General features: G+C 39.6%; 2 protein-coding genes and 1 non-coding gene across 3 annotated transcripts in view; all 3 read left to right on the forward strand.

Moving 5' to 3' along the window:
• The window catches only part of c9orf72 (C9orf72-SMCR8 complex subunit), a 22245-nt gene extending 18500 nt beyond the window's left edge, over positions 1-3745 (forward strand). Inside the window, exon 10 of the mRNA XM_042501324.2 lies at positions 2590-3745. Within this exon, the coding sequence (XP_042357258.2) occupies positions 2590-2776 (187 nt within the window). The 3' untranslated portion in view covers positions 2777-3745. The remainder of the gene's footprint in view (positions 1-2589) is intronic.
• Positions 3746-6476: 2731 nt separating this feature from the next.
• Positions 6477-121570, forward strand: bltp1 (bridge-like lipid transfer protein family member 1). The gene is made up of 91 exons (XM_088087779.1): positions 6477-6634; positions 14512-14647; positions 17326-17442; positions 20017-20095; positions 20192-20256; positions 20921-21095; positions 22683-22764; positions 22867-23060; positions 25963-26042; positions 26279-26429; positions 27561-27717; positions 28199-28277; positions 29637-29728; positions 30379-30496; positions 30622-30777; positions 31920-32017; positions 33325-33509; positions 34347-34453; positions 35255-35487; positions 35682-35900; positions 36332-36469; positions 37897-38073; positions 38515-38643; positions 40567-40686; positions 41663-41994; positions 44130-44380; positions 45667-45907; positions 46048-46539; positions 48156-48429; positions 48579-48716; positions 49754-49824; positions 49998-50171; positions 50772-50892; positions 51631-51780; positions 52315-52442; positions 53799-54001; positions 54999-55199; positions 55312-55523; positions 56342-56493; positions 57250-57400; positions 58253-58405; positions 58634-58874; positions 59094-59242; positions 62140-62371; positions 62841-63002; positions 65986-66170; positions 67199-67374; positions 68480-69074; positions 70647-70845; positions 72597-72860; positions 73174-73267; positions 75400-75450; positions 76093-76299; positions 77375-77610; positions 77971-78215; positions 79184-79289; positions 79787-79884; positions 80847-81035; positions 81912-82080; positions 82707-82918; positions 84560-84643; positions 86161-86359; positions 87277-87336; positions 87490-87716; positions 90425-90601; positions 91124-91254; positions 92546-92669; positions 92836-92948; positions 94025-94115; positions 94501-94560; positions 97543-97811; positions 97988-98203; positions 99733-99913; positions 100928-101117; positions 101469-101630; positions 102676-102815; positions 104000-104195; positions 105312-105512; positions 106476-106652; positions 107197-107334; positions 108875-109120; positions 109306-109459; positions 111588-111745; positions 113244-113433; positions 113822-114039; positions 114417-114668; positions 116064-116267; positions 117364-117558; positions 118490-118624; positions 119339-119504; positions 120628-121570. Exons 2-91 carry the CDS (start codon positions 14542-14544, stop codon positions 120842-120844), a joined length of 15582 nt encoding a protein of 5193 aa, XP_087943905.1. The 5' UTR covers positions 6477-6634; positions 14512-14541; the 3' UTR covers positions 120845-121570.
• Positions 18138-18223, forward strand: LOC121954174 (small nucleolar RNA SNORD86). The gene has a single exon (XR_006106550.2). It is a non-coding gene; the product is annotated as a small nucleolar RNA SNORD86 (small nucleolar RNA).
• Positions 121571-136784: the final 15214 nt, after the last annotated feature.

Consider the following 136784-nt stretch of genomic DNA (forward strand, 5'->3'; position numbering starts at 1 on the left):
TTACTCAACACCATAACTATAACATGATTGCTGACACTAATCTTTGGTTGAATTGAAACTGTGCAGCAGTTGCAACCAGCTGTTGAACAAAGTGGAACATTTAGCTAAAGAGCCAGACATTTCTCTTACAAACTGGTGGAGACCAAAAGCAGAGCTAAAAGTAGAGTTAATATCGGACTTACATTCATCAGGACACTGGAGACATGGCTCCAAATGAATACTAATATTACTCCATATCAGGTGGATGTGTAAATAAGTAACTGTTTTCTAACATAATAGCCACATGAACTATAGTATATATCACCGTTGTGTTTACAGCTTGTTGTGCTGCATCCTTGTGACCAAAAAAATAAAAAAATAAAGGTTTAGGAAGTGGGCCACAAAAGCTATTACGTTTAAAACCTCAGGGTCTCCAGGGGAAGTGATTGTAGAGCTCTAATCTTCTGAAAAATGTACTCATGGTCAACAGTAAATCCCCAAGGGTAGATGTTTAAAGTTCACAAAGACATGATTTCTTGAGAGTATACCATGGTTATACTTTAAAAAATAAAGAGTAAAAGAAAACAGATCAACAAAATAGGTATTCTTCCAAAGAACCAACACATCAGTCATGACACAAGGCATCTATATTATTGGCCACAGAGAGAAGAGTGACAGATATTGGGTAATCATGTAATCAAAGTTCAATTGTAGATAGAAAAATGGAAATGCACAAAATCCTTTTAATCCATTTGGATTTCTTGAAATTTCCAATTAAAAAGATTTTTTTTTTTTTTTTTACGAAATATCAGAGCTGTAAGAAATATTGAAACGCTTGAGTATCGTAATTTAGCCTCATTCCCTATGCACAAAAACACCTGCCAGCATCTGGATTTTTAATGCGTATGGTCTGCATTCATACCTGATGCACACACGCACGCACGCACGCACGCACGCACGCACAAGAAAGGCAGACTTGTCTGCTGCAGCGCTGTGTTCAGTGGCAGTGGAAATGCAGTCTAACGGCGTGTACCCACCAAACGCGATGAAAAATGATCGCGCCTCAAGATTACATACAAAGTCAATGCAAAGACACGATTTGACGTGTCATTTTGCCGGGCGACGCGATGGACGCGATTGTGCGGCAACGCCTCGCATCCAACGCTCGAGTTGAAATAATTTAACTTTTGCGGCGTCGTCGCGTGAAGACGGGCCGCGACAGCCTATCAGCGTTGAGATCGTCATCGACGTGCTGACGTATGGACGTCCTGGTGTTCCCGCAGAAGACGCTGGGAACTTCTCCAGAGCAGGTACAGTGCAGCGATCGTGGTTATCTCAGGCATGGTCAACGAGAGAATGAAATGGCGGAAGAAATGTTGTTGTTTGGGCGGGCTCGACGCGCGGAGCGATTTCGTCCCATTTTGGGGTTTTTGTACGAGAGTCAAAACTGGAGCGTCCGGCGCGACGCGATTTCATTTGAGGCGCGATGAAATAATTTTCATCGCGTTTGGTGGGTACGCAGGGTATGGCCTATATTTTGTGGGCTTAGCTGTGTTTGAAAACATGCGTGCACATGCAAATTTTGGTGGCAAAGGGGTGTACTTTTTGAGATACTGTTTCAGTTCTCAAAAACACTTGATTTTTAGTTGCTCACAGTTTTTTAATTCCTTGGTTTGTTTTCATAAAGAATCCTGTTATCTCGTTTATTTCATTGTTTGGGTTTTGTTACTGATATCGGAAGATGTTAATTTCTTTGCTCAGATTGCACATGAAGTGGTGCTAAAATATTAGGTATTTTGGGGACTAACACAGATCCAGCTGCTCTGATTGTATAAAAAGGTAAACTTTAATGCATATGGTGGTGTGTTTTTTATATCGACAGGTTTCATGGAAAAAAAAAAAAGGTTTGTGATATGTCGGGCACCCAGTAGCTCATTTAGTAGAATGGACGTCCCATGTACAGAGGCTGTCTTTGTGATTGGGTTTAAGTCCAACCTCCATGTCATACCACAGCCTCCCTCTGACCCACACTTAAGCTATGCAATAAAGGCAACAAGGCCAAAAAATGATCTTGAAAAAAGGTGATATATTGCCTTGCTTACTGTATCACAATATATCGCAGTTTATTGAATCGGAAAGCTTGTATCGTGAAGTGCGTCGTATTGCCAGATTTCTGCCAATACAAAACCCTACCAAATATAAAATACAAAATACAAAATTTTACTTTGATTTGATTTTTCCCTCCCACTGAACTGGTTCTACGGGTGTATTTTTTCTGAATTCATAGTAAATGCCCGAACACATCTAACTCCAGAGACAACAGTAACTACACCGGCAAAACCATTATTTATGTGCTCGTGTGGAAGAATAAAAGCGGGTCTTGTTTACGGTGCTGCTAACAGCCTGAGGTCAGAGGCCATGCTATTTTACAGGTGCCTTGACAACATTGTTTATGCTCAGTTGCCATCCTGCAGCAGCATACATAATTCATGGCGGCATGGCATTCCCGCGCACAGCTGCAACTAGACGCTCATGCAAATCCTCTGACCCCCCCGAGCACTGTAGGTTGTTAACAGTTACACTACAAAGCCTCTCCTCCTCTCTTTACAGGCAAAAGGGGAAGAAGCCGTTTCGATCGCTGCGCAACTTAAAGACCGACCTGGATCTAATGGTGGAGGGAGACCTGAACATTATAATGGCCTTCGCCGAGAAGCTGAGGGCAGGACTGCACTCGTTCGTGTTCGGGAAGCCGTTCTACACCAGCATGCAAGAGCGAGACGCGCTCATGAGCTTCTGACTTCACCTGCACTTTATGTATCAGACGGCCAATGGAAACAGATGTTTTAGTGTCTTTGTTTTATCGTGACATCAGTGCATGCACATGTGTATTCATGAGACAACCATTAGCCTGGATATTTGTTTATTTTTGCCTTCCTTTTGATCAGTTCAAGGCATGATGTTAAAGTAAAAGAGTAATTGTTTCTGCTGTTTTGAGCCATTTGAGTTAAAGTTTTGATGTATCGCCTTGATCAGCTGTAAGCATAATGTGACTTTAATGTTTTGAGAAGACTTAAATTATGCTCCGCGGTATGAATAATTCATGCATCCTATGCCTTCTGTTAATAGAGGGTCTGTATTAATTTATGGTCTTCAAATTGGCTGAGGTGCCCACCAGGACATTTGCAATTTAATTTAAAATGATATTTATTAAAACATGAGTTATTAGTTTCCTCACTGCCTGTGTTATACAATAACCTCCAAACCTTTTGAACTTCTGGATTGCCTTTTTTTTTCTTTAGAAATTCAATTAATGAGTGTGTGTGCTGAATGTGAATGGTGCAGATTTAGTGACATGAGCAGTGCGGAGATTTCATTAAAGGAAAAGACAAAAGCACTATAAATGAAATCTTATCACAATCCCTCCTGACAAAGCAGATCTGCGTGGGTGTTGCTGACAGTATGTGTCATCATTAATGCATTTATCCAGCTGTGTGCAAAATGGATTTGCACAGATTTTCATCGTTACTGGTGTCAAAGTCAAGCAGTCTGGTTTGTGTGCTTTGTGTGTTGCTTCCAGAAAATATGTTTGTGCGTTGAGTTCATAATGTGCCATTTTAAGTATTACTGTATAATTTTGAATTTAGAACATTTGCTGCCACCTGGAGAGACAGTGCAACCATGTTGTTGTTTTTTTTTTTTATCAGAATTGCGTCAAATGGCAGAAATGTCCTCTACATTAAATCTGCTTGATTTCTTCCCCTCTTAATTTATGATGCTGGGTTTTTTTTTTTACCAGTGAACTTTTGTGTTGATGTGCATATTTAACGATAGAAAATTAAGACTGTGGTAACAAATTTAAAGGAGCTGTAAGCAACATTAGAAGCAGATCTATTTCAGATTCTAAGGCAGGACTCCGTTCTTATAATCATCATTGGATGATTATGATTGACATCAACCAGCTGAAGCTCCTCAAAAGGCAAAGTCCAAAAACTAGAGGAGTCCTAATAAAAAGGATCCAGTCATCTCCAAATATGAGGCTCAGCTCTGACTCCATGAGATATCAGCTATTTAGACACCACAAGTTCTACCTTAAGAGCAAGACTAGTAAAATGCCAGAAATTGGTCGTGGTATGCCAGAAATTAGTCTTGGAATACCTAGCCCCTGTAAGTGAAATTTATGTGTCCACTTTGGCGGGGCCCCCAGAGTCACCATCGACTTTTACAGCACTGCTAAAGGAAATAGAAGTCTTATGATTCCTGTTGGCAAACTCAATTTTGGCTAACAGTCAACCAGACTGTACTCGACAAGGTTAATGGAACTGAATGTGCCAAACGTACTTTAGATTTTTCCCTTTGCTGCAGAAAGTTTTTAGACATTCGGTGCATGGTGTCTTGACGTAAAGCAGTTAATCAAAGTATAAGATCTGGCAAGGAGTTGTGTGCTGCACAGAGGAAAGAGACCTCCTGTTGAGACCTTGTGGAGACCTGCAGTATGCATTAGACGCATTGGTTTTAAATTAACCCTGAGAGCACACCGTATATCAGATCGATCAATGAGACGCACACCACCGCGCCACTTGGGAGCTAACCGCCTTTTCGAGATGGAGCTGAATAACATTATGATAACATTGGTCTGTGGGGGTCAGACAGTATTAAAATTGAAAGAAAATGGTAAAACAGTGGATTAATCAAAAATAAGTGGAAATAACTTTAGCGGAGGCAGTTCATGAACTGTTAAGTCCTTTACTGCCGCTTCTCTGAGACGTGGTTATCCATAAATGATATCTAACCGCTTTCTTTAAAACCACCGGATGGGAAAAAAAAGGCAGTTTGAAGATTGTAGTCTATCTATAAATGCCTCAAGCAAGAAAATTATAATTAGGTGTCCTCTAGGGGGCCTTGAACTGTTGTATATTTAAAGCAGGAGAGGGATGAGCCAAAAGTGAAGGAGCTGTGTTAATTACTAATAGAATATCTGTAGCGACTGTTAAGGACCTCCTTCAGGAATTTAGTTGAAATAACATTCACAAGAAGACAGGAAAAAGTATCCATGTGAGAGGCGGTTTCTTTTAAAGCCGTTGCCAAAATAGGTTGGTCTTGAGGGGAAGACTTGATTGGCAGGGAAAAGCTTTGAGCCTGATGTTTGGCACCTTTTCAGTAAAACGACTCCTACGTGTTCTTTGGGGAGGCTTTGTTGTTGTGACTGGAGGAGCGCAAGACAACAGCCTCTTACGCTAAATACCAGCAGTACCCTAGAGTTCTGGCAATTCTTAGAGATAAAACTGAAGTTGATGTTGTTGCCTTAACTGTTTCTGCTGCTTTGACTTTGGATTGTTTTTTAATAGAACAGGAACTAAAATGGGCTCTTGTACTTTATTTGTTCTGTTTGACTCCCAAGTTGAGCATTTTGGGAGTATTACTTATAGAAGCAGCTAAAAAAATCATAGTATCCACTGTTGCAGAGGCGAGGTTGTTTGTAGGAGAGGCTCAAATGGGTTAACCAAGCACAGCTTCAGCAATAACTCAATATGATAACATATAGGCACTAGAGATATCTTTGTGGGTCCATTGTTTGATTCAAGACTGAAATATCTCAACAACTGTTCAATGAATTATCAATAAATTTCACAGGTTACAGGTTTTCTTAAAAACATCGCCAAAATTAGGCATAAATCTCAGCCAGTATCTGTAAAAACAGAAAATATTGTTGTATTTTCAAATTTCTAACAGTTCTTAGACACATCATGTGCGACAAAAGGTTTCATCAAAAAAAAACCCAACAAAAAAACCCCTGAGCTGAAAATAGTCACGTTTCATCAAAATCACTTTATTCTGTGCCTAATTTAATATTGGACAAAAATAAACCATTTGCAATAACTTGCCAACATGCGTGACAAGAATGAAAAACCAAGGCTTTTTTTTCAACTCCTGGATTTTGTCTTCAACTTCTAACTTTCAAACCTTAAAGATTATGTTTTAAAAATCTATTTCTAATTTCATGTATTTTCCTCAAGTCACTTATTGAGGTTCGGGGAGAAATATGTATTGCTTTTGGGAGGGTACATAAATAAATAAAATAACACCCCAGCCACCCCTCTACTCTGATAAATAAAGAACAGTCCCTTATAATGCGTGAGTACAAACCAGTGCATTCATATTAGGCCAGCTTTTTTGTGTCTATTTTTCAATCATGCTGTTGATTTTGGTAATCATACCGTGTGGACTTTAATAAAAAGAGAGTTGATCTTTGAATCTTGTTGATCATGCTGTGAGTTCAACTTAACATACCGATTTCACTATAATACATCCATTTCACTATAATAAATCCATAGTACATACAGCATCACAGCAGCTGCTCAAATCCCTCTGCTATAAAAACACTCATGCTGATTGGTAGAAAGAGCTGTCTATCAACTGTGTGCGTGACCTCGTTCAAACCGTCCTCTAATTGGTTAGTCTTTGACTAGCCGTGTTTCCTATTGGTCAATCTTGTGACTGCTCTCGAGCGAACAGGAAGAGATGTAAACTGGCAGCTTGCCAGGTAAATATTCAACAGAGGATGCTAGCTATGCCCACGTCGGACACGACAAAAGGACAGCAACTCCTGAATAACTGGAGTAAAGATGAAACCACATGCTTTATCGAGGACATTAAGGTATTTTACGATAACCGAGTGACTTGTTTTTGCAGTTTGGAAAAGGGGAAGTTAAAGGGTGCGGCCTGCTGTCATTAGCCAGCTAGCCTCAATGCTAACGTTATGATATTTAGCGGTTAGCTTTATAACAGCATTATCCACAGGCTGAAACGTCATGAGCCAAGAAGCTGTTTGACTGCACCGGACGGGTCAGCAGCTGGTTGTTTAACGTTACAAACGCCAATAAATGAATCACGTTAAGGAACAGCTCCTTTGTGTTGCTAGTGTTGAGGATAATTCTCAGGAAAGGTGGGATTAGTTAACGTTAGCTAGGTGTGTGGTTAGTGTCAGGTATGGCTCTTGGTTCAAAATTTCATCTGTACACAATCAAATAGTTAATTTTTCATCAATTATGCCTGTTCAGGTTAAAATTTAGATAAACACACAGCCTTTTGTCGTACGAAATGATAGGCAACCGTGTCGATGACAGCTCCACCAGCTCGATTTGTAAACAAAACCAAAAGTCATGCAACTATCCTCAGTAGGTTAGGGACTGTGCTTTATTTGTTAGAGTTGGGAGGTGGCTAGGGTGTGACTTCATTTTAAAAATATATATATTTATATCAAGACCCTCTCAGGGTCTACACATAATTTACTCTGAGTCTCCCTGAATGGCTGGGGGAAACACATGACCATCCTTCCACCATAAATAACTATAATACACAGTTTCTATCTTTTTTATTTGTTTATTCGTACTGTTTATTTGATAGGGACAATGCGAGTTAACATAGTACAACTTCAGCCTTTCAGAAACAAGTTGTAGTAACTGAAATTACTCACATATAGAGATTATAGCTACTGCTAGTTTCCAACTCCTGTCCCTAGTTAGGCTTTCAAGAAAAAGAAAAAAGAAGACATTAAGGTTACATACAGTAGCTTGCATACGATAACAGTTATGGTAAAGAGAAGATAAAAAGGTAAATATTTACATCAAGATCACATAGAATTACTACATAATTTTAGAAAATTCTCAAAATAGAGCAAATTGTGCTGCATCCCTACGTAATAAATGAAGTGATATGGAAATTTTGAAAGAAAATATGCCTTTAAAACTCAGATGTGGGTTTTGGGGTTCTGAGGATATTTAAGATATGCATGAAATACAACCATATAAAGTTGAATCAACATACCACTCTCATTGTATACTATGATATGAAAGTTGACTATTACCATACCATGTACCAAAAAAAAAAGCAACTCAAATAAAACTGAGAATCTCACTTTTATTTGAGTTATTTTCGAAAGGGAGACTGTTTTCATATACTTCCATTTAAAAGTAGTTTCAAGTTGTAATTAAAGTGCTAAAACATTTGTTCAAACAAAACTAACACATCTGTTTTCACTCCTTTAAGGGTCACTCTGATTGATAATGATGATAATTGTAACGTGAAACCATGATTTTTTCGGAGCCATTTACTGTGCCATGAAAATCTCATACCATTGTAACTAGACCAAATCTGAAAACACAACTCTTTTCCCAGTGCTTAAAAAAATTCTGACATGCCCTCCCTGTTTAGCACCACCCCCTCCCCTCTCATAAATAACAAACAGTCCCTTCTGTTCTCTATTCCCTTGTCATCCTCTTTGTTTCATTTAATGTAAAGCAATATACAACACCAAAACTGCAAAGAAAGTTATTTGATAAAATTTTTTATATGGCTAAGCTGCTGCTTTGTGAATCATGACTGAGCCAAATAACCATATCCTGGAAACTCTAAAAGGGTCATATTCACCAAGGCCTGTATTTTGCTGATAAGCAAGGTCATGGGACACATTTTTAGTGCAGTTTGGCACGTTGATCAGGGTCAAATCTGCCTGGCAGGTTTGTTACAGACTAATAGTTCATTCTAGTCCAGTCATTTAGTTCTATTATGTTGTTTTGAACATGGACATACTGACATATTTCATTTAATTTATTTATTTATACAGAAAAGCTATAAAAAGTAGCATATGGTGAGTTCCAGATAAAACTGGCCTGACTCATTTAAAAACTGGCTTTCAGCTTTTTCCTGTTCAGCAGCACAAAAACACATAATACCAAAAAACAGGACCAACCGACAGAAACAAGGCAAGAACAAAACACAAGCAGCTACATGGAAATTGCAGATTAGAGCTTTTAATTGGTGAGAGCAATATGGTACATGAGATTTCAATCAGTAGTTGGAGTTAGGTCCTTCTATCAGCTAGTGTTTATATGTATGTTTGACATGAGTAATAAAGGTTAATGTTCTTATATAGTATAGGATCTTGTTCCAGATTTTAGTGTAAGTGCAAAAAAAAAAGAAGATCTGTGACAGCTTTTGTACAGCAGAAGAGCGATAAGCGCATCCGAAATTGATCTAGTGATGCGTTCTTGTCTTGTGTTGTGACATGGAAGTAAAGCAGTGTATGTACGATTGCAGTTGTTGTTTTGAATCTGAAAGTAAATTGTGATGGCTACATTATTTGTGCAGCTCTGAAAAGTCACAGTAAGAGAATGTGAAAGTGCAGTGCAATGGTGAGTCCAAGGAGAAAGCTTTCCGTGGATCTTGTAAGCTCTGTTGTATAGTCTGAGTAGGATATTGTTGAGACAGAGACAGTAGGATATTGTTGAGAGAACAATTGCATGTAGATATGTGTCTGGAACAGAAGAGGTAAGATATGGTCTGATCTTGTTACAGACGTACAATTTCTAATGCGTGTCTTTGTTAAGCAGCAGCCATAAATGCCTTGACATGGAGGCTAGTTTATTTACCTGTAACATGTTTTTCTGATCAAGTGTGCTTGTGTAGTGCTTGACACCCATTTTTTATTAACTATTACCATGAAAAGCAAAGTCACGAAAAAACTGGAGAGGTCATGGAATTTAACAATCTCATTTTTCAGGCAAAGTCCGTAAATTAGTAATATCCTTGAAAGTTTTAAAAAGGCTTGGACTTGTATTGTGTGTGAAATAAATTGCTACAATAATGTTCCATAATTAAAGTTACACATAATATAAAATATTGGTAAATTAATTTTCTGTCGCTGTTGATGTAAGGGAGCTTTGATATTTGTACGTTTCTTCATTTTCTGCATTCAGTGTCTACCATGTGCTCTACCATGTGTGCCAGCTGGCTGCAATTACATTTGAGGACAGTTGCAATCTGATGTGTTTGAATAAGAGAAAAATAATGTTGTGTAATTTAACATGTAGGGTCATGAATCCCAAATCTTTCTTCCTTGCGCTATGCCCAATGACTGCTTTTTCATTTTACTGTCTTTTTTAAATGGAGAAGTGTTTGCGTTATTCATTTTAAATAGTCATGGCAATGTTTTTGTGGACCCTTGAAAAGTCATAGATATCTTTTGAAAATTTGACCATAAAAATAGTTGGGAACCTTGTGCTCAGATGTATGTTTCCCTGCTCACTGCTAGGTACGCAACAAAGACATGAAGAGTTACTTTGGTTAGATGTGTACAGTATCTATTTGGATGGTTGATGACATTAACACATTTTAGATTAGCAGTGTTAGCTAACTCAAACTGGACAGGCAGTTGCTTTAGCTGACAGAATTCCCCTCCTCGCTGTACTGAAGTCAGCACTTCTAAACCAAAACTGAAAGACTCAGGTTTCAAATACCTGTGATGAGTCACTGACAGCACTGATCCTTCAGGGATGGCAGCATACTCTAAACTCATATCTCAAAACTCATGTCAGGTATTAGTCAAAACCGGAGCCTGCCTTACAGGAATATCTGAGCTGCCTGTGATCTGTTAAGATGGAATCACAGTCAGGCAGTGGATATATAGAGAGACACGTAAATGCACAGATACATCTGTTCATCAGGTTACATTTAGATCAAGTTATTGTGGCTGTAATGTCAAAAACTTGACCACCTCCATGAGCTTTGATTTGGAAACTTCTTTTGATCATGTAAAAAGGAAAATAGATAAATGATCATGCAAACAAGCGAACAGACAGAAAAAAAGCAATATTTACAGACAATGAAAAACATGAGGCAAAAGAAATGATCAAAAACTATGAAGCTTGAGAAAAAAAAATAATGAGCAAATTTACAAAAAAAGGTTTGTTAAAATGGAAAAAAAATGGTAAAAAGTAAAAGGAAAAATACTTGAAAATAAGCAGTGATCAGATTATTTGATATTATTAAAAAACAACCTATAATCATTCTATATTTAAAATTATATTACAAAAAAATTTTTTTTTGCACTTGCTAAGGTCATTTTCTTGGCTCTTTCTGTTTTTTTCTACTCTCTGTTTTTGTTCTTGCTTATTTTTGGGTAATTTTCCTGTAACTTCCTTTTTAAAAATTGCTTTCTTGCTATTTTTTGGGGGCATGTCTTTATGTGTTTCTTATTGCCTTCTTCCCGTGTTCTGGAAAGAATTCAAGCCAATTTGTTCAGTTTTCAAAGGGTAATCAACCAGCTGCTGGCATTTGCCTCAAAAATTCGGGCACGTAGCTTTTCAAGTCCCCCATGAGATCTAGATATTCAGAATGTCAAGTTTAACAAAGAATCATATTTTTGTGTCTTGGAATTTCTGTATGAAAGGCAGTCATTTAGAAACGTGTTTTCTGTGAGAGAGAGAGAGAGACAGAGAGTGCTGGGTTTGGTTACATCTCAGTGGTTTTCCAGCCAACGTCATTTAAGGTGGATTAGATGAGGATTTGTGTTTGTGTTTGTGCGAGTCCGTGTGCGTAACAGTATTCAAGCTTCTGACTCCTAAGTATGGGCTGACTGGGATCATAGCATCCACGTGTCGCCACACACACACACACACACACACACACACACACACACACACACACACACACACACAATAAAATAATCCTCCCAAGAGAAGCAAAGTTCACCAAACAGCCTTCATCCTATAATTACGTGCATAGTAACATGCACATATGACCACGTGTGGTGTTGCACATAAAGGGACAATTCACCCCACATCAACAATACACATTTTTCCTCTTACCTGTAGTGCTTTTCAGTAGATAGTTTTGCTGAGTTGTTGAGTGTTGGGCATATCAGCCATAAAGATGTCTACCTTCTCTCCAATATAATAAAACTAGATGGCACTTGGCTTGTGGTGCTCAAAGCGCCAAAAAGTACATTTGAAAAACTCAACAGCAATGTCTCTTTCCAAAAATTATGACCTGATCACACAAAATAATCACAGACCTTGTGAGCAGTTTCATGTAGGAACTATTTTCTGTCTCCTAAAAATACACCTGCTAACCGTATCACTGCACAGAAGGAAGCATGAATCTGCTGCTGGCTAGGGATAGAAATTGATTGATTTTATTGAAATTAATACATTTATCAGTTCTGCTTATAGGTTTGATTCTTTATGGATTTCCTTAATAATTTCTGATTAACATTATATGTAGAAATACTAGGGCTGTACCCGACTCAGAATTAAGCCAGTCGAATCGGATTTTGCTTTTCAATACGAATTTTGGATGATTCCTTTTGTTTTCCTTACAAAGTTTTAAGTTTGAAGAGGGCTCAATGAGACGTTCAGTATGAGAGCAGCATCCACGTAAAGTAAACAAGCTAACAGAGCTAATGAGGGGTTGCAAATGCGTATCAGCATTTTTGCCGACACTAGATTTCAAACAAAAGCCAGAGACTGTATTGTATTAAGTTGCTGTGATCTGTAAATTCACCACTTCTTCATGTTACGGTGCAGTCTCTCTGTGCCGCTGCCTGCATGTCTGCATCTGCAAAGAGGAGAATGTCAAGGGCATTCTCTCTGCAGCAAAATCTGGGGAGCAAGATGTCACTAGAAGAACTGCACAGAAAAAAACAACGACTTGACTTGAAGCAATCTCAGTCAACTGATGATTCGAGCTTCTGACTTTCAAGGGGCTGCCCTAAGAAAAATACAGGTTTTTAAGCGTCAGAGCAACTGATTTATTATCTCCAATTCTGAACAAAGTGCAGATAAAACGAGAGAATATTTGTGCAGCCCTGGTTTTCATTTAGGGTTTCTTAGTCAGAGAAAAAATCTGCCATACATGCCCAAGAAGTGCTAATATTATTATAACAGGATATTTACCCTCTGTAAATAAATGTGCTGCCTAGTCGTGAAGTAGTGACAGTTGTGCGTAGAGTGTCACATACATGGCATTCCTGGAATTAAGGCCTGTGTTGTGTATAAAGATGTTTCATGCTGCTGTTTTCATCTGTACTTGAAGTTGTTATTTGACAGACTTTACAGGCAGCACTGTACAGCATAATTTTTCTTTGTGAAATGAAGTCATGATCCTCTCTCCTGTGACTCCCTGTTGCAACTTACCAGCAGCAGAGACACATGGGTTTGATGTCAGTTTTTTGTAATGTGTAACTGTCAGAAAAACATGCCAGCATTGATGATAGGAGTTGATAAGCTGAGGCCTACTAGTTAGATGGATGGGATCATCTGGAACCGATTCTTAATTCCCATCCCTGCTGCTAGCTCACTTAGCACCACTGAGCGAGGTAACGATACACCTCAGCTGAGGAGGACAGCAATGTTTACATCTTGCACTGTCACGAGCAAGAGCCTCTCATTGAAGAGTAGATGCACCCGTCCTTCTGCGCAGCAATACAGTCTGTGGTTGTAGTTTAGTGGAAAGAAAATAGTTCCTACTTGAAACTGCTCACAACTAGGTCTGTTATTATCATGAGTAACCAGGCCCAGGATACAGTTATGCTAACAAAGCTTTCCCTTTTTGGAACCTCATGCAAAATAATCTGAAATTATGCATGTAGCTTTTGTTCACATCTTTTCATCAAACCATCTTTTACCATTCCTCCCTGCAAAACAGGATCCACCAAATTCTTACTAACATAGCGAGACATTAAACAGACTGTGCATATAACCCAGCCCTGACCTTGCAGACAGGATGGTTTTGATCTTTATCTGAAATATAAAAATAGCAATGCTGAAGTGTGTTGTCAGGAGAGTTGGGCAGCTTTCTTTGTTTTTCTACTTAAAATTCACATTCGCAGAATAATGACTGGCAGAGTGGGAGCAGCAGTTTTTAGTGACACATTTCATTTTTTATCTTGAATGATTTTTTACTTGTGTTTATTCAATTTATGATTCAATATCTTGTAATCTAATGACAGTTACCTGTACTTGTGCATATATTTTGCCATGGTTTATCTCATTCCATTTGTTAAAATAACATTATCATGAATGACAAGCTTGTATTTTGTATTTTGTAAGAAACTGCTTCAAATGTACATTTTTGCTTGAAACAGTTTACTTTTCTTTTTCATAAAATCATCAGATTTTACAGTTTCAGTCTCTTCAGTTATGTGGTTAAGAGTTGTACGTTTATTTGCCTTATTCCCACCCCCCATATTTATCTGCATGCCTTAACCCTTTAAAACCTGGAGTGAGATCACTTCTCTTTTGCTGCTTTCTGACACCTTTCACACATAATTCGGTGTGATTTCTTAAAAAAAAAAAACATGGGGAAAAATATAATGAGCATCTTGATAGGAAGTGTTTAAGGAATGCAAGTTGAAAGAAAATTAGTTGTTTAGAAAAGTATTTTGTAAAAGGTAGGGAAAACTCTATAGCTAATTATCATTATCACATGTTGCCTTCTTCCTATGTTGTTGACAGAAATCAAGCCAATTAGCTAAGGTTTCAAAAGGTTAAATAAATTTCATCTACAGCCATTTTAATCTAATAATTAAGTTTTAGGTAGCTGTCTTTTCCTCGAAACATATGCAGTACCCATTGCTGCATTAATAATGTTTTAAACACATTTTCTTGTAAAACGTCTCTTTGGTCTCTTTGTTGTGGGGCTGTGTCCTCTTCTGTTCCTGTTCCATGGAAGTAATGTGACATCTCCCTCTTTCAGTTGTAGGTATCTGACTGAGAGCCTGTAGCCATGGATGGGCATGTTGCCAAAAACAATGAAAGCACTTTCCCCAGCTTTGTGGACCTGGATGACTTTCTCACTAAGCACAACTCCAACTTCATCTGGCTCCTCGTCGGTGAGTAGTCTGTGTCTGCTGCACTGTGGGAAAACCTGGCCCATCAATGAAGATTTTTTAACTCATCTGTCACATGTAAAGTGCAGACCTGTCAGCAATGGATCAAGCTGCATTTTAGCGGCTTAGCAGCCTCATAGAAGATGTGCCATCACTACTTTTAGTCGAAAGTGTTGTGAAAAATCTTTATTACTTTGACTTATGCCTCCATTTTAAAGGTGTACCATTTAGGATTTTTCTACAGAACAATGTATAGACTAATAGAGAAGTAATCCCTCTCAGTCATTACTTACTGTGGTGTATTTATACACTGAGACTCTGTTCTCTGCCTTGGTTTTCTTGTTTTCTTCTGTTTTTTTTTTGCTGGGTTTGGATAATTCCAGGGCACAGTGCACAAATGAGGCCACTTTATAAAGAGGTAGTGACCAGATGCAGGACTGTAAGCAGCATGCATCCAAGAGAGAGTTCTGCAAACTGCATACACAGTATAGAAAAAAAACCTAAATGTTGCGTATGACAGTGAATCTGGAGTTGGCTTTCACTTTCTCTGGTGATACTATTTACAACTCTTAACAAACAGGATGGCAATGTATGAAATGGTCAACTCCAGGCTTTAAAACAGCAGTCCACAAAATAATATGGACGTCACAGTAGCTACATTCATTATTTATACACTTTACATGGGGCGGCTGTGGCTCAGAGGTAGAGCAGGGTGTCCTCTAATCAAAAGGTCAGTGGTTTGATCCCCTCCTCCGGGGAAAATGTCGAAGTATCCTTGGGCAAGATACTGAACCCCAAATTGCTCCCGATGCCGCATCATCAGAGTGTGAGTGCATGTGTGAATGTGACAATGTAATGTGAAAGCGCTTTGAGTGGTCAATAAGACTAGAAAAGTACTATACAAGTACAGTCCATTTACCATTTATATGCATAGCAGGCTATTAAACACAGATTTGCTAACATGTTTTCCTGCCAGGTATAAATAGTGACAGTGAAAGATTTGTACACAGACATAATTGACCTTCTTTGACCTTCATTATGTAAGATAGACTGTAGTTCAACACTAGAGTCCTAGCAGTGGATCAATTCGCAAATGTTAAGAACAAATTCTATGTGGTGGCATTAGAAATTATTTCAATATCAGTTTATATTAACTTCATTTGATTCATGTGCTACGGTGTTAAAGGAATACTATTCAGGATTCACGATTACAGGTTCGTAAATCGCTCGCCAGCCAAAATGAAAATTAAAGCTAACTCTAGATTCACTCCTAATTTGCCTTTTGCCTCGCTATTGATGTTTTTTTTGGGTGCTGTGTATCTTGAATGCCTACTGCTTATGGTCTGGCAGCTTGTTGTTACCTTTGTAAAAACCCCCGACCTATCTGAGCGCTGCGGAGGTACATGCCCAAAAAGCATACAACAAAGTTTTTTTGCATTGAGCTGCATGATACAAAGTATGATGGAAGTCTGTAATACTTTATAATATGTTTGATATCTAATGTCATTATCGATCTTAATTAGTATTTGCTTTTAATGCTTCTGTCCAGCTGACTCTATTGTAGTTTAATTGGGATTTAATTAAAAATATGACAAATGATAGTTTCCAATTATTGGCCTCCCTTCAGGTGCAGCCCACGCTAAATATTGAATGGTTCTCAGAATGAAGCTTCCATTTTTCTTTGTGCCGCTGCAACATCTTGAAGCTGAAAGAAAAACCTCTTTTGGGAAAAAGGAGGAAAAAAATCAAACAGAACCTTAAGTGCAGCATTAAAACCCAGCTGTCAGCCCAGATATGAAAGAAGAAGTAGTTTACTACGTTAATTCCATCTGCATTGCTAGATTCCTTTGAAGAAAAACATGTTTTTAGGCTGGAATTTTTAAAAGGTTTCCAAATATGTTACTGGTTACTAGTGCAGTCATTTCTGTGCTGATGGGTCTTTGTCATGTTAGGAAGAGTAGCATCTGGCATATTGTTTTCAAAGGACCAATCACAGTTTGTTTACCTTCTAAACAACAAGGTAGTCAAATGTATAATTAAAGAGTTTGGCCTAACAGAGGCAAAATCAGCATTAGTGATCATATGTAGGAGTAGGGGTCGACTGATATTTGTTTTTCAGGGCCGATACCGATATCAATTATTATTAGTTTATGAAACCATATTGTATTTGGAACTGATATGCATTTACAATAAAAATTAAAGTCTTTCTATCAATATTTAAAATTTGGAATATAACAAACTCCAACACAAACTTTAAATGCCTTTAGCAAATGTTTAATCAAAAGTGAAATGTTCAACATCATATACAGCAAGTTCCCTGTAACTTTTTTTTAAAAATAGTGAAAGTGAAAATTTAAATAAAAAATAAAAAAATAAAAACAGTTTCTCACAGTTTCAAAAGTTTCTCCCATGCTGACGCTTTCTTTGCACTTTTTAAGTCATTGATTTTATTGGCGTTCACTAAAATAAGATGCAGATACAGACAATCAGCAAAATGCCAAATATCGGCCCTGACAATCTGTCGACCCCTATGTTAAATAACAGGTAAACTTAACTGTCGGGTTCACAAACATCATGGATGTAAACGAGCTATTCCAAGCATCAGGAAGCGTTAAAATGTCCTCGTATTATTCCTTGTTTTAACAAACCTGACCACGTTGTGTGTTTTTTTTTTCTTTCAGCCACCATTCTGTCCTGTGGATGGATCATCTATTTAACTTATTACAACTCCCGCAACATTGGCCTCATCCTCACCCTCATCATCAACAGACTCTACAAGGATGGCTACATTCATATTGGTGTGTTCATCAGGAGCTCTGTCACACAGTGATGAATAGAAAGCAGGAGCGCTGCCAAAGCTTTCAGTTCAAGGCGTTAACTCAGTCTGCTGAATATTTCATGATGAGCCTGCTTCTCTCGTTGATCATCTCCATTGAGTCTGAACAGCAAACTGCAACCAACACCAGATTGAATTTCTCTACATAAATGACACACAAGTTAATTTATACAGCACCTTGAGGCCATAAATTCAAGTGTAACTCTGCCATTATTTGTTTAAGCGAGCGATTAGTTTCCTACAAAAACATAAATTTCTTCACAAAAGAGCAGACCTTGTCAGGTGCATCTGATCTGAAATAGAGCACATATGTTGTAGCCTCCCAAAAAAAGAGAGAAGTACTTTTACTCCTTACTATAATAAAATATGTTTGTATTGAACATTTTAGCAAAGCAAAAGTATATACTGTAGATAGAAACCTGCAGATAACTGACTGCGAGTAAAAAGGAAGTGCAAGGAAGATTACCAAAGCAGTATTAAATTGGAATGAGGACGGCAAACAGCAATTTAAAATTAAGAGGGACCTATTATTCTTAATTTCACATACATACTTGTATTTTGGGTCTCTACTAGAGTATGTTTACATCACTTCATTCTTTGAGGTTCTCACTCAGAAAAAAACAATACAATTTTTATTTCCTTTCCTTTATTCGTTTATCTTTTTTTTTTAACAGACCCTATAGTTTTTTCAAATATAGGCCTCTGCCAAACTCGAGATGTCCCTTCATGGTATTTGAAAAAGAAAATACCCAGATGACACAGCATGGACTGTTATAGCGATTTTAATATGTCACACCAACATATATTAATTTGTTACCATAGAATAAGTAGTATTACTGGTACTAGTATTATTTACACACATTTATTCTAGATACTTACCATTACAGTACTTTGAAAACATGTCAGAGATGATTATTTTTCCAACATATATTTATGATGGAATAACATTAAATATATGGTATAAACAACAGAGAATATTCATCTATTTTTATCTCATAAAATTCTATGTATAATGTATTATTTTAGCATCACTACCTTTACCATGAAAGGACAAATAAAACATTTGGTAAGTTGTCCATACAGCTGAAAGAGATTTGGTCTTATGATGCAACATTTGCCAAATCTGCAGGCCACTCCTTAAAAGCGGCCTCACCTGGTTTACTCCAGTCTCTCAGTATCATTTGCTTTCCAACCATTATACTGGCCTGAATGAAGTCTTTGGCTCTACAGTGAGATTCTATTTTTGGGGTCACTGAGTTAGTCCGGGTTATAGTTTTGATGCGTTCATGAAACTTTCTCCAATATTGCAAGCGACATTGCAGCATTTCCAAAAATCAGCGTTGTTCCTAAGCTTGATCTCTAACAGTCTGGAGGAGGTCCAAAAAAAGCAGTTTAGAGTCCTTGTAATATTTTCACATATACAACCCACAGGTATTAATTTTACATATATTTGCCTCATTATTATTATTCATTTTTTTTAAGATTATTTTTTGGGGATTTTTCCCTTTATTAATAGGACACCTGTAGAATGACAGGAAATGTGGGAGAAAGAGAGGGGGAATGACTTGCAGCAAAGGGCCGCAGGCCAGAATCAAACCCAGGCCGCTGCAAAGGCCTCGGTAAATGAGGCGCACATCCTAGCAGGTGAGCTAGAGGCCACCACATATTTAACTCATTATTTGAAACCTTTTGTCACGTTTAATATAAGCATCCAACATTGTAAGATCTTATGTAAGACAGAAAATTTATGTTCTAAAGAGGTGGTTTCTCTTGCTAGGACTGGCACTTAAAAAAGAAAACACATGATGGCTTTGAAATTACCAGAAAGAAGAGCAAAACCTTTGTAAAAAGCACAGTTTTGAACTGACTTTACAGACACAGTAATGTGTTAAGCAGGTCTGAACGTGTCTGAAGGTGTTGTTGAAGGTGTTGTGTCATGGCCTGTCCTGAGTTGAGTAAAAATTCTTGTGCAGCCTGACAGGAAGACACTGACCAAAACAAGCTTCCTAGGGAGAGGATCTAAGTTCCACACACATCCTGCCTTCAGCCGGTCAGAGGAAAAGTCAGAAACGGCACAAACATGAGGAAGTGTCAGCTGGGATGATCACAGCTGAACCGCTCATGTGTTGTCTTTCTCTCCTCATGATGTAATTACAACAGATACAACAAATGAGCCAAAAAGGATTAATGATGGAAAAAAGATGTTGAGTTTTCTTGCTCGGTGACAGACTCTGACCTACTTGTTGTACAATTAGATCCTAATTAAGATGATTTTTCTCTCAATGAGAGGAGAAACAAGGTGATTAAATACTGCAGTGACGTCCAGAGTGTTTTTGTTTTTTTATACTGGCGCTCACAAAGACGTCTAATTACATCTTTTGTTTAACATTTTAATTAGCTGGTTCTTGACTTGATCACTGTGATCAAATTCAAATTTGGCTTCCACTTGCTTTTGGAAATCACATCATTTTATAAAAGACTACTATTTATTTTTTATGATATATACCTGAACTCTTTTGTGTCTGATCGTCCACAGGCTCCTTCTCCTTCTCTGTGCTGTCGGGGAAAGTCATGTTCAGAGATGTCTACTACATCAACCAAGACCTGTCTATCAGGTAACCTGACCTGCTGCAATGTTTGCTTCTCTTCTCCTCCTCTTTAATAGTGTTGCTTGCCTAGTGATTGATTTTTTTTGCTTGTGTGTGTAACAGGATACAGGATGGCTTCCTCATATTTCGCTGGTGGAAAATGTATAACCCAAAACAGAAACAGCATGGTAAGTAATTTGATATTTGTGCACAGGTGAGCTTACTAACCTGATACTAAAGTTTATGAAATGTAACCATTAGAAACCTGAGCAAATTGGCTTGATTTATCTAAAAATGTTAGAAAATGGGCCCGAAAATTAGCTAGAAATTTGTAAAAAGAAAAGAAAAAAAAGTTACAAGAAAATTATCTGAAAATCAGCAACAAAAAAAGTAAAAAAAACAAAGAAGTGACCTAAAGAAAGTGCAAAAAATAAAAAAAAATAAGACAGAATTAAAATATATTAGTATTTAATATTTAAATATTAAATTTTTAATGTTTTCAGAATATTTAAAAAAATTTTTTAAATGATATATAACACCCCCATCTCCCCCATCTAATTTTCATGTCATTGTCCCATCACTTTTTGCAAAACTATTTTTTCAGGTTTCAGAGGTTGAAGTAATTGTGAGTGGCGTCTAATTACAGCCCAAGAAAACTGATGTTGATCCAGGTGTTAAAGGGTTAAATGAGCACTACTTAGAAATAAAGTAATTTATAAGTAGTTTGATTATCAAATAAATGTATCAGTGCATAAATCCAAAAAATACTATATTGTAACCTTAAAAGAACCATATATAGAAGGAAACCATCAACATGTGTTTTGAATTTTCTCTCTTTGTTTTTGTCTCCAGACCCCAAGGCAGAGACCAGGCTTTACGTGACGGTTAACGGCTTCGAGTTTCACGTCTACAACCGCACTGACCTCTACGCCCGACTGCAGGAGACCTTTGGACTGGACCCCACACTCATAACGCCCAAAAAAGATGAGGAGAGGGGACGAGAGGACAGAAACAAGACCCTAGAAAGGTACGACCAAGGCCTCAATAAACAGCTTTTCAACATATTCAGTGCTTGGGTTGTTTCAGAGAAAATAAAACTTCAACACGGATATTTCAATGGATTTCACCACTGGAAAAATTGCCCATTCATAAAAGTGGGCGGTCTACGAAGAAGAAAGTCTAAAATACTTTTAAAATTGGTGTCACATGACCTGAGAAAACTGAGATGAAGGACTGTGGCATTTGCATTAGAAAACCAACTACTAGCACTACTATTCCATGATATAAAGCGAGTTGCCTGTCTGAAAACAATAAAGTGGCTACGTGGTAACAAATGATCTTGTGTAACAGCTAAACAGTACACAAAAATATGCTTCAGGCAGAACATTAACAGAATCTTGGTATTTGATAAAAAGTGCTGAAGTTTATCTCAGTTTTTTCAGCCTCTGTTTTTACAATAACAGTATGGTACCCAGCCCTTGTTCACAAACTCTCCCCTCACAGCGAAACAATGCACTAAAACATGTTTCTGAAGACATTTTAGGGGAGAAATGGGCAATACAGTAATAGTCTTGGGTTATATGTGATCAGTGCTGCTTAGTTTGATGGTGTTATCTCAGTATTTTCAGCCTTCGTTTTTACAATAAAGGAAACAATATTGTGCCTGTTTCCTGTTCCCAAACTCTTGTCATGCAGTTAAACAGCGCACTAAAATTTGTCTCTGGAAACATTTTAGGCAAGAAATAGACAATAAATTAAAAATCTTTGTTTGTATTTGATCAGTACCACCTAGTTTTATAGTTTGATCAGTTTGAAAATGTGCCGGATGGTAAATTTTGCAATATCCAGAAGATTTGAGCTGTGAGACGAGTAAGAGATCTCGGCGCTGGTAGGATGGAGGACAATCTCCCAAAGCCCATTTACACTTACTTCCCACTTATTTACCCACATTATAATGATACAAAATCAGCATCCCTTTAAGTTTGTTAAATTCTTGAATAAAATCACTTGAATTTTAATTGGTGTATCTGGTTAGATTTCCAGTGTTTACAAATGAATTGATTTAGAATTATGCATGTAATTGAGAGAATGACTTTTACTTTGAGAACCCAAAAGGATTCCTTTATTGAGAACTGGACCAAATCAATAGCCTCCCATTATCACTGAATGTTTGTTTCAATTTTGTTGTTTTTTTATGTTCATTAAAAAACACAAAAGCAAAAAAAAAGAGAATTACAAAACAAAAAAAGCAAAAATGATATTTTAAGTACTTCCAAAGTCTTGCTCTGTAGTTGTCCTAACTTAGAATGATATTAAAGTCTCTGCCTATTTTTTTTTTTAAATAATCCACACATGTGAGTGGTAAACAAAACTCGGTATGAAAAGGTATGAATCAGAAATTTCCCATCAGAGGTGATTGATGAATGGAGATTTGATGACAAGCAGTCTGCAAAAGCTGCCCAAAAGCTCCTCTGTAATCACCAAATGTAATGGAAGTGTCGGCTCAGAGGAAAGCTGTTGTCATTTCCCTCTGACGGCCAAATTAATTGTGCTGACTAGAAATGTAGCACTATTAAATTGCTGTAAAACGTAATGCCTTCTCGTCCTTGTGTAGTGTGAACATTAAAGCAGAAAGTTCGGACCACACGTCGTCCTGGCGCTCCCTCATTCCTGTCATCAAAGTTAACATCAGCACCGTAAGTACCTCACAAATTCAACAAAAAATGGATGAAATTTGTTCTGAGAAAGGAAGCATCTTCATGGCCTTGTTCCTGTATTGTGTCTATAATCTACTGTAGGGTCGTCTGGCTTTTGGGAACCACTACCTCCCTCAAACTCTGTGTATGAACTTTGAGGATGCCTTTCTGACGTACGCCACCAAGCCTCCATCCAGCCACCTGGACCAGTACATGCACATCGTCAAAGGCTCGCTGGAGAACGTGCGCGTCATGCTGGTTCCCAGTCCACGCTACCTTGGCATGCAGAACGATGAGTAAGTCACTCACAGATCAGGACTTGCTGACTTATTTTCAATTCAATTTGAGCAGTGCTGTAAAATCAGCTGGTAGTTCATGAGGCGTCGCTGTTTAAATTCAAGGGTGGAATTCATTTCAAAGTAATATAAGAGACTGAATTATGTAGCAGACTCTGAAAATTTGGTATTTATTTATTCAAAACAATTTCTGAAACTTGTAAACATCATCTTTCAACTTGCGTTGTTGTCAGTACTAAACCTATTTAGAGATAATGCTTTTGCCTGAAGAATAATAACTTGAGAATGTCCTTTGCCACTCATTTTTGAAACGTACCATATGAGTGTAGAAAATGAGATCATTATACAGTTTGAAATGGATAATTCTGTGCTCCGCTCTCCCAGTGTTTCCTCCTATTTATCCTGCATTATGTACTTTCTGCTGTGGAATCTTAGACACAGGCACAGGACTCACTCTGTATTTCTCTGTTTTCCAAAAAAAATCAAAAAATCAGCACCTCAAAATCCAAGGCCATGGTTCTCAGCCGGAAAAGGGTGGAGTGCCCTCTCCAGATCGGGGAGGAGATCCTGCCCCAAGTGGAGGAGTTTAAGTACCTCTGGGTCTTGTTCATGAGTGAGGGAAGGATGGAGCGGGAGATCGACAGGCAGATCGGTGCGGCGTCTGCAATAATGCGGACTCTGCACCGATCCGTCGTGGTGAAGAGGGAGCTGAGCCAAAAGGCAAAGCTCTCGATTTACCGGTCGATCTTCGTTCCTACCCTCACCTATGGTCATGAGCTTTGGGTAGTGACCGAAAGAACAAGATCGTGGATACAAGCGACCAAAATGAGCTTCCTCCGTAGGGTGGCTGGGCTCTCCCTTAGAGATAGGGTGAGAAGCTCGGTCATCCTGGAGGAGCTTGGAGTAGAGCCGCTGCTCCTCGGCGTTGAGAAGAGCCAGATGAGGTGGCTCAGGCATCTAATTAGGATGCCTCCCTAATTGCCTCCCTGGTGAGGTGTTCAGGGCGGGTCCCACCGGTAAGAGACCCCGGGGAAGACCCAGGACACGCTGGAGAGACTATGTCTCTCAGCTAGCCTGGGAACGCCTCGTGAAGGGAATTCTGGGCTTCCCTGCTTAGGCCGCTGCCCCCGTGACCCGATCCCAGATAAGTGGTGGAAAATGGATGGATGGATGGATCCTATACAAAATAATAATAAGCATTTGTGCCACATTTTTAAGGATCAAATTCCTAATTAATTATTTTTGTTTAAAACATCAAGTACTCTTTACTATATTTAACAGAAGACTCTGCTTTTAGTTTGCTCAGTACAGGAGATGCAGCCTTTGGAAGAGTATAAGCTACTGGATACAGAACGGAAATTTTGTGATAATTTTGAAGAAATCCTCGCCCAAATGATCAATTGTATATTACTTGCCCTTTATTATGCTAATTTTCTAATGAAAACTCTGTTATTCCAAGCATAGATCCACAGTGAACAAAAAAATCCAAAAAAGGCAGGAAATTCTTGATGAATGGAAGAAAATGAGGGTAGCGTCTGCGTCTAAAACGGCAAAACGTATAAAAGCATTTGTTTACAAACTCTCACACAGTATGTCACGTATAATCCAAGTCTCATTTTATCCATAAGTTTTGTTATTGTTGAACATGGACTGCAATGACCTTAATTAAATAAGAGCTCTCACCGTTTTTGGATTCCTTGTTCAACATGGAGGCGTATGAGAAAAACTTTCTCCCAAATTCAACATAACACAGGGTTAGTAATTGACATACAGATGATCATCCGGGGGTGAAGAATTCCTTTAAAAGGGTCAGTTGCCAAATGCTCTTCAATTCAATTTAAATTCATTTTTCTTGCATGCCTCCATGGCGAACAAAGAATCCAAAAAAGTTGGAAACTCTTGATAAAGTAAGGTCATAAGGGGCCATGTTTAACACCAGCAAAACTGTGGGATAAATTAAACTTTTATTATACTGCCCAAACTGTGTAAGAGTTTGTAAACACATGTTTTTAAATATAATTTTGCTGCTACTAGACACACGCCCACAAATTACTTAATTTCATCAAGAATTTTCACCTTTTTTTGATTCTTCATTCACCATGGAGGCATGTGAGAAAAACAAAGTTTTCTTAAGAGAATCCATGCACCAAATGGTAGATAATTGATATTCAGTAATCATTTGGGGCGAAAAGAATTCCTTTAAAATTATTAGTTACCCAATTCAGATATCTACAAATACCTTATACTTTTACAAAAGATGCAGCTCCGGTATTCAACAAACTGAAAGCAGAGTCATCTGTTAACTGTTATAAAAGTATTTATTTGGAATTTCATCTTTAAACATGTGGCACAAAAAGCTTATGTTTATGTTTGGGTTGCAGTATTCCTTTGATGCCCAAACTGTTGGCAGAATGTCTGAACAGGGCGTCTCATTTCTCCTCTGTAATTTTTTTATCTGGCGGCTTTTAATTGTATTGCATTAAAAGCAGCGATACCATAAACCATTATCTGCACTTCACTTAAGTGAAACGACACGGAGAGTCAAACTGCATTTACCCTCTGTGATTAAGGAGTCACTCTCAATATAAACTTGGCAGCTGTAGCCTCTAGAGAGGCCATCAGTGATTTCAACCTCCAGCAGCCCTTGACGTGTCTTCAAGCTTTATTGGAACGTCCAGCGAGATGAAGCAAAAATATGTAAGAAGAACACCGCTGCATTTATAAAATTCAAAGAGTCTTCGTGCCAGAATCAAGCGTCAGTGCGGACTGAATATTTCATTCATGCTTTGGTACCTTCCAGTTTCCTGCTAACCTGCTGCGACCCGACTTCTAATTATTTATAACCCCTGCATGAAATCTGTTGAGTGTCTTTAACCTGTGACCTTGTGGATTTCTTATCTAGACCTCCCAGACTGATGGGTGAAGGCTTTGTGGTCATGCAGTCCAATGATGTTGACATCTACTATTACCAGGATGAACCCGGTAAGCTCATTCACCCACACACAAAATCTAACCAACATGCCAAGCAACAAATCTTGCAGTGCTGTGACCATACTACAAAGTGCTTCTGGAAATTTGGCTTTTCTTTAATCTAACTTCCAGATATTGGTTATCAGTCTCATTAATTACTAATAATCAGTTGTGTGTTTTTGTTTAGTTTACATGTTAGAGTTATCTAAGGCTTTAAAAATGTGTGTTTTTGTCGCGTGTGTGTGCAGGTCTGGTGCCTGTGGAGCAGGAGGGTGGGGAGGAGGCAGAGACATGCAGTGAGGGCGATAAGCTTCAGGACCTGCCTCCATGTTGGGGTCTGGATATCGTCTGCGGAAAAGGCACCGACTTTAACTACGGCCCTTGGGCAGATCGTCAGAGGTGAGTAATGATCATGCAGAAATACACAAATTCAGCTTCATCAAAGAATTTCAACATCTAATTTCTCCTAAATTTGACCACATTTCAGGGCGTATTACATAAAAAGTGGCATTCTTAGAAAAGTGATACAAATTTGGTTATTGTTTGCAAGGACTGAAAGACTAACCAGTACAAAATAGCACTATTACAGAGCTGCTTATGTGGGCCTTTGAAGGACTGATCATTGCAGTCAAATTAAAGATAATTTAATTGCCATGATACATTTAGTATATGATATTAAAGCTTAACTTTGCTTTTTTAACCTGGGCCCTGTTTTCCCACGTTTTTTTTTTTTTTTTGATAAAGGGAACAACAGTTTGTGAAACTGGTTCAGTGTTGAGCAAGAGCTGCAACCACAGTGGTGAAACAGGCTGCAGTGTCACGACTGTGGGCACATTTGCACTCGCAATTTACACTAACAGTGCTTGTTATTGCCATAGACAGGCTTGGATTGTTATTCAAAGTGTCTGACAATATTATGGAAAGGATCCCTACAGAGATAGACCTTTTTGTCATGGAGTAAGATCTTTTTTGTTTAGCCCCAAAATCGCTATCACCAAACCCACCGGACCACATTTAAATAAACAGTGATTTCGTAAACTTAAAACACACTTCATTTAGAGTTGATGTAAGCAAATTCGGTTAGTCTTCTTACTGTTCTAACAATCACCAACTCTGGTTTGATTTGAAATAAACCCTTAATTCACCCAGTAATACAGGAAAATATGCTGACTCTATTCACACTAAAATTAGTTGATTTAAATGCAGTGTGGTGTGTTTGGCGATAGCAGTTTCAGGGCTGTTTCTGGTTAAACAGAAAGGATCTTACTCTAACAAAAAGGTCTATCTCAGCAGGGATCCTTTTGATAATGTTGTCAAACACTAAGAATAACAATCTGAGCCTATCAGTGGCAAAACAAACACTTTTAGTGGATGTAAATTGACAATGCTCAATTGCCCTGAGTGGTTACTGTTTGGCCGCTGCGGCTGCAGCCCTTTCTCGGATGAGTGCTGTTGTAATCAGGTGAGACTCAAACTTTAACGCTTCATAGATGCAGTGTTGCATTTACCATGATCTCTGTCCTCTCTCAGGGACTGTCTGTGGAAGTTCTTCCTGCCGGCCGACTACCAGGACATGAAAGTGACTGAGGTTGCTCAGCCAGGAAAACCCAGGCAGATCCAAGCCTTCGAGCTCCGCATGAACATCATCGCCGACGCCACCATCGATCTGCTTTTTACCAAAAACAGGGTGACTCTTGCTCCTGTGTGCATACTCCTCTCTCCCTCTCTCTCTCTTTCTCTTTCTCTTTCTCTTTCTCTTTGTCTTTGTCTTTCTTTCCTGCCAACCTCTGTGATCCCTCGACCCCTCTCCCTGCTGCTCCACTTGTCTTTGTCTTCGTGCCTCATCATGTTCTAGCCATCGATATTGCTTCATGTTTTATGCTTTTTCAAATTTCCATCCTGGAGCTGTGCAGGGATTTTCACAAAGCTAAAGTGTGTGAAGTGCATACTAAACATCAACATAAATGCATGTTGAATAAAAACATAAGATAGCTCCAGACAGAGAAGATTGTCATGTTATTGCCTCTTTGAACATATTTTAGTTCACATTAGGTGACTTTCTTTTAGTCTTCGGGCACTAAGGCACCCTCTCTAATTATTTGACAGCATGTGTGACTGTTCTGTTTGCTCTCTCTCCCCCCATGCTCTGTCTTCATTCCTGTTACTAGGAAACCAATGCCATCCATGTGAATGTAGGTGCAGGCTCTTACCTGGAAGTCAACATCCCCATGACTGTCGGAGAGAATGGTAAGTTTGTGTGTCAAAAAACTCACAAGAGAAGCACAAAATGCCGGCATTTGGATCAGTTACCACAGCAGATGTCCCGCTGGCTTACTGACAAATCTTATTCATATAGAAGCATTTGTCAACTCCCAACAGTTTTCCATCATTTCGTAAAGATCTGTTGCAATGACTAACAGCCGAACAACAGACATGAGAAGCAGCTTCATCAAATGTCAGAGTGAACTCATACTGTAAAAAGTCAGAAACTGCCAAACAATGAGAATTGTAGATTCTCAAAGCTAGTAGTTATTATTATTATTATTTTAAAATTAGTTTACAGAATTATAATCATTTTTAATCCATTTTTCAGGTCAGATTTTTTTACTTTCCTGTTGGGTTTTTTTTTTTTATTTTTTATTAATTTTTAGATAACTTTCTTGTACTTTTTCCTAAATTCTTGCTCATTTTTGGGGCAATTCCTTCTTAAATAGCTTACTGCCCTCCTCAAGCCAATTTTCTCAAGTTTAAAAGGATTAAGTGGGATTGAATCAAATTGTGCATTGAAATTCTCATATTTAATAAACCATAATATGCATATTATTTACGCCCATAAATAGGATCTCTTGAGATCACAGCAAACATCTTAGTACACTACCTGGTTGTGGAAAATGTCACAGCGAATCGTGGAGGGGTCTTCATTAAAGCTGCTATAATTTTTTGTCATTTTTTTGTCAGTGACAAATTAACAAAATGACAATGTGAAAACAATATGACAATGTTAAAGGAGTTGCTTGTAAATAAACCTCAAACAAATTATTACTTGAGTCTGTCATAAGCCGCTGTTTTTAACAAAAACGCTGACTGCTCAGCTCCAAGCAGCAGACAGAGTCAGAGACTTGTAAAATGTGTTTGCTGGAAAAGCATGAACACACTTTGTAAAGTCAGTGAACTTTGTAAACTCTTTCACACAGGCCTCCAGTTAGTGTGTTAAGGTGAACGCACACACAGGCGCACACCTCAAGGGTTAAGTGAGGTTAAAATCAGTATTAAAGTTTTTCCCCCATCATGCACCAACACAGACTAAAGATCAAGTAAACCCATCAGACATTAGCTTTAAAGCCATATCCTGAATAAAGCAACTGACCTGAGGGAACATTGACATTCTCAGCACTGACAGTAGGATCCTGTAATAATTGATCACTCTGAGCAGATAATATTATGTCAGTCATCAGTCAGCGCTCTCCTCTGTCTGCAGAAATGTAGTTAACAGAAGAAGATTTTCGAGTTCTGCCGGTAAATGACATTATTTGGGAGAACTTGGAGCTGGCTGTGGGTTTTGAGAATTGATGGCACTGCCTCTCTGTCTCTGTCCTCTGTCCTCAGGCTACTCTCCCACCATCAAAGGCCAGCTGCTTCACGTGGACACCACCAGCAGCATGCAGTACAGGACGCTCCTGGAGGCTGAGATGCTGGCTGTAAGTACAGTCACACAACAAGCTTTTCAGATGACTTTTTGGACAGAAATTTGAGAAGTTGTTGCTTTTTAATGTACTTAAAATGTATAGGAAAGTTTACTGTATGAAAGCAACATTGCTTTTCGTGTGCTGATTTGAGATGCCTTTCACAAGTATTTATACCTTTGACCCCTGAGCAAATTTTGCAAATTCTTTTAAAAACATGTAAAAAAAAAAAAAACAGTGAGCAACTTGGTAAAAAATGTTCCAATAATTGCAAGAGTTTGTTGCCATAATTATATATTTTAAATAATGTTGCAGAAAATTGTTATAATTTTTAAGCACTTTTTGGGTCATTTCTTTCTCTTTTTTTTGCTAATATTCAGGTAATTTTCTTAATTTATTTATTTTTTTTTTAGTAATTTTTGTAAATTTTTAGGTAATTTCTTTCTCTTTTTTTTGCTAATATTCAGGTAATTTCCTTTTTTTTTTTTTTTTTTTTTAGTAAATTTTTTAAATGTATGTAAGTTTCTTTTTTCCTTCTTTCTGTTTTTGAAAGAATGCAAACAAGTCCATTTGCTCAGCAAGTACAATATCACAGGTATACACACTGTAAAAAGTAAGTGGTCTACTATTAGTGACGTGATGTCCTGCCTCCACCTTTATTTCAGTTTCATGTGATAGCCAGCTACCCTCGGGTCTGGAACATGCCTCAGTTCTGGCAGTGTGAGATTGAGGTGTACAAGGCCACCTACCACTTCATCTACGCTCAGAAAAACTTCTTCACAGGTGAGTCCTCCAGCTAACAAAACAGTTCAGATCATTAGCATTCAGCGCTTAGCATTTTAATAGTGAAATGTGTAAACATTAACCACAAGAATTGTATTTTAATGATGTTCCTTCCTTTTTTTCAGATTTGATCCAGGACTGGGCAAGTGACAGTGCCCCGGACATCTACTCGTTTGTGCCCTATTCCTGGAAGTTCAAGGTCCTTTTCCACCAGTTCGAGATGATCTGGGCGGCAAACCAGCACAACTGGATCGACTGTTCCACCAAACAGCAGGAGAATGGTGAGAAGGATTGATTGCTTTTTAGCAATTAATCTGTGTTGCAAGCAAGCTAGCTTTGGCTAACACTAGAAAAAAAACAACAAAAAACAAACAAACCTGTAATATTACCATATATTTCAGTTGTCACTGTTTTTTTGACAATAGTAGACACCATTTCTAAGCTAATGTTAGTGTTGTTTCACGCTGTTGGCAGACAGGAGGGTGCATGATGTGAAAATATGTCTTCAGTCTTTTACTTAAAAATAAGGTCTCAGGCTATTAACTGAGAATTTTGGGGAAGGCTTCAGTTTTTTTGTGATCTCGAACTATTCACCCATTTGCAACACAAAATGATTAAGTCATGTTGAAAGTTGCACACAGCACCATTAATATTTTTAATCAAGAAGTATTTTTATCATGACCAAATGTTAAGTGCAAATGAAAGAGGCATCTCATGAAAATAGTACTTCATAATTGTCTTTCTTTGATATTTTTTTTATGCCAGATAATTACTTTATGCTGTCATCAAATTAAAGGTGCAATAAATCAGGCAGAAATGGTACTCTATTAAAGCAAAAGAAATTCAACGTTTGTTCAGTCAGATGCTTAATTTTCGGTGTCAGAAGCTCTTAATATCTCCAACAGATTTCTGTAACAATGTGCAAACATGTTGAGTCAGACCGCAAAGCACTGCCTCATTAAAGACACATATGGACAGATAATCCTCTCCATATGTGTAAAGACAAGCATATGAAGAAAGTGGCAGAGATTAATTAAAATACAGACCCAAATCAAACACATTATGTGTTAATGTCTTTTTTCCACAAAAGGAAAACACAACATAATTCTACACAAATGAATGATTTTTGTACACAATTTGTGTTCCCCCCAAATGAAATTACATAAACTATCATCATCAGTTGACAGTTGATCAGGTATAAAATCCTTTATGATAACATAATTGTGTGATGCATTTTAACAGTGTTACATATAGACCTACTATTGCATACGTGTTTAGCATTAGCACTAAACAGCTTAAACAGCTTAAACACTGGCAGCTGACTTTGTCTGTATTAAGTCATGATATATTTTATATACAGGATATACTCCACTGAATCCCCGAGCAGGACAGACTAATCAATTGCATTATTGATCTCCTATAGTGTACCTGGCAGCATGCGGCGAGACGCTCAACATCGACTTCACTTTGCCTTTCAACGAGTTTGTTCCAACCACCTGCCATACCCGCTTCAGCTTAAAGGTGAGCTGTGCTTTAAGACAATGTGATTTGTTTCAAAAACAGCTGTCAGTTTTTTAATTTGAGTGTTAGAGTAAAGATTTTTCTGCCTGGAAAATGTTTCTACAGATCTATGACACATGCACATTAGAGCTGGGACAGTATCTACTGACTTGATATGTATTGTGAGTTTTAGGTCTATTCATTCAATTTTATATTATGATTTAAGATTTTTTAAACACTTTTGAACACTAGACCATGGGAAAAAGTTTAATCATAACTTTTAGAGACTGTAACTGTATATTATGAAGCATATTTAGAAAGAAAGGCGCATCACTTGTCACTCTTTCTTTCTTTTTTTCATTTCTGCAGTGTCATATACTGCACTGAAAAAAAAGACTTACAGTACATGATTATAAATTACGTTGCCAAATGTCTTCTTATTTTAGCTACACTTGTATATTTTTATATGGTTTGTTTGGAAAGCAGTTATTTACTAATAGTAGCGGAATAAAAAGTACAATATTTCCCTCCGAAGTGTTGTGAAGTAGAAGTAGAAAGTAGCATGAGATTAAGATATTGAGGTAATGTAAATGTTCCTCAGATTTGTACTGAAGTACAGTACTTGAGGACATGTACTTAGTTACATTCTAGAGGGATGCACAGTAACTGAAATTACACTAATTAGAGATAATGCACCAAGCATGGTAGTACTAGTTTCTTTCGCTCTGAAATATAATAATCCAGTCATTATAATAACTCTAAAACATGATCTAAGTTTGATTAAAAGATACGCAGTTTCAAAAAGTTCCTCAAATGTACAGTTTTTTTCCCCTGCACTGGGCAACAGTTTGTGGACTGTGAAAATAAGATATTTTTCTCTTATCTTGGTAAGAGTGCTCTGGACCACTTGTAAAATTTTCTCAAGGAGAAAAGCAAAAATAAGAAAACATGGGTGCATCCAAAAATCACTGGGTACTAACAAAATAAGAACAAATCCTGGATATGAGCAAAAATAAGAGAACATTTGTTCTTAAAGTGTGTCTTGCATGAGGCCCAATGTTGTGATGACTATCATATATGTCTGTCTATTTTATCCCTGTGTTCTGTTTCTCTTCACGTATGCCAGTTAGCTGAAATTCTGTTCGAATAAAGTTTAAATCTGATATATTTGAAAAAAAATATATATATTATGGGTCCTTGAAAAGTTTTGCAAAACATTAGAGATTTTGTCCTTGAAAATGTTTAGTAATCCTTTACTGTGGTGATGATATGAGTACTTCAACACCATCTATGAACATTTGTGGCTATATGTGCTTTGTCCCTCTCAGGCAGAGGACACAGACATGCGTCTGTCCCTGCCAGAGTGCCACCCGAGCCGTTATCCCCTCCTCACCCTGGCCAAAGATTACCAGAACGTCAAGCTGCCCCCAGACATGTTCATGCCCGGGGAGACCCAGGGAGCTCCTCCTCCCAAACCCACCAAGTCCCGCTGGAGGAACATCACCCACGCAGAGTGAGTTCAACCTGGGAATCTTTTCTCTCTCTCTGGTTGTGGGCAAAGAAATGAGCTTGTTAGCAAAGAGCAGAATGACTCATCATAGTAACGCCGACTCACATCAATGCTTGGGCAGAAAGGAAATGTTGCTGAGGTAGTAGGCGGTGATTTTAAGTAAATGGAGCGCTAACCTTTGCTTTTTTATGCTTTGCTTGGTTCAATAGTTGCTGCCTCGCTCGATTTTAAGTGAAATGCAATAGCCTGTTTAATACGCCTTTTTTTTGTGTCCATTATTTGAGATAAAGGCAAGACGCAGAAGCTCTGCCTTTTCTTAGAGCTTCCACCAGTGATGTTATACCAGTCTTTTTCCATTTAGACCCTCTATTATGTGTTTAATTGTTCTACATTCATCTTAGTCTGCATTTCTCTTGGAAAATGTTGCAAAGCACGTCCTGTTTCCAGCACTGTAAAGGTCAGTGAAAGGTCACAGAGGAGCTGAACAGCGTTTGCTACATGGGCAGAGCATGACCTGCGCACTGTGTACATGATAACTCAACATTCAGATCATTTATAATGTATAGCTCAGATCCAGACTCTACTGATGCAGCACTGTGAGAGACCCACTTACCCCCCGGGAGCTTACGATCGAATTCTGTCTGGACCGGTGCACTCTGTGCTGCAGAGAAATCACAAGCGTGACCCATTTGCTGTCTCTTGCCTCCTCTACTGTATGTCCTTGAGTCGAACGGTTCATAAAGCGAATGATGTACTGGAAAATCCACTTGAAGTGATGATAAACTCCGCATTATGACTGTACTGAGTGTGCGTTTTTTCTGTTTCTCTTCCTTACATCAGAGCTGGCTGGGTGGATTGCTGGAGTGTGCCCAACTTCTTGCTCATCATCGACTACACCTGGCATCCCATTTATCCCCAGAAGGCCGATGAGCAACTCAAACAGTCGCGTAAGCTCACTGTTGTTTTTATAAAGACCACATTTATAATGCATTGTAAAGGCATTCATAGTGAATTGTAATGTATTCATTATGCTTATGACAACACTCATAAATAAAATAGTGCTTACTGTTGCACTATATTATTCCTAAAACATTATAGATGTGACTTATATTCAAAGTATGCCATTGTATGGTGGGCATTTATCACTTATGATGGGACATAGATTCTTATAAATGCTTGAAAATGATAACACTTTACTTAACACCAACAATGAAACATTATGATCATGCCCGGGTCCATCACAGGAAAGGCATGTCAACAACAGAACAGATCTTGGCACAACACTGGCAAATTAACCTGAAAGCTCAAGTGCAAAACAGACTTGTCTGTACAGAGAGCAGAGTTAGCATTAGCATAGTAAAGGTGAAAGCAAATATAGCAGAGTGTGTGGTTTTTGGATGTATATTGGACCCTGGAGCGTCCTTCCACTTTCTACCAAAAACCCCACTGTAGCAGATATCATTGTATATTTCACAACCACTACCACTGTGTCAGCCTACAAGCTAACAAACAACATTTATGAAACACATGTTATTATAGCGCTCCTAATTGTCCAAAAAAGTCCAGCACCAAAAATCTGTTCGTTACAGCGGATGATTTAGTTGTGGCCAAATATATGAAAATGTGTGGTAAAACCTGCGTACTTTAAACGTGTCTGGAGGGGGACTTTAAAGTCTTTTCTCAGCCCCCTCACTCATGTCTTTCTGAGCTGTTTTACATAATGTTGGCTAACTGATGTGTGTCTGAAGTGTCTGAGATGGAAGAATCCATGCTGTCAGCTCTGCGTCCCCCGGAGCACGCCTCAGTGCACCACAACGCTCCGCCACGCTACACCTCCACATCCGCTTCAGCTGCCCACAGCCGGATGCCCACCGACCCCTCAGAGCTCCCCCCTGACAGACTCCACGTGGAGATGGAAATGTCTCCAGACTCTCAGATCATCCTCTACGGGCCTTTGCTCCGAGCACTGATCTCCATCAAGGTACGCAAATCCCCCAGTCAGGCAACAAAAAACAAAATTCTACATTTTGGTGACACTTTTTGTATCAGTTCAATGTAACAATGTGTCAGATTTGGGGCAGTAATGAAAGAACTAAGAAAGAATTAGTTAAATGTAGAATGAGGTGTCCACAATTTATGACTCAGCCTTCTTCCTATTGTCCGTCTTCCCCACAGGAGAATTATTTTGGTGAGGACGACATGTACACAGACTTTGAGGAGGCAGTGTCCAGCCCCGTGCTGTCCACCTCCACCTCTTCAGGTCTGGGCTGGTCTCCTCTGGGAATGGAGGACAGCGAACAGAAGGAAGGCTCAAACATCCATCCCCTGGACCTGCGCCCCTGGGACATCACCGTGCTCATCAACCTCTACAAAGTCCACGGCCGACTGCCAATGGTAAAACTGAACGCTGCCAAACAGCTCAGTGAAAAGGTTTGGTGAGAGTGAGAGTGAGATCAGTGTCGAATATAACAAATGGGATACGATCAAAGATTATGAAAGTACTCCATCACTACTCTGTGAGATAAAAATGATGGAAATGTGCACGTGAGACACAAAGAAAAAGACATATGTGTAATATAAATGTCATGTATAGGAAAATGAAAAATCTAAAGATATTGAAAGCAATTTATAAAAGAGAGCATATTAGAAAAAAAAAAGAAATTGAAGTCCACTTTACTTACTTTTATTTCTTGCCTGACTCACAAGGAATTCTTTTTTGGTTTTCAACCTGCCAGTGATGCTTTGAGACTTGATGTGTGTTTATGTTTTCAAAAACAACTTGATGCATGAGTCCACATGTTTTCCTCATTTCTCGCCGCCTCCAGCACTGCAGCAGCGAGGGTCCCGAAGGTCCGTCCGGCTTCTTGGAGCGGCTGTGTTTTGAGATGAAGAAGGGTTACAAGGAGACGATGCTTCAGCTGCTCCTGTCTCCCATTCACATCTTCATCAGTGACAACTACCAGGTCAGAAAAACACAACGTCCACATGTGCCTGCTGTGACGGGCTGCTTTTTTAGGCTCCATGTAGTGTCTACTGTCTAGATTTAAATGACATCAATTTTTATTTATTTATTTGTTGAAATACATGCATGTCCATTTGTATGATTCTGTGTGACCTCTCTAAATTCAGAGGTGTTTACGGGGCCGTGAACGCAGCACAAGCGGAGCTCTTTATGAGTTCTTCTTTTTTCTCAGCAGCTGTTTGTGGATTATTGATCTGTTGATCCATTCATAGCCGATCAGATCAGATCTATGGAGGAGCAGCTGCTGCGACTGAATGCAAACTTCAGAATGATCAGTCAACACTTTAGAACCCAAGCAAATGAGTTTGATTTCTTTCAAAAACGTGGAACAGGCAATGAGCAACTTAACAAGATATGGCCCAAAAATTAGCAAAAGAATTAGTAAAACATTTAAAAGAAAATCACCCGAAAAGAAGTATAAAAAAAAGTGAAAAACAAAAATACACAGAAAAAAAACTGAATAAAATGTGTTCATTTTTTTCTGTAACAATTTTAAATATAAATATTGTCATATTGTAAATATAGTTTTTGGGACATTTTCCCTATTTTTTTGATAATTCTCTAATAATCCTCCTTTAATAATCCTTTTGTTGTTCGTTTCACTAGTTTCCAGGTGGTCATTGCCTATTTTTTCCTGTGTTTTCGAAGGAAATCAAACTAATTTGCTTAGGTTTCAAAGGGTCAAATATATTTATATATTTCAACAGCGCTTCTAAATATATGGTCCAGCTCCAAAAATAAAAAAATGTCTTTGTGGCAGCAGATTTTTTAATTGTGGCGGGCTGCCAGAAATGAATATGTGGGAAGCCCTGGCTTTGTGCCCAGAAGCACAAAAAACAAATGATGATTCTTGTGGTAAAAGTGACACAATGACCCCTACATTCATCTTTTTAATTTCAAAGGGTAAGCAAGAGAGTGTAACACAGCACAGTAATACACAGTAAACTACAGGATGTTGCACATCTCTTGTGAAAGTAATGAATAAACAAACAAACTGCTCTTTGATCTGGTAGCTGAGGAGGTGACTCAGTCCTTAGAAAATACCCTGAATAAAGCCGGCAGGTTAGAGTTACATAAAGTAAAACACGCTATTTTACCAGCCACGTCTTTGCATAAGCACCTGCATATTGTGTAACACACAGAAAAGCTTTAGCCACGCGTTGGATCCTATTTGCTGCTCAGAGTGAATATTTTTCTCTAATCCCTGACAAAGAACGTGTCCCCGTCATCTCTCTCCTCCAGTGAGATAACAAGCTCTCTTTGTGGCACGTGCATGGATATTATGGAATGGATTTCACTTAGGCTGAAGGTTGCACTGAAAAAGATTAAAATATTTGCGTGTGTATGAATTGGTTCTTTTGCCCACAGCGTCCTACAGCGGATGGTGTGTTGAGGGATGGCCACCTGAGTTTGTCTGGCCTGCAGATGAGGGCTCACGCCATGTTCTCAGCTCAGGGCCTCCCCCTGGGCAGTGACACGCTGGAGTACGCCTGGCTCATCGACATGCAGGCCGGGGGGCTCACCGGCAGGGTCACTGTGCCACAGGTGTGTGTGAGTGTGTGTGTGTGTGTGCGTGTGGGTGCGATTGGTTTACGTAAAAAAAAGAGTAATCTGAAATGTGTCCGAGATAAATGTGTGCAGCCTTAGATTCTGATTACATCACTGATCTTTAGGTCAGCTCAGTGGGAGTGTGTTCGACTGTGTTTTGCAAACCTTGCCTGTATGTACAATACAATCCAACCGTGGATTTGTGTTTGTTTTTTGTTGGGACTGTTCCAGAACGAGTCATAAATGTTTGATGGTATAGCTGGTGGCGGTCTTATATTTGGTTGTTTTCTGTTTTAAGGTTTTCCTTGTTCTTCATCCGCCCCCTCAATAACTCTGTTTATTTTACTCTTGTTTTTGTTCTGTGCATTTGCCCTAACACTAAATGTGTTTATTGATTGTTTTGAAGTCCTGATGCGTCTGTGTGTTTGTGATTATTAGGTGGCCAGTATGATCGAGTGGGGGGAGACTTTCCTCTTCCACGGGGTGTCCCGAGAGTTCCAGCTAGAACAACCTAAGCCCTCTGTCATCTGCCAGCACGGCGTGGACCGCCGCATCTGTGATGCCAAGGTACTAATGTCTATGAACAGATATTCTCATATGTATGCAGTATCTGTAGGCAACAGCACAAGATTAGGGTATTGGAAGCTTTCTTGTTTTTGTTTTTATTATGATTAGTATTAACCAATCACGTTCTAACTACAATGAAACAGTCAGAGTAAAGAGCAAAAGGGGTGGAATGCACTGTCCAAAATACAAGGTTGGAACCCATCATCTATTGTCTGACTGATTTAATTTTATATTAGAGCTTTAATTAACAATTATTTTCATTGTCGGATAATGTAGTTATTATTTTCTTGTTTAATTCATGAATTATTTGGTCTATAAAATGTTAGAGAAAATGTCAGTCTGTCTCTCCCAAACCCTGAGATGATGTCAACAAATGTCTTGTTTGTCCGCATCCCAAAGATATAGTTTACTGTTTTAGAGTAGGAATGAAACTACAGACTGGACTTTTCTTTTGTACAAAACATCACAGATTAATTAATGAACAGATTAGTTGGGGATTAATTTCATAGATGAAGACTAATAGATTAATAATTGCAGCTGTGCTTTATATTAGCTTTTTATGCTTTCACGCCAGCAATGATGGTGGCCAGAAGCATTATTTTTTCGGGTTGTCTGTCTGTCCATCTGTCCTATTTTTTTGAACGCACTATCTCAGGAACGGCTGTACAAACGTCCACGCAAGAGTGAACTGATTTGGAATTCGGTGGTCAAAGGTCACTGTGACCTTGCTTCTGTCTCATTCTTGTAAGAGGGATAACTCAGGAACACATTGAGGGAGTTTCACAAAACTTGGCGCAAATGTCCACTTTTGCCTCACAAAACATGTTTTTGGCCATAACTCAAGAATTCAAACATTAATTATTACAAAATTCCACAAAAATGACTTCTGGGATAAAATCATAAAGTGGTGACATTTTATATCCAAAAGGTCAACGTCACTGTGACATCTTAATATTCTTTAAAAACACTTATCAGGCCGTTACTCAACATCATAACTCAGGAACAGAAGGGGAGACATTTGGTCAGATTGTGAATTGGTGACATTAATCGTGCGTGTGAAGCATCCATATTTTCACTGACATGAATTTTAACTTTAACTGCAACTTGACTGGTTGCAGATTTGAAAAGGAATCTGTGTTCATATGCAGATATCTGTTTAAGAGATGAGCAGAAATGAGCAGTTCACTGAAGAGGAAGTCTTGGTCTGGGTATCCGTAGACTACACCAGATCTTCCGAAATGTCGGCTGTTGTCCCTGGAGGTTTATCATCGTCAGACCGATAACTGATGGGTTCCAAGGTACAGACGGGCAGTCAGTGGCAAAACGCTGCACCATCTGAGTCTCATTTCAAACATTTTTATTTGGTCTGCAGTAGGTGTCTAGCTTTGGTTTGAGGTAGTTAGCAGCCACATCCGTCTGAATGTCACACTGGAAGCTACTAAATTAGCTCATTATGGCTGAAGGTCTTTTTCTTGTGAGATCTGAACATTGGTCAGAAGCGTCCAGTGTGAAGGAAAATGTACAAATTACATCAGACAATAAAAGGAGCCTAGTGCGAACCTTTTGTCTAATGATGCATGACTCAGAAAGCCAACTTTTACACAGCTGGAGGAACAGCCCCCAACACAAAACCACTGATGTACTCAAACGTGCAACCATACATGGCGTACATACACAGCACCGTGATGCATGAAAGAACTTTGAGAGAAAACAAGTCGGTTTCACAAAATGTCTTGTTTGTATGCGAATACTAACAAGGATATTTTTAAAAACGGTGCCTGAGAGCCCTCATTAGTTTGTGACAGCAGAGCAGCTGTGGCTACAGGCGATGTGGCGGTGTGTTAAGCACAGCCACACTAATCTCAAGTTGCTTCCTCCGAACCACTGAAAAGTTTCTTCTGCTAAATGATGGTTATTTTTCAGCTAAGCTGCCTGCCAGGTCACTGTCGCACATCAGAGGAGCTGAAGTACACCATGACCCGACTGGCCATGGATGGGGTTGACCTCTTTGTTGTGGAGCATGGCTGCGCTGCCAACATCAAGGTAATTAGCAGCAACAGTTATGCACTGTATTTTAAGTAGGGAGGTTTGTGTCCAACAGTTTAAAAGTTATAATATCAAACTTTACTGCTTTATTATGTCTACAGATAACTAAACCAGTGTTAAATTTTTTGTTGAGTTTTGCACCCACTTCATTCCAAATGTTTCTAACAGTGTTTAAACCCAGAGAAAGCCTTTATTTTAATTAAAAAGACAGTGTCATTGTTGCCTTTGCACGTGTCAGGGTTGAAGCTGGCATAAATTAAATAAATTTTATCTGTTTTTAAACAATATTTTTATGACACTCTTTTTCAAACTAGGCTGTTTTCAACTAAACGTTTTAACTAGATGAGGGATATTAGTCATCAGATGTCTTGATCTGAAGTTATCACAGAAAAAAGCTGAGCAAATGTTAGCAGCAGCTCAACTCCAGTCCCTGCCGCACCAAGCATTGTTGTTGAAACATGAATATGTAACGTGAAGCTGCTTTATTTAGTGTTTATACTGGATTTAGTGACCTGGTCAGTTTGATTTGGAGAGGAGGAGACTTGTTCATGTAATTCGGTTCCCAGTAAAAACCTCCTGAACACTGAATAAATCCTAACCAGGAGAATATGACTGCAGTGAAGGCATTGTCTAGGTTTTTGGTTATTCATTCCCTTTGGGATTTCACAAGACTGTTTTCGGATTGTTGCGGCCTGAAATGCCTGATTTCATGCCATCTTTTATAAATGAAAAAAAGGGATGCAAGTTGTTAATAGGCTCTTTTTTTACAGTGAAATTGCAGGAAGAAATTGCAAAAACAGTTGTGATCTGTTAGGGATTTTAAGCTTATTATTACGAGCAGGAGGTGCTGTGGTTTCATGCAGCTGAAGGACCTAGCAGCAGAAAATTACACATTAAAATCAGTGTCAGTTTGCGAATCTGCTGTTTGATTTCTGCTACATGTAAAGATCTCTCTTTTTTTCATCCCCCTCAGACGGCTAACGTTCGTGTAGCCAACTGCAACCTGCACAACCAGGCAGTGGGAGAAGGCATCAGCGCCATGGTGCAGGACGTAAACATCCGGCAGTACATCGAGCAGCAGCAGCACAGCGAGGCGACCAGATTGCAGCCAGCTGGACAGGGTCAAGGTCCGGGTCAGCCGTTAGGTCTGGGTCAGCCCCCTCTGCTGCGACGCTCTGTCTGGCTGGAGGCGGGTTCAGTCAACCTGAACCTCATCACAGCAGACATTGCCCTAGCCGCTGACCACCCAGCCAAATGTGAGGTCCAGAGGCAATTTCTGGAGCTACACGATGCTCAGACCAAAAGGTAGAAACACACAGTGTCATGTGTTATTTACTTTTACAAACAATTCTCACATTATGTGAGTGTGTAGGGGGGGGCACCTTCATGATTCCCTTAGCTACCCCAGAGCAGTTTTTCAGCTTTGCTTATATCATTTGCCACTATAGTTCACCTTTAGTTCATTTGAAATTAGTTGAATCAGGGGACACTGGTAATATTAAAACACTGTTTACAAGAAAACCTTCTTTTCAGTGTATGACTCATTGCTGGATCACACCTCTGTATAATGACTCACTGCGACAGTCATAAGATGTTCAGCTCTTGATGTAAAGCAGGGCTATTTAAACAAAACAAGATGAGTCATTATCTGTCATGTACAGCGATCCGGCTCATGATATGTGATAATCAGTTGGCCAACTACTGTGATAATGAATTCAACATAACTCAAGACCTCATAAAAGGTCTGCAGGGAGCCATTATCAGTACAGATGTTCTGTTCCCAGCTTGTAATTGGACGTTATGTTTCTTATTACGGAAGCTAAACGCACTATGTGTGGAATGTGAGAAATGGTAAAGTATGAATATGCATTTATGATTCTATGAATGCAGCTGGACCAAGGTGTGGAAACGCAGTGGGTAAAATCTGTATTTTTCAACTTGAACCCTATTTATTCCAAATTTTGTGTCTGAAGGCTGTGACACACCAAGTGAACATGACGCTATTTAGCAAGTTAGCACATAACACAATAGGAAACAACACTGAAAGAACAAAGTATGTTACTTCGCGACAGTGAACAACAACAAAACTCATCAGAAATGTTTCTGTTAAGCGCTCAGTGGTTCAAGAAAAACAGTCTTACCTCATATAACAAGTTTGCTTCGACCTCCCTCCCTCTCGAATTTAGCTGTTTGTTTACATTTTTCACTTCTGTTTCTCCTCTTATGTGCTGAGCTGAGTGGCCAGTCAGAGTTCACGAGTTTTCATTCAGGGACGGGCTCCACGGCCGCCAATTTAGCATATAAATTGGCGGCCGTGGAGCCCATCCCTGAATGAAAAAAAGCAGACGAGGGCGAACAGCATGGCGCACACTGCGGTGACAAGAGCGCGGGGGCTCGATATCGACCCAACGTGGGCAGACATCCGACCATCAAATTGGTGTGTCATGCCTTTGAGTGACCACTGGGAACAACAATTTTTGAAATTTGTCCAGTATTGAGAGAGAACGCCGCAGTGGCGAACAGACTGACTGCAACAGACTGCAATGTCGCCACTTTGAGCATGTTGGTACCTTTAAAATACGTCCACTTAAAGTGCTTGTCACCGTTCAGACAATCACCAACTCTGGTTTGGTTAAAAAAAAAATGTACCCAGTTACATATGAAGTTATACTGTCTCTATTCTTGCTAAAATGACTGTTTTTTTAAACGGAGTCTGGTCTGTTTGTCGATAGAGATTTTGGGTCTGTTTCTGGTTAAGCAAAAAGGATCTTACTCCGAACAGAAAGGTCTATCTCTGTAAGGATCCTTTCCATAATGTTGTCAGACACTAGGAATGATGATCTAAAGCCCTTAAGTTGCAAAAACAAACACTTTCAGTCAAAATAAATTAATGGTCTGCAAATGTTGCAAATGGTAACAACAATGCACCTGTTTTGTAGCTGCTGGCTGCAGCACTCTCGCTCAATACAGGACCAGTTCCACATGTACCCATGTGATTTAGGCATTAAAACATGGGAACTGCTCCTGTGACAGTTGTCTAGTGCTACTCTGATTGGCCGGCACCTGACATCAGCCTTAGTATATCTGTGAGCTGCCACTTTTCACATGTCCTGATGAAGACTTTGTGCTGAAGCACGTAGGCATCAAGCCCATTTATTACAGGCTTTTTTAACTTATGTAAAACAGTGTGCCTTGGAATTTTTTGGTTTTGACGTATTTACAACAGAAAAATCTAATCTAACCTCTCCCTCTTTTTGTGGTGAAATGGGGTCAAGGTTGAAAAAATATCAAGGTTAGTCTTCAAAAGAAGAAGGATGTAATGACTCCCTGATGTTGACTGAGAAATGGAGACAAATGCAACACTGGACAGAATAATATCAACATACAGCAGCATCACTCATTCCTTTAAACCATCTCCCCATATACTCTCTCCTTCCCAGACTCTGGTTCCTGTGGCCGGAAGAAGCCGGCATCCGGAACAAGCGCAGCAGGAACCGCTGCGGCTGCCTCGGAGGCTGCAGGTTCTTTGGAGGCACCAACATGGGCCTGGACTTCTTTAAGCTTGAAGAGCTGACGCCGTCATCCTCGTCCGCGTTCTCCTCTTCCAGCACCGAGTCGGACATGTCTTACGGACAGTCTCTGCTGCAGCCGGGGGAGTGGATTATTACTAAGGAAACTCCCAAAGTGGATGGTATGCATTTGTAAAGATTTAATATGGATTTCCTGATATTCCCACGAGTTGCCTGAGGGCTTTTTGTGTGGGTCCCCGAGCAAAATTAAGAACCGTTAAATTCCACAATGTTAAATTAATTCCTAAGACAACAGCTAATCTTCACATACAGGGACCACTAGTCGTCTTACTGCAGGGCTTTATCTAGGGGGTGATTAAATGGGGATTTTTGATAATAAATTTAGTCTTTTATGATTATCTTATCTGCCCAATAAATAATCTTGGAATTTAGCACGAACAGCTCCCTTTGGAAAAAAAATGTGTGCATAGAGCGCAATGTACTGAATGTACTGATTAGTGGATTAGGTGCCACGATAACAGTTTAACTCAATGACTTTAACGATAGTGTGAGCAGGTGAGGCGTGTTATGTTTCTGCAGGGCTCCAGACCGCGATTATTTAGTCTTATTTCATATCCTCACGATTGATGGCGCCACTGTAACAGTTTAACTTTCTGTTGACTGCTAACATCTGAGAAACATCAGCACTTCAGACCCAAGACGCTTTGATTTATTTAATAATAACAACACTTCATTTAACTTTTTAACAATTTTATTTAACTTTGTTATAACAGCGCTGTGTTAACTTTTTTATAACAGTACTTTATTTTACTTTATTATAGCTACTTTATTTAACTTTATTATAACAATATTTTGTTAACGTTCTTACAACAGCACTTTTTTAAACTCTATTATAAGAGTACTTTATTAACTTACTAATAATGGTTACTTTATTAAACTAATAATAAGAGTGCTTTATTTAACTTAATCATAATGTACTTTATTTAATTAATAATAATGGTACTTTGTCTAACTTACTACTTACTAAAAAGTTAAGTTAATAATACAATTTCTTTATTACACTTTTTATAACAACACATTTCACTTAATTATGACAGTATTTCATTCAACTTTTTTATAACAGTACTTTACTTAACTTAATTATAAAGTAGTACTTTATTTAACTTAATTATGACAGTACTTTATCTTCATTATTACAGTATTTTATACTAACTTTTTTGTAACAGTACTTTATAAGTGTATTGTATATGTAGTTTATTTAATAATTTTGTGTATAAGTAGTCTCCAGCAGATTAGAAGAGAGTTCAAAATATCAAGATATTTGTTTTGTATTGCCATATAGCTTAAAAGTATCAGTATTATTTATAAGCCATATTGCCCAGCTCTTATACTGAAACAGAAAACAAAATGTTTCAGCAGTTACTAAAATAAATATGTGTTTTCTCAGGGAGAGTAGTCGGACTGAAGACGGACACGCACTCGCCCTGCCTGCCCCCTGAGCTGCCTGAGAGGCGCGGTCAGCAGTACCTCAGTCTGCAGGTGCCCCAACGCTCCCACAGCTCTGCCTCCTCCTCTGAAGAAAATAGTTCCTCTAGTGCCGCGCTGCCCCTGCTGGCCGGAGAGAGGGACACTCCATCGCCGAGCACAGAGGAACGCATGTTCCCCATGAACGGCAAAAGCCCTGCAGAGTGAGTAGCATCAGCATCATGTACAGTTGGAACCTGTAGCAGCATTTTCAGCCTGCCTGTAGTTACTCTTTAAATACTTTGAATGTCCTTACAAAGTCAATGATGCCCTCCAAATGTTATTCTTTTCTCTTTCTGCGCAGCACGCTTGGAGAGGTCCCAGAGGTCTCGCCAGTCTCACCCAACAGCTCCCAGGACCGCTCCTCAGTGCGCTCACCCCTCTGCTCTCCTCTCAAGCGCCAGTCCTCTGTCCACTCAGGCCGACTGGGCAGCACCAAGAGCCTGTCTGCGGCCGTCTTCACAGACAAGCCTCCCCCAGTCCTGTCCGGAGGCGTCCAGTTCAGCAGCGAGGTTTCCCGCAGCGATGAAAACGTCCTGGATTCGCCACGTCAGCGCAGGAGCTACGGCTCCTTCCCCTTCACGCCTTCAGCAGACTCCAACACGTTCCATCAGTACCGCTCCGCAGACTCCAGCATGTCCGTGGCCGACAGCGAGGCCTACTTCTCCGCCGCTGAGGATTTTGAGCCAATTAGCAGCGCCGACGAGGGTCCGGGGACGTACCCGGGTCGCAAGAAGAAGAGGAGGCAGCAGATGCAGCAGCCGCAGCAGCCCCCGTATCACATGGAGAACTACAGGTCAGCCTGAATGATAATGTAGTCTGGAAAATGGAGCGTGTAATATTCTGCGAATTGAGCTTTGCTTCAGTGAAACTCCCAAAAGTTCTCAAAGTTAAAGGGTTGTGAAATTTGAGAGGTGGATGGTCAGATCAAGTACAAAGCTAAGCTGAGGATTAAGGTGATGGTAAAATGGAGACAGCTCACACTAACATCAAAGAGTCTCTCATTTCTCAGCTGTAAGAGCAGGTGACTTAATGACCTGTCGAGCCAGGCCTGACTCCACCAGATTGCTTCAAATGGTACTCTTTTAAATAATGCTAACGGGGTCATTCTGAAGGACTTATGATTTACATCTTGTGATTTTGATGAATGCAAGAGTTCGAGTTCGTTTTCATTCTTTTTTTTCGTCATAAAATTATATCCCTTCCCTTATAGGATGGCTAAGGCCTTTTTACATAAAGTCTGCATTTTTCTTCCTAAATCATTGCAAATTAAAAATAGATTCGACCTCGTGTTGTGTCAAATGCGTTTACACACCAACAGGAGAAAATTGAAATTTTCAGAAAAGGTTTGATTTTTCATCTCATCATCTGTGTATCCTTAGATGTACTGCCAGTCTCTGTTAGGATCAATGGGCACAGTGATTAGTATATTAGATATTATTATGTGTTATTTATTTTTTTTTATTTTACAAACACATTTACTTTTTTATTCATTCATTTAGCCTTTACTTAATTGCTTAATATTCAATCTATTGATTTAAGAATTTAAATAAAGCAGTATAGTTTATTTTGCCTTCATGGTATCATGGTAGCTGGAGTTGGAAATAAATGATATTGAAACCTTTCACTTTTTGACGAAAGAAAGACTGATATGTTTGAGGTTCAGTTAAGATCTTAAACAGCATGTCCTTGGAAACCATTGCAGATTGGAATGAAAAAAAAAAACTGGCAGCAAACAACTGCATCAAATCATTTCTGAGGATGTTTTTGCAGTGATTGTGAAATGGCTTTATGGCACAATATGCAGGAATACATTAACTGTTATGACACTTTATATGTTTAATAACCAACAGGTTTTACATTTCATTGTGCTTAGCAACTTGCCCCCTGAGCTGAACACGTTGCAGCTTTCATTTATTACTTTGATTCGATCATTCGGGGATGAATGTGAAGCCGACAACCTACAAGAAGGGTTGTAGCAAATGAGATGTTTGATCCATGGGCAGCCACTTACTGCTGGTGTGTTTTGCAAATTGGATTTCAGTCCTGCACTGCAACTACCTTGTCATTTTTCTATTACCCAAAAATGTTCCCACATTGATTTCAACAAGCTTTTTGATTGATACAGCCGCCACACAAACACAAATAATCAATTCAGGCTCATGAAAGGTTTCTGGCGCAGAACTGTGGAAACATGAGGCTCGATTCAAAAGCATGAAATTGTATATAGAAAAGAGGAATTGTAGATTCTGGCTGGCACCGTTGTCACTGCAGCTATACTGCCATTAGTAAATGTATATCAAAATTATAACATCAAAACTACCATGTTTTTTTTTTTACCATAACTTTCTTGAATCACACCTTGACAAACTCATTTAATGGCCATGTGTTTATATTTTGATCTCCCTCCAGCCGGAGCTCCATCTACCACAGTGTCGAGGGACCCCTCACCTATGTTCTTAACGGGGAGTTGATCACTGAGCCCCGCCCTCTGCCCATGCCCCCGCTGCTGCCCCCGCTGCCGCCTCAACCCCTGCCCAGCCACACGTCCCAGGCGTCCTTCGTCTCAGCCCTGGCCATGGAGGAGGAGAGCTCCGTGGAGGCCGAGAAGACGGCTGAACCCGGCCCTGTAACCCGCCAGCCTCACGTCATGGCGTGCTACCAGAACTACCTTGCCCACTACCAGGTAGAGTCTTAAATGTTCATATATGTGTCAGGGTCCATCAGTAATCGAAACTGATACCGCCATCTGCATTTCTAGAATGCTATTTTATTCCGTAACATGCTTTTATGAAATGTCCAATTAAAAAACACTGTTTACTTCTCCTCTGCCAGGTGTCAAACTGGTCTGTGAAGCAGCCCACCAATAAGAGGACCTCTAAGTCCTCTCTGCACCGCCCCCTAGATTTGGACACACCCACCAGCGAGGAGAGCTCCGGCTCCTTTGACCAGCTCTCTGTTCCCAGCTTTAAGGTCTCTACTATACTATACTATGTTCTGTAATGTTGTACTGTATTATGTTATATTGTGTTATATTATATTGTATTGTGCTGTACTATACTAAACTATACTACACTAACCCATAATATACTGTACTGTACCATACTAAGGGATAGTTCTCTCCAAAATCATAAGTATGTATATTCCCTCTTACCTGTAGTGCTATTTTTCAGTCCAGATAGTTTTGGTGTGAGTTGCAGAGTGTTGGAGATATCGGTTGTAGAGATGTCTGCCTTCTCCGCAATATATTAAAACTAGATGGCTTGTGGTGCTCAAAGTGCCCAAAAAATTTTAAAAAACTCAAAAGCAATGTCTCTTTAGAAATCATGAACCAATTACTCAAGATAATCCTACTGTGAGCAGTTTCATGTAGGAACTATTTTCTTGCTTCCAAATTACAGCTGACAACTGTAAGGGTGCAGAAGGAATGGTGCATCTACTCATGATCAAGGGGCTCAGCGTGCGATGTAAACATTAATGGCGTCCTCCTCGGCTGAGCTTTAATGTTAGATAGCTTAGTGGTGCTGGGTGAGCTAACTGTAGATTCACGCCTCCTTCTGCGAGAGGAGACGGTTGGCAGCTGTAGTTCTGTAGAACAAAAATAGTTCCTACATCAAAATGCTCACAACAAGGTCTGTGGAATATCTTGAGTAATTGGGTCATGATTTCTAGAAAGAGACATTGCTGTAGAGCTTTTCAAATGTATTTTTTGGGGTGCTTTGTGCACCACAAGCAGAGTGCCATCTAGTTCCATTATATTTTAGAGAAAGCAGACATCTCTGTGGCAGATCTCTCCAACACTCTGCAACTCACAGCAAAACTATTTAGCCTGATAAATGGCACTACAGGGAGGACAAAAAATATGTATTTTTGGAATGGGGATGAACCATCCCTTAAACCTGAGAATTTTGGTTTATATTGCCATTTAAAATGGTTAGATGGTTCCTGTTTATCTTTAAAACACACAGGAAATCAGTTTTGAGGTGAAACCTTTTTCTTTTACATCACAGGTGATAAAGCAAGGCCTCTCTGCCAGCTCTTTACTGGACAGAGGACTTCAGCTGATGGGAGAGAACAACAGGTATCATTTTCAGACATCTCACTCTAAGATCTACAATAAAATACAATCAAGAGAGAGTGCTCTCGTATTTTTATATCTCAGTATACTCAACAGCACTGAAGTAGCAGCTTATGCAGAGTTTTTAAATATTGAAATTAAATGCATGACCAGATTGTGTTTTTGTTCCTCTACAGCACACCATACACCCCACTGGATAAGAGGGCCATGGAGAACACGGATGAGGACACGACGACTGATGACTGGACTCTGGAGCAGCCCTTAGCTCAGACAAGGACCACCGCCATCGTGGAGGTGAAGGGAGCCATCAATGTGGTGCTCACGCCTCTGGTGGCTGAATCCCTCGACAGGTATTAACTACATGTCATGTTTTTCAAGTTCTTTAAGCTCTTGCTATGTCCACATTTAAAATGTTGTTTGTTTAAAACTAGATTTTCCTTTTTTTTCATTTTGAAAAAATATGGTAAGAAATCTAAAATCACTTGGCCAACACTCAGTTTTTCTCACCCTATAAATTTTTATTTAAGGTTTTTTCTAGCCTGAAGCTGATATCTGTCCTTAGGCCTATTTAGTCCCGATGCACATTGCATTCTGGATGTAAATTTCTGCTGACAGCCCCTGAGTCTGGTCTTCGTTCTCTACCAGTGTGAATATCTAGCTTGCCATGGGCTAACAGTTCCAGGTTCATGGTGCTCTTACAGGCTCTTGGCTAATGCAGAGTGTAGACAGCTAAACAGTAGCTCCAAGGTTGAAGAGAGGCCACACTTAAAGTACTGACGCAGTATATTTGATTTATTCTTGGAAAGGGCGATTTTTATTTCTGAATCAGTTCTGATGAACAGTTTTTCTCAGTGAAGTTTTTAGTAATAAAACCAAAAAAATCCCCAAAAATTCTATTATATTAAAAAGTATTGTTTTATTGCAGCTGTGTGTCTGTTTGGTCTCCTTAGGTACATTGAGTCCATGGTCCACTTTGCCAGTATCCGCCATCCTGCAGCCATTCTGGATGACCTGCATGGGAAAGTCCTCAATGAGGCCTATCAGATCAGCAAGTCCACGGTCACCGAGTCTGTAAGTAAAGCGGTGCACGACAGAGGAGGGAGCAATGGAGCTCGATTTGTTAATACCTGTTATCTCAAGAGTTTGGTCGTTTGTGTGTAACATTTAGCATATGGAGAACATACTTGCTATTTCCATTAGGTGCACTGCCACAATCAATGTTGCAGCTAATCATTGACATATCCCATATTGACAATTTTTAAAAATCTACTTTTCTTGTGTTATATTGAAAAATAATAATTTTATTGTGTTTTTTCATTTAAAACACAGTGGCATCATGACAAAAAACCTGGCATTTAAACAGTTAAAATCTGAAAATTAATGAATATGAAATTCGTGATTACAGCTGATGTTGGTTAAAAAAAATAGCTCAGTGAAAATAGAAATTATTATTCATGTATGATATTTTTTAGAGCTTGATTTTGAAAAGCACATTTTGTGCGCAGAGCAATACGAGTGTGTGTAACATTAAAGTGGGCCGTAAGGGTTAACAGCCAGTGTTTGATAAGCAAATCAATTTAATATTAGTTAAATTAAATCACATGGGAAAGCTTTGATTCCTGTAAAAGTGTCAAACACGTCACTCATTCATTTATAACATAAGTGTTTCTCTTAATGTACAGAAAATGAATATCTAAATGGATTTTCTAAGCATTTTGACATTTGACAGAAATCAGTGTCTCAGTTTAAAAGCAGCTTTGTTGCCCAATGCCTGATGCCTCCTCCTGTTTTGGATCTGGATCCACACAGAGTCAAACCGGCAAGCAGGAGCACAAGCTGTCCAAGACAGAGGGCACGACCCCCGGCTCCCTCAACATCACCCACGGCCAGACAGACCTGTCCATCAAACCAGATAATGTGAAAATCAAGGGCCTCCAAGCCAACGTCTCCATCCCCAAGGTAAGACCCCGTGACCCGGAATAATGAGAGGCCAGCAGAGCTCCTCTGACTGCGCTCTGATGACGAGCAGGCACCGAATCATTAGCTCTGCTGGAGATCACTTTACATTTCAGCAGTGAATTTACAGTAAGCTCAACATTAGTGTATATGAAATGTACTTACAGCATCTAAACCATTCAGATTCTTTTGTTTTTATATCGAATGGAAGTTCAATTTTCATTGCAAACAGACTTTGAGTCGAAACATAATAAATTTCTTTCATTTGCAACTGTTGCAATATTGATTATTCTATTGCCTTGTGTATATCTTCATATAGAGAAATGCCAAAGCAACAAACAGTATACTAATCCGTTTTCATCCCTGCGGAACAATAATTTGTCTTTTTGCGAGAGATTCTCGTGGGCATTTCCATTATTGATGTTCACAGCATCCAGCATTTTTAAAAAAGTTTTTTTATTGGAGAGCAGTATCAGACAGCACAGCGGGGTTCAGTTTGGTTTAGTTGTCGTTTTGTTTGGTTCTCTCCTCCTGCAGGTGAACCTTTGCCTCCTGCAGGCGTCTGTAGAGGAGGGGTCACCGTCCTGCTCCAGTAAGTGTGTCACGCATGTGTCTCTGGTGGCGCTGTGCTTCGACAGGATTGCCACCCAGTTCCGAATGAACAGGTAACGCCCACCCACTACTCCTCATGTCATTGTGCGCACGCATAGGTGTGTGTGTGATTGTGTGTGTGTGTGTGATTGTGTGTGTGTGTGTGTGTGTGTGTGTGTGTGTGTGTGTGTGTGTGTGTTTGTGTGTGTGTGTGTGTGTGTGAACAATGACTTCGCTTTTTGGAATATTAATGCTCAGAGCAAATGTGTCTGTTTTACATGTCTTAAAATGCATGCTACTATATATACTTGCGGTTGTTTAGATATAATTTTTTCACCTCAAGAACCAATCCAGAGATGTGGTAATCTTTGGGAATTTGGGAATAATTCACTTAGATTTTTATTCTTTGATTCATATCTAATTCTCATTTCCAAAATGTTATATGTGATTTTTCTTTGTCTGAACAAATGTGTTGAAAGCAGAAAATCAACAAATTCTATTTATTTGAATCTACAGCACTGTCATGCATTTAAAGCTTGGGGAGGCAAAATCTTAAAAAGGCCAAACAGCAGAATTTGGAAATACAGGGAGTGAGGTGGTTGGCACGCTCTGATTCAAGGCTGTTGCTAATGCTTGCTATATAGACATGACGTTGAAGCTGCAGCTGTTGTCTCAGAAGGCTTTACTATTTACAACATTTTCTCTCCATCAGTGAAACGCTTCAGCAGTAGACATGTTTTGTTTAATTCACTGTCAGACTCTTTTTTAGACTCTTTTTGATAAGTTGGTTAAGTATTAGTTTTTAGGGTTTTTTTTTTTAAATTTTGTTTCTTTTTTGTTAATTTGGAATAAACAGAAAAAACATTCACATACTCCATCCCTCCTGAAACACATAACAAAATCTTTCTCTGTAAAAGGAAACATGAAGAAAACATGTTTGGATGAAAACAAAAAGTTAAAATAAAATAAATAAGTGATAATAATAATTGAAAAAAGAGAAAAAAAAACATCTACTTACACAGCACTGCTAACATACTTATCTTAATATGAATTTTAGTTTTTTCGTTTTGCTTTCTTTAGGTGAGGCCCTTAGAAAAGCCCACTGCAGGTGTCTACCTCATCAGCACATGTAAACTGATATAGATCCCTTTACAACATTCTTTTTTATATCTTAAGTGCGCAAATAAATCTACTAAAACTAAACTTTCTGGAATGACCTGATTGGCCAAAGTCTCCCGTCACAGATAGATTTTCTAAAGTCTGAAAAGAAAGCTAAGAGGACAAGTTTTCTCTCAGACCACTTTAATTACAATATGCCGAAAGTTTATGCTGGGATTTTTGCCCTGTGATGCCCAAATCAAACGGCCCATCTCAGTTTTAATGTGACCGCAGCCAAGCACAAGTACAACCTTTCTTTGTCCTCTCTTCAGGGGCATTGTAGAGGAAACACCCAACACCACGGAACATGGCCGACCATCAGTCATGCTGGAGAAGTACGCCTCAGCCACCAAAATGCAGCCTCAGTCTTCTGGCTCGCTGCGCTCCAACGCCGGCATCGAGAAAGGCAAAGAGATAGCCGCCAGGCTCAACATCCACAGGATCCACAGCCAACTGCGAGGCCTCGACTCCACTGGTTGGTTCAGTAGGACGGCAGCTCTGTTTGATCTAATGTGCCACTTTTAAAGTGGTGCACTGACCTTTTACATGACCTACCAGCTGTTAGTCAATGTAGTGTACTAGCTGTCCCTGACAGTGTGTCAAAGTGCCCTCACCTGACCTGCAGTTCTAAGCATACGTTTTTAGACACCACCTCCCCCCCTTTTTTTTGCGTCATTAAGAACTTTTTTGTCAAAATGTCAAACTTCACAACTCCTCCCCCAGAGTGTCTGACCTTCTGAGTCAATAGAGTGGCACTGGAACTTAATACAAATCTACAATTAAAATTCCATAATTCATTTATTATACTTCAAATGCAATAGGGTTTTTAAGGTGCAATAATTCTTTTTACCGCTGACCTAACTGCCATATTTGGTGCAATTTTTCAACCACAGCATCCCTTTGTGCAATTGTTCATATATGCAATATTCTGCCAACTCTTGAATTTAGGCCATATTAACATGTGACACATATTGTATATATTCTTATTATTATGCTGCCATATGTTTATCTCAGTTGCACACATATTTATTATATTTTGAACTTACTAGTTACTATACACTAGTTTTATACATTGCATTGTAGCATAACACAGTTTTATATTTTTACATTTTATTTTACAGTTTTACACACTTTATACATATTTATAATTTAAATATTCACATTAGTGCTAATTGTCTATTACTGACATTTATAGTTTTACACATTTACATACTCTGCATATTATACATACTTAATTTTCTAAAATATTTACATACTTACATCCAAATGCTAATTGTTTGCTATTACTGTATTTCTATTTTTATAAGCTTTTTGCTGGTACTTATTTCTGCTTGCAATTCTCTATGCTGGCATCAGAGTGACTGTAACAAACCACAGTTTTGCTCCGGGGGTCAGTAAAGTATTTCTTGTTCTAAGAGTGAAGCTCGTGAGGTACATTCTAAGAGTTTTGTTGTTTCTGCTCCTTTTTATAGACATTGGCACGTGTGCCATCACAGCGATCCCTTTTGAAAAGTCCAAAGTGCTGTTTGGTCTTGAGGAAATGGAGGAGTTTTCAATGGTGGATGAAACTGATGCCCAGAACACGGCAGCAGATCTTGGTCGTTCGGCGGCGTCTCTTGAGAAATGGGGCTGGATCATGTTTGAATGTGGCATCGAGAACCTCACGGTCAAAGGTAAACACATCCCAGACTCTCTGAGGAGTCCTTACCTGTGAGTTACGTCAAGAGGAGTGAAGGAATTTTTTGCACAGGTTTTGTGAGCGTGTTACGTTTTTTTGTGTTGCAGGGGGCCGTCAGTCAGGGGCCATTCTTTACAATTCATTTGGTGTGATGGGACGCTCAGACACTGGAGGGAAGACGGGGATGTCCAAGTCCAACGGTTCGACAGGCTCTCAGACTGGCAGCGGTTACAGCACCGACGTCTCTGATGACAACCTGCCGCACGACACCATCAGCCCGGCCTCTGATGTCAACGAGCACTCAGACTCAGACGACCAGGTGAGGAATACTGATTTTTTTTTGTTGCTTTTGCTCAGTTAAAAGACAAAAAAATGAAACAAAATTATGTTGGAACCAATGTAAAACCTGATTGAACAGGGTCCCTGCAGATCCTTAAGAAGTCTTAAAAGGTGTTGAATTGATCAGTCGAAAAATAAGGCCTTCATTGGTCTTAAAATGTCTTGAATTAATTTTTCATACGTCTTAAAAGTGCAAAGGTATAAAAAGGAATGACTTTATGAATTGTTTTTTTCTGACATTGTTAAATCTCAAAATAGTAGGTAACTTTAAAAAAAGGGCGAAAAATCACAGAATATGACATTGCTGTCACCCAAAAGTCATGTTTTATATTAAAGTGAAAATCTGGGCAAAAATTCTGGTAACTGGTGTCAGCGTTACAGCGTTAAGTGTCATGTGCGTCACAGCAATTGCAAATCCCTGCTTGGTTTTGCATATATTTTGGTTTATTTCCTGTATCTAAAATTTAATTTTGCAAACACACACATATCACTCCCTATTGCGAGTCTTTGATTCAGATTTTAGCAGTTGTCTTGCTGATTAAGAGTGGTTGTGATAAGTATCAAAAAAAGGCATATATTCTTAATAACCAGGTTGAGCCTGATCAGAGCGAGAACAAAGAGATTAAAGTCATCAAACAAGGAAAGATCCACTCTGATCTCCCAAATAAGCCATGATGGCAAATCAAAGGTGTAGTCAGGCTGACAGTGACATGTTGTTGCTGGAATCACAGAGAAAAGCAGGAAATCTGGAGCTCAGTCTGATCCACCTGTTGACTCCTGTTCTCGTGCACTCTGTAGGATGAAGGAGTGGAGTCAGATGACCTGAAGAAAGACCTCCCCCTCATGCCTCCGCCCCCTGACTCCAGCAGCATGAAGCTCACCATCAGAGAGATCTGGTTCAGTTTCGCTGCTCCAACTAACGTGCGCTCGCCCTCACAGGCCATCTCCAGGTACGACTCTATCACACATTTTAGACGTACAGTTACGGTAAGACAAACCGTTGAACACACTTAAACAAAAAAAAAAAAACACCACATCGTTAGACCTTTTTTGTTAACCCTCAAAATGCACAAATTGAAATTGTAAGTAAAAACAGGCCTAATGGACACACGTCAAGTAATGTACAGCAGTTCATTTAGTTTCTGTGTCGGACTTCAGCCTGCTTCTCCAAAATGGGGGCGTGCTGACTTACATCTTCTGTATGTAATACACTGATTATGGATAACTATTTCATGCAACCCACCTCAAAAAAAATCAAACTGGCCCTGTAAGTGTCAGTGGTGTGGCAGCGATACTGTATTGAAAGTACAATATCATCTGCGGGAGCGCTGTTATGAAAATTCTTTCCAGCTATTTAAAAAAAAAAACAAAACAACTTTTGTGCACCTTGGCAACTGTCTGCGTCAGCAACTGTGCTGCTCTTGTCAGCCTCACAGTTCAGGTACATTCTGGCTGTTGTAGTTTCCATCTGAGTTTTATTAGAAGCCCACTCATTGATTGCAACACATCCTGTGTCTGCAGAATAAAGAAACCAAAATCAATTCCTAACCAACTCGTCAGATGAAACATGGCAAAAGTTATTGACATCGTGATAATACATTACATTTAGCATTTGATCTGAAATAGGAGGAAAAAAGTGTTTCAGGATATTCTGATCAATAGTTATTATAAGTTAATCAAAGATCCTCTCACTGTTGTGTTTACAGACAGCTGAATCTGCTCAGCACAGCCACACCTGCCATCGGAGCCTGGTTAGTTCCCATCGACCAGCTCAAATCTTCTCTACGCAAACTGGACATGGAGGGCACACTGCGCGTGTGTGCTGTGATGGGCTGCATCATGACAGAAGCGCTTGAGGTCAGCAATAGACACAAACAAGAGATCACATATAAAAAATGTCCTCTGAATCACAATTTTATCAAATCAAAGCTTTGACTCCACCAAGCAATTCAGAACAGTTTAGCACACCTTTGGATACCTTTGATACCTTTGAAACGTACCCATTTTTCGTCACCCTTCTGTTAAGGTACCTAGCACCCAGATCCTGAGTTACAGTCAGTGCACACACCAGCTATCTTATTTTTATTTTTTTTATGTCTGTTTATTGTTTTTTCAATTATTAAACAGCACAGATTGAAAATAGATTAAACAATATGCAGAAGAAATGTGAGGAGTTCACATATTTAGATACAAGTCAACAAAAATGTAAAATGCAATAGAAATGTTAATTAAAATACAAGGTTGCTTTGCATGATAATTATTGACACCACACTTAAGCTCATAGCACTTGCATTAAGTTGGCAGGATTGCTACTGCCTGGCTTCTACATGGTTAATCAAGGGTTGCAAAGTCTTATTAAATCAAACCAGCTATTTTTAAATATCCCATTGAGAGAGACTCACTGCAGCCCGCGGCTCCGCTCTGTGGACAGTAAATAGGCTGCAGACTTCACTCTGTATCACCAGTGAACAAGGAAATACAGTGAGTGCTGCTGGGAGGAGCAGTGAGTGACCCCAACCCCACCTACACGTTAGAGTACTGTCTGCGGTGGAAACGCTGCACAGATCCAGGGTCTACGTACCTTTCAGTACTGAAGGAAACGCGGCTCAACTGTTTCTATCAGCTTGCCCAAAACTCAATTTTTTCTTGATTTTAAGTGCACTTGTTCTAAATCTTCCATTTTTCCTGTTTTTGTCACTCCCCCAACAGAAAAAGAGCATACACATCCCCATCCGGAGCAAGTACAACCGTGTGACTAAACGGGCTCGCTACCTGTATGAGAACCCCTCCTGTATGCTCTGTAACATCCTTCACCGCTATCTGCAGCAGGCCGACTACTCTGTCATTGAGGAGGCTACCATGGTCAGTGCAGTGCCTGGATCTGTTCTCTTTAATTACATCAATTTTTAGGAAACTCTCCAACCTGACCACTTGTAGTTAAATAGCCCCTTAAATGTATATGGTGTCATTTGGACTTACACAAAAGAGCCAATTATTTTAAGTGGTCTGAAGTGCTTTTGGCTTCACTTTGCTGCTTTAATTAATCCGTCAGCAGTGGCACTAATCCAGTTCTTCTCCTTTCCATCCCAGAATGACGGGGTTCCAGCCCTAGTGACTCTAAAAAAGGGTCTTGTCGCTTTGGCCAGACAATGGATGAAATTTATAGTGGTGACTCAGGGTTTCAAAGCTATTGGTCTGATGAGGCCCAATCAGCTCGCCAAACCCAAGGAGCCACAACAGAGCCTGGGTGAGACCATCTTGGGCCTGGACAACGGCGCCGCGCTGGCGAGCGACACCAGCGCTGATGGAGCTGAGTTTGAGTTTGACGCAGGTGCGAACTTCCAGCTTTCAGTTGTTTCGACCCTCCCGTCTGTTAGCACAGATGGACTGTAAAACTCCTCACCCCTACATCTCAGTGTTTACACTGATTTAATTAGACTGTTATCACTTACTCACTGATAGAAATGATGCAATATGAATGTTCAGACCTGACTTTTGCAGCAGTCGTCTGGTTTTTGGAGGACTTTTATTTGATGTTGTTTTTGTGAAGCCACAGTGAGTGAACACACCATGCTACTGGAGGGAGCCTGCAGTCGTCCCCCACCAAAAGAAGCAAACTCTGGGCCTGTCAGCGGAGTGGAGATCATGAGGAAGCTGTCCAAGTCCCACACACACAACGAGTCTGCACTCAGGATAAAGGTACCACTCTCAGTATGTTTAAGTGATGTCAGAAAAAAGTCAAGTTATTGTGTTATCCCGACAAAACCGTACTTTTGAAATACATGTAAACATGTGAGTCCCACTGAAATTGGACTAAATCAAATTTCTCAAATTTGGACTGACACACCCAGATTGGAAGTCGAGCTATTCCGTCATGCAAACACCTTACTTGGACTTTAACTGGACTAGGTGTTCTGTGCCTCCTTCGGTGGTTAGGGTAGGGACTGTTCTTTATTTATGAGGGGGTAAGGGGTGCTGCAAGACATTGTTACATTAAAAAAATGTAAGCACAAATGTAAGAGGGATAGGTGTTTTTAATTTTGGCTTAGGTGAGTGACATACAGCTTAAAAAGGTTGATGGCCTCCTCGCTGTCCTGAGAGAATGTTTCTGTCCAGTGTTTGTTGCTGTGGCACGGCTTGTGTCTCAGTAACCTAAATGGTCAGAAATCTGTTGAGTGTTTATTTTTGTTATATGCACATCGTTTGGGGCTGATTACTCTTCATTAATAAATTGGCTTTGTGCTTGTGGGGCTTTGGTTTCACTTTGCAGTGATCAGTGTGGCTTTAGTAAGCTCTGCAGCAGTCTCTCCTCTGCTCTCTCCAAGTGGGGCGGAGAAACACCATGCGTGATAACTGAAAGCAAAACACAAGACTCTCACACTGAGCTGGGAAAAAACAATTGCTTATAACTTTGGTAAATAAACAGTCTAATACTGCATTTTTGTCTATGGTGTGTGGTGTTTTGCTGCGAGCGGAGCTCAGCCGCTGCTCTTAAGTTCAACAGAGAGGAAAGACAGACAGCTTGGTGGAGCAGAGGAGACGAAGGCTGCACTCGGCGATGCTCTGCATGAAAGTAAAAACATCTCTGTGACAACTGACAAAAAATGAAGGAACGGATGCTATAAGCTAAATATTCCCAATCCTGATCAGTCAAAAAAATGCCTTGATCGGCCCCTGATCTGCTGTTTAAAATCGGATCAGGACATCCCTACTGGAGATGCTTGATATACACAGGTGTGAACGCCAATGTGTCTTGGCTGTCAACTTGTCATTAGATCACTGAGGCGCATGTTAATAGCGGGTGTAAACAGGCTCTTTGTGTCTCAGTTGTCTGTTGAAAATCATAACTGCATGAGACTGTACTGGTACACATGCTTATACACATTTCTAAACCTCTAACTACCATCATTTGCATTACTGATTAATCTGTTAACATTTTATAGACAAACTGAGTGAAAACAATTGTCAAATCCATCCATCAATCAACTAATTGATTAATCGACTGTTTCAGCACTGCACATTTTCATAGCTGTTCTGTACCGCACTGTGTGTAAACTCGATTGTGGAGATAACAGTATGCAATTTGCAGCCTAGTTATCCAGTGAGAGAGAATTTCACGGGTTTTTCAAAGGACATTTTTGCAGCAACAAAAGGTGTTGGCGAGGGTTATTTTACTTTTCCCAAAGGAGGAGGATTACATAGTGAGCTATCAGAGAAACAAAGATGATTTATTCTTGTTTGGGGAATAGTCTTTGTCCTCTCCTTGAGGGTATGAACTGTGGTGTATCCAACCCTGAAAAACACTAGTTTTTGTACAGAAAGTGACATTTAGCAGCAGACAGTGCTGTCCCCTCTGTGGTGTGAAGGTGATTCCACTGTTGGAGAGTCAGGAGGGATCAGAGCTGGCACTGAGTGGAGAGATGACATTTTTCCTCTCTCTGACAAATTAAAGTAATACTTCACTTACAAATGATTATTTCTATATAAATTAATCATCCCGTGTTAAGTCGAATTCGGAAAAAAAACAAATAACCCAAAAAAGGTGAAAATTCTTCGTGAATTAAAGTTGTAGGGGTTCACATTTAAACTATCTCAAAACTTTCATACAACTCTGGCAGTTTAATCCAATTCTTATTTATACATTCATTTGTTCCTCCCAAACACAAACATTGTCAAGTTAGCAGTCTACACAGATTAGTAGCACACCTGTACAGTTTATGAGGAAGTGTTTTAAATCGCAAAAGTTTTTGCAAAAAGGCAGATGTTTGGGATTACTGGGCATTAGAGTTGTGACGATTTCTGGTTTTGCTGGTCCGGACCGGTTTTCGAACCTAAACTGGTTTATGCAAACTGACTAATTGGTTCGATTTCTGCAAACTGACTGAATCAGCATTTGTCGTTGTGTCACTTTAGGCAATTTTAAAGTAGCCTAAGTTCAGTAGCCCACTTGGTAGAGTGGGCACCAATGTACAAAGGCAATGTCCTTGCCGCAGCAGCCAGGGGTTCAGTTCCACCCTTAGCCCTTTGGTGCATGTCATCCCCTTTCACACTATAGCTGTCCTGTCTAATAAAGGCCAAAGAAGCCCAAAAAATAATCTTAAAGAAAAAATTTCACACCAGCTGATCCTTATTGAGCTTATACGACCACATAAATGAGACTTGGATTATTCTGCACGAGTTGTGTGATCGTTTGCAAACAGATGTTGTGGTTTAGTTTTGCTGTTGTTTAACCTGGATGCCATTTGTTTCAATTTATCAAGAATTTTCTCAGTTTTTGTATTCTTTGTTCACCGTGGAGGCATGGAAAAACAAAATTTTCCCCACAAGTTCAGTGTATCAGGGTAAATAATCGCTTCACAAATGATCATTTAGGGGATGAAGTATTCCTTTAAACTCTGCATATTTGTTTATAGCATCTTAGGGTCTGCTATTCAGCTCTTTTTCTTTTTTTAAAAAAAAAAGAAGTATTACATCAACTCTGGACTATTTCCATAATGGATCTTGGCTGTCGGCATGTATCCCACTCATCTTTGAATGATAAAAAGCCACAGGCGGTGTTACAGTGTGAACACGATCTGTACATTTGTCATACCCAGGGCTCCCATCCATACCAGTCGCTGAGCTACACCAGCGGTGACACAGCAGCTGACTCACCGGCCCATGTGAGCCGTGCAGGCCTGCCAGCCAAGGACAGCCCCAGGAAGGAGAGCCTCCTGAGTAATCTGACAGGCAGCTTTCGCAGTCTGCACAACCTGCTGGAGGGCATGCCCCAGAGGAGCGAACCGTCTGCTGCCGCTGCAGCCAAGAGCAGCTCCCTCACTCGCACAGGTATACAGACCGCCATTGTGTTAACCACAGGATATGGAAGGTTCTGGTAACCACGGAATAGTGTTCTTCTGATTAAAACATGGAACAGCGCTCTTGTCATTTTTGCTGCAAGGCTGACCTCTACCGTTCAGTCATGTGAAGAAAAACACACCAAAAATAGAGTCACAGTCTCTGTGTTTGTGTGTGTGTGTGTGTGTGTGTGTGTGTGTGTGTGTGTGTGTGTGTGTGTGTGTGTGTGTGTGTGTGTGTGTGTGCGTGTAGTGTGAGGGCTTAAAAACTGTACCAACCCTGTCTTTTTTCATAACTTTTATAAGCCCCAAATTTAAATTTACATAACTACATGTGCCTTGATGATGAAAGATGAAAAAGATCCGTGAACAGCGGTCAGTGTCTGTGTGATATCCTTTTTTTTTTTTGTAGTCTGTTCCATGATGTAATGTGCTCTCAATCTCTTTCTTCTGGGGCTCAGGAAACAGTTTAGGGACAGACATGCTGACGGAGCACCCGCTGCTGTCGGAGCCCTCTTCCGTCAGCTTTTACAACTGGATGTCCAATGCTGTGGGCAACAGGACAGGGGCTGTAACCCAGGACTCGCCAGTTAACCGCTCCCAGCACAACAGCCTGCAGACAGGTCAGACTCAATGGGCTCAGGGTTTGCCCAGGAAAGACGTTTTCTATTTAGCAGATCCTAGTTGCATATTTATTAAAGGGGAACTTCAGTTTTTTGCAACCTGGGACATTTTTTTTTTCTTTTGTTGTGTCTAAGTGATTTACGGACACCACAACTTTTTAAAATTGGTCCGATATTGAAAGAAAGGGCAGTAGCCAGGAAATAGGCTGCAACATAACCACTAAAGGCATGAGTGTACTGTCAATTTTTGTCCACTGAAAGTGCTTCTTTTTGCCACTGACAGGCTCAGATTGTTATTGTAAGTATCTTAAAATATTATGGAAAGGATCCCAGCAGAGTTAGATCTTCACACTACACTTCATTTTAAGTCAAAAGAAACAAAATAAAGCTCACAATAACTGTCTTTATTTGTCTTTTCACTGTTCCATAAACCACCAACTCTGGTTTGGTTGAAATAAACCCTTAACCCTTTCAAAACCTGCATCGAAATCACCTTTCTTGTGCTGCATTCAGATGCCTTTCACAGGTTTTTATAACTTTGTACCCTGTTCAAATTGGCTTGATTTATTTTAAAAACAGGGACAAAGGGGCAATGAGCAAATTGGCAAGAAATGTCCTGCACATTGCAAAAAAATAGTCATTTAGGGTATCATATTTAAAAAGCTAGGGAAACATTTCTAAAGCTAAACTGTATTAATAGTTATTATAAATATATATTTGTAATTATTTTGAGATAGTTATTATTCAAGTCGATTCCTTGTTTTCTTTTTTTTATTTTAGGTTTTTTGTGTACTTGTTTTTACTCATTTCTTGTTATTTTTGTGTCTTTGCTTCTTAAGTTGCTCAATACCGTCTTACCATGTTTTTCAAAGCAGTCAAATGTTAACCCACCCAGTTAGATGTGAACATTTGCAAGCTCTATACAAGCGAAAATTACTGTTTTATTAAATGTAGTCTGGTGGGTTTGATGATAGCAATTTCGGGGTTGTTTCTGGTTAAACAAAAGGCTCTTACTTTCTAACAAAAAGGTCTATCACTTGAGGGATCCTTTCCATAATGTTGTCACACTTAAAATACATTAATTATAATAACAATCTGAGCCTGTCAGTGGCAAGAACAAGTACATTGAGTGGGTGTAATTGACAGTGCATGCATGCACTGAGTGGTTACATTGCAGTTGTTTTGCAGCTGTTGGCTGAAGCAGTTTCACCCAATATTGGACCAATTTCAAAAATGATTGTTCCCATTTGTCAATCAGACCATAAACCTGGGAAATGGGACCAGGTTGAAAAATGCGGAAGTTACTCTCTCATTTTGTCTATTATTAATTTCTGTGGAATCTTGGGAACATTTTTTTCTCTTATTAAATGTTTTGTTATAATGATGTTCAAATTTATGCTAATCGTTAACACTTTCTTGTTTCAGCTAGCACTGTAACTCTAACAGATCTGAGGTCAGTTAAATGTCCATGTAATGTTGCTGTTTTACTAGACCAACCGGATTCTCCTGTCAACCACTACCAGTACCAACCTCTACCAACAGTTAACAGTCCAGAAGGAGGTCTGGGATTGTTGCTCAGTGTTGTGCTGATGGTGTTAGTGAACTAGTTAGCTAGCTAGCAGTTAGTTTGTCCCTCATTGTTAGTTTAATAATCACCTTAAACTCTGTGTTAATCTCTCCTGCAGAAATATCTGGAAACAGTTGCCAGAGTCTGTTCAGTAGCAATCACCGAGGTATGAAATGACAATCATGACTGATTGTTAGAGGCACCATCGAACGCGAGCATAGCAAGTGGCACACACAGCTGTCAATCATCATATTAAAGTCCCTTATTATAACATCAAATAACTAACTAAAACCAGACTTATCAGAAAAATTAACACTTGAACGAAAAGCAGGGTGAGAAGAACCACCCTAATCCCTTGAAAAATGTGCATATTGGCTGGATTTCTTTCAAAAAACAATTTTTGATTTTCTAAATCTGCTTATTTCTTTCAATTTGTGGAACATGTCTGACAAGGCATTCTATTGCTTTTATTTTTTTCCAATTTAAAAAATAGAAAGAAAAAAAGAAATTGCACCAATTGAATCAGGCTTTAAATGTTCAAATACTTGTGAAAGGCATCTAAAAGCAGCACAAAAAAATGATGTCACTCAAGATTTCAAAGGGTTAAACACGGCTTAACTGATATAATATCAGAGTAAAGTGTTTAATGGCCTATTAAACTCTGGAGTCTCTTGTAATGGCGCTTCAGTCCTGCAGCCGCGTTACTGTGATGATGGACAGATCATGTCGTTTCCTCGCTGTTACCTTCCTGCCAAACATTGTGTGAGAATCAGAGCGTGTTGGTGGAATTTAGCAACCTGCACTCTTTGTTCCTCCCTCGCAGCGCTGCTCTGTCCCACCCTCTGTTCCTCTGTGTTACAAACAGCTGCTCTCTGCACTTGTTTCACCCTCCCTCAGTAGCACTTTATTGTTGGGAATAACATACTTGAGCTCTGAAATGATACATCTTACCTTGACAAATTTAGCAGAGCACTTCTGATTGTGTGGGAACAATTATACGTGTGAGAGTTTGGATTTGCGCCCTTGGCCATCAGCTTTATCTCCTCAGCCAGGTGTCAGTCAGTGACAGCGCAGCAAATTAGCCACAACAGTTCCTCACAAACAAATTAGGAGAATGTGATGAGGCTGTCCAAATCACACATAAAATGGCCATAAAGTTCCCCCTCACACTCCCTGTGATGTGCTGCCTTCCTTTTAATTCACTCAAACGTCTTTATTATGGCCAGGCAGAGTGGTAAAGTGTCTCGTCCCGCAGCACTCTACTCACTCACTGCTGCTTATATTTACATGTCAAGTACCACACTGCCACTGAGCTGCTCTGCTGTGAACATACCCTGCAGTAACACACAGCAGCAGCTCCAGGATGTTTCTGTTCTAACGCCACATGTATCCCAAACCTTCCTTCCACACCCTTAGGTGGGACGTGTAACCTGCCCACAATCCCCTCGGCGTCCGACTTCAACACAGTGCTTTCCAGCGATCAGAACACCTTGGATGGGACCCACTCCCAGCACTCCCAGCACAGCACCAGCCAGGACGACATGGCCGACATTGAGGAGGGCAACCTGTGTCCTGCTGCTGTTCAGCTGGCCGATGCTCAGGTGCTGTGAATACAACTGTGTGCATTTCTCTGTCATTTGTTGTGCCCGCGTCTGAATTTTCACCCCATTGCAAACTAATATGACGTCTGCAGCTTAGTTCTTTATGCCTACACACTGGTGATAGCGGAGGCTGGAAGCTTTGTGTTTTCAGGGTTTTTGTCCATCCATCCCATTCTAAATATCTCAAGCACGCCTTAAAGGAATTTCTTCAAATTTGGCACTGACGTCCACTTGAATTCGAAATCCTCAAGGTTACTGTGACCTCGCCTGTCCCATTCTTGTGAACGTAGTATCTCAAGAACACCATGAGGGTATTTTTTTCATAATTGGCACAAATGTCCACTTGGACTTAATTATTAACTAATTAGATTTTGGTGGTCAAAGTTCATAGTTCAAGATCACTCTCGTGAATACAGTATCTCAAGAACACCTCAAGCGAATTTCCTCAAATTTGGCAAAAACATCCACAGGGACTCAAGATGAACTGATAAGAAGTTAATGGTGTGAAGGTCAAATATCAAGGTCACTGTTACAAAACATGTTTGGCCACAGCTAAGGAATTTTCATACAAATGTCTGATAGGATATATAATAATAATAATGATGATGAACGGATGACATTTTATATACAAAAGGTCAAAGGTCATCTTCAGTGTGACATCATAAGTGCAACTTGATTGGTTAGCTGACGCATACAACTGCTAGGCAGCAATTCTGGTTATTTTTAGGAAAAATGTTTTTTCAGTATTGTTAATGGCATTAAAATGGGCAGAACATTAAGGGTTAAAATAAAATAATTTGTAAATGATGTATCCATAACTGTTTGGTAGATGAAACAGTAAATGAGCACTTGTCCCGGTTGAGTATACTCACATTAAATGGCCTTTGTCTTGCTTTCACTCATGTTTATCTTCATTCCGTATGTGGGTGTTGCAAACTCTCTGTGCAAGGATCACAGTTCAGTCTCCACATCACCTCTACAAACACCTGTCTTTATAGTGTGCTTTAATATCTGTTTCCCATCCTCAGGTTGTTTTCAAGCCTCTGTTGAGCTACACGGGCATCCAGGCCCAAGACGCCACTCCTCTCAGTTACAAGATGTATTTTGGAGAGCACCTGTCTTTCTCTGGCAACCTTGAGTGTCTCAGAGCGGACATCGTCGACTCTGACACCTCCAAAGATCGTAAAAACAAAAGGTCCAGGAGGTAAAGTATACCCTAGTCATAACATCTGAATGTTAGAGAGTAGGAAATTAAATTATTTTTCTTTCCTTGGTAATGGCATAGTTGTGAATTTGTTTGAGGTGCTTATCTTACTTGTCTTACTTACAGTAAACGGTGGTTGGGACTCTCTTGTTTGGAGAAGCAGGCGAGAGTACTGACATTGAAGTTAAGTGATGTACTGCTGTGGAGGGGTCATGAATAAAGCGTATTTTAGCCACCTAAAAAATCATTATCAGTTGTAAGAGTATGCTATAATTTAAATACATTCAAAGCTTTACTGTGACGACAGACAGCCTTTTCCAACCAGGAACGGCTTCAGTTCCCCTTCTATGCTCATCAGAGCCACCAGACTCCAGAGATAAAAAATAGTCATTTTTGCTTGCAGAACAGTGGAGCCTCTCGTACACCACTGCCTCAATCATTTAGTTAGTTGATGTTATTGTGTGGCTTTGGTGAATCCAAATTACCAGTAATGCTTTACAACACCAAAGTGACACAGTCACACAAAGTTACTAATTGATGGAAGCAGTGGTAGACCAGCAGCTCCTACGCTCAGTTTTTCTCAGTGGAATCCAGCTTTTAAGAAAGGAATATAATGGTTTCTGTTCTCCATTTGAAAGGACTGTCTGAGAGCAAGTTCAAGCAGTTAAAATATATTCCAGATATAGAGTATACCCAAACTGATACAGATTTTTAAACCTGGATTGACATCACTTTATTGTGCTGTTCTCAGACACCTTTCACAAGCATGTAAACCTTGAGAACCTGTGCAATCTGGTGCCATTTCTTTCAAAATCATAGGAAAAAATGCAATAAGCAATTTGGCAAGACATGTCCCGCAAATTGCATCCAGAGTAGTACACTGTATAGTTTCTGTGGCGGTACTCCTGTCTGCTTCTCCAAACTTGGTGTGTGCTGACTGACACATACTGTTGTCATTGCATTAACTGTGAATAAGTACCACAAACAATACCACCTCAAAAAATTCAAAACTATCCCTTTTATTTGGTGCTCACTCTAAGTGTAAGTATAAAATATCTGCTTCATCCATCTATAACCCTCCTTCTGTTCCTCCCTGTATCTTCAGACAGGGCATGGTGAACCTCCCTCCGCTGGAGTTCAAGCCAGCTCTGCTGATTGAGACATTCAGCCTGAACGCAGTGGTGATGGAGAAGTCGACCAGCGCTCCGCAGGGCCCCACCGCGGTGCCGCTTTCATTCCACGACCTCAACCGCCGCCACTACAACACATTCCACTGCGATTTCACCACAGCCTGTCAGGCCATCAGCCAGCGCGTTGACATGGCGCTGGTGCGCCTCATCCACCAGTTCAGCACCATGATCGACGACATCAAGGCCACGCAGACCGATATCAAGCTGAGCCGCTACACCGCCGGCTCGGCCTCCCCGACGCCAACCTTCAAGGCCCGGCCGTACCGCCACTTCAGGTCCTCTGACTTCAGCCGCAGCTCCCGGGGCAGCCTTAACGGAACGGGGCGCAGCGGGACCCAGACGCTGAAGAGCAAGAGAGGGGTGGGTGGAGGAGGAGCAGGTGGTGGAGGAGGAGGAGGTGTTACTGGGGGTTTACCACTGAATGGGCCTCCATCAGGCATGGACACGCTGGGGAGGAGGGAGCCACGAGGACGCAGCTCCCTCGGACGTTCAGAACGACGCACCTCTAAGGTAACTAAAACCACTTTCACTGATGTGGCTTTCTTTCTGAGGTTGTAGGAGGCTGAGTTTTAAACTAGAGTTATACTGTGATAACTGTACCTTATGAAACTAGACTAAAGTGTGTGATGGCCGCTTGTTGTAAACGGGGTTAATTAACCCTTAGTTTTAGTCATTCTTCATTTTTTGATAATTTTGGCTATGTTCACTGCACATAGCATACATTTTGGCAAGATTGTGTATTTTTATTTAATTAATTTAATTTCCAGCTCAGCTTATACAATAAATCTAAAATACACTGTGGAAACTAAATGCAAAAAGAAATGCATTATTGAAACCTGTTCAAACTGCAATTTTTGATCCCACAGCCATCAAAAGCATAAAAACATGTGTTGCATTACTTCTGGGTGTCATTTTGGGCTTTTGCATTGGAATGTGTAATTTTTACTGTTTCCCACCTGATGATGTCATTTTTACCATATTTGGCATATGGAGAAAATACATGCTAGAATATTTTTTTATAAGCTGATTTTGAAAAGCGCATTTTGTGCACAGAGTGATACAGGTATGTGTAATATCAAAGCGGGCCCAGAGGGTTAATGGCTAAATTTTTGCGAGTAAAAACTGGCATTGCCAGTTTCACAGCTGTCTCTTAACCTTTCATAAACACTCTAAATGGGTCCAAGTTTGTTTTTTTGTCGGATATTGATATTAGCTAAACGTGTAACAGAAAATAAACTTGGAACCCCCTCATAATTTTAGTTTTAATTTTTGAAAACCTCCCAGAGATTTCTTAGTTTCAGCACTCAAAGAAGCCTTTTTCTAAGACAAGAGCCCAATTACCTTTCTGCATCTACAACTTGGAAAAGCCAGTATCTGCCAGAGAATTTCAGTTAAGTCCTTTCTAAGAAAGTGTTAAGTGGTCTCAAATATTCCTCAGTGGCACTTCCAAGTGAACTGTAAATATGATCAGTAAAATCACAAAATCCATTCTAAAACTGTCATTTTCTACACACAAACCCTAGAGGGAGCCAGTAGATCATAAACATTTCCAAGAGCAGGCTCCATTCACTGAGACATTGTCAGCTGCTGCGGAAAGTTTTTCATTCAGTCCTAGGCTTTTGGGCAAAACTTGAGAAATGGTATAATCTTGTCTGCAAACCTGTCTGGCCTGATAATTCTCACAAGGACAGTTTTTTTTAAATAATTTATTTTTTGTCTCCTGGAACATGCCTCAAATATTTTTTGAAGTGAAGGGATTTTGATAAAAATAGAAGATGTGTCAGAGGGACTCTTGGCAGACTTCCACAGATATAATCTAAACTGGAGCTCCCAGAAATCCTTCTCCAGAAATAACTTAGTAATGTCCCTGTACACTGCAGTTATTGTCATGAGTAGCTGTTGTCATCTTACAGATCTCATTACCTGTCCATGATGGCGGACAGGCTAATAACTCCACTGTTACAGTTAACAGTAGGGCAATAAAAGACGAAATAAGCCAGTTTATTTACCCCTCAGCCCCATGATGCATATTGTGACATTTGTATTTGTTTCATAATGTGGATGATTGTGTAACGCCCTCAGGTGTCAAGGAAGGGCTCTCGTGACGTGGCAGACCACATGGCCATCCAGATGGACGACTCCGACTCCATCACCGTGTCGGAGCAGAGCGAGCCGTCAGCAGAATGTTGGCAGAACATGTATAAGCTACTCAACTTCTACTCCCTCATCTCAGATCCCACTGGCATCCTGGAAAAAAGCTCCCCTGAGAACTGCCTTTCAGGTGGGATTCGGCTTCCAGCTGATTCATCCAGTTCCTAATTCCTATCCTTTATCCCACAACACGCTTTCCCATTCTGCTTTACTTTGTACTTTTACATTTTATACTTAAGTCCCACTCATTATTATTTGAAGATATTGCTGTAAATTAGCTCTGCTTGACAAACCTTGCTGTTATGTCTTAATTCTCTGCCGACACGTGTTTTTCCCTCCTGAGCTCAAGTGCAGGTCTTTGAGTCTTCATTATTCCATGATGCTTTATTGATCAGACTCTCATATTACTTTATTATACATTGCTTATATTGATTTAATACTTGCACTGAATCCAAAACAGAAATTCATGTGACATTGTGTATATCCAGCCTGTACAATCTATCTATACAAAAGTCGCTACTCAGCTGCTCTTATTCAGCATGCAACTGGATCATAATGTAATTCCTTATTATTGATAATGTGCTCCAAGTTAAAGGGGACCTATTGTGCTCATTTTCAGGTTCATTATTGTATTTAAGATTTCTACTAGAGCAGGTTTACATGCTGTAATGGTCAAAAACACCTAATTTTCTTCATATTATCTGTTCTAGATTAGCTGTATTCACCCCCTGTCTTAAACGCTCTGTTTTAGGGCCTCTCTATATAAGACCCCCTCCCAAAAAAGCCCTGTATGCTCTGATTGGTCAGTGCTTCCAGGTCTTCAATATCTCATCTCGTTGCAGCCGTGGACTGTCAGAGTACAATGACAATTTTTAATGGGAAAAATCAACAATAAAAGCTTCTAGAAACAACCAGACATGTTTCAGCAAGAATTTGATCCAAAATTAGGGAGAAATGAACAAAATCTGCAACCAACATTACATGTTTCCCTGGCGTTAGCATGTAGCTACATGAAGCAGTGTACTTTCAGCTGGGGAATGACTGTTGCAGAGAGTAGCAGCAGTTTCTAGCGTGAAAAATAACCAGTAAAACTTCTAAACACCACCTGACATGTTCCTGCAGGAATATGATCTGAAATAGGAGAGAAAACAACAGCAGCAACATCAGCAACCAAAATTGCATCTTTCCCTGATGTTAGCATGAAGCAACATGTAACAGAGTACCTTTGCAGCTAGGTAATGACTGTTACGGAGTATAGCAGCAGTTTCAAGAATGAAAAATTACCAATTAAACTTCTAAACACAACCTGACATGTTCCAGCAACCAAGATGTTAACCAACATGTTAACCTGACGTTAGCATGTAGCTACATGTAACAGTGTACTTTCTGGGACTGAAACATAGCTCAGTCTTTTGTTAAATTATGTAGAATGGTCATCACAATTCAAATTTAGCCTCATCATGTCATAAAGCTAAACCTTCATATAAACATAGACTATATCATTGTGTGCTAAAATAACGCCCCATTAATGTTGTCTGCTGTTAACAAAAAAATGTTCAAGCTATGAGTCCTTCAATCAAAACATTACCAAATGACGGACCTTAATGATTTTGTCAAGTAGCGTGGAATCATGGGAGTTGTTGTCTTCATTGTTAAACAACCACCATCATAGATGAAAATCTTATCTGATAAGGACATGCATTTAAGTTTTACTCTGGTTCCATTTAGTCACATTTATTCAGGTAATGTCATGTCATTCTAATGAAACAACTGCTATAATGTAACATTACCTTGCTAACTTACTGACAAATGAATTGACTACCCATACAGCTACTGTGGTTAACGTCACACTGTACTTTGCTTCCCGTCTCCTCCCTGCAGAAGGTGGCCGTCGGCCCTCAGAGCCACTCTGCAAAGTCATCTTTGAGAATGAGCAGCAGGACCCAACCACGCCCAACAAGCCCCCTGGTGCAGGCGGGCGAAGGCGTAGCCTGGTAAGCTCCGAGCCCCAACATGTCACACTTATAGTGTTCGGCATTGGCATGGTGAATCGCACTCACCTGGAGGCCGACATCGGCGGGCTGACCATGGAGGCGGAGCTGAAGAAGATCCATGGAAGCTTCACCCTAAAGGAGAAGATGAAAGGTGAGGTGGAGACCTGTGTGGATATAAGGATATAAGTTTTTGTTTTATTATCTAACTTAGTCAGTCACTTCATGCAAACTAGTTACCTGTGCACTGACCTTAATTTCCCTGATGTGTCATGAAAAAAATCCATAATTTACCAGTCATTAAAGGTAGCTTTTTGTAGAAAATTCAGTTTGATTCAAGTTGTAATGTTCCAAAACAAAGCCCTTGCATCATGATTATACGATTGCTTCTAAAAGATAATTCATTGAATTTCTGCAGAAACATAGTTTGGTAGTTCGATATAATGTATCTTTGTTGTTGTCCACAGATATCCTGCACCAGAAAATGACTGAGACGTGTGCATCGGCTCACATAGGAGGGGTAAACATTGTTCTACTGGAAGGCATAACTCCTGACATCCAGTACGTATATATTCTTTTTAACTTTCGCTTTATAGAGAGTCCAGTTAACGATTATTAGTTTGAATGTGAGGGGTTCTTTATGTCTCATCTTGAATGAAATTCTCTGGATAGCAACTTTTTGTGTATTGATCTAATCTTTTGTTGTTTGAAGCTGTATTTCTTTAAAAACCTTTTGTAAATATAACTGTTAATGATTTTTGGTGTTTTAATTCAATATTCCTTTATTTTTTTGTGCTACCTAAGGGAACAACTATTTGATTTGAACTCCATTCCCAAAGTTTTAAAACTTCTAAGCTCTTAAGTAGTACAACTTTGCCAAAATGGTTATTTACTTTTTTTTAAGATACTCAGTGATAACAAAATACTGAGTGATGTCAAAGAATGCCTCCCCCTCACAGAAGAACACAGCAACAAAACTTCCACATTCTGCAGATGCTTTAATGCCACGTACCTTTGTAAAATCAAGGGTTGGAACTAAAAAGTGGATGCAGTGTTTTCCTCAAGTGTTGGCGCTCAGCAGGAGCCAATTACTGACTCCTTTCCAGACGGGAAATTTTAACAGCAGTTTTTGTTTTTTACTGTGTGCAATTTCCTCAAAACATAACCACCCTAATCAGGTTACAAGCCTCGTAGTCATGCATTGAGGCGGGCTGATGCATCTCCATGCTGCTTTGATTCAGTTTAGAACTTCCACCGCTGCTTCAATAAGAAGCTTTTTTTTTCATCTTTTTCTATTTAACAAACGCTCCAACTGTGAAAATAATACTGAGACTTAATCCTGTTTTCATACTGTACGCTCCACGAATGGCACTCCAGTGTTTGAATTTGTATATGCCACACACAACTTGGCTCTCTTCAGTTGCTACTGATGAATAAAATTGGCCAATATTCAGTTGTAAGAATGATTGTAGTGCAACTGGTATGTTTTGCTCCTTCCTTGTTTGCCTCAAATGAACACAGTGTGCAGACAGATACATTAATTAAGTGATAATCAACTACAGGCGCCAATGCAAATGTCCTGGGTCGTAATTAAATCGTGATGTCTGCCATTTTAGCAGTTGTTTTGAGATGTTTCCTTCCAGATGCAGATTTTGATAAAACATTTTACTCTGGTTGTCCTTTATAAGGTTGGTTTATTCTACACGTTTAGAAATAAATGTGCTAAGTAGAATTACAGAGGGTTCTTCTACTTGTCCCTATTGGAAAACCAATTTTAGTTCCTGGTAGAATCTTTTATAAAGGTTTCACCTGGACTCCTGACAGAGGTTCTACTTAGAAACAAACATATAAAGGGTAACATCATGATCCATCTCTAAAAAGTTTGACCCTTAAATTCTTATAAGAGCTTCTACAGAGAACCCATCAATGGTGTCATGGTTTCACCCAAAACCCTCTCTGGTGGTTCTGTCCAAGACCTTTCCAACTTCAAGGGGTTCTAGCAACTCACTCAGGTGGTTCCACCGAGAGCCATTTTATATTACAGGGGTCTCATCTAGAACCCATTCAGAGGTTTCTACCAAGAAACCTTTTATATTCCAAGTGTTTCATCCAGAACCCGTCCTGGGGGCTCTACCCAGAACCCAATTATGTGCCAGTGGTTTTGTATAGAACCCACGTAGGTTTCTCTACCAAGACCCTTTCATATTCCAAGAGTTGTATCTAGAAACCAGTCGGGGGGTTTGACCGTGAACCCTTTAATGTACTATGGGTTAAATCTAGAACCCACCCACTGAGTCCAAAAGGGGCTCTTAATGAAGCCCTCGGTCTTACACATAACCCTTGAAGAACCCTTTATTCAAAAAAGGGTTACTCAGAAGCAAATAGTTCTGGGTCGAACATCAGCACTCGAGAAGAACCCTTTTGGAACCCTTATTTCTAAGAGTATAGTTTTTTTTAGCTGCTTTATTAATCCAGAGATGTTTCATCATGAACTTGTGTGTATAAAACAAAGCAACAGGAGCAGGACTCTCAGAGCTGAGCACATTTTCACCTGAAGTGGCCCCGCAGTGTTTCTGCTTTTGGAAAACTGTGTTTTCACCTTATGGTGTCTCAGAACTGTTTCTCACTCTCTTCTGCTCTTCTTCTTCTTTTTTTTTACATTCCTTGGCTTTCTCTTCCAACTACTTGCATAGACTGGAGGATTTCCCAACATCTCCCACCAGCACAGCTAAACAAGAGTTTCTGTATGTTATTGCTGCCGATTAGGGCCCACATGCATTCATAAATCCAGATCACAGCTGCCCTGATTGCACATCCTTCATCATCTGTCATGAGTCACCTGCCATCCATTTGTATTTTCAGTGAGCATTTTCTCAGGAGTCCCCTTGCTCAGATGTGAACTGTGTGTATAAGACACTTTGATTGGTTTATGAAAGCAGAAAGTGCTTTTGTTTTCATGTAATTTATGAATCTCTTCATTTTTGACTCTCCCCTAAATGTTTACAGTCTACCAAAATACTGAAATATCTCAGTGATATTGCAGCATTGTATTACAGTTACAGAGCAACGCATTCATAAAGCATATTCCTTCTGCTATATGATGCAGGATCATAAAAAGATGTCTGTGTAAGACCTTTTATTCAACAGCCACAGTGTATAATTCATTACCCTTTTCATTCATAGTGGAACACGTGTCACTGTTATGATTGCCCATTTCTACCTGTGCCCAGAAAACTGAATGCTGTCCCGACTCTGCATGGTGTTTCACTGTATGGTGTCCTTTCAGTAATTCCACTTCAGTTGCACATCCATTTATGTGTCCACATCACCTGGAAAAAAGTTAAATTTAGTTCCTGTTGCTTATTCCAGTTTACTCTGTGTTTCAGAACGGTGGTCAAATGCAACATTGCTAAGTCCCAGGCCCTGTACAGCGCCCAGCGAGGACTGAAGACCAACAACGCAGCAGTCTTCAAAGTGGGGGCCATCATGATCAACATCCCCCAGCACCCGGCTACGCTACACAGCATGATGGTCCGCAGCTCCCACCAGCTCTCCAAACAGATCTCTGACCTCATCCGCCAGCCCTCCATTGTGTATGTCCACTTTTTTTTTATCTGTCTTTCAAAGAACAGCTGCTGTGCAAATCAAGTTTTTAACTGGACTGGCTGCCTGGATGGTTAGGAGCTGCAGAATCTCGTGGTTTTCTCAGTTTGCAGACATTTGTGGTTGCCGTTCTTCTTCTTTGTATTAGCTGCTAATTGCTAGCAGCTGCATTTTAAATCTCCCGCAGTCAAAACATTACGACCACACTCATGGTCAGGTCTTTCCAGCTTTACCTTTTACACAAACCCTGTTTCAGTGCTGTGACTACCTCTGTTTCCCCCCTTTCCGCAATCAGACGTTATAAGTGTGTAAATGCAGCTAAAGGTGACTGAGGGTGTGGGCTCGTTTGTGTATTAATAGATCCATGCATACTTAATGAGGCACAGGTGTAGAGTTTCATTAAAGCCTTTTTAAGGCAGGATGTGATTATTTTCATGGCAGAAAAACTTCTTGATAAGTCATTTTCAAGAACAGAAATGAGTTTTTAGAGGTTTAATCAATTCCCAGAGAGGAACTTTAATAAACAACATTTAAAAGTAATGAAAAACTAACTCTACAATAATGTTCACTTTAAACTATGTTTAAAATCCTAAATTAACCTGTTATGCAACTGTAATGTCATCAGATTGTAATTTACATTTAATAACTCCTCATAAGAAGTCTTTCATCTCAATAAGTGACAGGTTACTGCAGCATATCCACACCGTCTCCACTTAACTGCTCTCTGCTGTGTGTGGTCTGTTTCCATGGTGATATTCTGCATTATGTTAAAGAATTGTAGGTGTGCTTAGGATACTAAACGGTGTCTCCATAATTTGATGTTCACAGGAATATGAGGCAGTATCTGCAAAGCTTTACATAATAACACACGTAATTGAATCTGAGCAAAAGTAGCAATGTCTCAGGGTGAACTTCTTTTCTCCCAGTTTAACCTGTAAGTTCTGAGAGTGATATGATGGTAGATATGATGCAACGCATCCCAAATCCAAAACCACCTTCACAAGTCAGCACCTATGCGAATAATAGCTGACTGAGTTGGTAAAAGTTTTTTTGTTCTTTCTACAGTCAACCTCCTAACAGAGAGGACACCCCGACCCCGCAGCCCTCTGATAAAGCATCCAGCATCAATCAGACCCCCGTCGAAGCCAACGAGTTCCCCCAGCTCCCTGAAGGCCTCGAGAAGAAGCCCATCGTCCTCAAGTTCAGCGCCATGATGGATGGCATCACCATCGGGGCCGCCCTGCTGCCCTCACTCAAAGCAGAGTACAAAATGGGTCGTGTGAAGAGCCATGGCATGACAGGTGTGTGTTAGACAAGATCTGACACAGAATTCAGTGATCAGAGAACAGAGTTTTTTTTGTGATTTGGCATCCCTACAGTTATTTACACCACAGTCGTAAATACAAAATGCACCTGAAGGTTGCAGCCTGTTTATACCGTGCCGATTTAAGTTAGTGATCTCCCGGTTACAAGTCACTTTACCATTTAATGAAGTTGAACCTATTAGTTGAAGATAAAGTTGCAAAATGTTGCTTTAAAACTGAGGTAAAAACATTACTGTGCTGGTGTTGATATCAGTGTTGAGGCATGTCCAGTCCATGCAAAAGAATAAATAATGATAATTGTGCTTTTTGTCCTCCTCACACTCCTCCTGTGTTTAGGGGCACAAACCAGCTTCACCTTTGAGTTGCCAAATCACAAGCTTTGCTTCCAGTCCAAAGTGTCCCCAGTGGACATGTCCACCATGCCACCATCTGCCAGTCTCACCCTGCCCCCGGTCACCATGTCAGGAGAGTACATCATGGAGGACCATGAGAGCCACTCGGACCAGGGCTGGGCTCCTGACGACTTCCCTGCGAAGCAAGGGAACTACCTCCAGGGCAACTACCTGCGCTGTGTCGCTGAGGTGAGACGCTTCTAATGGGGCAGGACAGTGAAAAAAGCTCATTTTCTAGAGCAGCACATGTTGATATCCCCATGGCTAAGGCCGTGACATGTGACAAAAGATGTGCATAGTTTAAAAATAATTTCATAAAGTTTGAACAATAAATCATAGCTCCTTACTTTTTTTCTCTACTGGGAGCAAGCGATGCCGCACTGTTTCCTTTTACAATTTTTTTGCAGTTTACAAAACATTTCTTGCCAAGTTGTTCATTACGTTTTTTACTGTGTTTTTGTAAGAAATCAAATCAATTTTCTCATATTTCAGAGGTTTAAATACTAGTTGACAGCGTCTGAATGCAGTACACGAAAATGGCAATCCAGGTGTTATACAAGCTTTATTACGCAATGAATTAGAGGTCAACCGATGTTGGTTTTTCGGGGCCAATTCGGATTGTTAGTACTTAATGAGACTGAAAACCGATATTTGGAACCTATTTGCATTTCCAAACAAAAAATTAAATATTTTTGTTGAAATTTAGAATTTGGAATATAACAAATTCCAACACAAAACTTTCTTTAAATGCCTTTAGCAAATCTTTAATCAAAACTGAGACTTTCAACATCATATACAACAAGTTCCCTGCAACTCCCAAGTTCAGTAAAAATTTAGATTAAAAATGAATAAATAAAGATATCTCCCTGAGGTTTTACAAAGTAAAAGTTCCTCCTATGCTGACACTTTCTTTGCATGTATTGCAGATTGCTGTCCCTGCTGTTGGTTACAAACACTTTTTCATTAATTAATTTTATTGGCGATCAGTAGAGTAAAATGCCGAAACAGATAATTGTCAAAATGCCAAATATCGGTAATCAGCCAGGCTAATAAACTGTCAACCCCTACAATAAATCCAGGAGGACCAAAAAAGGTCAAAAATGGCTCCAGGCTGAGAGCGATGTAACTTCCCCTCACTTGTCTCCTGTGATGTGCAGATTGGTTCATTTGAGCACAACCTGACCACAGACCTGCTCAACCACCTGGTCTTCCTGCAGAAGGTTTTCATGAAGGAGGTCAATGAGGTCATCCAGAAAGTCTCAGGTACTGTACCAAACACCGGCACACACTTTTCTATAACAAAACGATATCCTTTTCTTTGCTGCTGTAACAGCCCAGCTCTCCTCTCAGATCAATAAAGTTAATCTAATCTTAACATCTGACTGTTCCCAGCTGGATTCTATAGCCTACAGCTGCTACTTAAGTCAATGAAAAATATTGTTTTCCTCACAGAACAATGCCAGAGGCCCGGACACAAATCCAGTCATTTTCCACAACAGTATTGATAGTAATTTGTTGAACTCACTAGGCTTGATCGATGTAATTGCCCAGGAGAGATTTAAATAATAATGAGAATGGTTTAAGCTAACACTTGCAATCAGGGAGAAGTCTTTGTATGTAGCTGCACTGGGACACCAGAGGCAGATATTAGCATTCACAGGTACACAAACAGCATAATCCCACTGTCACTTGTTATATAGCACTTCACTACAGTCTGTGTGGAACTGCAAGGCTGACTTGTAAACTCTGAATGCACACAGGAGGAGAACAACCCATCCCATTGTGGAACGAGCACGACACCTCAACAGATGCAGACAAGCCCAAAATCCTGCTTTACTCTCTGAGCCTCATGTTCAAGGTACCTCGTGTTCAGTCTCTCTTTCAGCACAGAAATTCAAAGTACCACATCAGTCCCAGAGGCTGATGCAAGCAGCTGATTCTGGTCCAAACTTTGTGTGCTAAGTAAAACAGTGTTCCCGCGGATCCTTACAAAGTCTTGAAAGGCATTGAATTCATTAATTTAAAAATAAGGCTTTGACTGGTATTAAAATGTCTTAAATTTATGTGTTAAAGGTGTTCAGATATGGTAATATATGTGTGTATATATATATATACTGTTTATGTATTATATATGTAGTTATTTATTTATTTTTATGTGAAATAAATTAAATGAAACTAAATAAAATAAAATCATAATACATTTTACACATTAAAAGTCAAAAACCGTATATGCGCATAAAAAGCATAAAACAAGCTCAACCATAATATGCGATCCAAAAATTAATAAACGGTGAAATTCATTAAAAGCAAGAGCATAAAAATGGGTCTTGAGTTGTTTCTTAAAACTATCTACAGAGGTTGCTTGTCTTTAAATGTATGGGCAGTCTGTTCTAGGCCAATACATGAATGCAGTTGATATGTCTGTACATACACACACACACACATCTACATAATCACATGGTAAACATAAATAAAAACATATGTTAATAACAGTAATACTGACATCAGCTCAATATACAAGCTTCTACCATACTAACCAGACATCACAGGCACGACCCCATCAGATTCAGGCAGCTTTTCGTAATGTTACAGATAGACCCACCACAGATCTGACAAAGGGAGACCATGTTTCATTGAATTTCTGAAAAGGTACATGCACAGCATATTGAATCTTTTTTTATTTTAGCATCAGGATCATGTCCTGGACCCACTGAATAAACGATGGGGGCCTATTTGACATCCAGTTGAGAAGAACCAGTCAGTCAGTTGCGTGTCAGTAAAGCTTTTAGGTTTTTCTGAACAGTGTTCTCTTGTTCGCAGGGAATCCAGATGACCGCCACCACTCCCTCCATGCGAGCTGTGCGCTTTGAGACGGGCCTCATCGAGCTGGAGCTGTCCAACAGGATCCAGTGCAAGGCTCAGCCCGGTGGCAGCAGCAGCTACCTGAAACTGTTTGGCAAATGTCAAGTGGATCTCCACCTGGCTCTCGGACAGATCGTCAAGCACCAGGTACAGATCAGCCTCCCACTGGTGACATGGAAACTCTCAGGTTTAAAGATTCAGAGGAAAACTCTTCTAAAACTGTTTGTCATACATGGTTAAACTGTCACTACATCTTAACAGTAGTGCCTGATACAGATAATCTGTGAAGAAACCAAGTCAGATTTGACAGAAATTGACATTGACAGAAACCCACCCGGCCTAACCGAAAACAACCAATCAGTGCCAGGAGGAGTCTCTAATGCTGTGTCAGTTTTTTCACTTTCCCCGTCCTTGCACAAGTTTTCACTCAGTCAAGTCAAATATCATGTGCGTGCTGATTCAGGAGGAACTTTGTAAACAGACTGTCAAAGAAACAACCACCAGCAGTGAAAAAATTGCACATCCCTCCTTTGCCAAATAGGCAGTACATGGCAACAACAAAGACAGCAAAACAGGACTGACAACAAAATGCAACCTCAAAATAGAAACTTAAACCAAGCCGGCATTGGTTTTGAATCCTTTCAGGTACCGTAGTTCCCTCTTCCATCTGTTTGTCCATCAATCCCATTCTCGTAAATGCAACGTCTCAAGAAAGTCTTGAATAAATGTCTTGGTTGTTTTTATTCAGGCATGGCAGATTCCTGCAAATGCCAGCAGGAGCTCTGGGAGGAGCCAGAGGAACTAGGTTTTTTTTGCAGATTATACGTCTCATGTACTACTATCAGCATGTAGTGACAGTTTCAGCAAATGTGACAAAAAGTATTTTTTTAAGTTACCTACTGAACCCTTTAGTTCAAAATTGACTTTAAAGTACCATTCACAGTGAAGTACAAAATCCAGAGTTGTTCCTCTTGCATATAATTCTATCAGATGTGTATCTGATGCTCTCCTTTCCCTTTGCAGGTTTATGAAGAAGCTGGCTCAGACTTCCACCAGGTGGCGTACTTCCGAACTCGGATCGGTCTGCGGAATGCTCTGCAGGAGGAGATCAGCGGCTCCTCCGACAAGGAGGCCGTCCTCATCACGCTCAACAGGCCCATCGTTTTCGCCCAGCCGGTGGCATTCGACAGAGGTTCAGTTTACTTTTTCTTTACATCAGATGCCAAAGTTTGTTTTGTGTGGGGCTGCAACTAACGATTATTTTCATCATAGATGAATCTGACCTTTTATTCTCAATAAACTATCGATCGTTTTGATAATAAAAAGTACCAAAATAGTGAAACTTACCCTGTGTAATTTCCCAGAGCCCAAGGTGACGCCTTCAGATGGTATGTTTTATCAAACAGTCCAAAAAGTCAAAGCTATTTTTTTTTAAATCATGTATGGCAAAGAGGAGCATAAAATTCAATCAAGGAATCAGTAAATATTTGGCTTTTTGCCTGAAAAAATACATTTAAACAATTATTAGATGATAGAAATAATTGCCAAATTATTTTCTGTGGATCGACTAATCAATGAATCTACCAATAGTTTCAACACTAGCCCCGTGTACCTCAACAAAATCTATTCTGTTTAGCTATTGTAGTTGTGTAGAAAGAAAAATGTAACCATTTCCACTCAACAGTGATTTTAAAAGAAGGCTGGCTCAGTGAATTGCATGTGATTTACACACACAACAACGACAATAATACACTGACATCTCTCTAACGTGACATTCAGGGTGTGATTCTAAGTTTCCACCTGTATGCCCTCCTGCAGCTGTGCTCTTCTGGCTGAATTACAAAGCGGCGTACGACAACTGGAACGAGCAGCGCTTGGCCCTCAACAAGGACATCCACGTGGCCACCAAAGAGGTGGTGGATAAGCTGCCGGGCATCCAGCAGACCTCCGCCCAGGCCTTCAGCACCCTCTTCCTGCAGCTGACCGTCAACGACCTGGGCATCTGCCTCCCCATCACCAACACATCCCAGGTAATCTGCTTAAGCCTGGATGTAGAGTCCAAGTGTATCGTAGTTGCTGATTATATAAACAATTGCAGGTTTGCAATCTGTTGGCTTCAAGGTCATTCAGTTAGTTCACATTTACATATGGATCTTCATGTGTCATGCAAATAATGTAATCAGACAGCTATAAAGACTCACAAGTTTTGCATCTTTGATTGGCATCAAAATTCCATGGTTACATTTTAGATGTGATTGACTGTTATACATTGAGGCCAGATGTGTTGTATGTAGTGTATGACATGCACATAAGATTCACTGTTGACTGTAGTAAAAGCACCTTTATTAAGATTTTAATTCTAATTTCAAGAAAAGTAAAACCCACGCATTAATTTTTTGGCTTCTTTTGTTAAATAGCTATCAATGTCATCCCCTTATTAAGAAGAAAATTTTGTTTATTTTTCATGTCGATCAGCACTTAGTAACATTACCTGTAGCACTGTTTATGACACTTATTTTGCTTCTTTTATTAGCTTTAAAAAACAGTTTTTTTTTCTTTTCATAAAAGAACATGCTATTCGGTTTTGATACCAGTGTTTCCCCTACCGAATCTGACCACACACAAACACACAAACCTTCATTCCCCTAAACAACCACTATAATGTACACTTAATGCAAAGCAAGCAGTTACTGATATGACTCGTGACAATAGTGATAATAATGTATGACCTCTTGCACCTGAGAAGGCAATAGCCTCATTCCCATTGCACAAAAAAGCCTCTAATACCCACTAACATCTGGTGTTTTAATGCAATGGAAATTTCACACCAATTCAAATACATCTACACTGAGTTTGAAAGGGGGACTTAATGAGTAAAGAGATAAATAACGAGAAGCAACCACTGAAAAGTGTTCCGAGACCTCTGATCGTGCTGCTGTCTGCGGTTTACCTGTTCTCCTGCCTGTCCGTGACATCACAGGGACACACCAACAAGACAACACATGCAAACACACACATGCCAGCGGACAGAAAGGCAGACTCGCTCTCCAGCGTTAAATTCAGTGGCAACCATTTAGCAGGTTCACCCGTGTTTAAAAAAACTTGCGTGCACCCGCTATTTGAGGTGGAAATTAGGTAAACGATTCACAGTGCTTGCTTTTGCAACCGGAGAATCGGTTGCAGTTTAGTTTGGCGAGTACTGGCACAGGCAATGTTGCACTAATGAAAGGATAAATCATAGAATAATGAAGACTGAAGGCTGACTTTTGTGTTTAGGAGGTTATTGTTAAACTGTAAAATATTCTTTGTCCATTACATATCTTTGCTGCAAGTAATTGATAACCATATCTGAGAGAATTGCATCGCATAATTGCATATATACATAATATTGGCCAGTATATCAATATCAGAATTTTATTATTCCCCAATATTGGTATCGGCATCAGCCCCCAAAATCCAGTATCAGTTGTATTTGCCAAAACAACAAATACTGATCAATACTGATGCTAGGCTGATATGTGGCTGCTTCCCTGCTACACACTGATAGGAACTTATAGGGGGAAACACTGGATATCAATGAATTGTCTTGTTATACTGCAATACTCTGCTATACTACAGTTTGTCCCTGGTAATCAGATACACCAGCTGTCATGTCACACTTATTTCCATAGAGAGGACAAGTACCAGTAACGGAGGGCATCCACTCTGAAGCTGGGGCCAGCACATCAGTAGGCCGGCATAAAAATGCACGAAAAGTAACCGACAATTTATTACATCTCTTGTGATGGCTTGTTGTGGGACAGTGATTTACTGTGATCAATTCTCTTTCAAGCACACTGCATCACAAGTGCTTGTTTGTTTCAAATAAAAAAATGGCAGGTCACAGCACTTTGTAACAAATTCCCCTCACAGAGCTGGCATAACAACTAATGAAGCTTGAGCTGGTGTCTGAGGTGTTTGGGTTGTGGAATGACTTCATACTAAAAAGAGGTTATGCCAGTTGGTGTTAAGAGCATTTCGTACCTGTTGCTAAAATGAAAGGGCTGCCATGAAATTGTATAAAATTTCAAACACAATGACAGTGCAGTGGTGCACATGGCAGGCTCTGTCTATGTAAGAGAAAGCATTTGGAAATTACCTGTATTTCTGCAGCAATTATTCCAAAACTGGTTGGATCCTGATCCAAGTCATAATAATAGATAATAGGCTGGTAGGCAGTAAACATGCTTTTACCTGCCTCCACTTATGACTGGGATCATGATCAGACCCGTATTTTAGCGCTAATGCAGAGTTAATCCAGAAATTCAGGTAATATGGGCATTTTTTTCCCCAATCCTGCAATTAAACACAATCTAACAAAGTGAAAAGCTTGGTAACATTTCACTCATTGGTTTGTTTACAGCAGCATTGCTTATTAATATTCTGTAGCTTGCAGCTGAATTTACGAAGGAGTTTTGCAAAACAATAATGTCTTGATCAAAAGTCAAGTGCTAAGTATTTTAAATGAAAATAATTTATCATGATTTTATTTTAAGGCAATACAGGTTTTTTGAAGTGATGCTGTTTTTGGTTAGGGTACTTATCCATAGTCAGTGTATTACATACCGTAGATATCAGTCAACATGTTCCCAGTCTGGAGAAGCATGTAGGAGTCGAACACAGAAGCTAAGCAATTTTTATTCATTTATTCAATCATTATTTCAACAGAAAAACCTCTTGAGATTAAAAATCTCTGAGAGTATTTTCTCCACTTCACCTTTCCGTCAGACAGTCTGTTCTGACGGGGAGTCCGTTAACAGCATCAGTTGTCCATCTCGTCAAAGCTACCAGACTCTGTTGACAAAAACAGTAATTTAAGCTAAATGAACAAGGGGGCTGCTGGTCTACAACTACCTTGATCAGCTGGTTAGTTTGTGTTATTGTGTGACTTTGGTGAACACAAGCTAACCCTTAAACACCAAATTTCACACAATAACACAAACAGGCTAACTGATAAAGGCAGGTGGGACTTTTTTCTGCTGGCCCCCATCCACAGCAATAGATTGACTAACAATATCGTATGTAATATACTGTCTATGAATGAGTACCCCATGCAACCTCACTTCAAAAAAATCAGAACTCTCCCCTTAACTGACTAAGAGTATACAGGACAGTAGAATGAAGTGTTACCAGCTAACTCTGACTTTTCCAAACACATGGCAGTGGGTTCTTTTTCCATGTACTTCACCCTCACATGAGGCCCATGTAAACCCTCTCCCTGCTCCTCTGCCAGGCCAACCACAGCATAGATTTTGATACCGGCTCAGCTATGGTCCTGACCATCGAGAGCACCCTGATCACCGCCTGCTCCTCCGAGTCCCTGGTAAGCAAAGGCCACTTCAAGAATTTCTGCATCCGCTTCGCCGAGGGCTTCGAGACCTCCTGGGATGACTGGAAGCCTGAAATCCGAGGGGATATGGTCATGAACGCTTGTGAGTCCCGCATTTTATTCAAGTTAGAATTTAGTCTCAAATATGTGTCATTTTTATTCAGTTTTATCACCTTTAATTAACCCTTTAGAACCTGGATCGACATCAGTTTTGTAGTGCTGCTTTCAGATGCCTTTTACAAGCATTTATACCTAAGGAACCTGAGAAATTACTCTGATATATTTTTAAAAGTTGGAAAATAGGCAATGAGCAACTTTGCAAGAAATTTCTAGAAAATTGCAAAAAAAACAAACAAAAAAAAAACAATAAATCAGTAAACGGAGACAAGAAAATAACTTGAAAAATAGCTGTGGGCAGATTATTATATATGATATTATCCAAAATAAAGAAAAAATGTCCAGAAAACTATATTTCAAATTCTTATATTAGGTTATTTTCTCTTTGTTGTTTTGTTTTGTTTTTTACTTTTTTTTTCTTTTTTTTTTGCTTATTGTCAGTTATTTTCTTCAAACTGTTAACTAATTTCTTGCAAAATTTTTGGCCATTTCTTGTTATATTTCTTGTTATAGGATCACTGCCTATTATTCCCATGTTTTTGAAAGACATTAAGTCAATTTGTTCAAAAGCGTCAATTAAAAGCATTAGAAAATGAATAATAGTACTGTTTAGGTGTTGCAAGCACCATTTTAAAATACAGATTTAAAATAAATAGAGAGATGCTTTTTTCAGAGATGCTAGACAAAAATAAAATACAGTTTTTATACGTACATACATGCATTTTTAACTGCACTATATGGCGTTAATGATCTGACTCAGTTGGTAGAAACAGAATTCATTTGTGACTTTCTACAGACATAGCACCTCTGAAATATGGACTGTGTGTGTGTGTGTGTGTGTGTGTGTGTGTGTGTGTGTGTGTGCGCGCGTGTGCGTGCGTGTGCGTGTGTGTGTGTTTACAGGTGTAGTCCCTGATGGTACATATGAAGTATGTTCCCGGACTACAGGGCAACCCTCTGCAGGCAAGTTCTTTTAACTAAGATCTGGTCCATAAAATATTGATTGCACCCTAGAGCTGCACAAAAAGCATGAGACAACCCTCTGAAATTTTTATTTTTGCATTCATTTTTCCTCTCTCCCACCTCTCCTTTCTGGCTTCCTCACAAACAAAGCAGAAAGCAGTAGCGCCGGTACCTGGACCCTGAACGTGCTTTGGAAAATGTGCGGTATCGATGTTCACATGGATCCCAACATTGGCAAGCGCCTCAACGCGCTGGGTAACACGCTGACATCGCTGACTGGAGAGGAGGACGTAGATGACATCGCTGACCTGAACTCTGTCAACATGGCGGACCTTTCAGACGAGGACGAAGCCGACTCCATGTCGCCGACCATCCACATGGTCAGTCAGTGATGGGTTCATGAACATCATATTCTTATTTTTGGGATATTGTCGAAATGATGCACTATTTTGACCACAGCTAGATTTAGTCCATTTTTTTGTCATCTAAATATCTCTTGCAAATTAGTTGTGAAGACAAGTTGTTACTTTAAAGGTTAACTTTGGTATTTTTCAACCTTGACCCTATTTTCTCGTGGTTTGTGTCTAAGTGACTTACAGGAACAACATACTTTCAAATTGTTTGAATATTCAGCGAGGGGTGTGGCTGGCAGCTGCAAAACATGCTGCCATGGACAGGGTTTGTATGGTCATGAAAAACCTGGAAAAGTTATGGAATATCCACATAGCAATCTTGAAACATTTTGGAAAACTAAACATATCCTGAAAGTTCTGGTAAAGTCATGTAATTTTTACATAAGGTGTTCAAGGACCGTTGCAAATTTGATAATCCAATGACAATTTTTGACAATTTCTCCTCTTACAGTGTCTGGTTGGGATGAATGGTGTCATTTTTCATGATTTTTTGAAGAAAAAATAATTGCAAAATATTTTCTTTAAAAAATCACCAAAAATTGGTAAAGAAAAAAAGGCCACATTTTTTCAAGAAAACATGTTTTCTTTAAAAATACGCAGTAAAATAAATACAACACACAGCCTATAAAGTTGTATGCCCCTCCCCTTAGCCAAAACAATGAAATGTCTCTACCCAGTGCTTAAAAAATACTAAATAATAATAAAAGACATACCTCCCCCATTTTATATCCCCCTTCACAAATAAGTAATAGTCCTTAAGTTATATTTAAGTATTCAGTTCTAGTAATTTTCTGAATACCTTGTTTTTTTTTAATAATAATATATATATTAAGCTGCTTGGTAACGAAGGGGAAGGGAAGGACCCTACAGCAAACACAGATGGGGAATGAACAATCAGCAGAGTTTTAATGATGATGAGAATGGGATGAGGAAGTGAGTGGAGTTTGGGGGATGGGAGCCAGGACTGATGGCGGAGGTGAGGCAAGGAGAATCGTGAGCAGAGAGCGGGGATTGTCCGAGGTGATGAGGGAGGCGAGGAGAAGCGTGATTCTGTTGGTGCATAGAGCGGGGGTTGTCCGTGGTGGAGAGGGCGGCGCGTGGCTGAGTCCGAAGGCGAGTGGCTGGGTGGCTAGGTGCCGGAGTTCGGCGAAGGAAGACACCAGAGGAAACACAAAGAGAGCACGAATGAGCACAAAAATCCAAATCCAAAAAAGCATGAGACACTAGAAACAACCCCAAAAGCACACCACAAACACTACCTAATATAACATAATATATGATATATTTTAAAAAGGTATTTTACAGTAATGAAAAAAGACTGATAAGAATTTGGATGGTCGTTCAAGAGAAGTTTGGTCTTTGTAATTTGCCTCAGAGTCATGGGAAAGTAATGCCTGTTTCACTGCTGGCTGCAGATGTCTCACTCAATGCTGGACCAAGTTCAAAAAGCACTTTTTCCTATAAGTCACTTAGACACTAAAACATTGGAAACCCTCAGCCTTTAAGAAAAATATGCTGTCAGCTGTAGATCAGAAGTTCTGGGTTGTGACTCTAATTAGGAAGTTAGCAAAGAAAATGTCACTTTCTTTAGATTTTGAAGTTACAAAAGAACAGAACATAAATAATGAACTTCAGCTGTTAAGTTTGTTTTAAGTGGTTGCCACAGGTTAAATGAATTATTCAGCATTTTGGGAATTATGCTTGTTTGCTTTCTTGCTAAAAGTTAGATGGTAAGATCGATATTACTTTTACTACTATTACATTACTTATTTTTATTAGAAAAACAACAGCATAATACCAGCATCATAATTCAGCTTCCTTGCTCCCTAAATATCAGCAATTGAAAACCCATGTCTGTCGATGACTATTATATGGATTAAAAAATATATATATTTTGTCACCTTTGCAGTAGGGATGTTGGAAAGAATATTTTCGACCAGTTACACTATGGTCTATAGGTTAGGTGTGTGTAAAACTTAAACCATATTTTTGAAATGTTGATAAAACCTTTTACCCCAGACAGTGATTTTTGAAATCGCCTGAAATACCACCTCATATGAGTGTAAAAATTTTTTACAATAAACGGGAGTTTTTTTCGGAATTAACGTGTTTCCTGTAGGGGTGTTTTCTATTTGCAATTTCAGTTTGCGCAATTTGACGGTAAATGGAACTCTGCCAACAGTTAGCTCTGTTACCACCATAAACAATGTCAGCAGGGCTAGTGGTGCTAACATAGTTAACAATGCTAAAGGGAGTTGGCAGCTCTTTATAGCTCACTGAGGTAATAGAGTGCCTGACTAAACAGAAGGCCTTCTATATTTTCAGGGTTTTTTTCCATAAAAATTACCGGTGTAGTTACCGGTTAATGGGTGTGGGGCTATCAAAAGCAAAATTAACCAAAATTGACATCCCAACTTTGGACAGACTTTACACTAAGCTAACTAGCTGTCCATTGTATCATCATATTCAACAGACAGATATGAAATCTTGTCATCTAACTCAGCAAAAGAGTGAATAAGCGCATTTCCCAAAAAAATAAACTCTTCCTCAACTCTTTCTTGAATACATTTGAAGAAATCCTTCCTGGCTTACCTCAAAGCTTGAGAAGGTAAAGTCTGACCTGAGTCGTCCATTCTTCCACCTCTCCATCCACCTGTCCCTGCCGTTGTTCACAGAGTCCGGGGAGCCAGTTCAGCCCTCGGCTGACATTAAGGAAGCGTCTGGTAAACCACATCCTGGGCCTCAGCCCCAGGCCTCAGAGTGTGTCTGTCCCAGCAGACGACTCATACTGTGCATCGCCTCGCCTCGGAGCGGGCAGTGCCAGGGCCCAAAGACCTCTCTCCTGGGCCTGTGTATGTAGCCACCCACAGTGTTCAACTCTTCTCTGGGCTGACCAAATCACCTGCAGGGTGGCGTTACAGCCACCCGCAGTTATCAGATGAAGGTTGTGGATTCCACAATGCTGAGCAATGCTATTTCATGCTTGAACTAAATAGCAGGATAACGGAGAAAAGTGTCGCTTAGCATTTGCTTTCACTGCTCTCCTCATTAAGCTTCAATGATGGGTGAAAAGAAATAAATGAGTGTAATTCCTTTTGGCAAAATAGCTTTGTTTTTCCTTCCTGCACTTTGAGTGGAGCGGTGATTGTGGTGATGGTGCTGTCGGTGTTTCCTGTTTTGTTATAATTCACTGTTTTATGAAACTTGGTGTGTGGATTGGACTGCATATAACCTGTCGTGATTGATTCATTCCTATCAAATAACTCAAGCTTTAATCGGACAGATTTGGGAAGGAGGCGTTCTTATTTACAGTAGCTGGTTTGTTTCCATTACCAGATAAATGTCTTAAGTGTGTTTTTGCTTCAACCAAACAGGAGACCATTGACCCCAGAAGGCAGATGGCGATGGGGAACCAAGTGATTGACGCTCGTGGGAGGAAGTTCACAAAGAGGGTGGTGGACATCAGAGAGCTGAACGAGCAGGCCAAGGTCATCGACGACCTCAAGTAAGATTTTGCTTACTTACTTGTTAGTTATGATTCTCTATGATGCGATAATAATCATGCTGAATCATTCATATGGTGAAGGAATAACTTGAATTTCATTGCCGTTCTGTTAAAACTAAAAGGGAACCTAAAAACAAAGCAGAAGTGCTAAAAAACTGCAGTTTCTTGAATGACCACTTGAGGCTGGCTCAAAAAGCAAGTCAGTCTCCACAGAGCCTCATGTTAAAATGCTTACCCTTTACAACAGAAATAAACATGTTTACAGTCTAGTACAGAAACACTTTTGGTAATTTCAGTCATGACAACTGTACAGGGTGTGAATTTTTATACAACTCACCTGTCTGAATTTCATAATGGCTTGAAATTACTAAGGGTGAAGCTGCTTTCAAAGACAGCTGGTGTCGCTATCACATTATATTGCCAAATGTTGGTACGGTTAAGTAACACAGATTCATCAAGTTTAGTTGTAGCTGTCACTATATCAGTTTGTTTTCAGTTCATGAAAGTTAATTGTAATTTCTGGTTGCCTATACAGTCTTAGCTTTTGATTATACAAAGGGACCCTTGAAACAGTCTGATATACAGTATTTTTTCTGGAAGGAACATTTTGCTCTGATGATTTTAAGCCAGTTTTTAGCTTGAAAAAATTAGCATTAGCATTATCACAGTTAGACTGTAAATGCTCTGTTAATGCTAGGGTTAGCTCAGGCCAACAGGAACACCGCTCAGCCTTGCTTCCAAATTTTTCCAGCGGACACTTGTATTGTGAAAAAGAAATCTCTGCCGCCTAAAAAAAATGATTTTTCCTGATATGATAGGACACTTCAAACTGAAAACAAGGTCAGTTATGACTATTATACATTTTTGATCCATTGAAAGTTTTTTTTTTTGTTAAATTTTCCTCAAGCCACAAAACTCAATTCAACAATCTGTGATGAGAGAAGCACTACTGGGCACATTCAGTGGGCCTCATAACGTAAAAGTAAACCCAAAAACTAGAATTCTTGTGTATGCAGCAGGTGAGCACATTTATTGGGCCAAATAGATGCTATTTTGGGGTCCAGTATCTAGATTTTATTACACATCCATGTGTTAGCTTCAATCCAGCATCCAAGTACAGTCACTTCTCATCACCTCTGGTTCCAAAAATTCAAGATGGTAATGGTGAAAATGCCAGATGTAATTTTTTAAACCAGGAGTCCACAAACCAATAAGTAGCATCAAGGTGGCCATCTTCATTTTTTTATTCACTCTCATTAAAAGTCTCTACATCCTCTTTTCTTCACCACAGGAAACTGGGGGCCAGTGAAGGCACCATCAACCAGGAGATCCAGCGCTATCAGCAGCTGGAGTCTGTGGCCGTCAACGACATCAGGAGAGACGTCCGAAAGAAGCTGCGTCGCTCCAGCATGAGGGTGAGTACTCATCCATTTACCCTCCCAAATTAGCATTGTATTCACCAAAGAGAGATGACACCGTGGGTTAAAATGTGACTTATTAAAGCTTTTAACACCTAAATGTGTCTCATTTAGACTTTCAAAAAAAAAAAACATTTGTCACTTTGTGATTGTCCCTCACCAGGCGGCCTCTCTGAAGGATAAGTGGGGTCTTGGCTACAAACCAAGCTACAACCGCTCCAAAAGCATCTCAGCGGCAGCAGGCCGGCCACCACTGAAAAGGATGGACAGACAGAGGTAAAAAAAACAAACAAAAAAAAGGCAGGGGCAGCCACTTTCCCTGGTGTCATATTATTATGGAAATAACACTGTTAATGGTGTTTGATCCAGAATTTACTGTAAACAAACGAGACCAAGTAACCTCCGTCTCACACGCTACGTGTTTTTTAAAAAACACATTTCCCATGAATCCTTTTTACAAAGAGGATGCACTGACTCACATTAGTATGTAGTGTAAAGGAGAGCTTATCTTATTTGTTTATAGTCATTATGCAGATATCTCAGAATTAATGTAGTAATTAATGTGGTAATGATGTTAAAACAGTTGACACGTTGAAAGAACCTCAGCAAAGGAAAACACACTCAATCTGAGGCCAAAATGAGTTCACATAACAGGAGATCGATCTGATGAGGAACAATTTCTGCTTTGATTTTCAGTGACTGTAAACTAAAGACATGGAAACTGTGTGTGTGCGAGCGCGTGTGCGTGCGTGTGTGTGAAAGACAGAGAGGGAGAGATTGGGTTGATGAGTGTTTGTAGGGGGTAATGAGATTGTGAAGTTTTTTTATCTTCACACAATTACACACATACCACATTAACATGGTTTCATTCGTAAATCCTCTGTAATTATTTAGAAACAGACAAATAAATAGAGTGAAATAAATAAATAAATACATAAATTAATAAAGAAATACATACATTTAATTATTACTACTATCATCATAAGTACTTAGGTCATAAATCAGTGGAGGAAAATTACAGATGGAGACTGGGGTTGGGTCATGATGGCTCACCAGCAGATGGATATTGTAAACATATTACAATGCTTTTCAGAGTATGTAATATTCATTGTGCAAATTCAGAATAACATTTCATCTTGGAGTTGATGTCTTGTACATGTTCACTTTGTCAAAAAAAGAAAAAAAATGAAATAAAAATCAGTTTGTCATATCAGTAGAAGTCAGCATATTGGCCGATACGGATATTTAATTTTAAATCCAATATTGGCTGATACAGATTATGTGCCAGTATTATCGTGCATCCCTAACATTTAACGTATTCATGCATCTAATGGAGTTTACTGTGTCCATAGTTCCAGAATCGGGGATGTGGATGATCTGCCAGACATGCGTGTGGATGCGTCCTCTCCTGGGCCTCGGGTCACCTTTAACATCCAGGACACGGTAAACTCATTTCTAAAAACATCCCATGTACTTCACATGCTGACAAACACAGAAAGCTGCAACATATGGACATATTTAGCATAGATTTGATGCACTGTAGCAAATATACTCTTTAAACATTTGTAACCAAATCAATAACCAACATATATTTTTAGTTTCGACAGTTTGAAGTTCATCATCTCATCCTTCACGTCTGTGTGTTCGTCACTGTGATTGTTCTTCATACATGACACTGACATGATGCCATGACTCATATGTCCTGTGGTCATGGCTTTTGCAGTTTATTTTAAAGGTGTCTATAAAGAAGAAACCATTATGCTCTGAGGATTTTTTTTTCTTTTTTTGGATAAGCTCATCTTTTAATGACTCTTTTGTTCAATTGAAGATAAATAATCCGTCCTTGGACGCTGCACATGCACCTGTCAGTCCAGGAGAGGTATTTAAGGTATACGGCTCCAAAGATGAAATTTAACAAATTAAAATGCCTAACCAACACCGACAGATACTTCTGTTCCCTCTTCTCCTCTGTGATTACCTTGGAAAGTGCTGATAGAACTGAAATATGCAAAATCAAAACAGGATGATGAAATACCAGCGTCTGCTTCAAAGATAACACCGGTATATTGAAAAAATAATATGTTAATTTGCATGGTAACTTACTGTAATCTTGCTCTTTGCACCTCTACTTACACCATGATTAATGTGACACATGGCACCAAATTAAAGTTTTACAGTCTTTATAAGCACTCAGTAGATGGTAACCAGCAGCATTCCATCCACCACAGAGATATGTGAGGCAGTCATTTGTTCCTGAGTTTAGTTATATCACCATAATGCAAGCACTGTCTCAGGAGTTAATTTTCTTATATAATAAGACTCCCTTGTGAATACAAGTTTATAGTGGGAACGCTGCTTAATGAATAAGTGAGTCGCACTTTCTCATCCTGTCTTGAAACTGCATAAATAACCGAATCAGCTTGTCTTCAGCCTTAATACACTGACTGATTTCTAACAGTGATGCATGGTGAGCTTCTGAATCACAGTCTGTCAGCTGCTGTCTGCCACAACAGTGGTTCCTCTCTCACACCACACAATAAAAGATAAAATACACGTTATAGGTCGACATCAGTCCAGTTTAAAAAGTCATTGTAATATAAGACTGCAATTATGTGTTATAATTACTGCAAGAGTTTATTATAGACATTTTACTTCTTATCTTCCATAAAGTCTGAAGGTTGAAACGCCATCACATTCCAGACTCACGCTTTAAAGCAAATTTCTTTTGTAAAACAAGTAACAGGTACTTTGTAAATCCCACAGGTTGGCACAAATTGTTAATAATTTACTGTGATAATGTTAATCCTTTGAAACCTGGAGCAACATCACTTTTCTTATGCTGTAATGTTAATCCTTTGAAACCTGGAGCAACATCATTTTTCTTATGCTTCTTACAGATTCCTTTCATAAGTATATAACCTTCAAAACAAGAAAATTGTTGCAGTTTCCTTTAAAAATATGGGAAAAAGGAAATGAGTAACTTGGTAAAAAATGATCCATGAAATCGCAGGAAATAAGTAGATTTAGAAAATTATTTTCCAAAAAGCTATGAAAAAAATGTTTAGAAAAGAAAAAAAAAGTGAGGGAAAACTGTAATTATTATTATCATAATAATTTATTTAAAATAATGGTTCAAAATAAATTTCAAGCATTTTTTCAGATATTTTCATTATTTTTTCACTTATTTATTTATTCATTGATTAATTTTCAGGTAATTTTGTTATACTTACTTACTTTTTTTGTGCTAATTTTTTTCCCTCTTCCATTGCCTTCCATGTTTTTTTAAGAAATCAAACAATTTGCTCAGGTTTCAAAGGGTTAAAATGCTCCGTACAGCATCTAGACATGTCAGCAGTCCAACATTTTGGGGAACACACTTCTTAGTTCTTGAGTGGAGAGCTGGAGGAGAAGATTTCCGAAATTCTTAATATCTGTGTTCAATATCCGTGTTCAATATGGAGATAAAGCCAGCAGCCGGTTAGCTTAGCATCACTGGCCAAACTGCAAGCCTGGCCTCTTAAAGGTCACTTGCTGACATGACGCAGTGACTTCTTGACCTGTCATCATCATGAGGTTGCCAGGCAACCAAATGAGACTGCAGGAGACTCAAATGATTCCTAAAAAATTTATGACCAAAAGAGAAACTACAGGGAACTTTGATTTTGTGTTGATTTTGGCGACCCCTGTTTCCTGGAATGAAGACTGCGTTTCCCATCAGTACCATGACTGTGCATCAAAAAGATCCTGATCTTCGTATGGCAGGGACTTATTCCTTAGTGAGCGGCAGTGAGCATCCGTCAGTACCTGTCTCTGGGACCTGCTGTGACCGTTGGTGGGCTTTTTATTTTTCCAGCTGTCGTTAAGGATCGCAGACTTTTACACTTGAAAGCTTTCTTGGGCATCTTTCCATGGTCACCCTCTTCAGAGTGTGTTTCACCTTCTCTCCTGTCGGGACGTCACGTCATCCTCATCTTCTTCCTCGTCCTCCTCCTCACAGAAAGTGCATGACCTCTCAGCTGCTCTGAGAACATCTGCAGGCTGCTAGTGCTCTGTTATTGGACAGGTCATAAAACAAAACTATCACGTGAGATATTTCTCGAGCATTTAACCCTTTGGGCCCACTTTAATATTACACACGCTTGTATCGCTCAGAGCTTTCAATATCATGCTATAAAAAAATATTATATAATAATTTTACTTCCTTCTTTTATCAAATTTATTTTTAAACCAACATCAGTCCTAATATTCATTAATTTTTTTTGTCATGATGCCACTATTTTTTACATGGTAAAAAAGAACACAAAAAAGATTTATTTTAAACATGCTAAGTAGATTTGATAGTGACAATGCACTTTGTGGAAATAGCATGTATTTTCTCCATATGCAAATTATGGTTAAAAAAATGTTTTCATCAGGTAGAAAATAGTAAAAATGATCAATTCAAAGGCAAAAGCCCAGAATGACACCCAGAAATAATACAATGCAATGTTTTTAGGCATTGATGGCTGTGGGATCAAAAACTGCAGTTTGAATGGGCTTCAGTAGCTGAGCTGGAAATTCCAAGACTAAACAAAAATAAGAAATCTTGCCAAAATGTACGCCGTATGCATGAACACTGCCAAAATGATAAAAAAAAATGAAGAATGAAAAGCGTGTAAAATGCAGCAAACTGTCCCTGAGGGTTAAAGTCAAGCTTTCGTGTCTTGAATAAAAAAGAGAATTTCTTCTGGTACAGATAACAGAACACTATCTCCTCTGAAGTTCTGATTTCATTGGTTACTTCCTACTTAAAGACATGATGTTTTAAGTAGGAAGAGCTTCATGTGGACTGTCTCTTTGTGTGAGTTTGACTCTCTTTCCGTCTCTGAAGTTTCCTGAGGAGACAGAGGTGGACCTGTTGTCTGTCACCATTGACGAGCCATCCCATCCTCATCATCACCTTCATCTCCATTCGCCATCCGTTCTGGAGGGCCAGCATTCAGTTTTCAGTGCCCCCGGCACCCCTGCTGTCTTCTCACCCGCACTTCCCTTCCAGCACGACGACATGAGGCGAGACGACCTGTCCTCCTCCTCCTCCGAAGACTCTGAAAAGGAGGACGAGTTTGAGCGGGAGCGACCGCCGAGCTATCGGAGGCCATTGTGAGTTTGTCTTTGAGTTTTGTTTTTGCCTACTCTAGCATTCCTGTGATGAATGTAAGATGAAAGGAAGCAGCATTAATCTCACATTACAATTGCGTGAAAGCTTTTCTTTCATGATTTATTTTTTTTTTGGTACTATAAATAAAGCGTTCACTAAACATTCTCTTTCTTCTCAGCCAAGCGTCGCATAGGAAGTCCTCAGGGTTTTCTGCAGTGAGTCAGCTGTTCAGCGAGCGCTGGCCTAGCACGCCCGCCAACCGCAGCTTCAGCGGCCCGACAACTGAGAGGAACATCGACTTTGAGCTGGATATCCGTGTGGAGATTGACAGCGGGAAGTGTGTCCTTCACCCCACCACTCAGCAGCCCGAGCATGAGGACATTTCCCTCAGGAGGTACCGCGAAAGACACGTCTCTGCTGCACAGAGGACAGATTTTATTTCAAGTCTCACTCACTGTTACTGTTTTTTATGTTAGAAATAAAGTCTAGTAAAGAGTCAAATCAAACGCTCCATCATGAAATCTCTGGAATGACTTGCCAGATAAAATTTTACACTTTGCCTTAGCGTTACTCCACAGAGCGCTGGAAGCAATATTTTTTAAAAGGCTTTGAGGGGCTCATGGGGGGCTCTTTGATGTGTTTGCTTTTTTAATGCCAGTTTAGTCTTACATTCACATTGGCACAATTTTAGAATTAGACTTGATTTCATACATGATCATTAGTGATCTCATTATATCATGAAACATCTTGTTACAACTTTTCATTACTATTTATTTAACTTTTTGAAAACTTTTTATTTATTTACATTATAAAAGTGTTATTAGTCTTGATGTTATACGGAAGCATATATCATGTGATGAGTGATCACATTACGTGAAACCCACAATAGTAAGACAACACACAACACGAACGAGATGTTCATAATAAATTCACATACTTAGATTTTTGACCTTCTTGTGTCCATCTTCAACACTACTAAGTACATATTCAATGCTATTATTACTTCCCAGAATCTGCTCATTTTGTTTGGAATTTATCTCCCACTTTGCCATTTACAGTGGAAAAAAAGAGCACAAGAAATAAAAAAGTATGACAAAACAATAATAAATATAATAAAATATTTTAATAATAATAAAATATAAGGCAAAATTAAAAACAAACTCAAAACAGAAAGAGAAACAGACAATTAAAGCAAACAAAAATCAAGGGGAAAAAAGGCAACTACATTTCTGGCATCGCCCGTATTAACAGGGACCATTGTTTATTAAACCTGTCCATTTTCAGCTGTAACCTTGCTGTGATTTTTTCCATATTGAAAACATTCTTCATCCTGTCTCTTCACTGGTTTGTACTGGGGGGCTGTGGCTTTAGCCAGGAGGCTGTATTTTTTTCTGTCAAGAGCAGAATCCCTACTAGATTAATCATTTTGATAATAAATGACCATGTTTTAACACTGTCACGGTATAGAAAGATAAATAGTATCATGTAATCACAAGGAAAGTTTCTTGTTTAAGGTGACTCGCTTGACGGAAAAACGTGAAACTATCTTGTCATAACACAAAAAACATAATTTTAACAAGAAACCTTTCATGTTATTACCTGATATTGTTCTAAGGGGGGGAGGGGCTCCGCTGAGAGACAGGTCAAGCTTGACTCAGATCAATTTGTGATCAATAACAATAACTAATCAAAGTTTTTGTTTAACATTCATAAATGTCGCTCATATGGCTCTAGCTCTCAGGGAAACTAAGACGATTCACTTACACTGTAATCGATGGGAGGCAGTCAGGGAGCTGGATAATGGACCGTGGTGCTGCTGAAGCTCAGTGCTTAAAAGAAATCAATGCATTCAGATTAATAAACAGAATAAGACATAAGCACACCTTCCTCATATGCCTCTCTGTGTCCCTGTGGGTTTTCCAGGAGCTGTGAGCGCAGCCTCAAGAGTCTGGACCAGGAGTCTCCCCCCAAGAAGAAGAAGCTGCAGCCTACCTACACCTCCACCACCCACCTCCTAGCTGGCAAGAAAAACCCCTCGTCCCTGCAGACCAAATCCAACGACATGGAGACCACAGTCTTTTACATTCCAGGAGTCGACGTCAAGGTCAGCCTTTTCCTCAGCATCCAAATAGTCCACAAGTTTCTCAAGTTTTTGTCCTTTAACTCTTTAAAACTTGAGCAAATTGGCTTGATTTCTCACAAAAAAATGTGGGGAAAAAAGGCAGTGAGTATTTTCACAAGAAATTACCCCAAAGATTTGTGAAACAAAAAAAAAATAAAATCCTACATGAGAATTACCTTAAATTAGCACAAAAGGAAGAAAGATAGAAGTTAAAAAAATGACAACAGAAAATGACATTACTGATTGATAATAATAAAATAATGATAACACTAATGATCATTTATTTTTCCTAACCTAATTTAAAATATGTAATTGTAATAATGATAGTTTTCTTGAAATTTTCCCTAGATGCGTGACTATTTTCTTAAACTTTGACTCTCTTTTTTTAAAGCTTGAAATAAAAACAGAAAATGACATTAAAAAGTGAAAGAAATAAATCATGTAATAATTAAGATATATTTTTCTTAACGTAATTTTAAATTATAATTGTAATAATTATAGTCTTTATTTTTTCCTAGTTACATGACAGTTATCTAATTAATTTCTCTTTCTTTTTAAACTGTATTTTCAGGTCATTTTCATGTCACTTTTCACATTTTTTTCAGCAAATTGTGCTGATTGCTTATTATTCAATGTATTTGGAAAAAAATGCAATAATATATATAATAAATATATATATAATATCCATACGTAAATGATGAATTTAATTACTTACCCTTGTTTAAAAAAAAAAATCTACCAGTGTTTTGAGTCACGAACCCTGCACTTAATATTACAATATCCCAAATCTAAGATTATGTCAAGTCTCGTGTCAAGATATCAATATAATATCAATATAATTCCCACCTGTAAATGATAATTACCCCATGTTTTTGAAAAAAAATCAAACCAGTGTGCTCACGTCTCAAAAATTTAAGTACTTGCGATTGCTGCACAAGAAAAGTGATGCCAGGTGTCAAAGGGTTAAATGATGAATCATTTTTCTTTCCCCCCCAGTTGCACTACAACTCCAAGACCCTGAAGACGGAGTCGCCCAATGCCTCGCGCGGATCCTCCCTCCCCCGCACTCTCTCCAAAGAGTCCAAGCTGTATGGTATGAAAGATAGCGGCCCTCCCAACCCTCCCAATGCTGTCCAAAGCAAGACTAACTCGCTCCTACCTCCCCCGCCCCCACCTATCCCATCAGGTACTGAGCATTCCCTCATTTTCACTGCATGCCCTAGCACCATCCGTAATCACCGACACTAGAGCGCCATGCTGCTCCCATCTGATGATTTTACATCCGCACGTGGAGCCGCCCAATCAAATGCATGTGATTTCATCCGTTATTTAAAGAATCCAGAGGGCACCTTTTATCAGAACGGCCTCATGCATATTGATGTGCACCACAGAGGGAAGGACACCAGAGACATTTAAAAAAAAAAAAGTTTTTAATATGCTTCCAGTTGATTTAAAGTTGAAGAAATGAACTTTGAGAATGTTGTATACCATATAGCCATATACTCCAGATGATTTAAACTCCCATGTGTCTTTGCAGCCAAAGGTAAGGGCAGCGGCGGCGTGAAGACGGCCAAGCTGTACGCCTGGGTGGCCCTCCAGACTCTGCCGGAGGAAATGGTCATCAGCCCCTGTCTGCTGGACTTCCTGGAAAAAGCGCTGGAAACCATTCCCATCACTCCAGTCGAGAGGAACTACGCAGGTTTGTTTGCTGCGCCGTCAGAGTCTATCTACTTATTTCTAACTTTTATCTTCTCATTTATAACTTTTATCTACTTATTTATAACTTTTATCTTCTCATTTATAACTTTTATCTACTTATTTATAACTTTTATCTACTCATTTTAGGGGTCGACAGATTATTGGCCTGACTTATTGGGACCGACATTTGGCATTATGACCATTATCTGTATTTTATTTCACTGATAGCCGATAAAATTTATTAATTAAAAGGTTCAAAGAAAGTGTTAGCATGGGAGGAACTTCTACTCTATAAAACCACAGGGAGATATTTTACTACTTTTATTTTTTACCCACAATTGTTTTATTTAGATTTCCATGTTTTTGCAATCATTAACACGTAACAAATAGTGACATAATACAGAACAAAACAGATGGAGAAACAAAAAAATAGAAAGGTGGAAAAAATACATAAAATAAAAACAGAAATTCTCCTCATATGTTAAACATGGAAATCTATACAAAATGGAGTAAAAATATTACAATAAATACTAAATATGAGACACATTTAAAATTTGGTTCAGAATCTGCATGATCCACAAAAATGAGTCATTTACTTCACTTTACGAATAAAATTGCTGGGAACTTGTTGTATATGATGTTGACAGTTTCAGTTTTGCTAAAGGCATTTAAACAAAGTTTTGTGTTGGAGTTTATCTATGGAGTTATCTATATTTTGACATTTTTATCGTAAATGCATATTGGTTCCAAATATCGTTTATCGGTCTCAATAACTACTAATAATCAGTATTGGTAATGGACCTGAAAAATAAATTGAGGCGACCCCTACATTCAGCTGTTTATTATGGGAGTGCACTGACTTGCACTGTTTCAGTCTTTTAGGGGAAACGTGATGATAATTTTCTTTATGTATAGAACTGCGTATTGAAAATGACAAATAAAAGAAATCTGAAATCTTTATGGATCCTGTTCCTGCAGGACTTTTCTTCCTGCTTGTTTGGCATTCATAGTAAAGTGTGTTTGTGTGTTTGTGTATCTCCCATCAGCTGTAACTTCCCAGGAGGAGGACATGGCTCACTTTGATACAGTGGAGCAGCTGGAGGAATCCACCACCTCTCTGGTTTCCTCGTCCACTTCGGCCTACTCCTCCTTCCCTGTGGATGTGGTCGTCTACGTCAGAGTCCAGGTACTGACGACCCAGCTGATATTCTCATACTTAAATCCTTATTGTAGCTATTTTAACCAAATATGTTAATTTCTCCTTGTACTTTTCTTTATACCTTATAAATCACCAGTAGTTATATATTATATCCTCATATTTTTTCTATCTCCTTTTGGAAAAAGTCACCCCAAATCAAAAATACACATTTTTTCCTCTTACCTGTAGTGCTATTAATCAGTCTAGATAGTTTTGGTGTGAGTTGCAGAGTGTTGGAGATATCAGCCATAGAGATACCTACCTTCTCTCCAATATAATACAACTAGATGGCCCTCCACTGGTGCTCAAAGTACCAAGAAAATACATCAACATTAACGTCTCTTTCCAGAAATTATGACCCGGTTATTGAAAATGATCATAGACATTGTTTCTTTCTACCCAACTACACCCGCCATCCAGGCCTGGAAAGGTTTTGGAAAGCTAAATATACCATGAAAGTTTAGGAAAAGTCATGGAATTTTTTTTCGCAATTTTTTTTCTTTAAAATTGCCAAAAATGTTTTAAAATAAAAACAAAAGGCCAACATTTTCTATTCTTCCCACAGGTTTTGAGTTGCTTTCTTTAAAAATCATCCTTAAAATAAATACTTAATACAGTTAATACAGCCATTTAAAATTTTATCCCCCTCCCCTAAGCTAAAATATAAAACAGAAGTCCCCTTTTGCACCCTTATCAGAATTCATTATTTTTAAAAAAGCTATTATATAGTAATAAAAAAAATAAATATTGATGGGCATTTCAAGGATGTATGGTCTTGAAATTTTGCCTCAAAGTCATGGAAATTGATTGATTAAAATATGTCTGAACCCTGTACTTAGGATATGACCATATTCAAGATCTAACACATGATCTACTCTCATATCATGATGTTAATGCAGTATCCATATAATATCCACCCCCATACATGATAGTTACATTAGGAAGTGCAGTTTTCTACTGATGCTGTTAAAAACTCATATCAATATCGTGAGCCTTTCGTGATGCTTTCATAATGCAAGTTGTTTTTATGATGACGATGGAAATAATATATAGATCTTGTTTATACCTTCAGTCTCTTTTTACTATCCATCAACCTGTAATCTCATACATGCAGACACGCAGTTACACACTTTACGACACAGTTAACAATCAGTTATTGTGTGTGTTTGCAGCCCTCTCAGATCCGCTTCAGCTGCCTGCCGATGTCCCGGGTGGAGTGCATGCTCAAACTGCCCTCCTTAGACCTGGTCTTCTCCTCCAACCGAGGAGAGCTGGAGACCCCGACAGGAGCCCATCCCACTGAGGGTTCTCACCCCCCCTCCTCCACTCCACCAGGGCAGCACATCCCCAAACCCCCTCCCAGCAAAGGTACGCAGAGCATGTCTTGCGGAATAATGAAGCTCTAACATGTGCACGGTTACGTGAAAAACAAAACCTCTTCAGTCAAAAGTCAATCAAACACTGCGAGCGCATCTATTATGTGTCACCCCACGCCACGTCTGAGCCCTGTGGGATTTAATGCTGCTCACAGCTTCTTCTCATCCAATCATTACTTTCCCCTCCAGTCTCTTTTTGCCAGGTTTTTGCTTTTTTGTAAAGCATTCAAGATCTTTTTTTTAATTATTTATATAGTTATTTATAGGGACAATGGAAATTAAGTATTAGTATTACTTTAGCCTGTTAGAAACAAGCCGTAGTAACTGATAATTCACATATAGAGATTATAGCTGTTGTTAGTTTCCAGCATCGGTACCTATTTAGGCTTTTAGTAAAAAAAATGATAAAATATAAGATATCAAGGTTACATACAATAACGGCCATTCACTAACAGTTATAATAAAAAGAACACAAAAAGGTAAATATTTACATCAAGATTACATAGAATACTGCTTGTAGATAAGTGTAGATTGTGGTGCATATCCATGTGGGAATATGGTTTGTTTTTTTTTGTTTTTTTAGTTTGATTGTTTGTTTTCTGTTTTGTTCTGTTTGTGTGTTTTTTTTATGCCTCTCAGAATTACTTATGTAATTTTTAATTATTATTTTATATTGTGATTTTTTTTTGTTATATATACATATGCATATGAAACATTTGATTTGATGACCATAGGTGACATTTTAAGTGGAAAAAAGTTCAATAAAATATTAATGGAAAAAAAAGATTGATTACAACAGTTACAATTAAAAAAAAAAAAAGAACAAAGACACTTATATCAAGGTTACATACACTTACAGCACTCAACTGTAAGACATAAAATAGTTTAAAATGCTCACTTCATATTTACTATATATTACATTAATATGCGTGTGATGCATTCATTTTTTGCAGACAATACGTTCTGATTTCTGCTCTAATTATCCTCCTCCTCTCTATTATGGAACTTATTCATTCATGTCAAATACAGCTTCAATGAATCCCTGATTGGGACTGCTCATCTTACCTCCTCTGTGTTTTTTTTTCCGCCCTCCTCGGCCTCCTTCCAGCATCTCCGTTGCTGGGGAGCCCTCTGGGCCGGAGCCGCCACAGCAGCAGCCAGTCCGACCTCACCGGCCCCCCCAGTAACTCCTCAGGCCTCAGCTTCACCGCCTGCATGTCTGACTTCTCCCTCTACGTCTTCCACCCCTACGGCGCCGGGAAACAGAAATCTGCCGTCACAGGCCTGCCTCCAGGCCCAGGGACATTAGGTATGGAGAAGGAAAACTCATTATAATCCAATGTGCTAATAATACAGGGCTTTGGCTGCTAATGTTACTGCTGATAATGACTTCTTCTTGCTTTACTGTAGATATCATGTGCAAACGTGTGCTAGATCTAGTGTGGACGGGGTTAAAGGAACTCCATATGATATGATATTTAGAACTCTAATAAAGCGGCAAACAACTGTTTTTCATGTAAAGACATAGTGGTATAATGGCATCCTGAGCAGAGAAAGAAGTCATGCTACCTCTGTTACCCCTTTACCACCAACATGGAGCCACTTCTGTTCTGGTTCCCACACCTAATTTTGAACCATTAGGAGCATTCCCACAAAGAAATATTTTTGGTTCAGTGTCCAAAAAGTTGGCTACAGACTGAAACCAAAAAATAGCAGGTTGTTCTTGACCTGAGGTGCAACCCATGATGACATAAGTGGGCGTGTCATATTCCACATGGGCGTGTCCACACTTTTTTGAATGAGGGCCAGTGGCTTCTCCTATCATACGGTCATAAAAGAAAAAAAATGACAGAAACAAAACTATTTCATCTTTAAGTGAAAAAGTGTTCAGCTGTCCACGACTCCTAAAAGCGGCAGCCCTCGCTTTCGACTGAATGCTTCTTTCCTGTGGCCATGTCTGCTACCTAACTGGAAATATCTGGTGTTAGGTAACCATTAGTTTGCTTTTTTTTTGTTGATGAAAACAAAACACACCAGTTTTGCAAGTAGTTCCTACTTGGTGCCTGTCTACAAACTGTATGATTATCCTGCCATTGTGAGGTGATATGTTACATAAATCTATAATAATAAATGCACAGTGATCTTGCTTGATTATCCAATCATATGGAGTATTTTAAAAGATAAGCTCAGGGCTGTTTAAAAATTGGCCTGAGGGCCAGAAGGATTGAAATGAGATTGAAGATCGTGATGATTATGGCTCTTTTTCCTGAAGGTACTGTTGATGAGGAGACTTCTTCAGTAACGGGGAGAAAAGACTCTCTGAGTATCAACCTGGAGTTTGTGAAGGTCAGCTTGTCCAGGATGAGGCGTACTGGAGGTCCCACCTTCATCGAAAGCTTCATTCCTGCCAAAGGTGGTAAAATGGACACCACCCTCATCAACATCTCAGGTACGTCGTCAGCCCCAGAAGAAGACGTTTCATTTCAGTTCAGTCTCAGACACTCAGTAAGACTTGGAGTGGAGTTTGTAAAGGTTGATTTTGGGCCACATGAAGTCAGGGGATTTCCCTCACTTCCTGTCAGTTCCAATAACAATGAAAAAAAAAAATCATGAAATTCAAAAATTGTCTTTGAAGTGATATACAACAGAAGTGAATACTTACTGTGATGGATCCTTGGGGGATATGAGATACATTATTAGGCTCAGTCACAGACTTTTATCAGCAGCACTGTGGGCACATTGATGTGGGCTACCCCAAGACGAAGGCACAGTGAGTTCATGAAGTGATGAAAGGGACATTTAACAAGCAGGAAAATGAGACTGGGGAGCATGATAGATGACTAATGCACCTTTCCAATCTCTGAATATCAAGACGTAGTGGTGCTTATTTTTTCCCTGTTGATTTGTATTAAGGTGAATATTCTACCAATTTGCTTGCACTGTAGCTGTTTAAAGATGTCTCATGCATGAACACGTTTAATATTCTCTCTTAGCTGTGTGTGACATCGGCTCAGCCTCCTTCAAGTACGACATGAGACGACTGAGTGAGATCCTGGCCTTCCCAAGAGCCTGGTACCGTCGGAGTATCGCCAGGCGCCTCTTCCTGGGAGACCAGACCATCAACCTGCCAGGTGACTTTCTTACCACTAAGTGTCTTTCCTCTTTCTTAGAGTTGGTTTTGTTGACAGACACAGTATGGTGTGTTTTTACCACTCTGCTGTTTTGAAGAAAATAACCACTGGCTCTTGTGTCAGCTTTTCTGGGCTTTTCTATGATACTGACAGAACAACTCTTTTCTTAAGCTTGCACAAGCCACTGTGCTTTTTCCAAAATGACGACTTCCTGTCTGTTCATCTTTTAGTTTTGTAGGAGAGTATTGCTGCTATTGCCTACTTTTAACATAGCCCTCAAGTAAAATGAATGATATGGACAACAAAATAAAAGGTTTTTTGTATATTTGGATGGATGGATGGGTGGATGGATTTACTTACTTACATAACTGCTTATTTACTTACCTACTTCTAAATGTAATTTTGAACCTACTTTTACTTACCTTTATTTCTTCGTTCTTTACTTACTTACCTACTTACATACATGATTTCATGCCCACTTATTACATACGTGATTTTTCACTTACATACTTAATTAACTACTTGCTCACTTATTTACTTACTTAACAACCTTCATACATAGGTAATTTCTTACTTACTTACATACCTACTTACCTTGTCCACTTATTACAAATGTGATTTTTCACTTACATACTTAATTAACTACTTGCTCACTTATTTACTTACTAAACAACCTTTGTACATATGTAATTTCTTACTTACTTACCTTGTTAAATATGTGATTTCTTATCCACTTATTACATATGTGATTTCTCACTTACATACAGTACGTACTTAACTACTCGCACACTTATTTACTTACTTCATACATAGGTAATTTCTAACTTACTTACATACCTACTTACTTACCTTGTTACATACGTGATATTTTACCCACTTACTCATATATGTTATTTCCTACCTATTTACTTACCTACATACTAACTTGACTATTCTCTTATTTACTTACTTGCTCGTCTACCGACATAGAGGTAATTTCTTTCTAATTTACTTGCGTCACTGTCTATCTCCACGCAACAGTCCACATAAGGCCTAGTATAAATACATTAGACTGTGCACAACAACATAACTACATGGAATACATCCTATACGTCCACATTTGTACTTACACACCAATGCACATGACAGTTACCAGTGTATCACTGTCGCTGACTTATTTTCCTGTCCTGTCCCAGTACTGTAATGAATAGTGACATTGACTCCCACAGAATTCCCCCAAAAATGTCTCCTTTAAGTGGAGGCAGTAATGATGGTGAAGAAACATGGAATAACAGGGGAGAGTGGGTTGACTTATACTTTGGTAGAGTAGTGACAGAAAGTGCTTTGAGTTTTAGATGGCAGAGTCTTTGCTGGTTGTGTGAAATGATGCCATGTCAGTCTTTGTCTACCAAGTAATCTCAGCAGGTTTAGCTTGTGTTCATTTTTAATATCCCATCTCGCTGACCTTCCTTCAGCCAACATTTCCATCCTCTGCTTCATGTTGACATTTCCAAGGCTGCCCTTTATATATGTATGTCTCTCAACCTTTACCTCTCTTCAGCCTCTGGCCCCGCCACCCCTGATTCTGCTGAAAACGTCACCCAACACCTGTCCCCCGAGTCCAGCCGCAAAGCCTATTGGAGGACGTGGGACGGCAGCACCGGGACACAGCACATTCCCCAATCCCCCAATGTCTTCTCAGAGCACTCCACCGGAAGCAACATGTCCCCTGGCGGCCTGGGACACCTCAAGTCCCCTGCACCTGGACGCACCAGGAGTGTGTCTGATTCCTCTGCTCCCAGGAGAGGTGATTATGAACACTCACTGTCTCAGCAGATGCGACTCCAACAAAAATATTATTTTTAGTTTCCAAAACACCGAATGTGCTGGGTGTCTTTATAGAGAAGCACAATTTAGATGTTAACAATGTACAAACCAATACATCAAACATCTCAACTGCCTTTTAATTTGTCTTTGCTTGTTCTTTTCTAGACTCGGTGACGAAAACTTCCACCCCATCCTTCAGTAAAAACGGGAAGGCAGCAGGTCAGCAGGGGGCGCCGTGGGAGACACTCGTGGTGTTCGCCATCAACTTGAAACAGCTCACGGTCCAAATGAACATGAGCAACGTCATGGGAAACAATACGTAAGTGCTCACAGTTTCTGCACCGTTCAGTGTAAATCAATAACCCTTTAAACCTGGATCAACATCAACCTTCTCAGGTTGCACTCAGATGCTTATCACAAACATTTCAAACCTTTGAAACCTTAACAAAGTGCTTTAATATTTTCTGAAAACATGAGGGAAAAGGCAATGAGCAACTTCACAAGAAATGTCCCGCAAATTGCAATAAATTGGTAAAAGGTGACAAGAAAACAACCTGAAAATTAGTTAGAAAAAGAGAAAAATATTAGAGAATTGTCAAAAAAAGAAGAAATGTACAAAGAACTGTATTAATTTTAGCATGTATCTACATGTTTTCATTTCCTTTTTTGTCCTTTCTTTTAAGGCTCATTTTCAGTTTTGTTTTTTTTTTGTAGCTTTTTACTAATTTCATGCTAAATTTTGGGTCATATCTTGCTCATTGCTCATTGTTGTCTTCCTATGTTTTTAAAAGAAATTAAACCAATTTGTTTTAAAGGGTTAAAACCATCACAACAGACATGAATCAAGTGTGATTTTAAAGGAACTGTTTGACATTTTGTGAAAGATGCTTATTGGTCTTGCTGAGAGTTAGATGAGAAGATGTATACCACTCTCAGACAATAGAGTGGTATTGGTCTTCCCATCTGACTGGAATCTGAAGCAAATGAGCATATTTTAAAAATTCTTTTAAATATTGCGGAATTAAAAGGAAAATATCATGCTGACGATGACGATGATGAATAAGCAGTTTTTTCAGGATAAAATAATCTCCCGGCTGTATATGAGCTTTTTTTAAACCATTTATTCCCAATGTTTTTTTACTTTCTCTGCAAAAATGTACCAGCTGATGCAGTTGTAAAGAAATATTTATACATAAGCAGACACTCTTATGGCCTATATGGATGCATCTTCAGTGTTGCTTAAACTTGGCCTCAAACTTAAATGCTGCAGTGATTCTGGTAGATGAGGGATTAACGTCAGCCATGAAAGCTGGGACTGATAGACAATCATTAGTGTTAGAGAACGTCACTTTGCTGAGGGTGTCCTGCTGGACATACTATGTGTCCTTCTATGGTGCCTTCCCCTGAAAAAAGAGACAACATTTTTTTCTTTTTTTTTGACCTTTTATGTATACTTAATATTTATATGTACTTGTTTAATTTCTGATCAGTCATCTATGGTTACGCCAGTCCGCACACACATATTATCATACATAGACTTTTGTACTGGTGTAACTTTACTTACAAATCCATTCTTGGACTGCTGCCAATGTATTCATCCTCCTGCATGTCACTCAAACAGTGCAGTCAGCCAACTGACATCTACTGATTATAATACACTGACTATGGAAAGGAATGTCATACAACCCCACTTCAAAAAATCCAAGCCATTCCTTTAATCTAACAATGGTGACAAGAAAAAAAAACTAAGAAAAATATCTACTTGCAAAATGTTATATTTTTGTCATGTTTCATGTGTGTTAGTGAATTAAATTTAATTGCTAATAAACATATTGTGATTAAAGTTATGATGACATGAATTAAACATGATGGTCCTTTATCGCCTACTCTTATGGGCTCCGCTCATCTCCTGTACACGGCTGTATCAAAATATGCAGTTGTTACAACTGTTTTCTTTCCATTTAAGGCAGAATAGCAGAAAATCCTGCTGAATCACTGACAAACACAACACCCTAATAACCAAGACAGTAAGGTTTCATGAGCTGTGCGTCATCATGAAGTGAAAAAATATCTTCTCTGGAAATGTGTGGGCTCTCTGAACAACACAAATGTCTCCTGCTTCTTGCTCACCAAGTCAGGGTACGCTAGACCTCTCTGTCTCTGCTTTAAATTATTTAGGACTTAAGAATATTCTTACTTCATTAAAGCATTCATGCACAGGTGTTGTCTTTGTTTTAAAGCAAGAACTGTATCGATAAGAAACAAAGCTGATGGTTTAAAAAGCTGACATGTCAATATGATTTAATGCTCAAGGTTTGCTGGTGTTTTTTTTTTGCAGTTACCCGTCTTATCTCCGAGCAAAGTTCCCACAATGAGAGTCTTATATGTTTCATAGAGAGCACTTCTCCATTATTCAGCAGCACTCACACTTGTGTTTGCCTCCACAGCTGGACAACCAGCGGGTTGAAGAGTCAGGGCCGGCTGTCCGTAGGCAGCAACCGGGACCGAGAGATCAGCATGTCGGTCGGCCTCGGGCGCTCCAAGCTCGACTCCAAGGGCGGGGTGGTGGGTGGCAATATAGACGTGAACACCCTGGAGATGGTTTGTAAGTAAACAAAGCATCAACTTCGCAGACATCTGGTGTTTTTCTGCAACTCATTAGCAGCGCTTGTTCTAGCAGACTGAAACTGGATGTGGACCTGAGCCAGAGTTCAGTGCAGAGTTCTCACACAGCACCGGGAGCGGAGCAGGGAGAAAATTACAGGCTTAAAAACACTCTCACATTTTACACTCACTGTGCAAATATACACTTTATTTTATATGGTGCATTTGGTGTTTAAATAAGACACATTTTTCAAAAGAACGTATCTAAAAGTCTTCATTAATTTAAACCTGTCCTTATGAGTATTTCTGGTGATTAATTTCTCCTGCTGCAGATTTACATGCAACAATGGCTATTAATGCATTTCTTTTAGTGATGCACCGATTTATTAGGCCAATACCTGTTTTAGCTAATAATCACCTCGTTGACTGTCATCGATCCATCTGCAAATTAGATGACATTCACCAATGGCTGATGCTTTCGTTGTCACATCAGTTGTAAACAGGTTAAAACCATTGCTTGAGACTAACAGCATCCTGTCACCCTGGAGACAATAGAATCATTTGTTAGGGACGAACAGAGATATTTAGGCACTACAACTAACCGTCGTCCTAGTGGGCTTGTCCTGTAGGATACAAACCTGATGTGACTGCAGCGGTACGTCTGTTGGAATTGGCAGGAGGAGACGTAGTTAGCATCAGCTGTCAGCAGCTGGTGGCCACAACTAACAGCTAACAAAGGTTACATTCAGGGCACGTCAAGACGAGAACAGCTCTAATAAAAACGAAAAAGTCTTTCCTTTTCGTTTTTTAAAAAATCTACATTGTTATGATATGTGTAAACGATCCTCTTGTAAAGGGATCCACAAAAACAACCGCAAACGCTGTAGTATGCATGCGAGGCACCACGTGCATGCATGAAGTGCAGCTGTGATGTCACCGTTCTCACAGGATCCGCGCATTGCCAGTTTACACAGTGACTGAAGGGGTGGTGTTTTCGAAAAACTTCACTCTGGAACCTGGTTTCAAAAGTTTAACATTTAATGCAAGATCCATTGCTGTGTAAATGGTCCCTTTGTTTTAATATGACACATTCAAGCTCTTTTCAGTGAAAATGAGCTTTGAGTGAAAGTGAATAATAACTTTTTCTTGAAATATTCACTTCAGTTTTTGCAACGCAAACTCTTTGAAAATAAAATATATAAATTCTTGATACTGAAAGTTTTTAAGTTAGGAAATTTGAATAAATGAAGCGAACTCATCATACTAACCACTACATTTTAAATTGACATGCTGTATTTTCATGTGTGCTTTTTTTATTGTTTTGTTTATTTCGATTTAATACCTTAATACAGGCAAAAAAAAAAAAAAACAATGAATGGAAGTGAAAAATATTGCAACCTGTTTTACATCTTTTTTTTCTCATCCAGCTTGATGGCCAGGTTGTTGTACGAACAGTCAATAAACGCCATAGCGCTAACTTTTTGCTGTCTGAATTGTAGCCCACATCTCGGAGCACCCAAACCAGCAGCCCAGCCATAAAATCCAGATCACCATGGGGTCGACAGAGGCGCGTGTGGACTACATGGGCTCCAGCATCCTAATGGGAGTTTTCAGCAACGCTGACCTGCAGCTGCAGGACGAGTGGAAGGTCAACCTGTGCACCGTCGACACCAGCCTGTCAGAGAAAAGGTGTGAATTGAAATGATGCAAAGCAACAGCTTTGGTTGAACTATAGCAGGCCTGATAGAATGCTAAGATGCTTCTTTTATGTGCTATGAAGTTTTTTTTTATCAATGGGATTACAGTTGAGTTTAGATAAACACACATATCTGCATCAAAAGCATCTGAGAATTCCAGTTTTGCTTTCTGAGACTTTCAATATGGTTTTCTAAATTACTTGGCACGCCAGTCTAACAAAATGATGATGCAGATCTTTCACTCCAGATGCAGCTGTGTTTAATCTACATCATTACCATCTGCCACTCACCTCGCTTTACTGTTTTACACAGTCTTAATCTTCTATCTTTCTGTTTTTCACCTTTTCCCTTCCCATCTTTTCTCCCGTCTGTCCTTCCAGTGAAATCTTCGTCCATGGAGACCTGCAGTGGGACATCTTCCAGGTGATCATTTCACGCTCCACCACACCAGACCTCATCAAGATCGGCATGAAGCTGCAGGAGTTTTTCACTCAGCAGTTCGACACCAGCAAGCGGGCCCTCTCCACCTGGGGCCCCGGTCCCTACCTGCCCCCCAAAACCCCTGTCATCAACACGGAGAAAGGATCTGCAGAGCTGTGTAAGCACGCCTTTTGCATACTGCTGGGAGAAATGCAGACTGTCGCATACTAACACAGCAAGTGTCTTTATGCTGGTAACAGGAAGTGATCTGATTTGTAATTCTAAAACTCCTCATTTATATACTACTTTATCAAACAGTTGACACGAAGGTTCAACTACTGCATGTAATCAAACGTGCTCAAGAGATTAAAACAAACAAAGGCACACATTTAAAAGAGTGGAGGCTATGTAAGGATAAAAACAACATAATACACCAAAGCTGATCCCGTTAGCAGCAGCAGCAGCATGCCTCATGTTCAGGTCAGGGTTGATTTGTCTGCCCACACCCCCCCCCGGCTCCTCATTCTGTGTCTCCTAACCGTCTTCGTCACACAGACATGGACGCGGCCCATCACCGCCACTGGCCCGGGGTGCTGAAGGTAATCGCCGGCTGCCACATCTCCCTCTTCCAGATGCCTCTGCCCGAGGACGCCGTGCAGCTGGGCGGATCAATGAGCCTTCATGGCAATCACATGACCCTGGCCTGCTTCCACGGGCCCAACTTCCGCTCCAAGTCGTGGGCTCTCTTCCACCTGGAGGAGCCCAACATCGCCTTCTGGACGGAGGCGCAGAAGATCTGGGAGGACGGTGAGACAAATTGTTCTTTGTGTAGATGGTATTCTAAAATGATTACACAGGCAGCTGTGACAGCCGCAGTCAGAGGCATTATGTTTTTGGGTTGTCCATCTGTCCTTCTGTCCGTCCCTTTCTCGTGAACATCATTATGCGAAAGCCTTGAGAGAATTTTTTTCAAATTTGGCAAACACATCCACTTGGACTTTAAGATGAACTAAATAGATTTTAGTGGTTGAAGGTCAAAGATCAAGGTCACTGTGACCTTCTTATTCTTGTGAACATAATATCTCAAGAATGCATTAGAAGGAATTTTTTTTTAAAAAATTGCCACAAATTTCCATAATCCAACATGAACTGTTCAGATTTTGGTGGTCAGTGGTCAAGGTCATTGTGACCTTGCATCTGTCCTAATTTTTTGAAAGTAATATCTTAAGGATGCATTGATGGAGTCTCTTCAAATGTGTCTCAAACATCCATCCGGACGGTAATTATGATCTTGTTTTTCTTATTCTGGTGAACATATTTCAAGACTGCATTAGAGGGATTTTTTCAAAATTGGCACAAATGTCCTCCAGGACTCAATGATGAATTGATTAGATTTTGGTGGTCAAGTTCACTGTGACCTGCATTGTGGATGCATTGAGATATTTTCTTCAAAAATTCTTCAAATTTTCAAAAAACTCAAAAATGGACTAATTCTATTTTGGTGGTCATTGGTCAGAGATCAAGGTCACTGTGACCTCATCCTTTTCATTTATGTGAAGGCAGTATCTCTAAAACCCGTTGAAAGAATTTCTTCAAATTTTGGCACAAGCATCCACTTGGAGTCAGTGATTAACTGATTAGATTTTGGCGGTCAGTGGTCAAGGTGACAGTGACCTTGTCTGTTTATTTTTCTGATGATTGCTCTACGGCACACAATGACTTTCAGAAAGAACAAATCTATCCATCTACTTTGGATCTGTCCCATTTCTCATGAACACAAAACCTTAAGATCCCATTGAGTGAAACTCTTAAAATTGGGCAAAAACATCGACTTGGACTCAAGAATGAACTGATTACATTTTAATGGTTAAAGAGCAAAGCCACTGTGACCTCTGGCCGTTATTTACGTCATAACTCAGGAACAGAAGGGTAGACATTTGGTCAGATGTTGCATTGGTGACACTAATCTTGGGTGTCCATCTTGAAATCTTGATTATTTAGATCGTCTGTGGTCTTGAGTTGAAGATGTGTGTGAAGCATTTACATTCAAGAGTTTGTAGCTTATTTGCAACAACATCCATGTTTGAAGCTGCGTTGGCTCTCATGGTTTCATATGAGTCTGGACAGACATGGATGTGACTGTCACTGCAACCTGACAGGTTATTCTAGTTGCTAACTGGCTTCCGTTTCTGTCACATCCAGGCTCCAAAGATGATTCTACATACATCGTTCAAACACTGGATTTCCATCTTGGTCACAATACTATGGTAACCAAACCCTGTGGTGCCCTCGAAAGTCCAATGGCTACCATTACCAAAATAACCCGGCGGCGGCATGAAAACCCCCCACATGGAGTCGCCACAGTCAAAGAATGGTTCAACTACGTCACTGCCATGAGGAATGAAGGTAAAAATATTCTTACTTACTTGCGACCCATCAATTTTGGATCCTGATATAATCACACAAAAAAATGCAGGGTTCAACTTGTTCCTATACATATCCAAATACATCAGCTCGGAGTATCATGGTCATACCAATTCTCTCCTTTTCCCAAAATTAAAGCCTGTAATGGGGAATTTCCCCATTTTTCAAAATTTATACAGTTTATTCCTGTTGTCTAAGACAGTTGAAAAATATTACTGAACATGAACACTTCACTCCCAAATCCAAAATCTGGAAACTGAGACCACCAAGGGGAATGTATGGGTACATAAACTGAGAAAACTACAATAGAATAAAGCTCATTTAGGTATAAAAAACAAACAAGCATCCAGTGGGTCCACAAATTTAGTCTTGCAATTTAGATTGTTAAAAATGATGCAAATTTTGTTATTTTTAGAGTGGCAGGCGAAGCAAAGACGCGAAACTTAAATGACAAAAGAATTTTGAATCTTTTTCTCTTTTCTTTTTTTTGGGGGATAATAAGGTAGCCCTGTAACAATCAAGTTCACCTATACGTAGAGTTCCATGAGTGTCATTTTTTTGTGCCTCAGTGGTGGGTGGAATTTGCCACCAGCATGCCAATTTTCGTGACTTTTGGTTTCATGGTTTTTGCTGCATTAACATTTTTAGTGGAGAAAGTATAGGAAAAAAAGAGAAATTGACAGAATGCTCCAGCAGGGGGCGCTGCTGCGTGGTCCCCAAAATCTGAACATTATAACCTTCATGAAGTTAGCTTTTATTGCAGACTCGGTGTATTAGAGTGCATTAGTGTCAGCTAGGTTTACCTAATAAAGTGACAGTTGAGTTTAAATGGTTGCTTCATTGTTGTATCTTCTCAGACTTTAAGCTTTTCTCCAGACAGCTCTGACTAAAAGAAGACAGACAGTTTTTTTTTTTTTCCCAAAGAGCTGCTCTCTGTCTGCCTTTCCTCACAGCTGCCGCCTCTTATCTGAAATGTAAAATGGGTTCAGATAATATTTAACAAAGAGGAGAAGCAGAGAAGTGTGAACATGACCTTAAACTCAAAAGAGTTGTGACACGTCTTTATCTCTTGTTTCAGAGCTGAACTTGCTCAGGAACGTGGAGGCCAACAACCAGGAGAGCGGAGTGGCGGCTAAAAGCTCCAGTCTGCTGAGCAGCTTCCGCAGCTCCTCCAGCTACAACCACGAAACTGAGACCATCTTTGCTCTTCCCCGAATGCAACTCGACTTCAAGTCCATCCACGTTCAAGATCCCGATGAACCGTCTCTATCAGGTAAGACTGGACCCCACAAAGTAATCGAACAGTACATAAAGGCAATAAAGCTTTTGTTGAAGTCTATTCTCCTACAAAAATATTGTGTTAACTGTTGCCCTGGACTACCATGACTTCAGCATAACGGGACAACCACAGTAAACTTATGTTTTTGTTTGTTTTTTTTGTTGTTGTTTTTTTTTTGTTTAAATACTTATGTGTCCCTTTGTATCATTCTGTGTCCCCTCTCTTAATTCAGAGGTTTTTGTGTGTCTGTGAACACAACACAGGCAGAGTTCAAAATGAGTTCTTTTTTTTTTCTTTTTTTTCTCAGCAGCAGTTTGTCACTCGCAGAGTATCTTATCATCTTTGGTGTCCACTTTGAAACTGCACTGATTGTATAGATCTTGCAGATGTGTGTGAAGCATTTACTATATTTTTTTGTTTTTGTTTTTTATTTTCCTTTTTTGTCAATTTTCTGGTCATTCTGGTCAAAAAAAGACACTAATTTGTTGCTATTTTAAAAAATAATAATAATTTCTTACTCTTATCGCCTTCCTTTCTTCATTTTTTTTTTTAAGAAATCAAGCTGATTTGTTCCAGTTTTAAAGGGTTAAACTGGGCCTGCAATAACATGTAGGTCAGCCTGAAGTACCATGTAAACACATAACCTTTTATATTTGTTGGACACCATGTTTGTTTCTGAGGTGGACAACAATGCTACAAATGATATTTACATATTTTGCTTATTGTAATCGATTTGAAGTGTGTGTAGTGTACTTTATTACCATGAAAGGCGTAGTTCCTTTGTCTCATTGTCTGTTTCCTGCTGGCTACTGGAGGCTGGTGCCTCGTGCACACTGAAATCATACTGTGAGAGGTTTTTCCTGTATTACAGGCAATGCTGTGTCTGCAGTCCACAGCTTTACTTTTTGTTTTTTGTTTGTCCCAGACTCCAACAGTAAGCCCAAAGTGGAGTGCAGCGTGGTGACAGAATTCACTGACCACATCTGTGTCACCATGGATGCCGAGCTCATCATGTTTCTCCACGACCTGGTGTCCGCATACCTGAAGGAGAAGGAGAAAGGTTTTTGTCTTCACACCGTCCTTCAGTCATTACAGTACTCTTTCAGTCAGTCAGTGAGACAATAAACAGTGTTTAGTCTTTTCCACATTCTCTGGGACACATTCATGAGTCATCTATACAACAACTGCAGTAGAGAAAAGAGTTAAAATTAAAGCTTGTAAACCAGACATTGTTCAATACGTCAAGAAAAAATGACTCACAAAGTGTCCAAGGACAAAAACAATATGAGCACATCTGCCTACCTGTGAAGCTGTGTGTGTGCTGTCGGACATGTTTTCGGCGAGCAGCATGAAACGCAGGCAGCTGAGTGTTATTTTCACACACAGCAGGGAGGTCAGAGTGCCCAATGCAGGCAGCATTTTAATGGCTCTCCCATTGTTACAAAAGAACAAATTAGCAGCCTTTATGCCGGCAACCTCCCATTCTTCATGACAATTAGAAAAGTGCCACGACTTTGTTCTGTTGATTCTGCCGCTGAATGGAGAGAGAAAAGAGGTGAGCGCTGCAGATTCTCAGGCCAGATGGGTGTTTGAATGTGAATAGAGTGGAGATCTATACTATCAAGGTGGCGTAACAGCTCTGAGGGAAAATTAATGAATGTTTATTGTGTTGTACTCCTGGGTGTTGTTGTTGAGGAATGTGTTGGCCGTGTTAAAAAGGGAAACACGAGGGCAGCAGAGCGTGCAAAGCAATAACCTCTCTCCTTCCCCTCAGCCCTGTTCGCCCCGCGGATGTTCGCGGCACGGCCCGGACAGAAGAGCCCCACGGCCCTGCATGACGAGAGCTCCTCAGACAGGGACAAGGACGACAGCATCAACTACACCACGGTGGACTGGAGGGAGTTCATGTGCAACACCTGGCACTTGGAGCCCACTCTCAGGTCAGCTCCGCTCCACCGCACCGCGGGCATTTCGAGTGCGGCGTTTTTCCTGTTAGCAGACGCACACACTGAGTCACAGTGCTCGTTCATGAATAATGCTCGCTGCAAATCAGATAAAGAGAAAAGAGCACGTGCAACACCGTAAGCGTCATTCTGTGTGACCTTGAGGCTACAGCGGGTTCCTGCAATGACGCACGGACCTCACATACAAATCCTCATGTTCAAGGTCGTCATGCAACATTAAAGAAATGCAAGACACACAAAGGAAATGCATTCCTTTTTTCACACTAAACCTTTTTTTCACTGTAAAAAGTGACTTGTCTTAGAAGTAGCATAAAAAACAGGCAGATGAGTCTTATTACTGTTTCACTTAAAGGATACACTGAAACCCCATTCTATCTGTATTCAGCTCATTTTCTGGATTTGAGTATTTTTGTCATGAATATTCCTCCAAGCACAAGTATGTAAGTATTGGAAATACAATGTACTAAAAGTATCAAAAGTAAAAGTACTCACTTTGCAGAAAAACAGCTGCCATCAGGTTTTATTATTATCTATCTGAATTAATGTCAGTTTGAATTAATATGAACACTGTTAAGTCGATAAATCTATACAAATTCATTGTATTGTATACGCACATCAGTTCATATATTATACAAATCTTATATCAGCCCTCGAAATCCACCTCTTCAGACCCGCCTATCTGCAAATATAGAAGTTAGCAAGGCTGTGGAAATAACTTATTTGAATTCTTAATTTGGGTGGTGTCCCAAAATGAAAAAAAGACTAACTCATGTAGTCCTGTGAATCACAAGGATGTTTACAGTTTTATTTCTTTCAGGGTGATAATGTCATAAAATATGACAACAGACATTTAAAGCGCCATTCAAAAACCTCATGGAAGCTTCAAATGTTAAAACATGACAGTCTAAATTCTACAGTTACATTCTAGCAGTATTTGTGAGGACATTCCAACTCAAATAACCTAAAATAAAATAAATTACTTTCTGTAGTTCTAAAGCACTCTTCCCTCAATCTGAGTTGAAATAATTCCCAGTTATTAGCACATAATGTCTGAAATGCATCTAGCGCTGACTAAAGTAAACACGTCCTCCCTCTTCAGGCTGATCTCCTGGACCGGCCGGAAGATTGACCCGGTGGGTGTGGACTACATCCTGCAGAAACTGGGCTTCCACCATGCCAGGACTACGATTCCCAAGTGGCTGCAGAGAGGCGTGATGGACCCGCTGGACAAGGTGCTGTCGGTGCTCATCAAGAAGCTGGGGACGGCCCTGCAGGACGAGAAGGAAAAGAAAGGCAGGGACAAAGAGGAACACTGAGACACACACACACACACACACACAAACACACACCACTGTAATTTAAGCTGTGCATACACACACAGGTCACATACACTGTATTACTGCAGCCACTATTGTACAACACACGTTACCTGCTCCCGCCTGTGAATCTCAGCTCAGTTGTTTGGCGGCTCTGACTGAAGCGTTTTGCACCGACGTCGTTTTCTGTACATTTTGAACAAAGTAGCAGCTGTTAGTATTATTTGACTGCTTTAACAGTAAACCCTGCCTCTGCCTCTTTACCTGTTGTAAATGACCTAACTGAAATCGCTTGAAAGTTTATTTTAAGGCTTACGATATTTCATGAGAAATGATTTCTTATACCATTGCCTTTTCTTTGTTTCCCATGGAACACATGGTAGATATGCTTTATGTCTTTTATAGTGTAGCTGAAGATATTTAAGAACAGTTCGGTGACAGTGTTCTTTTTTTTAAATTTTTTTTGATGTGAACAAATGAATTCTGGGAGGTTACGGCACATCATCCATCAGTCATGAGGATGACTCGAACTTGTAATTATCGTTTGAACCAAGATCACTATTTATGAGTATGTGAAATGCAAAGTCTATAACATGTATTAGCTTGGTGTGTCAAGCTTATTTTTGTCCTTTTTTTAAAATCCATACAGTAGAACCAGTGTATATAATTCAATTTCTTAAATATGTTGATTTCCTAACTTAATAAAAATATTGCCATTCAATTTTAGATGAGGCTCAGGTATCTTAATTTGTGCAGTTGGTCAAAACTAAACTTTTAAAAGGTAAAAGTGAATTTTAAAAAAAAACAAAAACAAACCTGTACACGTGGGGGGGGTGTTTGTGCAATTAATTTACAATTTTTTTTTTAGCTGCTGTTGTCTTAAGTACTTGACTATTGTCTCGACTAGTGTGACTATTTAGGGAAAAAAGGGGGAAAACGCAACATAAGTCAGTTTTTCTGAACTTTCACACTGTGAATAAATCAACCAATCACATAGCACCTCTAATGTCTGAAAAAAATAACCCTAAAGATGTTACAGTTGCGTCATCGGGGTCATTTAAGCTTCGGCTTTGACTGAAAATGTAAAAAGTCAGCAAAGCCCAGAAGGGTCCAAAAAACCTTTCACCATCTTCTATACTGTCTCTCACGGTACAGAGGAGAAATAGTGAATCACTGGAACAAACTTTCAGTGACGTTTACTTTCTGGTGGCGACCGTGGCTTTCTCTGCTCATCTTCCTATCCGTGAAACGCATCACTTGATGTGGCAGAGGATTTTTCCCAGGAAACGGCTGTCAGACAGATGTTCAGAACTTCAAATGAAACTTTAATGAACTGGGGATGGCTTCTTTTTTTTGTCGAAAATGTCTCATATTGTTTGAATCAAAGCTTTAATGGCGTCAGCAGTAAAACACTTTTCCATCTTCGGGCACTAATTTGTTTCTGTTCTGGGTTTTTAGGTCAATTAATGAGCGTGTGTGTAAGTCTACAGGATTCACTTAGTAATTTATAACAAGTTTCCTCCAATGTTTGTCAGAACACCTCGCCGCCCTCGCCATGAAAACCCCGCTGTGCTCACCGCAGGGTTTAGTTAATACAGTACTCTGACTGTAACCCCCCCACCGCAGCTAATCTCCTCCGCTGTGATATCCCCCCTCACCATGAGCCATGTTCCACTTTTGGTTCCATGCCACGGTTGTTGCATTTTTGATGGTGCGTTGGCGGGTGAAGGGGAGCACGGTGGCACTGTGGAGAGGAAGAGAACTGCGGGTTTCCTGTGTGATGTCTGCTGTGAGATTATAGCTGGTGTCACCTGAGGAAACCCAGACAGCTCAGTGTGAGAACACACTCAAGTCTTCGCCTGGGCTGGACATTATTTTTGATTTTTATTCTGCCTGCTGCACACGCTCTCCTTTGAAGTCCTATCTATTTTACATATCCCTACACTGTTTTATGTCTTTCACTACACTGAGTATACATATTAACATGGAGTCAGTGACCAGCAGATGGAGTCAAAAGCCAGTTGCCCATCCCGCAGTGAGCGTGAGCTCCTCCTTAATGACACATCAGCTCCCCTACGGTTTACTGGTCTGCCACTGAATTATAAAATAGAAACAGAATAGAGCACATTAAAAAGTCATAAAGTGGTCAGAGATGTCGAAGACTTAAATTGTCTCCCTCTGTCCTTCCTCTGCTTGAAGAGTCTCCACTGACGCTCATAAAGCAATAAGACACCAGCATATGACAGAAACAATCTTCATTAAGTGGACGTATAAAACATCATAAAAAGGTAATTATCATGTAGGAGAAAAGTAGTTGAAGCAGTCTATGAGGGCATGCTGGAAAATGAATATTTTATCTGCAGAATGCAGAACTTTTCAGCATAAAAGGTTTTCAGCTATGAAGTGAACCAGATACCAGTTGAGCTTTTGACAGTTTCCTATACGCAGTTGCAGGAAAATACGTGTTCTGTTCTCAGAATCAAAGTCTTCATTAGCAGGGAGCTGACAGTGTGTGGAGACAGACGGGATATCATTAAGAGCGTTTTAAACGTGGTCAAAGAGGCCTTTTAAATTTCACCCCGCACAATAAAACATGCCCTAATGGGATAAAAAAAAAAAAAATCTAACAAATAGCCCGATAAAATGTTTAATCATACACATAGGAGACACTTCAAGTTCAGTGCCACCTTGTAACAAGACACCCTGGATAAAGTGTTGGCTCTATGTTGCAAGCTAATTAATGGCTTTCTTAATGGTTAATAAATATTTTACAAAACCTATAAAGGTTATTTATAGGTCTGATAGGAACAACTTTGGGGTTGCCAACTTGTGACAAATCCCTTTGGCTGGTGTTTATCTTCCTCTAATCACACCAGTTTGTCTTCCAGGTTTATCATACAATAGAAACATGGACTTTTGTAAAAAAAAAAAAAACAAAAAAAAACAACAAAAAAACTCAATTTATGGCATTTTTTGTTGAGAGCTAATCCCTCAAAATTTGATTAAATTGGCTTGATTTCTTTCAAAGACATGGAGGCAATGAGCAATGAAAGAAGAAATGACCCAAACATCAGCAAGAAATTTGTAAAAAGTCAAAGAAAATTACCCAAAAATATGTATTATATATTATATTAGTATATAATGTTTTTCCTGCCTCCCTGTAAACTTTTCCCTAGATTTATTAAAAAATTCTCTAAATCTACTAATTCATTTTTATTTGTGGAACATTCTTACCAAGTAGCTGACTGACTTTTTCTCCCACATTTAATGAAAGAAATGACACCAATTTGCTCAGAACTCAAAGGTTTAAATTTTTGTGTAAGGCGTTTAAAAGCAGCACTAGAAAAGTGATGTCACTCTAGGTTTCAAAGGGTGAAATGAGCAGATTGAAACCCCGGCATTCTCATACCTGTCCGTTAAAAATTGAAGCTGAAGCCAGGACATGTTAGCTTTCTATCCAAAGTTTGAGATTTCAAAAATGTTATTTTTTTCCAAGAGTTACATGAGAAAAAAATAAATACCTATCTATTGTTTCTACACTACATATTAAGCATAGCATAAAGTGCAACAGCTAGCCTCAGTCTGTACAAAATTCCAAAATCTGCCAAATTAACTGGAATTAATTCCTTGCCAAAAGTTAAATGAGAAAATTTATACCACTCTAATTGTCTGTACACATAATATAACGATATGGTCAAAGGATGGTTAGCTTAGCTTAGCATAAAGACTAGAAACAGGCAAACAGTTGGGCTCTGTGTAAAGATTACTTGAGCCCCTTTCCCACTGCACAAAAAACTCACTAACACTTGCTAACATCTGACTTTTGTATTTCATATGAAAATTTTAAATCTGCTTTCACTTCTGGGATAAATGGCTCTGCAGTAGTCCCGTATATTTATCTGCAGTATTTAGCTCCAGTTGACAGTGATGAAAACATGTCACTAAGTGGAAGTGGTAATTTGATACAAAGACACGCTGCCACAAAATACAATCCATCTCTGTCCAAACTGCAGCAGAATATCATTGAGATGGTCAGGAGATGACATTGAGACTAAATAAGTAACAGATATAACAAACGAAGTAACAACTAACATTTTCACTGGCCTCCATGCTGCTTTCTACTGTTAACTAACCTATTTTTTGATATGGACGTAAAGTCAAACAGGACAAAAAACCAAAAAGACGTAGCCTGCTGATCTGCTGAGCCATGCGCACAGCTTTTGTTTACTGATAATGGGAAAGGAGTCTATCACCTATTTTTAGCAGGTTTTCCCATTTTTAAAAACCCCTCATATATGTGATCATTTTGGTGGAAGATAACTGACAAGCTCTGTCTTGTTTGTATAATTTGTATAAGTAGGCCTACAGAAGAGAACGACTGAGAAGTAAAACCACAACTTGTGGGTTTTAAATAAACAAAACAACCTTACATGTTAATACTTTATTTCAGAGTTGCTGGTAGGTGAGTTTTGCTATCTTAAAATAGAGCCAGACCAGCTCCACTTGGTCCCAGTCTTTATGATAAGTGGCTCTGCCTTATACTTACTGGACAGAAAGAGGTAGGATATCATAACTGTCATTTAACCATTAAATGCAACCCAAAAAACAGACAGATAAGTGAATTACAAAAACTGTCAAACAATATTTTAACATTTTTAACTGCAGACTTAAAGGCTCAATTGAAAAAAAAATATGTATTTATTGATGGTTTACCAAAATATAAAACTGCAATACAAACAAAGAAGAAGTGCATCAGCCAAAGGGATTTGTCACAATCTGAAACCCCTAAGCTGTAGGCATTAATACATTGTAAATGGTCTACAGCCTATTGAATTACCAAATGATTATTGGCCATAAATGAAGCTGTTAGTTGGGCGTTTACAAAGAATGTTTTATTCCTGACTAAACTCAGTTAAATTAGTAGAATCCAATTACTGTGAAGCTTTGAGTTGAATCAAAACACAAGCTCAACCAGGAGCTTAAAATAGATTTGGAAAAATATATATAGAGAAAGAAGGGCAAAGGCATTAAGTACTCATTCAAAACACGATCACAAGTGTTTGTGTTTAATCTACACACAAGAGCATTTTTCAAAAAGGCGCCGCTCCATTCATCATAGAATACACCTACGCAGGAAACGATGATTATGTTTTCTTCAGAAACTATTATCTTCACACACCTCATGATTTGAGGTTTTTACTTTCATTCCAGTAAATGGCTTTTTTAGGGAGGACTATCTTTCACATCTTTTTCACATTATCGCCCTGCTATGTCGCGCTCATTAGCCTAATGATGGATAGAGAGAGCAAAGACATGATACCTTTAAGAGTGTGTGAAACCTCTTCAAAGCTGTCTCTTCTCAGCCGTGCCCTACAGAACAAACGTGCCCGTGTGGGACAATAAAAAGTGAACTGCATTCAGTCGAATACTGCAGAGCACCGTTATGATGTACAGCAACGTAACTGTCTTAATACAAATGAGCAGATTGAGATTTGAGCTATTCTGTGATTGACTTTCTAATTGCTTGTTCCACTTCATCAGCTTTAACTTGATTATAATATTCAGTGAAACAATATGACTGAAGTGTTGAAAGGAGGAGCTGGTAGTTAGCACAATCGTCTGAATGTTCAGTTCCCTGATTCTCTGCTCGGGCTGTGAAACGCTGCCTCACAGAACAGATCAGAGTCTGTGCTCGCTCATAGATGACCTCCCTGACCGCCATGTTGTCTGAACCTCCTCGCCGCGAGCAGCTGCCGTAGCTGCTGCAGCTTTCTTATGTGTGCTAGCTAGGATGCGGAGCTTCTGTACTAATGCCAAGGTAGAGGGTTCAATCTCTGTATGGGCCAACTAGGCAGAGGTTTGAAGGCTGTCACATCTTGTAGAAAAACAGCTGGTCAATCTTTTCTCAGGGAGTGCAGGGAAACTTCTTCAAACTTTGTCTGTGCATAACTCTGCACTTCCATTCAGCTCTATGGAGCTTTTTAGCATCTTTCAGCTCGTTGATTTGCTTTTAAGGCTCGCAAGTTAAAACTGCGTGAGGTAGTAAACATGTAAAAAGCTGTAAACACACTTTTTAACCCATCCACAGCAGCAAATTGCAGCATTCATTTGGATTTGTTTGCTGCAGCACGCTTTCATCTCAAATCATCACACATTGCCTTTGCAGTGGACTACTGTGTCTGCATATTACACTCAAAGTATTCTTCTGTGTCTGCGTTCAGGGATGCTGCTACTGTGATTTCAACAAAAGCAAATGGTGGGATTACACTGCACATTGTTATATGTAGGCAACAGAAGCACATGGCAACCAACACCAGGATGTAAACAAATGCACATACTGTCACAGATGGTTTAGGGGAGGGACACACACGGTAAGGTGTTGAAAAAAGCATCACATTCAGATGGGAAGCACATACTGGACAGCATGAAAGTCTAGGGTATGTTGGACCCATCCACTACCCCGACCCTTGTCCCATAGCGACATTTGTGCTCCTCGGTCATTACCAGCAGCATTTCAACCCGACGCGTCCAGCAGCGCATTGTGCAGACACAACAGCAACTGTCAGTCCTGATGCTGTGGCAAGTGCCATCCAGCCATCCGTCAGCATATATTCATACTGCAAATGGTTCTATCCAGCGTGTCAACGCCGTCTAGCAGCATATTACGCGAATGCAGAAGATGACTTTTAGTGTGGGGATCTTAAGCCAAAAGCACTGCAAAAGTGGCAGTATTTGATGACTTTGGAATGAGAACAGGCTGAAAGCTCTATTTCTGCTGTATGAAATCATCCGGATAATAATTCTAAAAAAAGGTTTTACATTAAATATCAATAGAAGTGCTTGGTGGATATTGTAAAAACCAGTCTGCTCTTATTTGGAACTCATAAAATACTGCTGCTTTGACAGAGCTTTTGGTATAAGATCGCTACACCAAAAACCACCCTCTGTGTCTGCATGAGATGCCACTGGATGGCATCAGGTGAGAACTCAACCAGACAGAACTGGTCGCGGTGTTACTATACGTACACCGGCGGATAGCCGGTCGACACCTGCCATGTCCACATGAAACGTGGCAGGATGGCATCAGGTTGAAACGCTGCCCTTCATCCTAAACATCTATGCCAACGTGTACGTTTGTTGATGTCCCAGCGTTGGTTGCCATGTGCTTTAGTTGCCTAAACATGACCATGTGCAGCATAATCCAGCATGTGCTCGTGCTGACATCACAGTAGTGGCATCCTGGAATGTAAAGAGCAGAAGCAGAAGGATAGCTAGAGCGTATTATGCACAAGTCCCTGCAAAGCAGTAATTTATGATGACTTGGGTTGAGAACGTGTTGGTAAAACAGTTGAGAACAGCAAACAATAACTTCCTGCTCATTAAGTTTCCTTTCTACCAAGCTGGGTCCTACTGCTCCGCATCTGCACACACACAAAATTTGGAGGCACTGCTTCAAACCAGTCAATTCTTTCAGCAAATTGCACACCTTCAGGACCAGAAGGCATGTCACACCACTGACCGCTCTCACCTGTGGCACTTGTCAGACTTATCTCTGGTAACGAGAGATAAACTCTGTGGGATGAACTCAAACAAACACCAGTCGCCACTGACACAGCCTCATCGCCGAAGAAAAACACACACACACACCGACACCAATTATTTTTGCATTGTAGTCTGCAAGAGCCAATTTCAGTTGAGGGTGCTATAAAACCTTGATGGATGAACCTTCATTGGCAAAATGTCATGTACAAGTTGATTCGGTTCTTCCGTGTGCATCATGAAGACAAAGATGCAATATTAAGTTTGCATCTTCCCACATTAGCTGCAGCTTTAACCTCCCAAAGCCTCTTTGCTTTTGTTTTGTGATTAATTCATCCAGACTGGTGCTTTAGTTAAACATTTCTCAAGGCGCAGCGTGAACTTTAGATACGTCTGCTGTCTCGCTGCTTGCTCAGTGACCCACGATTATTCAGATTTATGTAAACAAGGATGGGAGGTGTTTCATATTTGCATTTAATTCCAGGGCTAGTCATCAATTTTCAAAAGGGTCGACGAAAATACAACTGACATGAAAGTACTTTAAAGAGACTGAAGATACTGATGTTCACCTTTTGCCTGATACCTTCTTGTGTGTAAGCAATTCTGACTAATGCCTTCAGAGTCCGCAGAATCAATATTAACACAGTCTTTGATTCAGAATCCTTTTGAGGGCTCATATTGGCAATTAGTGCACTCCAGGTCAACAAGACCTTACATTTGGATTTTGAGAAAATTACCCTCAGATTTTCGATGACCTCAGAGCACACTGACTCTCTCTTCTAAACCGAACAAACCCCTAAATGGGTGCAGCCGGGAGATTGCTCAGTCTTACTTCTTTTAGACCTTAGTGCAGCATTCAAGATTTGATCATGAAATTTTAATCGACTCACTTAAGCACTGAGGTGGGTATCTGGCTCAGCACTGAGCTGTCTCAGATCCCATCTTTCTAATAGACCTTTGTCTGTTAGACAATTCATCTTTCGGAGGCACACAGCCCCTAAAAAGTCTCACAGAGCTCAATTCCGGGTCTCTTCCGTTTGTCCCTCTATAGGGCAATCACCCTCTTGGAGATGTCCTTCAATAAAACTGTCTGTGTCTCCACTAGTGTGCAGAAAATACCAATTTATACAAGCTATTACAACAGTGAAACAGACAGTAAAAACCAATGCCAATACAGATGTCTTCATGGAAGTAAAGGTCTTTTTTGAAAAACAATCTTCTTACTTAACTACTTTTTTTTTTAAAACTGATAGACATTTCCATTTTGACCTTTAGTAATGACCTTTAGTATACTTTAGAATTGGAGATTTAAAGTTCATCTGTAATATATGCGTTGGTATTTTGTGTAGGGCGCTGACTCACACTGAAAATTGTCTTCAGAGGGTTGCATGTCCAAGTGTATGCCGATATTTTTTGAAGGTTTTTTATTACAATTTTCTTTTATTCATGGCTTATTTTCAATACTACTTAGCACAGGGTATAAACATCATGACAAAATATACAAAATTAGAACCAAAGGGGTCACTGATTACCTAAAATCCATAGCTCTTTTTGGAATGTATTCATAAGAGGAAGCTTCAGCTTTAAATTATAAAGTATTGCATAGTATTTTAAGTATTGCAAAAACATAGATTTTGCAATACCTTTCCCTAGTTAGGCTTTTAGAATTGAAAACAGAAGTGTGAGGTTACTAAGCATGGAGTAATAGAATACAAAAATACAATACACCACACACAATAAAATACAGGCAAAAAAAAGGTAAAAGTGGAAACCAAAATAAGATCATATACACAAAAACTTAACAATTTCTATGTCATTTCAGCACATTGTCATCCCAAGTTGTCAAATATAGCCGCTTTGAAGTGGACTTCCATGTCTGCATGTTACATTTGAGGTATACCTCTGCCAATGTTTGTGTCTGCTGTTGACGTTCCAACATGCCACTATGGCGATGTCAACAAAAGCACATGCTGGCACGGATGATTAGGATTAGGGGAAGGAGGCACATGGTAATGGCCGCAAAAAACATCACATTCAGACGGGAAGTGAACACCAGACTCGAAGTTCGTTGGACCGTCCACCGCCCCTCCTGCCAGCCCTGGAGGGAGGCCGTGCTTCTTATATTACATTGTTACTGGCAGCTTTTTAACCTGACACTGTCCAGCAGCAGATCATAAGGACACAACAGGTACCATCCAGCTGACGCTGCCTGGTGGTGTATCTTACAACTGCTGAAGGTGGCTTTTGATGTTTAGGTCTTACGCTGAAATCACTTGAAAAGCAGCAGAAATTGACAACTTCGGAACAGGAACAGGCTGGTTATTTGAGTACAAGGTGTGTGTGTGTGTGTGTGTGTTTGTGCCCACACATGTACGTCAGTGTATTGTGCCTAATGCACATGTGCACACGTGTGTTGAAAAACCTTGAGTTCTGACTGTTCTTTAATTTCAGATGGCAATGAATTCCTCTTACTGAAAAGGATGATTAACCAAATGTTGTTCTTCTCATGTTCTGATGTCTCAGGAGGTTAGTCACAAGAGATGAGTGTTTTTAAAGGTTTTCGTTTAATCGAACAGTTTAGGCTGAAAAAAGACAGAAAAATATGTGACAGAGAGAGGATGACATGTAACTGAGTTCCCAGGGAAGATTTGTATTTAGAGCATCATGAGCTCATGGTTGCGTTTTAGCCGACAGCCTCAGCAGGAAGCCACTCAATCCATCTGTGCTGACAAACACCCATCAATAATGAAACCAACAGGAAATGGAGAAATGATTTCTTCTGTCAGCGTCACTTAAAATCCTAACGGCTGCCAGATGTTGGGGAGGCGTTTCACTTAAACAGGATTAAAGAGAGTTACAGTTGTGTAAAACGAGTACAGTTCCACACTCTCAACAATGAAAATGCCTGCGTTCCCTTAATTTGCACCTCAAGTAAACAGGAATGGCCAGCTCTCTTTTCTCTATTTCACTAAATACCCCACTCATCAACTCTGAAGCTTTAGTGGTCTTAAAAAAGATGGTTCTCACAAGTGGCTATATGACACTGCAAAACTTCATCACACCGAACTGTACCGAACATGGCTTTACAGCCTCGTAGCGATGGCGATGCAACCGTAGTTAAGTGCATTTTAGCCTTATATTAGCTTTTTACTTTTGGTCATTGGGTTTAGGCTTCAAAAATCCAAAAAGTGATGTTCATTTGTGAAGATTATCCAATTGGAAAAGATATGTAATTATCCTAAACGTTTGTTTACTACTGAGCTTATTTTATGCAATGATCCAAAGTCTGAAGGAAAAATCCTATAGACTTTTTGATGAGGGAACCGGGGCGACATTAGTTCTGAGTCAGCCTACAGTAAAACATCATCCCTGGAGCACTCTCAGTTGGTCATGCTAGTCTGGCTGTAGACTTTTAGAACGTTGAATCACATATGACATTTTTTTTTAACTGTAATCCTTTACTCAGGCAGCCAAAGGGTCGTCTCCGGGTTTAGAAATTAAAGCCAATGCGGGAGCGCCTTAAACCTACATTTTTTTCTGCTGGCTAGTGGGGAGCGACTTGACTCAAAAAGAGTCTGATTGTATACAAGTCTATGAGAAAATGATCAGAGTCTGTCCTGATTTATCATTTCAGTAAACCTAGTCCTTATGTTTATGGTTTTAATCGCTCCTTTCAAGCTTTTTGCTATACAGCATCATGTTAATTTAATAAACTATGGTCTCATTTCGGGTAAAACACATCATAAAGCTATGTATGCTTTAGGGTGTGGCTACCTTATGATTGACAAGTTGCTACCAGAGGCAGTGTCTAAATATGGTCAATTTTGGCTCAAACCCTCCCACAGAAAGGCCCAAATGCCAAAACATGAAGCTTCACAATTGCCAGGTGACATCACAGTGGTTACATCCACTTCTTTTATACAGTAAAGGCACAGTTTGAAATCAACATTGTCTCCTATAGTCTACTATAGAACTATAGTCATGACTTTAAGGCCATGCCAAAGATTGATGGAAAGTGTGTCCTCTATGAGATTTGACTTTGTGGTAACTTGATGAATGTGAAAAAAAGAACCAAAGAGAGGCTGAGAGAATGCAAGGAAGTAAAAGACCTTAGTCCAAACTTTCAGGAACCTTGCCCCTGTTATTGTCTGCAGAGGATTACTGTCTGATGAGTTTTCAATTTTGAACAGAAAAGGTTGTACAGTATGAAAAAGATAGAAGCTGAACCAATTTACAGCAGTGCACTTAATGCCTAGCAAAGAATCCGGCCACACAAAGGCTGCACTAAGATATGGAGGGATTAAAACAGAAGTTTCACCTAAATTCACTTATATTATAACACTTGAATCAAGGCAGCCCCACACTTTAGGGTATTTTTTCGGGTACGTTTTAGAAATGCATTCCCTGTTTAAAATCGCAAGTTCTCCTGACCTGCCCTCCTCTGGAGGAAAAGTTTAAAAGTTTAATAGAGGCAAGATGTTCCCAGTTCACCCTCACAAACTCCGCTTTCAGTGTGAACAAGGAAAACATGTGCACCATTAGCCTCAGTAGCAGGGTCAAAAACTAATGCAGAAACTGGCCCACATGCAATGATTCCTGAACGAAGGTCCTGAGAAAGCTGGTCGACAAGTACTATTTCCAATACCACAAATAGACCCAGAAACAGGGTGTGATATGTAAAGCACAACCCTAGAAAAGTGAGCATTTTATGCTATAAAATCAGAGAAAGAAAAGTCACTTTGAAGCTTTCACACAAGCTTTTCAAAGCCTCTAAGAAGTTAAAGATGCAAGAGAGATCCAGAGCGATCCGTTCACAACTGAGAGAGGGGCCGACAGAGCTTTAAAAATAGCTGATTGATGGTCGGACATATGGAAGTCTATTTCTTTCCACACAGCTGAAAACAGATGCGAGAACCACATGACACTAGAAAGTCATTTATCTCGTCATAATAACGGAATTCTGAAAGATTCATTTTAGAAAGTTCTATGTAGAGATGAAATACAGACGTCTTGCCAGCTCATGAAAGTTTGAGTGACAAATTTAAGACTAAACTAGAACTAGGTGACAACTATTACAATACAGAGTGTTAAAGGGGCACAAGAACATTAAATACTTCTGGTTACTCATAAGTGAAGAGCATTGAGGTAACTAAGGTGATCAAGGTTAGGTAATTTGGTCTGCAAGGAGGTATATGCATGGATAACAAATACCTTGAAATTCATTCAAGTAAACTCACTGACAACTGCAGCTGGCATAGACCATAGGTATTACATGGGTAGTTAGACAATTTTGGAAAATGTGCATATTCGCTTCCTTGGCAACAGTTAGACTGAAAACACACTTGCACCACTCAGACATAAGGGTGGTATCAATTTTGTCCTCTGAAGGCCACAACACACTGCTGCCACATGCCATGTGTGCCAGTGCTGCATAGAGCCAAAAATGTTCAAAGTACTAGGTATGAAATAACAATTGATATAGAATTAAAAAAACAATTCAACTATTTGCGTATAATTCATTCGATCTGATAATATTTTGAACAGTCGCACAAATTCATCATTCAAATCCCCATTCAAATTAGCAAAGGGCTAAACCAGAAGCTAATTTGTGGTTCCTTGATAACCAAAGGATTGGCCTGCCTCACTCTGTGTCTGATTGGCTTACCCTGACCTTCTCACCATAACGCTAACTAATCTCACTGTTCTTGCCTAAACCTGACCCATCCAACCAATGAAAGCAATGAGGACTAACCAATCAGAGGGAGAGTGGGGTGGGTCATTCCTTTGCCATGATGGGATTTGCAAACTCGAAAACCAGTTAGCCGCATGGTCAGTGAAGACTCAAGTGTGCTTGCTCTATGGGCCCAACAGGGAGGATCCAGGCAATTTCCTTTAACATTTTGGGCTCCATGCACCACTGAGTTACTTTTTTTAGGTATAAACTGGGCCCCACCTCCAACACTGTATCCAGTTCTCTTTATACATCCATGGTTGTACATAGAAAATAATAGGGGTGTTAGCTTAGATTGTCATTCACTGTGTGCTGCCATATTACTATGACGTTAATTCGAACCAACTCTGTTAACATGGATCTTGACCGAGTTCCCGATTTGGAATCCTGACTTAAATGAGGAATGTTTTTTTTTACCGAGTTCTTAGCACAGTGAAATGCAGCATAAATATTAAGCTATACAGCCAGCTGCCAGTTAGCCTAGATTAGCATTAAGGCTAGAAATTGAGAAAAAGCTAGCCTGGTTCTGTCCAAAGGTAAAAGAAATGCCAGGCAGCATTTTTAAAGCTTACTTTGAGTAAGCTTTCAGAAAGCAACCAAACAGAAAACATTCAAGTAACTACTAGCTCTGTGGATGAGCCATTTCTAACAATCCTGTCACAAACAAAGTCCTGCTGAGCTTTGTGCTGTCCTTGGAGTCTCTGTGGTACACTTTGTCTGTGGTGACTTGTGGTGCTTAGTGGTCCTTTTTTCCTATTCCCTATTAAGATATAAAGTTTGTGTGTTACCATAGCAGCTTTGATTTCTTTTTGAAGATAAGTAAAGTTTGAGCACATCTCAGTGTTTAATGACCCTCAATGCAGACAGTGAGTCCAAAAGTCATTTTTTCTATAGTGAGCATGTGGTATTATAATGATGTGTTTTATATATGAGCCGCTTTATTGAAGGAGTCCATAAAGTTTAGTACATAAAACTACTGGATGTTTTTTTTTTCTTTGACTTTTAAGCTTCCTTTCAAACACTGAGGCTGCTTCTTTCCCTTTGCAGCTCTGCTCTGCTTCTAGAAATGTTTGTTTAACTAAAACTCAAGGCTGTATACTGAATTCCACCAGGGCTATATTTGCCAACAATAAGTTGGGGGGGAAAGCTTCTGCTTGAAAATCCATAACAGCGCTAACACGTCATCTCATCAGATTTCACAGAAATATATTGAGTCGATGCCTGTCATTGAAGTTTGAAGCAAAAGGAGCTCCCGTAACAATTGCACCTTTACCAATCCTCTGATGACACCTTTTCATACACCCCTGGTGATACAGTGCACACTGCAGCAGTCCATCATTGTTACCCTCTGAGAATCACGCTAATCCCGATCATTAAAAAATAGCAAGCAAAAGTCTGTCAGGGATTATAGGCTTGCAATCACACAAAGTAAAACTACCTCTCAGGTACTGCCTGCACTTAGGTGTTTGAGAGTCTCTATTAATAACCTCTAGTGCTGCTGTCAGAGTGATGCTTATTGGAAAAAGTATAAACATGTCTATCTGTACCACCAAAATCCAGTGTAAGTCTGTGTGTTGTTAGACGTCAGAGAAGCAGCAGCTCCCTCAGGCCACCTGTGAGGAGTTAGGTTACTGGCTCTCAGCATCATCTCAAAGTGGGTTTCCATTAACACTCAAAATGTGCAAATTGAAACTGTGAATATAAAATAAGCCTGATGGAAACATGTCAATTTAAAAAAAAATCCCATTTATTGCCAAAAAATGTTTTCCGTGGTATTTCAGGCATTTCAAAAAAGCATTTTTTTTGCAAAACTGCAATGGAAACACTTTTTGCTTTTATAGGTCACATGATGCTATAGTTATGTGCTTGTAGGTAGAAACTGGCTCCCTCGGGCATGATGCAGCAGGCGCTACAAGAGGCAGACCCAGAATGGCTAATCGGGAGAACCAGGAAAATTCCCAGTGGCCCTGGCTGGTTTTGGGGAAACGAGGGCCTCTGTACAGTAAATGGATAATGCAGGCTGCACTCAGAGGAGCCCAGTGGGTTGCAATAGGTCACCTCATTGATGAAGTAATTATGTTGGATACCTGACTTTGGTTGATTGCTCGGCCCCAAGAAAGTCACTGCAGTGAGGGCTGTAGGTGGTAAAAGATGCGAGTAAGATACAAGAAGAAAGTGCACTTTTTCGGATGTACATACTGATATTGACTTTATAATAACAAGGCTAAATTATATATCTCCAGTATAAAAGGTTGTGAACTTAAGTGGGTAGTCTGAGCCATGAAACTCCCATGCTGAAAATGAGTCCCACTCTGTCCCTGATAAGAGGTGCCATTGCATCGCATAACTCTTTAGAAGGTGAGCAGGAAATCGTGGTCTATCACCTCCCAGAAATCCCTCATACGTGGCCGCTCCCATGTATAAGGGGCTCGCCTTTCCATTATCCCTTGCACAACACGCCTACATCGCCTTAGATTGGAAATAATGACGGCTAGTGCGGTGGCTGCAATAGAAATAAAGCTGCTAATGTTTTGAACATCCATCACCATGCTTCTTGGAATTTAGAGGAGAAGTCCTAAAACATTGTGAGATGTTGCATAGAATAACTCAATGGAAACAGTCATCTTGCAATTGTGTTTTATTGATATTTTGAAAAATATCACTTAAGTT

Source organism: Plectropomus leopardus, chromosome 14 (assembly GCF_026936395.1).
Source record: "Plectropomus leopardus strain MGB_pleo_1.0 chromosome 14, ASM2693639v1, whole genome shotgun sequence".
In the NCBI taxonomy this organism is placed as follows: domain Eukaryota; kingdom Metazoa; phylum Chordata; class Actinopteri; order Perciformes; family Serranidae; genus Plectropomus; species Plectropomus leopardus.

What these genes read in the sequence shown, in the direction of transcription:
- bltp1 (XM_088087779.1), top strand. Translation starts at nt 14,542, where the DNA reads ATGGATGGGCATGTTGCCAAAAACAATGAAAGCACTTTCCCCAGCTTT. An exon ending in TCATCAGTGACAACTACCAG is followed by an intron (nt 36,470 to 37,896) that starts GTCAGAAAAACA and finishes TTTTGCCCACAG; the next exon opens with CGTCCTACAGCGGATGGTGT. An exon ending in TGTCGCCGACCATCCACATG is followed by an intron (nt 87,717 to 90,424) that starts GTCAGTCAGTGA and finishes CGTTGTTCACAG; the next exon opens with AGTCCGGGGAGCCAGTTCAG.